The sequence below is a fragment of the Rhinoderma darwinii genome, chromosome 2 (assembly GCF_050947455.1).
Source record: "Rhinoderma darwinii isolate aRhiDar2 chromosome 2, aRhiDar2.hap1, whole genome shotgun sequence".
NCBI lineage: Eukaryota > Metazoa > Chordata > Amphibia > Anura > Rhinodermatidae > Rhinoderma > Rhinoderma darwinii.
In genome coordinates this window covers 396,811,769-396,955,947 of record NC_134688.1, presented here as the reverse complement: position 1 = coordinate 396,955,947, position 144,179 = coordinate 396,811,769, and the positions used below count along the sequence as shown (strand labels likewise).

General features: G+C 41.9%; 1 protein-coding gene across 1 annotated transcript; it reads left to right on the top strand.

Moving 5' to 3' along the window:
• Positions 1–46,777: 46,777 nt before the first annotated feature.
• PDK3 (pyruvate dehydrogenase kinase 3) lies at positions 46,778–116,643 on the top strand. The gene is made up of 11 exons (XM_075854015.1): positions 46,778–47,218; positions 83,191–83,332; positions 85,627–85,698; positions 90,631–90,815; positions 91,873–91,962; positions 95,383–95,460; positions 95,770–95,846; positions 108,089–108,190; positions 109,410–109,520; positions 112,587–112,700; positions 112,817–116,643. The coding sequence occupies exons 1-11, from the start codon at positions 47,113–47,115 to the stop codon at positions 112,955–112,957; spliced, it is 1,218 nt and encodes a 405-aa protein (XP_075710130.1). The 5' UTR covers positions 46,778–47,112; the 3' UTR covers positions 112,958–116,643.
• Positions 116,644–144,179: the final 27,536 nt, after the last annotated feature.

The following is a 144,179-nucleotide window of genomic DNA, read 5'->3' as shown; positions in this document are numbered from 1 at the left end:
GAACAGCTTTGCTCACTTTCCAGCATTTTAATTTGTGTCTGTAAAACATTATTAGGATTGAGCGAAACAGTGTTGTCCTTCAAAAGACAAAGCAATAAGTCAATGTGTTACAGGCGTATGACTGAGCATTATGCAAGTCCCCATCAGACTTCTATATCTTCTCCTAATCATTGGACCCAGCTGGAGGCGATCATTCCTATCACTGTAATGCTGATCACACTTAGACACTTTTGCTTTATGCAGCTTCATGCTGGTTCTTCTCTACAGAGGCTATGCTTCAGTACTACAGAATAGCCCATTCTGAAATGTCTATCAAACAGAGGCAGAAGTCAAAATATTTAACTCCATATTGACTAGAGCCACCTACCATTAGAAGTTTTTATATACAAAACCAGCAACATAAGTGAGTTGTAGCGCATTTCTATATCAAATCATTGTTTATTCGTTTTACAATCATCCATTGCAGAACTAATAACAGTGAATTCCAATCATAGAAAATCATAAAACATTACGTAACTAAATATTGATTTTATACATCTTCAAACAATTGTATAATACAGATCGACATATATGGTCTATTGGTACAGGCTCAGTTACAGTAGAAGAAAACTTGTGGTAAATCTTAGAACCCAAACACTGACGGATGAATAGCGTCTGTTGTTCCTATAAGCATCCTGGGGTAATACCTATATTCCTGGGAAAACATTATTTGTTCATATGACTGCCAAATCCATCAGGATCAGAAGTAAAATTAAGCCAAGGGTGCCACATTTTTGAATATTTATCAAAACGTCTCTGTTCATCCATTCTGGAAATTGTGGATAAAAATAATGATTGAAACCACGTCAGAGGCCTATCAATGGGACCCAATTTCAGTTATAATTGGTCATCATCTGCAGATAATTTAAGTGGCTCAGGTATACGTGTGGAAACATCAATTGTAGTTGAGATAATGGGGGTAGTTTTCAATTCTGTATTACATCCCCTATAATCGTCTCTTTCAGAGCTATGTGTCGGGAAGTTTTGGTGTTACAGGCTATGTCACGTAAACCAGATCACCTACTTTGAACAATGGTGATGGAGCTGGACAAATTTCTAATTTTTTTGCCAATTTTTTCCATATCTCAATTGGTGCTTTTGTTAATAGATTAGTGTAAGGCACCCAAGCACATGAGATCATGGTGTGAATCAGAGTTTGAGATAGAGGCATACCACTCATCTCTTCTTCTACAGGAACGTATCGTTTAGAACGGGAGTTTTTATATCAGTCTAGGATCCTATTGAGTTGTATAGCCTGGTAGTATAACCTTGTGTCTGTAAAGTTAATTCCCCCCAGTGACTTTGGACGAGTTAATGTGTTATACGTCAATCTATGTCCATTTTTGTTCCAGATAAACGACAATAACACACCATGAAGTTTTTGGAAAAACATTTGAGGGAGAAATATAGGCAAAGCCTGAAATAGATAAGTCATTTTGGGGATAATTATCATCTTTAGTAGATTACACTTCCCTTTTCAGGAGATATAAGGGATGTTCCAGTCACTCAGTATCTTTTTAATGCTAGATAGCAAAGATACATAGTTAAGAGAAAACCAGGAGTCTGGAGAGGAAGACGTTTATAGTGGTAGAAGACCAGGAACATTGAGACGTTTCCTGGGCAGCTGTTACCATCTGTCTAGAGAATGATATGTTGAGCGCAATTGATTTAGTGGGATTAATTTTAAAGTTGGATATACCATTAAAATAATCGAATAGTTTGGTGAGAGCTGAAAAAGATCTATCAGGATTTGTGGTCAGTACAAGCAGATCGTCCGCAAAGGCTGATGTATGATGTATCTGTCCCCCCACTTTAATCCCCACTATTTGGTATTCTTAATGTATACTCTGTATCAAAGTCTCAATCGTTAGAACAACCCTGTCTCGTTCCATTAGTTATGTTGAAGCTAGGAGACAAATTACCATTAACTCTAAATCTCACAGAGGGGCATGTATATAAAGCCATTATCTGCCCTATAGTGGAGTTGGGTATTTCAGATTTCTGACAAGCGCTAGACATAAACATTCAGTCTATCCTGTCAAACGCCTTCTCAGCGTCAGTGGATAACAAAGCTAGTGGTATTTTTTCTTACGGGCGTATTGGACTAAATGTAATACTCTTAGAGTGTTATCCCTTTCCTCTCAGTGTTACAAATCCCGCTTGCTCCAGGTGTCTCAAGTCTGGTAAAAGTGACTTCAATCTATTAGCTATAAGTTTAGCATATCATTTCACATCCACATTTAGAAGCGATATGGGGCGATAGTTGCTACGAAGGGCGTGATCTTTACCTTCCTTGGGAAGAATTGAAATATGAGCCTCCAAGGTTTGTCGGGGAAACCCAGTAGTACCAGAGAGTGAGTTAAACATGTGAAGAATATGTGGCAATAACTGGTCTTTAAAAATGTTATAATACACATCTGGGCCCGGAGTGTCTTTCAGGGCTACTTCCAACTCAGAGAGAGAAAATGGTCAATGACTCCTGTTGGGTTTTCTTAAGGCAGGGTAGGTGCAATTTCTCTAAGAAAGCGTTAATTGATGCGGTCCTCTGAATAGGGGCCTCTCCAGACTCCTGCCCTCTAAGATTATAGAGGGTTTCATAATATTTTTTAAATTGGAGGGCAATGGTGTTCGTGTCTGTAAGCTTAAGGCCGCTATCCAAGCGGATAGTTTTAACAAATGTCTGTTCCTGTCCCTTTTTTCCAAGAAGTGCCATCAGTTTAGATCCTCTGTTTTATAGCGCATTTCTGACATATTTAAAGGGGCACCCCAGTTTCAGCTAATATAGGTTATTATTTAGATAATTATAAGTAATACAAATTTACAATATACTTTCTATATCAATATCTCAGTTTTCAATATCTCCGCTTGCTGTCATACGAATACGAATCTTCATTGTTTACTTCCAGTGGATGAAATTCCGTCCTGGTCTTGTGATGGACACACAGGTGCACGGCTTGTTACAACACATAGCTCTGATGCACATACTGTAAGTGCAACGAGCCGTGCACCTGTGTGATCATCACATGACCAGGACAGATATTTGTACATTGGAAGTTGTCTAGTTGTTGGGCTGTCTTGTTTAGAAGACATTTTCACATACCTCACTAGGGAATTCTGAGTTAATAGAGGATAGCCCCCTGATTAGCCTCCTCATCTTTTGTCATAGAGGAGAGTGGTTAAGAAGAGCATCTCTAGCTCGGAGAGACCTGTCCTGTCCTGCATTACCCAGACAACCCATTGATCTATAGGAGAGCTGTGTAAAGTTTTGTTTTCCCTGTGGTGGCGCTGCAGGAAATTGAACACTTGCTGCCAGGTTTCCCCACAGACTACAGCTGATTGATGAGGGTCCATGTAATTGGGTGATTGCAGATCAGCCTACTATCAAGGGAACTTTCTAATAAATAGGGATTGTGCAAAGCAGACAATGCCTTTAAAGAGGTTGCCAAATTAAGACAACCCCTATTTATATGGATTTCATAGAGAAGTGTCTCCCACCCAGGACCCCCACTATTAGCCAGAGGGAAGTGCTGCAAACAAAGAGTGGCTGTCTCTCACTAAAATCAACATCATGTAATACTACATTTTCCCTGCAACGGCTGCGACAGGTGGGTATGTATGGCAGGCCGCTGTACTGCCAGTAGCCGGACTGAAGGATTGAGAAGCCGCACCCATGGAGATGGAGGCATTACATGGAGGCTGTGCATGGAGTCTCTGCAGCTCGTTGGCACTAACTCTGGCTCTGTATGGTGTTCTGTAAAGTACCGTATTAGGGCATGGCCAGACGTGGCGGAATTGCTCTGGAATTTTGCTGCGGACAGTCCGCTGCGGTATTCCGCAGCGGATATATTCTCCATTGGTTTACACAGCTTTTTAGTTAGATTCGTGCTGACGTGGCGGAAAACTCCGCTGCAGACCGTAGGCTGCAGTGCGGAATTTGGTGTCCGCAGCATACACTGGCTGTTGCGGACGTGTAGCGGACTTGTTGCGGACTCATTGCAGAATTTCTCCATTGACTTCAATGGAGATTCAAAATTTTGCAATGAAATCCACAGATGTTATGTGTGTTGCGTTGCGTATTGGTTTTTTCGATCAGGATATTTCTTCATTCTGGCTGGACCTATGTATTTCTAGGTCTATAGCCAGACTGACGCCCCATATACACGAATGTAAAAAGGCCCGTAACGGGCCGTAATTACGGCACGGGCAGGCCCATAGAAGTCTATGGGACTCCCGTAATTACGGGTGACTACATGTGTGCACCCGTAATTACGGGAGCGTTGCTAGGCGACGTCAGGAGATACTCACTGTCCAGGGTTCTGAAAGAGTTAAACGATCGGCAGTAACTGTTTCAGCACCCCGGACAGTGACTTCCGATCACAATATAGATCAACGTGTAAAAAAATATAAGTTCATACTTACCAAGAACTCCCTGCTTCTTCCTCCAGTCCGGCCTTCCGGGATGACGTTTCAGTCCATGTGACGGCTGCAGCCAATCACAGGCCAATCACAGGCTGCAGCGGTCAAATGGACTGCCGCGTCATCCAGGGAGGTCGGGCTGGATGTCGAAAGAGGGACGCGTCACCAAGATAACAGCCGGGTAAGTATGAATTTATTTTACATTTACTAGGGAAAGGGCTGTCCCTTCTCTCTATCCTGCACTGATAGAGAGAAGGGAAGTACTCTTCACCTGAATACACAACGGCTAATCCGCATCAATTTACCGCACATTTTAGGCAAAGCCGCAACAGAATCTGCAACGCAGATTATGTGCGGCATTGATGCGGACAGTGGCGGCAGAAATATGCCACGTCTGGCCATGCCCTTACAGTTATTCTCACCTAGAAGCATTGCTCTGCAATATACCATCTCATGGAGCATGCCACATTTTGTGTTGGAATGTAAAGAACATGTCCTGACACATAATTATTTTTGTTTGGAGATAGATTCTTCCTATAGACCACTAGAAGGGCGATAGAGCGAAATTTGGCACCAGTTACTATCATTTGTTAATGGCATCATGGGAGGAGTCTTTTTTCTATGAAAGGTTTGGAACACTGGTGGTGTTATACAGACCACTGTTCTTTAAGATGGGAACGGAGTTGTACCAAACTAAAAGCCTTTTTATCTAAAATTCTGAATTGAACACTAATGACTGTAATATTAGATTGGCATGGGAGATTTACTGTCATAGTACAGATTTTCTGGATTTGATGGTTTTGAAGACAGATTGTTCACAAAAACGTTTTTTTGTTTTTTTTAAATATCCAAATAGCTACATAGAAAGTAGTAGCTGTCATTTTTACCCCTGGCTTGTATCCCAATATTGCACTCTGGATAAAGACTTTGAGTATCAGAGTGCCATTCTAAATAAGAAGGGTTATAGAAAAAAATTATTTCCTTCACATTTCTTTCCCTTCTTTTATGGCCTCTTTTAGAGGAGAGTGTTTGTAAATGTCTTTAATATGGATCCACAGTACGAACATATTACGGATGATATTGCATCAATATTTCATCAGTATTTTATCAGATTTTCATCTATATTACAGATCCATATTACTGATGGGCTGTCTTCTAATTGAATGACTCTAGACAGCCTCTTTGACAACCAGATGCAATACAGATGACATACGGTTTACATAATAATTGCAAACGGACCAAATATGGGTGCATCCGTATTTTAATCACTCTCCAAAGACTTCAATAAGTGTTTTCCATCTGCAGTAGGGATGAAAGTAGTACACGCTGCGATTTTAAAATACACACATATTTTAAATACCCATGTGAATAGCCTCATTGACTAACATGAGCTCCGTATTACAATCCACAAAAAAGGATAAAATATAGATGTAAAATACACTAGTCTGAAAGAGGCCCATTACAGATTATTCTAGGGACAGGCACCAGGTGAGAAAAACGCTACGCAAATAATGTCATGTTTTGAATAGTGATCAATTTCTAGGACCATTGGTACCTAAAAAAACAATAGTGCTGGTATATAGTTACTTAAAAACCTCTGAACCAAAAAAGTCTTTGACTTGCTTTTTCCCAAGCAGAAAATACAAAATGTGTAAAAACCTTAGACCTAGTAGACAAAAAAATGGTTTATCCAAAGAGGGGATATATTATACAATTGAACAAAGAATAGACCGGGACTGCATCAATGTCGTTTATTTTCTACAATGTGTCTTTTGGCTGCAGTATGTAGGAAGATCCAGGAGAAAACGGAATACTTGGATTAATAAACATATTAATAACATAAAAAAGGGGTTATGTCACACACTGTTTCGGCTCACTTTGCTTTAGCGAATATTATAAATCCACAGAACCTAAATGTCACTAGTATATGTAAGGGTGCAGTCACACAAGGCAGATTTTGTTGCAAAAATTTCTGCGACTGAAAATCAATTCCATTCATCTGAATGGAACTTGCAGAAATCCATGTACCAGCTGCAGAAACAACCCCATTCAGATGAATGGAACAGATTGTTAGTTGCAGAATTTTCCGTAGCAAAATCTGACATGTGTGACTGCACCCTGTGGTGCAACAGGGATGGAGAAGAGGAAACGTAATCAAAATGTATTTGTTAGATACTATGGTGCCCAGGGGAATAAATATTGAGTTTGATTTAAACTACTTTATTCAAAAATAATGTCCTTCAATTAACGTTTCTTATATTTTATTATTACGTCTTATGCTATTATAATTATTTTGTATGCAATTTTAATTTGTAATTACTTTTTATTCAATTGTAATTTATCAATTGGAGCTTTGTGACCTGGAAGGGTTTCATGGAATTTGCTTAGAAATGGACTAATTGGTCTCCAGGAGTACAGTCTTTGACAAAGCCGGAAGGCGAAACCGGTCAGGTATAATGTTGGACTTTCAGGTTGTGTTTTAGAATATGTTTTCATAAAAGGTTTTATCTTGTAAGTGCAACATTAAAAGCAGGGGGACTGCCCTTTAAGAATGGTCAATGCATGGCCTCTCTTCTTGTCTCTGTAATTCCTTCTGTCCAGAATGGTGAGCGGAACACATGGAAACAGCGCTGGCAAACATCTATGCACTGAGAGAATTTCTGACCTACTGTATATATGGCACACCGTAGAGTCGATGACCGAGATGAACGAGTGGTCTGAGAAGTACACGCCGAGGTGGAGAACGTGAGGAGCACCACATCAGAAGAGTTATCGTTAACTACATGAGTGGCGGAGTGGTGAGACATTGAATGGTTTATGCTTTGCTTGTGTTTGTTTAACCCCTTAATGACTGGGCCTGAAAAGACCTTAATGACCAGCTAAATTTTTCTGGTTTTGCCTTTCTGCCTTTCAGCAGCCATAACTTTTTTATTTTTTCATTGACGTGGCTGTATGAGGCCTTGTTTTATGCAAGAGGAATAGTATTTTTTTTACGGCATGACTATAGGAAAACGCAATTCTCTGCATTGTTTTTCTTGTTAATTTTTTATCCCGTTCATGTTTCACGCTAAATAACCTGTTAAATTAATTTGTCAGGTTATTACGGACGTGTAGATACCTAATAGGTTTTTTGTTTTTATGTAATGTGGAGGCAATAAAATATATTTTATGCAAAATAATGACTTTTTTGGGACTTTATTTATTTATTTTTTTGTAACTTTTTTTTTTTTTAAATTCCATTAAGGGATAACTTTATAACTTTATTTTTTACTTATAATGTATTAACATACTCCTGTATGCTAATACATTACACTGTGTCACTATGACACAGGCTGCTGTTAGGGCAGCACATAGTGTGCGTGAACAGCAGGCAAACGGAACAGACAGCCCTGTGGTCCTTTGTAGGTCCCCAGGGCTGACTGTAGAGGGATTCCCCGGTGTTTGACCGCATCAGCAAAATCCCGGTTATGCGATCAAAGAGGGGAATTCCCTTTGATCATGCCGCGGTCACGGACCGATGCGATCAAAGGGTTAAACAGCTGGGGTCGGAATGTTCAGGAGGCTGCCATGAGATCAGGAGCTGTAAGTTACAGCTCCTGCTTAGATGATGAGCGCTCATACGCCATGAACACGCTGTTTGTGTTCCTACCCTAAAGGGGTATTCCAACATTCATGGCATTCCCACAGTATATGTTATAAATGTCTGATGGATACGGGTTTCAGCTTTGGGACCCACACCTATATAGAAAACGGGAGTTACTCGACTCCCATTTCGCCTGTTTCGGTGGCCACAAGCTGCCAATTCCAGACGGGGACTTGTGGAGAGGGGGACATGCATGCGCGTAGCTCCCTCCATGCTGTTCAGTGGAGTCTCGGAAACAGCCAAGCAAACGCTGCTCGGCTGTTTCCGTCAGTCCAATAGAGCTTGACAGGATTTAAATAACACTGTGCTGTAGGGTATGTCGGGCAGTCAGGAACCCTGTACCTGCATAATCAGTCCATCTGGCCATTATGTACTGGACATAGAGCCTGGGATTCTGAATATACTGTATGCCCCAGTGCTCCAAATTACAGTATTTTACCCCTGTACCGCCAACCTTTCATACTTCCCTGCCCTCCGAACTTTTCTTATTGGATATAGCAGCTAACCATAAACTCCCTCCTGGCAGTTAGAGACCTGTAGCTGCCCATGCACAGCTGCTTTTTTTTGCATATTTGTGACTTATAGTGGCTGATATTGAATATTTAGGTCCAGGTCACACAGAGGTTTTTGGCACTAATTTAGACACGGAACCATGTAGGAATCAGCGCCAAAAATGCCCCAAATCTGCGCCCATTGATTTTAATTGGAGGCAGAGGCATCTTATCTACCGGGTGGCATTTGACCGCTCGCGGGAAAAAAAAATGTCATGTCCTTTCTCGGAGCAGTTTCTGCCTCTAAACCTCCATTAAAATCTATGGGAGTCAGAAAAAAAAACGCTTCTATTGAAGCGTTTTTTTTGGTGCATTTTTATTTACATTGGATTTATTTTACAAAATGCCTAAAGAAAGAGGGAAAAAATGCTGCAAAAAAACATGCCAAGAAAGGAATTCTGATGCAGATTTTTTTTCTGCCTGACAAAGACCTCTGTGTGAACTTACCCTTAACATAACTGCAGCTCAGCGCTTGGCTGCTCCTTGATGCTTCAGATAAATCTGCAGCGCAATGGTCCAGCCCTTTCTAATTGTGCCGCCCCCTCCCCATCGCTGTAGGATGCCCGATGCAAACATCTCACCTTGACTCAGTCATGGTAGTTGAGGTTGGATCTAGCTCATATTCCAGTCTGTACCAGAGGTGAATTTACAATTTTGCAGGTCGCTATACTGTTTAGCTAAGATCCTATAATGCAGATTCTCTTTATCTGCACAGAATGAGCCACATAATACAAAAATAATCAAAAACGCATTAGGGGAATACAACAAAATTAAAGCTTTTTTAGGAATAAGGCCATGAACTCTAATGCACCTGGTAACCCTAGGTTTTAATGACAGTAAAAACGAGGCGGTATATTACCTCAGCCCAAGCTATAACTTGTAGAAAGCTGTCTGCTCTAGGTAGATGGCAGCCAAGTGAGGGCACGGAGGTAAAACTCATCAACTATACTCTGACTAAGCAGAATGTTCTGACAGCCCAAGAACAGTGAATTAATGCATCCAACTCACCTTATAATAAACTGTTCTGTCTTTTAAATGTTTCTGTATAATTAATGCTTCACATAATATCCACTTATATAATGGAATTGAAAGTATTCTTTATATAAAAAAAAAAGTACATCTGTACCTGAATATAAAGTATAATACTTGCCACTTAGGTATAGTTGTGGTCTGAACCAATATTAAAGCCTGAAGCCACCTTATGACTCAAAAGGCACTTGTTCATACAAAAATATAGTATGCCCAAAGGCAAAAGTTGTGTGTTTAGAATGCTAATAACAATGGGATTGCCGAAATGTTCCATAAAGATGCCTTCACATCTACCTCTCTAATGTCGGCAACTCTAATAAATTCTACAAATACTTGGGAATAATATGTAGAACCATTTTGCATGCAATTACTATGTTAAAGGACACATTCACATTTGTGATTGATCCTGATAATACTTGGTAGCCTTCAACATTAGGCTCTGTCATCAGTTTATTAATTCCCTATCTAATCGAATAGGCGCTTTGATGCTGATAACTACAGTGTAATTTGTTTAAAAAAATGTTTATTATTTTAAAAGTTATGTTAATTTTTATAAATATGCTAATTTGTCTTCAATAGCCAAATAGGAGGTTACATTTTATTTTCACTCTGGGCGGTGTAAAGACGACTGTATGATGCTGTCCAATCAGCGTCATACAGGTCTCCTCTACACAGCCCAGCGAGATCACGCTGTGTTGTCACTTCCGGCCGTGGGTCCTTCACCACAGACTCAGTGGTACTCCAACAAGATGGTCCCTTCTGTGGTGCAACAGGGATGGAGAGGAGGAAACGTAATCAAAATGTATTTGTTAGATACTATGGTGCCCAGGGGAATAAATATTGAGTTTGATTTAAACTGCTTTATTCAAAAATAATGTCCTTCAATTAACGTTTCTTATGTTTTATTCTTGCTTCTTATGCTATTATAATTATTTTGTATGCAATTTTAATTTGTAATTACTTTTTATTCAATTGTAATTTATCAATTGGAGCTTTGTGACCTGGAAGAGTTTCATGGAATTTGCTTTAAAATGGACTAATTGGTCTCCAGGAGTACAGTCTTTGACAAAGCCGGAAGGCGAAACCGGTCAGGTATAATGTTGGACTTTCAGGTTGTGTTTTAGTATATGTTTTTATAAAAGTTTTTATCTTGTAGGTGCAACATTAAAAGCAGGGGGACTGCCCTTTAGGAATGTTCCATGCATGGCCTCTCTTCTTGTCTCTGTAATTCCTTCTGTCCAGAATGGTGAGTGGAACACCTGGAAACAGCGCTGGCAAATTTCTGACCTACTGTATATATGGCACACCGTAGAGTCGATGACCGAGATGAACAAGTGGTCTGAGAAGTACACGCCGAGGTGGAGAACGTGAGGAGCACCACATCAGAAGAGTTATCTTCAACTACATGAGCGACGGAGTGGTGAGTCATTGAATGGTTTACGCTTTGCTTGTGTTTGTTTAACCCCTTAATGACCGGGCCTGAAAAGACCTTAACCCCTTAAGGACGCAGCCTAGTTTTGGCCTTAAGGCTCAGAGCCCATTTTTCAAATCTGACATATTTCACTTTATGTGGTAATAACGTCGGAATGCTTAAACCTACCCAAGCGATTCTGAGATTGTTTTCTCGTGACACATTGGGCTTCATGTTCGTGGTAAAATTTGGTCGATATATTCAGTGTTTATTGGGTAAAAATTGCAAAATTTAGAGAAAATTTTGAAAAAATTGCATTTTTCAGAATTTAAATGCATCTGCTTGTAAAACAGACGGTTATACCACCCAAAATAGTTACTAGTTCACATTTCCCATATGTCTACTTTAGATTGGCATCGTTTTTTGAACATTCTTTTATTTTTCTTGGACGTTACAAGGCTTAGAACATAAACAGCAATTTCTCATATTTTTAAGAAAATTTCAAAAGCCTTTTTTTTAAGGTACCTCTTGAGTTCTGAAGTGGCTTTGTGCTGCCTATGTATTAGAAACCCTGATAAAACACCCCATTTTAAAAACTAGACCCCTCAAAGTATTCAAAACAGCAGTTATAAAGTTTTTTAACCCTTCAGGCATTTCACAGGAATTAAAGCAAAGTGGAGGTGAAATTTGCAAATTTCATTTTTCTTGCTGAATTTCAATTTTATTCATTTTTTTTTTCTGTAAAACAGAAGGTTTTACCAGAGAAACACTACTAAATATGTATTTTCCAGATTCTGCAGTTTTTAGAAATGTCCCACATGTGGCCCTACTGCGCTCGTGGACTAAAAGACAAGCCCTAGAAGCAAAGAAGCACCTAGTGCATTTTGAGTCCTCTTTTTTATTAGAATATATTTTAGGCAGCATGCCAGGTTTGAAGAGGTGTTGAGGTGTCAAAACAGTAGGAATCCCCCAATAGTGACCCCATTTTGTAAACTACACCCCTGAAGGAATTCATTTAGGGTTGTTGTTACCATTTTGACCGCACATTTTTTTCACAGCACGTATTTGAATTGGGCTCTGAAATGAAAAAAATGTCATTTTTTCCAATAAAATGTCATTTGTGATCAAAATTTCTTATTTTCACAGGGAACAAAATACCCCATTTTGTTGCCCAATTTGTCCTTAGTGTGGCAGTACCCCATTTGTGGTGATAAACTGCCGTTTGGGCCCATGGGAGGGCTCAGAAGGAAAGGAGCGCTATATGTTTGTTGGAGTCCAGATTTTGTTGGATTGGTTTTCGGGTGCCATGTCGCATTTGCAGAGCCTCAGAGGTATCAAAGCAATGGAAACCCACCAAAAGTGACCCCATTTTGGAAACTACACCCCTCAAGGAATTCATTTATGGTTGTTGTTAGCATTTTGACCGCACAGTTTTTTCACAGCACCTATTTCAATTGGGCTGTGACATTAAAAAAATGTCATTTTTTCCAATAAGATGTAATTTTTTACCAAAATTTCTTATTTTCACAGGGAACAAAATACTCAATTTTGTTGCCCAATTTCTCCTGAGTGCATCAATACCCCATTTGTGGCAATAAACTGCCGTTTGGGCCCATGGGAGGCCTCAGAAGGGAAGGAGCGCTGTGTGTTCTTTGGAGTACAGATTTTGCTGGTTTGGTTTTCGTGTGCCATGTCGCATTTGCAGAGCCCCAGAGGTATCAAAGCAATGGAAACCCACCAGAAGTGACCCCATTTTGGAAACTACACCCCTCAAGGAATTCATTTATGGGTAATGTGACCATTTAGACCCCATAGTTTCTTCACAGAACTTATTTGAATTGGGCTGGGAATTTAAAAAAAATATATTTTTTCCAATAATATGTCATTTTAGCTCAAAAATTCTTATTTTCACAAGAAATAATTTTCAATTTTGTTGCCCAATTTGTCCTGAGTGCGGCAATACCCCATTTGTGGTGATAAACTGCCGTTTGGGCCCATGGGAGGCCTCAGAAGGGAAGGAGCGCTGTGTGTTCTTTGGAGTACAGATTTTGTTGGATTGGTTTTCGGGTGCCATGTCACATTTGCAGAGCCCCAGAGGTATCAAAGCAATGGAAACCCACCAGAAGTGACCCCATTTTGGAAACTACACCCCTCAAGGAATTCATTTATGGGTAATGTGACCATTTAGACCCCATAGTTTCTTCACAGAACTTATTTGAATTGGGCTTGGAATGAAAACAAAATTATTTTTGTCAAATAATATGTAGTTTTGGCTGAAAATTTCTTATTTTCACAAGAAACAAAATACCCCATTCTGTTACGCAATTTGTACTGAGTGCCGCAATACCCCATTTGTTGTGATAAACTGCCGTTTTGGCCCATGGGAGGGCTCAGAAGGAAAGGACCACCATTTGGCCTACTCGGGATTTTCTAGTGCGAAGTCATGTATGCAGAAGCCCCTGAGGTACCAGTACAGTTGAAACCCGCAAGAAGTGACCCCGTTTTAAAAACTACACCCTTAAGGCATTCATCTAGAGGTGTAGTGACCATTTTGACCGGAGACCTACACCCCATAAACTGTAATGTGGGTTCTCCCGGGTATGGCAATACCCTACATGTGGCTGTTATCAGCTGCCTGGACACACAGCAGGGCCCAGAGGGGAAAGACGAGGGGGGATAAGCTGTGCGGAGTGCATCAGGGTAAGTAAAATTGGGGTAAATTATAAACCAAGGGATGTATGATAAATTTTAAAACACTTTCATACAGAGCTCTGGTTATTCGGGACACGTGTCACATTGATATATTGTGTCCTCCCTTATCCCCCTCTTATAGCCGACTTTGCACCTCTTTTGACTTTTTCCCTTCTTGCCAGTTTGGGGAACTTCCCCTGGAAAGTGTTGCCCTGGTACGATGCGTGTGGGCTCGCTTCCAGAAGTACTGGGTGCCCCCCCTTCTTGGTCCCTAAAGATTAGGTTCTTGATAATCACCTCTTGAAATTCCAGGAAAGTTCCCGTCTGGCCTGCACATCGACGTAGCACGTACGCATTGTACAAAGCCATCTATATGATGTTCCCGGCCAGCTTCTTATACCACACCGCATGGCGCTGTAGGGCTTCAGGGCTTGATCTTACAAGTCCATCACTCCCATGTACCTATTGTAGTCCAGGATGCAGTCTGGTTTGGGGGTGGCCTTTCCTTCATATATCCTAAACCTGTAGGTATACCCTGATGCACTCTCACAGCTTATACATCTTCACGCCATACCTTGCCCTCTTACCCGGCAGGTACTCGCGGAATTGAACCCTCCCTTTAAAATGTACCAGGGACTCATCAATAGAAATACACTTCTCGGGGGTGTATGCTTGGGAAAACCGGGCACTGGAACGGTCTAATAGGGGTCTCCGTTTAGACAAACGGTCAAAACTGGGGTAATCTCGGGGTGGGCACGGCTCATTATCAGTATAATGTAAGAAGCGAAGTATTGCCTCATTTATTTATTTTTTTAGGTTCCAGTTCAGTTCTGAAGTTGCTTTGAGGGGCCCATATATTAGAAACCCCTATCAAATACCCCATTTTAGAAACTAGACCCCTCAAAGTATTCACAACAGCATGTAGAAAGTTTATGAACCCTTTAGGTGTTTCACAAAAATTTAGAGCAAAGTAGAGGTGAAATTTACATTTTTTTTGTTGTCAGAAAATCCTCTTTATACCATTTTTTTTTTATAACACAAAAGGATTTATCAGAGAAACGCAACTTAATACGTATTGCCCAGATTCTGCAGTTTAGAGAAATATCCCACATGTGGCCCTTGGGCGGTAATGGACTGAAGCACCGGCCTCCGAAGCAAAGGAGCACCCAGTGGATTTTGAGGCCTCTTTTTTATTAGGCACCATGTCCGGTTTGAAGAGGTCTTGTGGTGCCAAAACATTGGGAACCCCCCAAAAGTGACCCCAATTTGGAAACTAGACCCCTTGAGGAATCCATTGTAGTTTTCTTGGGGTGCATGCGGCTTTTTGATCAGTTTTTATTCTATTTTTAGGTGGCGTGGTGACTAAAAAACAGCAATTCTACTATTGTTTTTTTTTCGTTTTTTTTTACAGCGTTCACCGTGCGCTATAAATGACATATTCACTTTATTCTGCGGGGCGATACGATTACGGCGATACCAGATGTTTATAGTTTTTTTTTATGTCTTATGGCGTTTGCACAATAAAATACGTTTTGTAAACAATCATTCACTTTTTGTGTTACCTTATTCTAAGAGCCATAACGTTTTTATTTTTCAATCAATAAAGCCGTGCGAGGACTTATTTTTTGCGTAACGAACTGTAGTTTTGATCAGTACCATTTTTAGGTACATGCGACTTTTTGATCTCTTTTTATTCCATTTTTTGGGAGGTGAAGTGACCAAAGAATTGTGATTGTGGTTCTGTTTATTATTATTTTATTTTACGGCGTTCACCGTGCGGGATAAATAATGAAATAATTTTGTAGTTCAGGCCGTTACGGACGCGGCGATACCAATTATGTATAGTTTATTTGTTTGTTTATATATTTTTATTAATAATAAAGGACTGATAAGGGAAAAGGGGGGATTTTTACTTTTATTACTTTTAAATCTTTTATTTTCTAATTTTGACACATCTTTTTTTAACTTTTTTTTCACTTTATTACTTTGTCCCACTAGGGGACATGAGGGCAGGAGGCTCTGATCGCTATTCTAATACACTGCACTACATGCGTAGTGCAGTGTATTAGAACTGTCAGCTACTCACTGACAGCAAGCATAGTGGGTCCTGACGTTGTCAGGACCCACTAGGCTTCCGTCTATGGCATAGCCGGACGCCATTGTTTGGTGTCCGGTTGCCATAGTCACCATCGCCGGCCGCTATCGTGTAGCAGGCCGGCGATGGTAGCTTAACCCCTAAAAAGCCGCGATCTCTATAGAACGCGGCTTTTAAGGGGTTAATCAGCGGGGACACAGCGATCGGTCCCCGCTGTAGGAGCTGTGACAGCTGCTGAACAAGACAGCAGCGTCACAGCTCCTGTATGTGTCGGGAGGACGGCCGAAACGGCCGTTACTCCCGAGACGTACTATTACGGCATGGAGCGCGAACGATACAGCTGCCATGACGTAATAGTACGTCAAGGAGCGGGAAGGGGTTAATGACCAGCTAAATTTTTCTGTTTTTGCCTTTCTGCCTTTCAGCAGCCATAACTTTTTTATTTTTTCATTGACGTGGCTGTATGAGGCCTTGTTTTATGCGAGAGAAATAGTATTTTTTTTTGCGGCGTGAATATAGGAAAAAGCGATTCTCTGCATTGTTTTTCTTGTTTATTTTTTATCCCGTTCCCGTTTCACACTAAATAACCTGTTCGTGTAGATACCTAATAGTGTAGGTTTTTTATTTTTATGTAGTGTGGAGGCAATAAAATATATTTTATGAAAAATAATGACTTTTTTTGGGAATTTATTTATTTATTTTTTTGTTACTTTTTTTTTTTTAATCCCATTAAGGGATAACTTTATTTATAACTTTATTTTTTACTTATAATGTATTAGCATACTTCTGTATGCTAATGCATAACGCTGTGTCACTATGGCACAGGCTGCTGTTAGGACAGCACATAGTGTGTCCTAACAGCAGGCAAATGGAACAGACAGCCCTGTGGTCCTTTGTAGGTCGCCAGGGCTGACTGTAGAGGGATTCCCCGGTGTTTCACCACATCACCGCAATCCAGGAGATGCGATCAAAGAGCAGAATTCCCTTTGATCATGCCGCGGTCACGGACCGCGGCGATCAGAGGGTTAAACAGCTGGGGTCCGAATGTTTACCGACCCCAGCTGTGTTCAGGAAGCTCCTCTGAGATCAGGAGCTGTAAGTTACAGCTCCTGCTTAGATGATGATCGCTCACAGGAGCGCTCATCAGCCTCATCTACAGCGACGTCAAAAGACGTCGCTGTAGACTGGGGATCTGCACCGCCTGACATCAAAAGATGGTGGGCGGTTGGGAAGGAGTTAATTCAATTTTACATGCGACTAGAGTGTGGACTTGCTGGTTACAATTACATTTCTACTGAGAAAACCTATGTGTAAAGGATCTGCCAGACACAGCTTGTGTGTCAACGCCCATAGGTAATCAGTCTGCACCTGCTTCTATGTCTGTGAGACTGACTCCATCTTCCACCACTCAGGATGGCAGGCTTAGGAGTGGGAGAGCCTATCACAGCCTGGCCAGACGGAGCTAGCTCCTGCCCTCTGTCTATTTATACCTGCCTTTCCTCTTCCTCCTTTGCTTGTGATTCTTCTCTGCTGGTTTCCTGGCCCTGCTGCAGCTTCTTGAACTACGGACCCTCTGCTTGTTATTGACCTTAGCTTTACTGACCACTCTTCTGCTCTGCGTTTTGTACCTCGCTCATTTCCTGGTTTGACTCGGCTCGTTCACCTCGCTTGTTGCTCACGGTGTTCCCGTGGGCAACTTCCCATTTCCCTGGCTTCTTTGTACCCATGTCTGTTTGTCTGTCGTGCACCTATTGAGTGTAGGGACCGTCGCCAAGTTGTACCCCGTCGCCTAGGGCGGGTCGTTGCAAGTAGGCAGGGACTGAGTGGCGGGTAGATTAGAGCTCACCTGTCTGTCTCCCTACCCCATCATTACACTATGAGTGCCTGTTTGCGGCTACTTGTCTGAAAACATCTGCCTGTTGGCTGCGGTTTTATCTCTACTAGGGTACGTTCACAACTAGCGTAAACACTGTGGAATATCCAACTGTTTTTTCTGTGCAGAAATCCTGTAGCATTTTCACAAGAGAAATTTACATGCGGCAGATTAAGAATCCACACCGCAGATTAATTTAAGAGTTGTTGAAATCTCATCCACTTTGCTGCTTCTCTAATATGCTGCGGAGTTGCCACATGGAAATTTAAGACTAAAATTAGAATTTTCTGCGACTGAAAATCAGTTCCACTCATGTGACTGGAACTTTCAGAAATCTCATCCCCACACAGCACAAAAAATCAGCTGAAAAAAACACACATAAATTGACCTGTGGTGCGGTTTCCTAAGCCGCAGCATGTCAATTAATGCTGCGGAATCGCTGCTCTTGTGTTGCGGGTTTTTCCCCATTAAATTCAATGGGGTGCTTAAACCTGCAACAAAGTGGTGGGTGTTGCGACATTTGCGGCAGAATCGCAGTGATTCGCAAAAAATTGCAAGTAAGAAAAAAAAAGTTATACTTACCCAGAGTTCCCTGCTTCTTCTCCAGTCCAGCCTCCTGGGATGTAGTTTCATTCCATGTGACCGATGCAGCCAATCACAGGTTGCAGCGGTCACATCGCCTGCACTGTCATCTTGGGAGGCCGGACTATGCACAGAAGAGAGGGAGGGGGTAAGTATGAAAGTTTTTTTGTTTTTTCCCTGCGCTGCTTTTCACAGCAGAAACTCCACCCGAAAAAAAGCACCACAATGTGGAGCGGTTTTTCGGACAGCATTCCCTGCGGTGTTCAGGGCGGATACACTGTGCAGCTTGACGCAGCGTATCCGCCCTGAACACACTGTTTGTGTTCCTACCCTAAAGGGGTTTTCCAACATTCATGGCATACTAACAGTATATGTCATAAATGTCAGATGGATACGGCTTTCAGCTCTGGGACCCACACCTATATCGAAAACGGGAGTTACTCGACTTCCATTTTGCCTGTTTCGATCGCCACAAGCTGCCAATTCCAGACTGGGACTTGTGGAGAGGGGGACGCGCATGCGCGTGGCTCTCCCCATGCTGTTCAGTGGAGTCTCGGAATCAGCCAAGCAAATGCTGCTCGGCTGTTTCCCTCAGTCCAATAGAGCTTGACAGGATTTAAATAACACTGTGCAGTAGAGTATGTCTGGCAGTCAGGAACCCTGTACCTGCATAATCAGTCCATCTGGCCATTATGTACTGGACATAGAGCCTGGGATTCTGAATATACTGTATGCCCCAGTGCTCCAAACTATTTTACCCCTGTACCGCCAACCTTTCATACTTCCCTGCCCTCCGAGCTTTTCTTATTGGATATAGCAGCTAACCGTAAAGTCCTATAGACTGCTCCCTCCTGGCAGTTAGAGACCTGCAGCTGCACATGCACAGCTGCTTTTTTTTGCATATTTGTGTCTAACACACAATTACAGTGATTGTGTATCACACTGGATTACAGTGGCTGATATTGAATATTTAGGGCCAGGTCACACAGAGGTTTTTGGCAGTAATTTAGACACGGAAACCGTGTAGGAATCAGCGCCAAAAAATGCCCCAAATCTCCCCCTATTGATTTTAATGGGAGGCAGAGGCATCTTTTCTCCCGGGTGGCATTTGACCGCTCGCAGAAAAAAAAAGGGTCAAGTCCTTTCTCTGAGCAGTTTCTGCCTCTAAACCTCCATTGAAATCCATGGGAGGCAGAAAAAAAAACCGCTTTTATTGAAGCGATTTTTTTAGTGCATTTTTTTTTTACATTGGATTTATTCTACAAAATGCCTAAAGAAAGTGGGCAAAAATGCTGCCAAAAAACATACCAAGAAAGGAATTCTGAGGCAGATTTTTTTCTTCCTGACAAAAAGCTCTGTGTGAACTTACCCTTAACATAACTGCAGCTCAGCGCTTGGCTGCTCCTTGATGCTTCAGCTAAATCTGCAGCGCAATGGTCCAGCCCTTTCTAATTGTGCCGCCCCCTCCCCATCGCTGCAGGCTGCCCGATGCAAACGTCTCACCTTGACTCAGTCATGGTAGTTGAGGTTGGATCTAGCTCATATTCCAGTCTGTACCAGAGGTGAATTTACAATTTTGCTGGTCGCTATACTGTTTAGCTAAGATCCTATAATGCAGATTCTCTTTATCTGCACAGAATGAGCCACATAATACAAAAAATAATCAAAAACGCATTAGGGGAATACAACAAAATTAAAGCTTTTTTAGGAATAAGGCCATGAACTCTAATGCACCTGGTAACCCTAAGTTTTAATGACAGTAAAAACGAGGCGGTATATTACCTCAGCCCAAGCTATAACTTGTAGAAAGCTGTCTGCTCTAGGTAGATGGCAGCCAAGTGAGGGCACGGAGGTAAAACTCATCAACTATACTCTGACTAAGCAGAATGTTCTGACAGCCCAAGAACAGTGAATTAATGCATCCAACTCACCTTATAATAAACTGTTCTGTTCTTTAAATGTTTCTGTATAATTAATGCTTCACATAATGTCCACTTATATAATGGAATTGAAAGTATTCTTTATATAAAAAAAAGTACATCTGTACCTGAATATAAAGTATAATACTTGCCACTTAGGTATAGTTGTGGTCTGAACCAATATTAACGCCTGAAGCCACTTTATGACTCAAAAGGCACAAAAATATAGTATGCCCAAAGGCAAAAGTTGTGTGTTTAGAATGCTAATAACAATGGGATTGCCGAAATGTTCCATAAAGATGCCTTCACATCTACCTCTCTAATGTCGGCAACTCTAATAAATTCTACAAATACTTGGGAATAATATGTAGAACCATTTTGCATGCAATTACTATGTTAAAGGACACATTCACATTTGTGATTGATCCTGATAATACTTGGTAGCCTTCAACATTAGGCTCTGTCATCAGTTTATTAATTCCCTATCTAATCGAATAGGCGCTTTGATGCTGATAACTACAGTGTAATTTGTTTTAAAAAATGTTTATTATTTTAAAAGTTATATATGTTAATTTTTATAAATATGCTAATTTGTCTTCAATAGCCAAATAGGAGGTTACATTTTATTTTCACTCTGGGCGGTGTAAAGACGACTGTATGATGCTGTCCAATCAGCGTCATACAGGTCTCCTCTACACAGCCCAGCGAGATCACGCTGTGTTGTCACTTCCGGCCGTGGGTCCTTCACCACAGACTCAGCGGTACTCCAACAAGACGGTCCCTACATCGCACTGCTGTGGATGAGAGTCGTTCGTCACAGCTGGAGGCGATGTAGGGACCGTCTTCTAGGAGTACCGCTGAGTCGCTCTGGTGAAGGATCGGAAGTGACAACACAGCGTGATCTCGCGATTGAAGCTGAGATCACGCTGGGCTGTGAAGAGGAGACCTGTAGGCCTTCTTCATACAGAGTTTTTATGCAACACAAAAAAACAATGGTACAGGTTTTTTTTAATGTGTTTTAAGAAAAATGAAGGTCTAAGAGAGCGAAACCCCAGAAAAAAAATACTACACCTAGAGCATGTTATGATTTTCGAAAAAGCTATCAGGGTCAAAAACAAATTGAAAATTACACTAAGGCCTGGTTTACACGAGCGTATGCGTTTTGCGTGCGCAAAAGGCACTTAACAGCTGCGTGTGTCATCACCATATGATGCGCGGCTGCGTGATTTTCGCGCAGCCGCCATCATTATGACACTCTGTTTGGATGTTTGTAAACAGAAAAGCACGTGGTGCTTTTCTATTTTCATTCATCGGTTGACAGCTGTTGCGCGAATCACGCACGTCACACGGAAGTGCTTCCGTGAGGCATGCATGATTTTCACGCACCCATTGACTTCAATGGGTGCGTGATGCGCGAACAACGCACAAATATAGGAAATGTCGTGAGTTTTTTGCAACAGACTCACGTTGCACAAAAACCACTGACTGTCTGCACGGCCCCATAGACTAACATAGGACCGTGCGACACGCGTGAAAATCACGCGCGTTGCACAGACGTATATCACGCTCGTGTAAACGAGCCCTCACAAAAATGGTCCTATTTACTCACAGTAAACATCTGCTCACTGCAGCACATCTGACCGCACATTTCCAGCTACGGCAAAACGGTTCCAGCGCATGTCTGCTAAATTGCAGTACGATATCGCATGCAATGTAAGTCTATGGTAAACGAAAAGACATTAGCACACCAAGCAAGCCCCATGCCAAGCTCTTTTTCATGTAAATTATAAATAACAACACACATACTAAATGATCCTTGGAAACATTTATCATCTGGTGGTGAATATTTTTACTATTATAAATTGCTTTTACTCAATATCCTGTATACATCTTCACATTGAGTCTTTTTTTCTGGCGTAAGTCTGGTCTTGATCAGGACTGTCCTACAATACTGATGTAATGATATATGATATACCTGAATGCAGATCTCAATGCCTCTATATTATTTCTGCTGTTTGTTTTGCTTAATTTCTTATGCCCATGAGATTCTCATTCACAGTAATTTATGTGGGTACTTACGCACATCATGTCAACTGCGCACCACTACAAACGATGACACAATTATTCCTGTGTGCAAACATTTTAATGAAATATTATGGCAGAGGAAACAAGAAAACGGTAAGAAAATTGCACCTATCGCTGAAGTAAAATGATTCTATATAATACCATACTGCCTGGCCTCATATGCAGGACTACAAATATGTATAAGACAGGCTACAATTACCATTGTCTTTATCGGTAAAGTTTTATTTAATACAAGCTTCACATCTGTAGCTACATAAATAAACAGATTGATCAACCAACAGCTTTATAACAATTATACAGAGAAGAAAACGGATTATCAAGCCATATATATATATATATATATATAAAAATATAACAAATTTTATTAATCACAAAAATGAGACAAACATTTAAAAGAAGTACATGGTGGATAAGAGGACTCTATAATGTTACAAATTATAACATGAGATCAGACTTTCCATATATTGATAAAATACTGTGTATATTGTGGTCCTTATAATAAGGATATATGGAATGGGTGGTATGTTGCTCAGCAAATTGCTAACCCACATGTAAAGACCCATCAAGTTATGGACACAATGGTCCTGGAAGGAATACAGGGGAAGCCAAATTAAATAGAGGAATCAGAAAACCTTACTCATTTCAAAGATCATGGAATCCTGGATATCATGTATAGGACCCCCATTTCAAAAATCATGGAAGCCTGGATATCATGTATAGGACCCCCATTTCAAAGATCATGGAAGCCTGGATATCATGTATAGGACCCCCATTTCAAAGATCATGGAAGCCTGGATATCATGTATAGGACCCCAACGCGCGTTTCGCGGTGTGTGCTTCCGCAGGGGGTGCATGACCACAATATACACAGTATTTTATTAATATATGGAAAGCCTGATCTCATGTTATAATTTGTAACATTATAGAGTCCTCTTATCCACCATGTACTTCTTTTAAATGTTTGTCTCATTTTTGTGATTAATAAAATTAGTTATATTTTTATATATATATGGCTTCATACTCTGTTTTCTTCTCTGTATAAATGTGTATTAAGGAGTTGCCTTTGCATTAAAAGAGGGAGGATGCCTCTTTAGGGGCATTGCCTAGCCAGTTACTATAATGCTTTAGGAGTTCATATAATTATAGCTTTATAACAATGTATATCATTTAATATTACATAGGATTAATGCATTTGTTGGTATTTAAATGGGACCTGTCAGAAAGTTATATACAGGAATGCAGTAAAACTGTACATGAATGTGTCTTTGTATCATCACGTGACTTGTGACGTGGCTTTTTTTTCATCCTCCAGCTACATGCTGCATACCAATCACATGGTCTAGGACCCTATCGTCATAGCGCGGTATACTCCATGTCACTAGTGACATTTTGCTTCCCAGCCATGCACGCACAGTCACACTTCCCATTTTCTTTCACAGCATGGACCGCGCATGCCGCATACCAGTTACTTTCAGTTTGTGGACTGCGCATGCACGATTCCCAGCTGTTTAGTGAATGACATGGAGCATAGGTGACAACTTATAATATACAGTATAACATAGATAACTTCATACAGTAAATACATCAACATGAAAAGAATGGTTGAAAAAAGGCTGTGTTTATTCATTAAAGGAAAGGTGTCGCGAAAAAATTTATTTTTATATAAATTAGCTTTTAGTATGTTATTAAATGACATTTTATTTATTTGTGTATTTGCGTTTTTTTTATTACTTTTACTTCTCTATGGGGGCTGCCATTTGTTTTTTCATCTCTGTATGTGTCGATTAACGACACATACAGAGATGGAATACGGCACATACATCCCCATAGAGAATGCGAACGGGAGCCGTTCCATTCACTATGGTGTACGCCGTCTGTGTGGGAACAGCGCATGCGCCGCTCCCACACAATCCAAAAGGAAGTTATTCGGCCGAGCGACATCCGGCGCCATTTTCTTGTGAACCGGAAGCCGCGGCCGTACAGTAAGATGACTACTTCCGGTCGTGGCTTCCGGACATATGTTCCAGGCAGCGTAGACGCGAGGAGTAGGATCAGAGGCAGCAGCGGAGGCAGGAGAAGGTAAGTTATGTTTGTGTATGTGGTGTGTGTATTATGTTCTTGTTATACTGTCTGATTACCACTGTATGTAATCCTCCTACACTGTGTGCCGCCATTTTCTGAGCAAATGCACAGTGTAGGAGGATTAGAAGATTCAACCACCTCCTTCTCCTGTCACTAGCCTGGATAAGGGAGGGGGGATTGTGTGAGCTCACTAGAGCGTGTGTGTCTACACCAAATTTGCTGCATAAAGCAATGTGGGTGCTTTACCACGTTGCAATGCTGCAATTTTGGGAATTGCTCCCTCTAGTGACCAGCACATGGAAATGTTATAAATTAGAATCAAATTTATAATATTTACTGACTTGTGAAAAAATTAAAACCATGTTTAATCACTTAAATACTAACAGTTTAGCTGAAAAATAAAAAAATAATTTCTAGCGACACATTCCCTTTAAGGGTTACGTGGTTAAAATATAAATACTCATAAATAATCATGAAGAGAATATTATATAAATATAATAAATAAAAACCATGAATAAAAATACTTGAAACTCGTCCACCCAAAAGACTGGATGACAATCCCACAAGTCATGCCTACCGAAATAAGCATGACCCCCCCCCCCCCCCCCGCCCCCTTAAAAACAATAGCATTCGCAACGATGCTCTGTAAATGAACAATAAAGGGGTTTTCCCATGAGGGACATTTATGACATATCCACAGGATATCAGAAAAAAGGAGATTTTTGAAGCAGCACTAGTCCCGAGTATGGTGCGGTGCACGCTGTCAAGCCAGGCAAACCAACTCCAGCACGATGTATATCCAAAGAAGTAGTAGGACAACAGCACACGTCTTCAAATCATCAAAGTGGTTTTATTGTCAAGACATCCACAAACGACAAGCAACGTTTCGACCCATAGTGAGTGAAGGGTCTTTGTCAAGCCTAACATTATGTCTAAAAACATCGTTATAAATGGGTGAATACAAATGATCACATGGCCCATTCCAACCAGTGAACATCGTGAATCTGGTCTCCCAGGTGAAGCATACATTAGTCTTAATGACATACATCAAATAGTTATATAATCTTCAAAAACGTGCAAAACTACAATGTGTAATACATCTTTAATACATCATCATCAATAATATATCAATCATTGTTATTACAATAGAAAAGTGAAGGAGGAAAGTTCACCACACTCTAGGTTCCAGCTACGATCACAGAGCTCTACTGTGCATGCTCAGCAATCAATCATCTCTGCTGTGCAAAAAATACAGACCAGCGTTCGATCCAAAATAGTGATCAAAGTATGTATAAATGTAAGATATCCTCAGTCATAACAGGAATCCATCATATTGCAGCTCCATATCTGTATATTTTGAGGCAAAATTAATTCAATAATTAAAAACGTCTTCACTCTGTATAAGTCACATGTGAACAGGGCAGACGGAGGGAGAAGGGATCAGGTTCATATTACTTCATGATATCAATCACTAGAAGTTAAATATAAGACATCCTCAGTCATAACAAGAATCCATCATACTGCAGCTCCATATCTGTATATTTTGAGGCAAAAATAATTCAATAATTAAAAACGCCTTCACTCTGTTTAAGTCACATGTGAACAGGGCAGACGGAGGGAGAAGGGATCAGGTTCATATTACTACATGATATCAATCCCTAGGAGTTAATGTCATCAAATACTATTTAGTGTTAAACCACCTACATAAATCGGATCACCGAAGTGATTCAAAAACTTTCTAGGGAATGCTTGTAACTACTGTCCGACAAATCATGTTGGACAATAATACCGCACAAAACACGAGATTTATATAATGATGATAAAAAAGCCTTCATTCCGTGATGTGAAGTCATATGTGAACAGGGCAGACAGAAGAAGAAGGGATCAGGTTCATATTACTACATGATATCAATCCCTAGGAGTTAATGTCATCAAATACTATTTAGTGTTAAACCGCCTACATAAATCGGATCACCGAAGTGATTCAAAAACTTTCTAGGGAATTATTTTTGCCTCAAAATATACAGATATGGAGCTGCAGTATGATGGATTCTTGTTATGACTGAGGATGTCTTATATTTAACTTCTAGTGATTGATATCATGAAGTAATATGAACCTGATCCCTTCTCCCTCCGTCTGCCCTGTTCACATGTGACTTATACAGAGTGAAGACGTTTTTAATTATTGAATTAATTTTGCCTCAAAATATACAGATATGGAGCTGCAATATGATGGATTCCTGTTATGACTGAGGATATCTTACATTTATACATACTTTGATCACTATTTTGGATCGAACGCTGGTCTGTATTTTTTGCACAGCAGAGATGATTGATTGCTGAGCATGCACAGTAGAGCTCTGTGATCGTAGCTGGAACCTGGAGTGTGGTGAACTTTCCTCCTTCACTTTTCTATTGTAATAACAATGATTGATATATTATTGATGATGATGTATTAAAGATGTATTACACATTGTAGTTTTGCACGTTTTTGAAGATTATATAACTATTTGATGTATGTCATTAAGACTAATGTATGCTTCACCTGGGAGACCAGATTCACGATGTTCACTGGTTGGAATGGGCCATGTGATCATTTGTATTCACCCATTTATAACGATGTTTTTAGACATAATGTTAGGCTTGACAAAGACCCTTCACTCACTATGGGTCGAAACGTTGCTTGTCGTTTGTGGATGTCTTGACAATAAAACCACTTTGATGATTTGAAGACGTGTGCTGTTGTCCTACTACTTCTTTGGATATCCACAGGATATGTCATAAATGTAAGATAGATGGGACCCAAACCTATCTCTAGAACGGTGTCCCCTAAACCCCGTTCTAACTGTTTGTGCTCACGCTGACTCCTGGCACCTCCTGATTACATGGTCAGGAGTTACGGAAACAGCATAACTCGCTGAGCTACGCTGTTTCCGTAACGCTCATACTAGTGAATGGGAGCTACGCTGTTTCCGTAACTACCATTCAGTTCTGTGGGGCTACGCTGTTTTCTCCTTCATAGTCGGAAATCATCCGGAACACAAAGAGGTAGAACGGGATTTAGGGGCCCCGTTCTAGAGATAGCTGCGCGTCCCAGAGGTGGGACCCGCATCTATCTGACATTTATGACATATCCTGTGGATATGTCATAAATGTCCCTCATAGGAAAATCCCTTTAAATATATCAAGACCAATCTCAGAAAGATGAAACCAATCATCTCGAAAAAGGCCAGGAATAAAACCTTCCAATTCCAAATGACAAAAAGAAAAACCTCTAATAGAAGGCATGAACGTTATCAACTTCCGATTAATTATTTTCCTTCTCCAAAAAGAAACACTATGGAATGATCCAAACTAAACAAGAAATTATTTCCCCAAAAATCAAAACACAATTTGGGAAAGAACAATTTTAAAAATCAAAAAACTTGTTCCAAACTTGTTAACAAACCCAAGGTAAGAACTCTGCCTATATCATTACCACCAGCGTGCACTATTAATATATCTAGATTAGGTAAACTAAGTCATCTGCGACTAACTTCATCCAGTATTTTACTACACTTCAAACCCCTATACCAATCCAACAGAAATTAAAATGCTGAAAGAAAAAAAGAAAGATTAGTGGAATAACCTCTTGCAGAAGTTCTCTTGAGTCGAGAAAACAAGTGCCCAATAATCCAAATAATAGTCTTCCTTAGACCTTAAAAGAACACATGAGTTAGATGATTATAAGATCAGGCCTAACATAGAGCTTGAATCTGAATCAGAATCCCAATGACCTAATTTTTTAATAATAGTATCATCCAAACCTAATCTTACCGCCTCAGTTGCAGGTCCAATCTGGAATTAATGAGCTGTTACTTTAAAATCACCCAACCCAATCTTAACTAAAGACTTCTTAAAGAGGCTCTGTCACCAGATTCTCAAATCCCTATCTCCTATTGCATGTGATCGGCGCTGCAATGTAGATAACAGTAACGTTTTTTTTTTTTTTTTAAACGTTCATTTTTGGCCAAGTTATGAGCTATTTTATATATATGCAAATGAGGTTTGAAATGGACAACTGGGCGTGTATTGTGTTTTTAACTGGGCGTGTTTACGTGTATGACGCTGACCAATCAGTGACCAGTCAGCGTCATACACTCATCTCCATTGATTTACACAGCAGCGATGTGCAGTCACATAAACAGAGATTAACGTTAATCAAGTGTCCTGATAATGAATACACATGACCATCCAGCCTGGACGTCATGTGTATTCAGAATCCTGACACTTCTGACTCTTTTCTTTGAGATTTCTAGCAAGGGAAACGAAATCTCGTGACATTATGGAGGTAAACGAGATTTCGTTTCCCTTGCTGGAAATCTCACAGAAAAGATTCAGAAGTGTCAGGATTCTGAATACACATGACGTCCAGGCTGGATTTCATGTGTATTCATTATCAGGACACTTGATTAACGTTAATCTCTGTTTATGTGGCTGCACATCGCTGCTGTGTAAATCAATGGAGATGAGTGTATGACGCTGACTGGTCACTGATTGGTCAGCGTCATACACGTAAACACGCCCAGTTAAAAACACAATACACGCCCAGTTGTCCATTTCAAACCTCATTTGCATATATATAAAATAGCTCATAACTTGGCCAAAAATGAACATTATCTACATTGCAGCGCCGATCACATGCAATAGGAGATAGGGATTTGAGAATCTGGTAACAGAGCATCTTTAAGAATACAATTGAACTGGAACTTCATCAGAGGAGACAAATTCTCATGAATCAGAAATGGGCCATCAAATTCATTCCTGACATGCAAATATTTATGAACAGCATCCACAGGGAAGAGAAATACCCCCAAAAAAACCTATTCAATTGAATTTAACTACCCCTAGCCGATTGATCAGTCTTAGAACGTCTAAGAAAAGAAGCAAATAATCTTCCACTAACTGTACGTCATTAAGGATCAAACCAGAGGCCATAAGCTTACTTACAGACACCAACTATGATATTTGAAATGCTGCAAAAAAGGGCAAAAGGAAAGCAGTCCTATAAAAAATAGTCTCATAGCCTAAAAACCAAACCCACGGTATAACTTCAATCAACTCGGACAAAAAATAAATAGAAATAGGGTGCCTTCTGTCATCCAATAAGGCAGACCTCTTAAAACCCTTAACCACCTGTTTAAAGGGGTTATGTGGGGACCGAAAAATTATTAGCAGTGTAACTGTACTCACTGCAGTACATGAGTACACTCGCTAATATACATTCCGGTCCCACGTCATGTTGATTATGAGATTTTAACTCCTGGACGCAACTGTACATCCTGGTGGGAGGTTACTTTGCGCACCAGGACGTTCTGTTACTGAGTGCATCCTAGTGCACACTGTCGGTGACAGTGTGCACTGGGAATCGGGAGATCAGCTGTCTCTGACAGCTGACACTCCACTGTTGCTGGCAAGCGGTCAATCGCAGCTGATTTTGGCAATTAACACCTTAAATGCGGCGAACGATTGCGATCGCCACATTTAAGGGGTTTGTAGCAGATCGGCAGTCCCCACGATGCGATTGCGGGGGGTGCCAATGGTTGGCATGGTCACGGGAGGCCATACAATGCCATGTACGGAAGCCTATGAGGACCAGACTACGGCTGGTCCTGATAGGCTTCCTGTCAGCGTGACTGTCAGTGTCACAATGACAGTTACAATACATAACACTACGTAGGTCATGTAATGTATTATAGCAGCGATCAGTAGAGCAGGTCTTCAAGTCCCCTAGTGGAACAACAAAAAAATAAAAAAAACTTTAATAAAAATGTTTTCTAAAAGTGTAAAAATAAAAGTTTTTCCTATAATAAGTCTTTTATTGTAGGAAAAAAATGAAAACGTTAAAAAAAGTACACATATTTTGTACAATATACAATAAAATTACACATATCACCGCGTTCGTAACGACACAAACTGTAAAACTATAATGTTATTTTTCCCGCATGGTGAATGGCGCAAAAAAAACAATGTCAGAATAGCTATTTTTTGGCACCACCCCTCCCAAAATATAGAGTAAAAAGTGATCAAAAAGTCGTCATACCCAGGAGAACCCGCTTAACATTTTATGAGGCATTTGTCTTTAGTGGCACAAACTGGGCACAATATATAGTGCACTAAGATAGAATATCAGTGGAAAATTGCAATTTTCACTTTGCACCATCCATTGCGCATTAACCCCTTCGCGCACTATGACATAATAGCATGTTGCAGTGCGGGGGCTGATGTAAGGAGTGGGCTCACACGCTGAGCCCACTCCATACGCTGCAGGTGTCAGCTGTGTATTACAGCTGAGCTGTCACCCAGGACCAACGGAAAGGAACAGCGATCGTGCTGTTACAAAAACCTGTGAAAATGACTATATACTGCAATACATTAGAACTTTTGGAGGGTTTCCACTGTTTTGGTCCCTCAGGGGCTTTGCAAATGTGACATTGCGCCGCAAACCATTCCATGGTTCTCCTTCCCGTCTGAGACCTGCCGTCAGTCCAAACAGCCGTTTATTACCACATATGGGTATTGCCGTAATCGGGAGAGATTTCTTTACAAATGTTGTGGTTCTTTTTCTCCTTTATTCCTTGTAAAAAATTTATATTTCTATGTTTTTTCAGTTAAAAGGTAGATTTTCACTTTCACAACCTAATTCCACTAAATTCTTCAAAAAACCTGTGGGATCAAAATGCCAACTATACCCCTAGAAAAATTCCTTGTGGGGTGTAGCTTCCAAAATGGGGTCACTTGTGGAAATCTACCATTGTTTTGGTCCCTCCAGGGCACTGCAAACATGACATGGCACCAGAAACCATTCCAGCAAAATCTGCGCTCCAAAATCCAAATGGCACTCCTTCCTTTCTGAGCCCTGCCATGGGTCTAAACAGCAGTTTATTACCACATATAGAGTATTGCCAAATCGTGAGAAATTGCTTTACAAATGTTGGGGTTCTTTTTCTCCTTTACTCCTTGTAAAAGTTACAAATTTCTAAGATCTTTCAGAAAAAATGTAGATTTTCATTTTCACAGACCACACTAGGGCCACATGTGGGATATTTCTAAATACTGCAGGATCTGGGCAATAAATATTAAGTTGCGTTTCTCTGGTAAAACCTTCTGTGTTACAGAAAACTATGTATTACAAATACATTTCGGCCAAACAAATGAAATTTGAACATTTCACCTTTACTTTGCTTTAATTCCTGTGAAACGCCTAAAGGGTTAAGAAACTTTCTAAATGCTGTTTTGAATACTTTGAGGGGTGCAATTTTTAAAATAGGGTGATTTATGGGGACTCTCTAATATATAAGGCCCTCAAAGCCACTTCAGAACTGAACTGGTCCCTGAAAAATAGCCTCTTGAAATTTTCTTGAAAATGTGAGAAATTGCTGCTAAAGTTCTATGTCTTGTAACGTCCTAAAAAAATAAGTTCACAAACCAATGCAAACATAAAGTACACATATGAGAAATGTTAACTAGTAACTTTTTTTGTGTGGTATCTCTATCTGTTGTACAAGCAGATACATTAAAATTTAGAAAAATGCAAAGTATTGCAAATGTTTTCTGAATTTTGGTGTTTTTCACAAATAAATATTGAATTTATCGACCAAATTTTTTCACTAACATAAAGTACAATACGTCACGGGAAAACAGTCTCAGAATTGCTTGAATAGGTAAAAGCATTCTAAAGTTATTACCACATAAAGTAACACGTCAGATTTGAAAAAATCGACTGTGTCCACAAGGCCAAAACAGGGTGTGTCCTGAAGGGGTTAATAGATTTTTATAGCGCTGGCGGGGGACCTGAAGTCTAGTGGCATAGTCTTTGTTCATGATGACACAACTCTAAGTCATGTGACCGGTCCCGCTGTACTCCATGTAACCACTGTACTACTGCTACAGTGATTACATAGACTACAGCGTGGTCAGTCACATGATGAAGAGTCGTGTCGTCATGAAGAAAGACTTTGCCACTAGACTTCAGGTCCCCCGCCAGCGCTATAAAAATCTTTTAAAATCTCATCAGCGCGACGGGGGACCGGAATGTATATTAGTGAGTGTACTCACATGCTGCAGTGAGTACACTGCTAATACTTTTCAGCCCCCACATAACCCCTTTAACTATAGAATGGCTACTCAGTGAAAAAACACCACCTAACCGTATGAAAAAAGATATTCCAGACAATATCTTTTATATAAATTAAACTGCAAAGCCTTAATTAACTAAAGATCAAACAAAAGCCAAAGAAGACGATGAATCATTCACAAAACAGTCAATGTTATAACGATTACAAAATGAAATCCACCACCATGTGACTCAGTGCTCTGGACATTTAAAGCCCTCCAGATCTGTGTTGGAATTCAGTTGACAAAATCTTTCCATCTCACAACGGGAAAGAGAGTCCGTTATTTGATTAACTGCAGCACTCAAATGTTTTTGCTTTTAACCAAATCTTGAATTTAGGACAACATAAAACGAAATTCCTTATTAATTTGACCACTAAATCACATTTTGAGGATACCCAGTTAATAGCAACCATAACCCCCTTGTTGTCAGAATTCAATGAAATCTGCTTATTCTTTCAAATAAAACTGACCCCCAAACACCCAAAGCTACTACCACCGGGAATAACTCAAGAACAACAATATTTTTAGTAATGCTATTAGATACCCAAGATTCTGGCCAGGGTTCAGCACACCAATGACCTTCCCAAAACTAGTCAAAACCAAGACTACTTGCAGCATCTGTAAACAATCCAAGAGCCTCAGCTTCAACAAAATCCTCTTGCCAGACTGAATGGCCATTAAAAGGGGTTAAAAACGTATCCCCCTACAATGGTCTTCTTTAACCCCTTCAGGACACAGCCTGTTTTGGCCTTCAGGACGCAGCCAATTTTTTCAAATCTGACATGTTTCACTTTATGTGGTAATAACTTCGGAATGCTTTTACCTATCCAAGCGATTCTGAGATTGTTTTCTCGTGACACATTGGACTTTATGTTACTGGCAAAATTTGCTCGATACATTAAGTATTTAATTGTGAAAAACACCAAAATTTAGCGAAAAATTGCAAAAATTAGCATTTTTCTAAATTTATATGTATCTGCTTGTAAGACAGATGGTAATACCACACAAAATTGTTGCTAATTAACATCCCCCACATGTCTACTTTAGATTGGCATTGTTTTTTGAACATCCTTTTATTTTTATATGACATCACAAGGCATAGAACTTTAGCAGCAATTTCTCACATTTTCAAGAAAATTTCAAAAGGCTATTTTTACAGGGGCCAGTTCAGTTGTGAAGTGGATTTTAGGGCCTTATATATTAGAAACCCTCGATAAGTCACCCCATTTTAAAAACTTCACCCCTCAAAGTATTCAAAACAGCATTTAGAAAGTTTCTTAACCCTTTAGATGTTTCACAGGAATTAAGGCAAAGTAGATGTGAAATTTTCAAATTTCTTTTTTTTTTGCAGAAATTAATTTTTCATCTATTTTTTTTTGTAACACAGAAGGTTTTACCAGAGAAATGCAACTCAATATCTATTGCCCAGATTCTGCAGTTTTTATAAATACCCCACATGGATTTTGGGGCCTCCTTTTTTATTAGAAAATATTTTAGGCACCATGTCGGGTCTGAAATTCTCTTGCGGCGCCAAAACAGTGGAAATCCCCCAAAAGTGACCCCATTTCGGAAACTATACCCCTTGAGGAAATTATCTAGGGTTATAGTGAGCATTTTGACCCCGCAGGTTTTTTGGAGAAATTATTGGAAGTAGGCCGTGAAAATGAAAATCTACATTCTTTCAAAGAAAATGTAGGTTTAGCTAATTTTTTCTAATTTCCACAAGGGCTAAAAGGAGAAAATGCACCACTACATTTGTAAAGCAATTTCTCCCGAGTAAAACAATACCCCACATGTGGTAATAAACGGTTGTTTGGACACACGGCAGGGCTTAGAAGGGAAAGAGCGACATTTGGTTTTTGCGGGTCAAATTTAGCAGGAATGGTTTGCGGAGACCACGTCGCATTTGCAAAGCCCCTAAGGGACCAAAACAGTGAAAACACCAAAAAAGTGACTCCATTTAGGAAACGACACCCCTTGAAGAATCCATCTAGGGGTGTAGTGAGCATTTTGAACCCACAGGGGTTTCATAGATTTTATTAGAATTGGGCAGTGAAGATAAAAAAAATACTTTTTTTCCAATAAGACATAGCTTTAGCTCAAAATTTTTCATTTTCTCAACAAATAAAGGAATAAAAAAAAAAACAACATTTGTAAAGCAACTTCTCTGGAGTACGGCAATACCCCATTTGTGGTCATAAACTGCTGTTTGGGCACACGGCAAGGATCTGAAGAGAAGGAGCGCCATTTGGCTTTTGGAGCACAGATTTTGCTGGATTGGTTTCTTGACACCATGTCACTATTGCAAAGCTCCTAAGGTGTCAGTACAGTGGAAACTCCCCAAAAGTGATTCCATTCACAAAACTACACCCCTTGAGGAATTCATCTAGGGGTGTAGTGAGCATTTTGACCCCACAGGTGTTTCATAGATTTTATTAGAATTGGGCAGTGAAAATTTAAAAAAAAAAATTTTTCTTCAATAAGACGTAGTTTTAGCTGAAATGTTTCATTTTCTCAACAAATAAATGAAAAAAAGCACCACAACACTTGTAAAGCAACTTCTCCTGTGTACGGCAATACCACATATGTGGTCATAAACTGCTGTTTGGGCACACAGTAGGGCTCAGAAGGGAAGGAGCGCCATTTGGCTTTTGGAGTACAGATTTTGCTGGATTGGTTTCTGGGCGCTATGTCGCATTTGCAAAGTCCCTCTGGGACCAAAACAGTGGATCCCCCCCAGAAGTGACCCCATTTTGGAAACTACACCCCTCAAGGTATTCACTTAGGGGTGTAGTGAGCATATTAACACCACAGGAGATTGGCAGAAATTGGTGTGCACTCGATGTTGCAGAGTGAAAATTTGATTTTTTTCTATAGATATGCCAATATGTGGCGCCCAGCTTGTGCCACTGGAGACACACACCCCAAAAATTGTTAAAAGGGTTCTCCCGGGTATGGCGATGCCATATATGTGGAAGTAAACTGCTGTTTGGGCACACTGTAGGGTTCAGAAGGGAGGTAGCGCCATTTGGCTTTTGGAGTGTGGATTTTGCTTGTAGTAGTCTTGTATTGAGTCTTACTGGTGTTTCCGTTTATAATGTGGGGGTACATGTAAGCCGGGCGGAGTATATAAGGGGCATAGTCAGGTGGTATAATAATGGGGTAAACAAAAACAATAAAATAATCCATAGATGTGTGTTACGCTGTGACACAATCCTTTCTGCACAGGCCGGTGTCGCACTGATAAACTGTGTCCTTTCTTATGCCCCTTTTGGTCCGCACTCCGCACCTTTGCAGTTTGAGGAATTTTGCTGAGAAGTGTTGTCCTGGTATAATACGGGCACCCTCGCTTTCAGCAGATATGTTTGGGCCCTCCCCTTCCTGGTTCCCTAATTTTAGGGGCCTTGATAAGTCGCCACTTGAAACAGAAGAAATGTTTCCCTCGGGCCGGCACAACTGCATATTTTTATTTCCTGGCTTATTGGAGCCTTAACTAATTTTATTTTTTCATAGACGTAGTGGTATGAGGGCTGGTTTTTTTGCGGGACGAGCTGTAGCTTTTATTGGTACCATTTTGTGGTACATGCAACTTTTTGATCACATGTTATCCTTTTTTTTTGGGAGGCAAGGTGACCAAAAAACAGCAATTCTGACATTATTTTTTTAATTCTTTTTATACAGCGTTCACCACGCGTTATAAATTACATGTTACCTTTATTCTGTGGGTCAGTCCGATTCCGGTGATACCTAATTTATAGAACTTTTTTTATGTTTTACAACTTTTTGCACAATAAAATAACCTTTGTAAAGAGAATGGATTTTTTCTGTCGCCAAGTTGTGAGAGCCATAACGGTTTTAATTTTTTCGTTGACGGAGCTGTATGAGGGCTTATTTTTAGCGAGACGAGTTATAGTTTTTATAGGTACCATTTTTGGGTACATGCGACTTTTTGATCACTTTTTATTTCAATTTTTGGAAGACAAAGTGACCAAAAAATAGCAATTATGTCAGTATTTTTTAGTTTTTTTTTTTACGGCGTTCACTGTGCGGAATAAATAACATAATATTTTTATAGTTAAGGTCGTTACGGTCGCAGCGATACCAAATATGTATGGCTTTATTATTTTTTTCAATAATAAATGACTTGATAAAAGGAAAAAGGGCGATTGTGTTTTGTGTTATTATTTGAAACTTTTATTGTATTTTTACAACTTTTATTTTTACTTTTTTTACACTTTTTTTTTACACTTTTCTTTAGTCCCATAGGGGACTTGAAGGTCCAACTGTTTGTTTGATGTTCTAATACATTGCACTACCCATGGGCCTAATCGGCTAACGTAATGGCAGATAGGAAGCCTCTGTTGGGCTTCCGTTTGCCATAGCAATCGGCCCCCACAATCGCGTAGCGGGGTGCCGATGTTGCTATAAGAACTTAAATGCGGCGGTCACTATTGACTGCCGCAATTAAGGGGTTAATCGGTTCGGATCACCGCTGTGATCCGACCCGATGTTTTCCCCCAGTACTAAGGCTGCTAGTAGCAGCCTGTACTGGGCGATGCCTTGCTGCGGGGAGCGTCTGTGTGCTCTGTTAGGAGCACACTTGGATTAACGGGCTGCAGGCACAAGGACCAGCTTTGCAACCCGTTAATCTACGTGGGGTGGTCGTGAAGGGGTTAAGGAACCTAGTCAATCAGATATGAGAATACCCTCAGATAAACTGTACTCCATATTAACTATATCCAAAACTATACCTAAAAATTCTAAAGACTGACAGGGGTAAACAGTCTTCTCCGAAACTAAAAGGTATTCCGAAAAACGTTATAATGTCACAAAATGTATCTAGAGCTTTAGAACAAATTAAAGAATCAACAGGACCTACAAACAAAAGATCATCGAGGTAATGTATATGACCAGCCAACAAAAATCCTTATGTACAACCCACTGCAAAAAGGTAGAAAATTATTCAAAATAAAAACAAGATTAAGTGGAACCCATTGCAAGAACTTATCAAAATAGAATTCCCCATCCAAATACATGCCTAATGAATTAAAGCCAACTGGATTAACCAGTAAAAGCCTGAAAGCAAATTTTATATTTGCTTTAGCAATCAAAGCTCCCTTACCAAAATGCCTAATTAAAGCAACAGCATTGTCAAATGTTGCATAACTGACTGCCGTTAAAGCGGGGCTGCGGCTGTGTATTACAGTTGTTGCCCCGCCCATCGTGGCGCGCGGACACTGGCTGTCACACAGGACGAGAATACTCGTCCTAATGCGCTTTCCTGCTTTATGAACCGGTAACCAATCAAGAAGAACCACACGTACTTCAGAATGTTCTGGAAACTACACGTGACCAAGCACTGTTGACCTCCCTTTGACCCAGTAACATGCAAAAGAAAAAATAAATAATATTGCGTGCATTCACCCTGTAGTGGAGCTTTATGTCTCACATTCTATTGTGATCACATAGGTGCACGACCCTGATACGGTACTGTAACTTTTATGAGCCATGCACCTGTAAGGCTACATTCACAGGAGCATAACAGATTTACGTACGTTTTTGCATTGGTGCACTTTGCGTGTGGCATGAGTTTTTCATCCACTTGCAAGCACTTTTTTTTTTATGTAATTGATGCGTGAAACACGGACAGCACACGGATGTGCGTCCGTGTTCTGTCCATGGTTTTCACGCACTCATTGACTTCAATGGGCAACTAGGTGCGTGAAAATGCACCAATATATGACATGCACTCAATGGACACTCTCTGCATGAAAACTCACGCATTTTTGAATAGCCCCATTAAAATCAATGGGTCCCTGTTCTGTACGTTGTTTCAACCCAAAGCACACGGACGAGAATCACACTCGTCTGAATGAGCACTTAGAAATAGAGTCCCAGGTAGAGCGCTATTAGCTACTAGCACTCTGCCTGGGAGTCTGTAGCATAGTAAATGGCAGAGCGGGGAGATACCTCCAAAGGATGCAAATATTGAATGTGACGTCGCTCTAACGCTGTAGCAGCCATAGCGGCTTCTAGCGGGGCCACGGGCATGGGGGGGGGGCCGTGACGACAGGCGGCACGGGCCCCCTAATGCGGCAGGCCCTGTGGCAGCCACTATGGCTGCTACAGTGGTAGTTACGCTGCCTCCTAGACAGGGGCTCCCTCTAGAAGCAAGACTCTGGCTGTGGGTTCCACTCCTGGAGGAGCTATGATGGCAGCGTCAGCACCCGGCAGCGGAGTGGGCCCGACACTTGCAGGGTTTCGCCTGCCCTCCTCCTACCCATACATTCTACATGCAAAATAAAATTACATTTCAGAAAATTCCGGTGACATAGCACCATGAACTGTGCTTCCAGACTGATCCCCCGCCTGTCCTTGTGAGGAGTGTGGATAATGGTACCGGCCATTTGAATAAGAGGGGCTTGGGGTCTGGTATATACCCCTATCCTGGGAGTAAAGAGGCTTTGATGGGTTGTAACCCCTATATTGAGGAGTCCTCGGTGTTGGTGGAGTTGTCAGGGGGGGCTGTTGTTTGCACACCCAGCCTGCTCCGATGGAACTCTATGGCATTATAGAGTTCCATCGGAAAAGCACTGGACGCAAACACTTCAATTAGCCCCAGAATGGCCGACTCGTTCCCGTGGCACCTGCATCAAATGCATTGCCATAGCAATGGCAAATGCATCCTCCATGGTCTCTGCTTGACGCCTGTTCAAATGGGGCAGCACAATGGGCGTCAATCATGGCTCTGGTGTCCTGTCCATGACCTTGCTTGCGCCCTCTTAATTTTGACGGTTGAGGTTCCAAAGGAGGATCAACAGGGCCTTCTGGGTCTTGTGCTACCGCATCTGGTGCCGCTTGGGAGGGTTCTGTATGTTTAGACTCTATTTGGGTCTCATCAGAGTCATCTTGGAGATTGTCTCTAGTTCTAGGATAGAAAACATAGAAAATTAAAACATTATAAATATTTAAAAAATTATTCCCTAGTATACACCAACATTGATTCGCACATACACACCTAGCTATACACAACATATCAGAGCCCAATGTGCACCCATCAGCCATAAAAACACTACTAGATTGCATGCTTCCATGCGTTGCACAATTCTAGAAATCTAGTAGTGTTTTTATGGCTCATGTGTGCACATTGGGCTTTGCTATGTTGCACAGATACCTGTTCAACTTTGCGTGCTCCCATGTGTTGCAAAATTATAGCAAAGTTGCACAGGTATCTGTGCAACATAGCAGAGCCCAATGTGTACCCATCAGCCATAAAAACACAACTAGATAGGTAGGAGAATTATTCAACAATTATTACAAATATGCATTTACTTACGTCCCAATATCCATGACATCTTTTAGGAAGCACAGTTGCTGTGAATAGAGATACGGCTTATTTTTCAAGCGTCCATCACCACTGCGGCCCTTTGACATCAGCCCCCTTCTAAACTGATCTCTACAGGTATTCCACCTCATTTTTGCATCTTGGTCTGTAGAAAATAAATAAGATTACAATTAAAAACAAATTAGGAGAGATTGTGAGGGTTGTTGAAGCTTGGGTGAGGTGTATACTTACATAACTTTTTCCCCTCTTTTTGGAGGTTGTATCCCACTCCTCTGGTTGAAGCTCCTTCACCACTTCAATCCAGGCCTTGTCCTTCAAAATAGTATCTTTATAATCATCCAGACGCTTGTCCCAAATTACTGGGCGATGCTGGATGGCCAAAATTAGGTTTTCCGCCTGTGACTTAGAGAGAGACAAGACTGAAGTGCTCTGGTTTGGCATGTGGTGTGGTCTGTCAGATATCCCCTTTGTGTTGCTTAGCAACACTTCCGTATTCATGCACCTCCGTAGACATCCGCAATTTTGACTCACCCTATAGAGTTCTATGGAGGAGTCCGTGCCGCAATTGCGGACCAAGAACGGACATGCTCCATAATTCCCGACACAGATCTGCGGCACGGACACCCATCCATATTAGTACGGAAGGGAGTCCGTAGTCAATGTAAGTGAATGGGTTCCATTATTGCGGACCGTAATTACGGAGACTTTTTACGGTCGTGTGCATGGGGCCTTAGGACTTGTTTTTTGTGGGACGGGTTGTAGTTTTTATTGGTACTATTTTGGGGTACATGCAACTTTTTGATAACTTTTTATTTTATATTTTGGGAGGGGTGGTGACCAAAAAATAGCGATTCCGGCATTGTTTTTTATTTTATTTTTTTGCGGTGTTCACCGTGCGGTAAAAATAACAATTTAGTTCTATAGGTTGGGTGATTACAAACGCGGTGATACCAAATATGTGTACTTTTTTAACGGTTTCATTTTCTTCCTATAATAAAATACTTATAATAGGAAAAAAAAGCAGTTTTTGTTTTTTTAACTTATAACTTTTTTTTTACACTATTATAAAACATTTTTACTAACTTTCTTTTACTTTTTTTTGTCCCACTAGGGGACTTGAAGACCTGCAGCTCTGATCACTACTAGAATACATTACATGACCTATGTAGTGTAATGTATTCTGTCTGTCAGTTTGACACGGACAGTGACATAATAGGAAGCCTCCGGCTGGTCCTGATAGGCTTCTATACATGGCAGACTAGGAGGCCATTGAATGGCCTCCGGTTGCCATGACTACCATCGGCAACCACTTAGATTGCCGATCTGCTACAAACCCTATAAATGCGGTAATCACAATCGATCACTGCATTTAAAGGGTTAATTGCCGAAATTAGCGGCGATGAACCGCTGATTGGCAATAGTGGAGTGTCAGCTATTTTTCTTTTAAGCTACGCCTCACACCCGGTTCAGCCCACACAGTATCATGCTCCCATAGTGCCTCCCACACAGTATAATGCCCTCTAGCTGCCACCATACAGTATAATGCCCCCATAAATGCACCCCATACAATATAATGCCCACACAGTTTCACCCATGCAGTATAATGTCCACGCAGATTCTCCCATGCAGTATACTGCCCACAGAGATGCCCCCATACTGTATAATCTCCACACAGATGCCCCCATGCAGTATAATGCCCAAACAAATTCCCCCATACAGCATAATGCCCCATAGCTGCCCCCGTGCAGCATCATGCCTCATAGCTGCCACCCTGCAGCATAATTCCCCCATAGCTGCCCCATACAATATAATGCCCCATACAGTATAATCCACACACAGATGCTCCCATACAGTATCATGCCCCCCATAGCATCCCCATACAGTATAATGCCCCATAGCTGCCCCATACAGCTTAATGCCCCCATACAGCATAATGCCCCCATACCTGCCCCCATATAGTATTATGCCCCCTAGCTGCCCTTATACAGTATAATTCCCCCAATGCTGCCCCGAGTGCCAGTGCTCATATATAAATATAAAGTGCCACACCACCCTTTAAGATAGGGCCCCCCCCCCCCCCCCCCCCGTGTAGATAGAGTCATTAGGACCCACTAGGAATAGAATCCCCAGCCGGAGCATAGGCCTGGGATTCCACTCATAGAGGGAAGCCCAGATGTCACTGTCCATATATGACATCAGTGGCTACTCTGTGAGCGGAATCTCCGTTGCCGACTCTGGCTGGGGATTCTGCTCCAGTAGGAGCCCCTGACGTCACTGTCCATATAGTCAGTGACCTCAGGGGTTTCCTCTAGGAGCAGAATCCCCAGCCAGATCATCGGCAATGGGGATTCCGCTCAATCATTAGCCATTGAAGTCGCTGTCCATATATTGCACTGCTTACATTCATTTACCGGAAATGTGCAGAAAGTTAACTCTGTACAGCATGAATACCAAACATTTACCACACACTAGACAGAGATGCTTAAGTAGACACATTCATATGGGAAATATTACTGACTGTTATTCTTCTTTTAAAGAGGCAAATATTCTGATGTGATATCCAAAAGATCAATGGAAGGTTTAATCCTGAATTAATATCCAGGAGAATGACAGTGCAGGGTCAGATTCAATCCCAAGTGTATAGAAAGCTTAACCTGTTAGTGACTGCCCATATGTGTTTTTACGGCAGCCACTAACGGGCTTTATTCTGATGTAATTGCCTTTTTACGGTGCTGCATCAGAATAAAGAAACACAGCAGGGAGCAGTTAAATCTCCCTGCTCTCAGCTTTCCGGAGGTATCTGAGAGCAGGGAGCAGACCTACTCGAACGGGCGAGATTGAAATAAGTATCGATCTTGCCCATTTAACCCCTCAGATGCGGTGCTCAATAGCGAGCGGTGCATCTGAGTGGTTTTGGAGGGAGGGGGCTCCCTCTCTCACCCCACTGTCACCCTGCGATAAGGTCGCAGGGTGCTGGTGTCTTCTATGGCATCCCCCCTGTAGATAGCACCACACACAGCTCCCTGTAGATAGTGCCACCCTCCACTTAGTGCCCCACACACCCCACCCTGTCGACAGCGCAACACCCCCCTCCCTGTAGATAGCTCCATTGGGGCTCCCTCTAGGAGTGGAATCCTCAGCTAGGGCGTTGCTGATGCTCTGGCTGGAGATTCCTCTCCTGGAGGAGCCCCTGATGTCACTGTCTCGTCAGGGTCTCCCCCTGGACAGGATTTCCCGGCTAGATCATTGCCAACGCACTGGCGGGAGATTCTGCTCCTAGAGATAGCCACTGACGTCCCTGTCCATATATGGACAGTAACGTCAGGGCCCCCCCAGGAGAGGAATCTTCAGCAACACTCTGTCCCGGGGATTCAGGCCAGGAAACCAGGAGAGGAATCCCCGGCCAGAGCGTCGGCAACGGTCCAGCTGGGGATTCCACTCTTAGAGGGAGACCCAATGGAGCTATCTACAGGGAGGGGGGTGTAGCGCTGTCGACAGGCTGGGGTGTGTGGGGCGCTATCTATAGGGGGTGTATGTGTGGCACTATCTATAGGGAGGGTGTGTGGCACTATCTACAAAAGAGTGTGTGTCACTATCTACAAGGGGGTGTGTGGCACTATCTACAATGGTGTATGTGAGGCACTATCAACAGAGGGCACTGTGGCATTATCTAGAGGGGTGTGGCACTATCTACAGAGGGCACTGTGGCATTATTTACAGAGAGCACTGTGGCATTATCTACAGAGAGCACTGTGGCACTGTCTATAGAGGGCACTGTAGCACTATCTACAGAGGGCACTGTGGCATTATCTATGGAGGTGTGTCACTATCTACAAAGGACATTGTGGCATTATCTACAGGGGGTGTAGCACTATGTACAGATGGCACAGTGGCAGTATCTACAGAGGGCACTGTGGCATTATCTACAGAGGGCACTGTGGCATTATCTACAGAGGGCACTGTGGCATTATCTAGGGATGTGTGGCAGTATCTACAGAGGGCACTGTGGCATTATCTACAGAGGGCACTGTGGCATTATCTACAGAGGGCACTGTGGCATTATCTAGGGATGTGTGGCAGTATCTACAGAGGGCACTGTGGCATTATCTACAGAGGGCACTGTGACAGTATCTACAGAGGGCACTTTGGCATTATCTACAGAGGGCACTGTGGCATTATCTACAGAGGGCACTGTGGCACTATCTAAAAAGGAGCTTCCCAATCTTGACATTTTTGTGTCTGCCAAACGCTGCCAACTGAGCGGCCAGACTGCATTTAGCGACACTTAAACTGGAAAACTGGATTGTTAAAATAAGCACATGGAGTAAACTTGCAAATTTCTGGTAATTTTAAACCCAGCGGTATTATTATAGTAATGTAATATTATTATAGTATTGCAGTATTATTATAGTAATGTAGTATTGTTATAGTAATGTAGTATTTTTATAGTAATGTAATATTATTATAGTAATGTAGTATTGTTATAGTATTGTAGTAATGTGGTATTGTTGTAGTAATGGAATATTATTATAGTAATGTAGTATTGTTATAGTAATGTAATATTGTTATAGTATTGCAGTATTATTATAGTAATGCAGTGTTATAGTAGTTCAAATAACTAATTGATTAACAAAATTTTTGTATTGTATCAAATTTAAAAGTAATGCGGCCCGTCAACTTAATTTTTTTCTATGTGCGGCCCAATTACCCCGCCGAGTTTGTGACCCCTGCTCTATCCATATGGCCTATTAGGGCATATGACTGTCCTAGAAGAGGTTCCCCCACTTGGATTCTCTGTCTATGAGCCAGAGTGAAGAGCTGCTAATAAGCAGTGGTGCTTGTACTGGCAGAATCTAGTCGTCCATATTTGAAATGGCCGTCATATATTACAGTATTTCCCCTGCAGCGGGGACTAAATGGAGAGGTAGTTCATGTGCACTGCGTTCTCCATTCTAGTCCATGATTCTATAACTCCCATAGACATGAATGGAGAGCTCTGCATGTGTTCCGCTGCACTGTTCTGTTTGGGAGAGCTGCACGATGGTGTCCCAAAGTATCACAAAGAGGGACAAATGATGCGGCGCGGGGAGTCATTTTTTTTTTTGTTTTAAGCCATGCCTCTAATCGCACCCAATCCCCACCCATACACACCCGATTCAGCCCACACAGTATAATGCCGCCATAGCTGCCACCATACAGTATAATTCCCCCACAGATGCACTCATACAGTAATGTAAAAAGCCCACACAGATGCCCCCATACAAATTCTCCTATGCAGTATAATGCCCACAGAGATGTCCCCATACAGTATAATGCCCACACAAATTACCCCATGTAGTATAATGACCAATAGCTGCTCCCATTCAGCATAATGCCGACATAGCTGCCGCCATACAATATAATGCCCCCATACAGTATCATGCCCCCATAGCTGCCCCATACAATGTAATGCTCAAATAGCTTTCCCATACAGTATAATGCCCCCTTAGCTTCCCCATACAGTATAATGCCCCCATAGCTGCCCCCATACAGTATAATGCCCCCTTATCTGCCCCTAGTGCCAGTGCCTATGTTGTTAGTGCCACAGTGCCCATGTAGTGAACATGTAGATAGTGCCAGGGTCCTCTGTAGATAGTGACCCTATATAGTGCCACTGCATCCATGTAGATAGTGCCACACCCCCTTTGTAGATAGTGCCACTGTCCCTTTAGATATCGCTACCCCCCCCCCCCCCCCCCAGATAGTGCCATTGGGACTCCCTTTAGGAGCGGAATCCCCAATAGGCCAGGGATTCTTCTGCTCCTAGAGGGAAACCCTGATGTCACTGTCCATATATGGACAGCGACGTAAGGGGCTACTCCTAGAGTGGAATCAGCTGTCAGAGTGTCGGCAGCAGGGATTCTGCTCAATAAAAAGCCACTGACGTCACAGTCCATATATGGACAGTGACTTCAAGGGCTTCCCCTGGCACAGCGCTTATAGTAGCGCTGTGCCCAGGGAGTCCTCGGCGAGCGGTGGAGCTCCCTCTGCTCCTCCCCTCTGAACTAATGCTGAAGCAGGGAGCTGACTGTTCCTTGCTTTAACTGTTTCTGCGTCCTGAGGACAGCAGGACATACCCCTGGCCGCCCAGGTCAGCGGGACAACACCAGGAATCCGGGACTGTCCCGCTGAATCTGGGACAGTTGGGAGGTATGCAGACAGTGGTGAAATGGGAGGGGCGGGGGGATTGGTGAGTTGAGTATGTGGGATGTTTATTGCGTTTGGAGACCCTCGTGAGCCTTTAACAGTAATGTGAACAGAGCCAATGAATCCAGGGATTTATTGATTGAAATTTTGGAGTTGGGAAGGAATTTTTGCCTCAGATGACAAAAATTTACTTTTGCCTCATGGGGGTTTCATCTTCCTCTGGATCAACATTGCAGAATTGTTGTTTCATCCCTTCCCTTCCTCCCATCCATTGGCTGAACTTGATGGTACAGTCTTTTTTCAACCATACTATGTAACTATGTAATAATAGTCTGAACTGGATGGACATTTGACTGTTTTTGGCCTTATTACGTTCCTCATGGATCCTGTAAAATCGTAAGTGTGGATAGTTGTCAAAGTATTAGTCCAGTATTCACACATAGTGACTTTTCCATGCTGACAGGTCACGTGTCACATTTTGCTTTCAAGAACGTTTAGAATATCGACACGTTCCTAATTCAGTAAGAACCAGGATGACGTCACGTGTCTCTTCGCCCTTACCATTGTTTACCTGCGCTACCTGCACCCTGAATGAAGCGAAAACCTTTCCACCAATCAGAAAAAGAGAAAACGACCGGGGGCGGAGAATGACCAAGAGGCACGCCCCCTTCGTCCTGTGCGTGGCCGCGCTTGGTAGCTTGGTGTAGGAATGTTTACTGTGATCGTGTTGTGTGCGGGAACGCGCGGTCAAGGGGGCGTGTCCGAGGCCTCCGGCGCTGGGTAGGAGGTGTCTTGTAGCATCGCTTCCTCTTATTAGCGACCTTTGCCAGTGTTATTTACTTCAGCACTGAACCCTAGTCAGCGCCACTGCTCCCCATTCATATCCATGCTGTACGCTGCTGCAGTGTAGCCTGCCCTTTGTGACTATGTAGATGGTTTCATTGATTGGTAATACTGGTATCGGTTATATTATCACTGTCCGTGGTCACCTGCCTGCAGAGGGACATCATGAGGCTGTGTGTGTACCTGCTGAAGAACACCATCCCCAATCAGATCGAGTACTACTCCAAGTTCTCCCCCTCCCCCCTGTCCATCAAGCAGTTCCTGGATTTCGGTGAGTTGATGTATGTCTGATGTATGGCAGCGATTGTGGATGATGTCTTCATGATGATCTCTATCTGGTGCCTCAGATGCTGCCCCACCCCCCATGTGTAATACTAATGCAGACAAGCGGTGGAGTTGCCCATAGCAACCAATTAGGTGACTACTTTCTCTATAAGAACTGTAATAAATCAGACTCTTGTTTGCATTAGGTTTTATACAGAAGGCCCAATGTTGCTTCATAAAGTAGCGCTGCATGCAATGGGGTCCCTGAGGCGCTGGTGGTATCTATCGTGCCACGGATTCGGTACAGCTTTTAAATTACTTTATAAATGGAAGACAAAACGCTAATGTGAACAGAGCTTAAAGGTAATTTAGTTTTTTTATATTATATCTTAAAAAAAACTAATAATAATAAAAATAAAAAAAAGATCATTATAAATCCGTCCACAGATCAGTTAATTTCTATAGGACTCAGCCTGGTCTCTGTGCATCAGTTCTGGGGTTTTTCAGGATCTTTTAAGTTTTGTTTTTCTTTTTTAAAACGAAAATAAAAAAACGGATTGCAGGGCAAAAAAAAAACCTTGCAAGAAAACCCAAGTGTGAACCTAACCTTGTCATAGTGGCTAGCGGGGGATTGAGCCGTGTTCACTGTTTCTCCAGAGCCCCCGTCACAGACTCCCTCAATAAGAGCGCTTCTTTTTTCCCGGAACCTGGCGGACCCCGTTGTAAGTCATTGTGGCCAGTCGGATGCCTCTGGTATCAGCCATGTGACAATGCTTTGTGGCTTTAGGTATAAATGCGAGCCGTGATACAGACATAATTTAACCAGGTCTGAGTGGACCTTCAGTCTCCTCCATCTTATTTGTCCCGGGTCCTGATATTAGGACTTGCGCTGATATGTTGTTAAGGAATAATTCTTCGATGATTTTTACACATAATGGCGCATTTGAGAAATGTTGCGAATTTTGTGCCATATTCCTAGCAGCGGTAATTGATATTCTCATACATGCTCCGAGCTCATTCATTGGGGTACAGGCCCTACAACCTTGTAATAATGGGCAGCAGCCACGTATAAAGCCATCAAGCAAGTATGACCAATGCTGAGCGCTTCCTTCAGTCATACAATGCCAGCGGGTGACGTTTCTTCCTTTAGAACATAACAGGTCTGACATGTCATCGGCCGGCTGTATTTCAGAGTAGAAAATATCACACAATATGAACAAGGTTCACGTCGGCACCAGGTTCATGAACTGAAAACTGTCCCAAAAGTGTGAATGAGGGAAATGATGGCGTTCAAGCTATTTTTTTGCAGCAGTTTTACTATAGGATATTGACCGCACTACTTATTTTTTATAAATGACCCCCACAGAGATCCAACCTTAAATATCCATTTAGAGCATGAATCACAATTGTCAACATGATCCAACTGATCTGAAAATCATCTAATCAGTAGCAATATGATTGTAATGAGTGAATTGTGAACAAATTCCTTAAAGGGGCTGTCCACAACCGCACAACTGATGATTCATCCACTGGATAGGTCATCAGTATATGATCGGTGCGTGTCCGACACCGGGACCCCGAACCGATCAGCTTCTCCGGCTGCCTCTGGGCACTGGACGTCCATGCCGGAAGCAGATGGCTCTGGCCACGGAATATCGGCCGAGCTGCAGTACAGTTCAAGTAAATAAGAGCAGAGCTGAAGTTCGGCTGCACGGGCACTGTGCAATGACATCCGGTGCCAGCAGGCAAGCAAAGGAGCTGATCGGTGCGGGGTCCGGGTGCCGGACTCGCACCCATGATATACTGATGACCTATCCGGCGGATAGGTCATCAGTTGTCCAGTAGTGGACAACCCCTTTAAAGTACTGCAGCTTAGCCGCTATTCTGTGACCGGAGCCATCTTCTTCCGGTATGGATGTCTGGTGCTCGGAGGCAGCCGGAGCGGATGATTGTGCGGGGTCCGGTTGTCGGACCCGCACAGATCATATACTGATGACCTATCTGGTGGATAGGTCATCAGTTGTTCGGTAGTGGACAATCCCTTTAAAGGCATAGTACAGGATTAGAAAAACATGGCTGCTTTCTTCCAGAAACCGTGCAACACCTGTTCATGGGTTGTGTCTGGCATTGCAGCTCTATTGAAATAAATAGGGCTGAACTGCAATACCACACATAACCTGTGGACAGATGTGACACTGTTTCTGGAAGAAAGCAGCCATGTTTTTCTAATCCTGTACAACCCCTTTAATGGGAAATAGGATTTTATTTTGTTGAAGGCAATATAATAAAGAATGATACAACTTTGCAAATATACTTAAAGGGGATGTCTGATCAGAGACAAACCCTTCAATATGGCAGCCGAAATGGCAACCAGCTGTTTGCCACGGGAAGCCTTGGCCAGACTGAAATTTCCTATACAGCAGCTACTGCAGGTTAAATGTAGGAATACATGTTGTCCATTAAGAGCGAAGCCCCCCCCCCCTTTTTTTGTTATGTAATATGGAATATTTTAATATAATTCAACAATAATAATAAAAAAAAAAAATTATAAAAAAAAAGAGCGAACCGCCTATATATTCCATGATGGACTGAGGTTGTTTTCATGCGACAACTCCTTTAATTAAAACTCTCCTATCATTAAGTGTATGCAGTTCCTGTGTGTATTCTGATCCTGCAAACTCTTTCCCATCTGTCCCTACACGGAGGGGCGTATGACTGGAGGATCAGACTACACATGGTTTACTTGTAGTCTGTAACCATAGAAACACAGTGGTCTGCATATCAGTGGTGTGAAATTTTGAATTAGAACTTTTTGCAAAGTTTCGTCATTTGTTGTGGAATACCACTCATGAGAGTCTTCAGGAGTATGAGGGTAGGTTCACACAACCACAGATTTGTTGCAGAAATTTCTGCAACAAATCTACCACGTGTGAGCATGCCCTAAGCATTGCTCCGATCTCCAGGCTAATTCATTGTCTGTCCATTTGCACTTTAATATAGTTGTGGTCCTCATTTTGTATGGGAAGTTACTTCCCTGGTTGGTTTGTTGCGAAATATTGTAAAATATTGAAAATTTCACATAGTTGTAGCAGATTTTTCTTTAGTAATGTAAAATATTTAGTATTCTACTGTTGCATGGACACCTTGTCGATGTTCACAAGAATTTTAGAAAATGAAGTGAATTCTGATTGGTCACTATAGGCTAATTAACCCTTTTTCTTTGAGCCAGCTTTGATACATGGGGCTTATGTAATGTTACACTGTTAAATAGCTATTTTAATTTAGAAAGAGCCCATAGTATTAGGGGGGATTCACACGAGCGTGTATTCGGTCCGTGCGGGCCGCGTGGTTTTCACGCGGCACGCATGGACCAATACAAGTCTATGGGGCAGTACAGACAGTCCGTGCTTTTTGCGCAGCGTTTGTCTGCTGCGCAAAAAGCGCGACAGGTTCAATAACTCTGCGTATTTCGCGCATCACGCACCCATTGAAAATCACGCGCACCACACGGAAGCACTTCCGTGGGACGAGCGTGATTCGCGCAACAGCAGTGAAAAGGATGAATGAAAACCGAAAAGCACCACGTGCTTTTCTGTTTCCGAACATCCAAACGGAGTGTCTTTGCGATGAGCGAAGCCGGACAAGCGTACCGAACTTCACCGGGTTCGGCCAAACTCGTTTTGGCCGATCCCGGCAAAAAAATTATCGGTACGCGACGTCAGGAGATAGTCACTGTCCATGGTGCTGAAAGAGTTAAACTGTTTCAGCACCATGGACAGTGACTTGCGATCCCAAAATACATTAACCTGTAAAAAAAAACCGAAGTTCTAACTTACCGATTACTCCTGTCTCCTTCCTGCAGTCCGACCTCCCGGGATGACACTTCAGTTCAAGTGACAGCTCCAGCCAATCACAGGCCAAGCACAGGCTGCAGCCAATCACAGGCTGCAGCGGTCACTTGGACTGCCGCGTCATCCAGGGAGGTGGGGCCCGATGTCAAGAGAGGCGCGTCACCAAGGACGCGTCACCAAGGACGCGTCACCAAGGCAACGGCCGGGAAGTTCTCGGTAAGTAGGAACTTTATCTTTTTTTTTTACAGGTTTTTCGCTGTTGTGTTCGGCATTCACTGTCGAGGGTGCTGAAAGATTTAGCTCTTTCAGCACCTTGGACAGTGACGGGCGTTGACAAGCCTCATCTCTATGATGCCGGCTGCGCGAAAATCACGCAGCCGCGCATCAGACACGCATGACACACGCAGCTGTCAAATAGTTTTTGCGCTCGCAAAACGCCGCGTTGTTTGCGCGCGCAAAAACGCAACGCTCGTGTGAATCTCCCCTTAGACCCACGTTGTGTCTTGGTGATTCATAGTCTTTTGGATAGGTTCTTAGTCTTTGTTATATATAGATAGTGGTCCAGCAGCTGGAAACCACACCGATGTCTCTGGGTTCACACATCATGTATTTGTTGTCAAATTTCGGTTGAGGAGCCCGTGCCGACGTTTCGCAATAAAGTACAGTACAATGTAAGTGAATGAGTTTTTAACAAACCCCATTATCTTACAGCGTAAAAAATCCACAGCAGAATCTAGGCGTGCTGCAAATTTTCAACTACTTGCGGATTTATAGGCTGGTTCAACAGAGGAATATTAATTCTCAGTGTGAATTCGGCCTAAAGGGGTTTTATGTACGTTTTAATAATGGAAAAATTAAAATTTCTGCAACACACACTGTGTTTCACCATTTTCAAGATCTCTGTTTGCTGTCAGTGAAAGGAAGTATTTAGACACAGAGGTTCCAAAAACCTCTACTTGCCTATAGCAACTGACAGTTTACTATAGTTGTGTGCAGTATATATAATCCTCTGTAAGTTAAACATGTCAGCAGCACAAATCTCGCTCCTGTCTTGGTAGTTTGCCACATTGGCCCACATTTACGAATATTGTCTCATAGACAGACATAACGGAAACATACGGAAACCAAGGCAAAGGGAAGCGTTATCATTGAAATCAATGGTAATGCAAACGCGGAAGCTTCAGTTTCCGTTTGGCTTTCCGTTCATGGGTTCCTCCGACGGAAAGCTGCAATGGAACCCATGAATGAAAAAGCAACGCTGATGTGAACACAGCCTTAGGCCTCATGCACACGACCGTACTTTTGTCCACCCGTAAATACTGGCGTAAATACGGGTCCTTGGTCACACGTATTCGACCCGTATTGCACCAGTATTTACGGACCCGAGCCCGTAAATACGGGTCCGGTGTCACCAGTATTCCACCCGTATTTACGGGCACGTTTTTGGCTGCAAAATTGCACTGCACTAATCGGCAGCCCCTTCTCTCTATCAGTGCAGGATAGAGAGAAGCGGCAGCCCTTTCCGTAATAAAAGAAATTCATACTTACCCGGCCGTTGTCTTGGTGACGCGTCCCTCTCCTGACATCCAGCCCGACCTCCCTGGATGACACGTAGTCCATGTGACTGCTGCAGCCAGTGATTGGCCTGTGATTGGCTGCAGCGATCACATGGGCTGTAACGTCATCCCAGGAGGCCGGACTGGAGGAAGAAGCAGGGAGTTCTGGGTAAGTAGCTTTATCTATATTCTGATCGGTAGCCACTGTCCAGGGTGCTGAAACAGTTACTGCCGATCGTTTAAAAGCACTCTGGACAGTGACTATTTACTGACGTCGCCTAGCAACGCTCCCACAATTACGGGTGCACACACGTAGTCACCCGTAATTACGGGAGCCCCATAGACTTCTATGGGCTGCCCGTGCCGTAATTACGGGCTGAAATAGAACATGTTCTATCTTTTTCAACGACACGGGCACCTTCCCGTAAGCATACGGGAAGGTAACCGTGGCCAATAGAAGTCTATGGGCCCGTAATTACGGCCCGTAATTACGGCCCGTAATTACGTGAGTTTTTACGGTCGTGTGCATGGGGCCTTAAAGATTGACAAAAAGAAACAAAAAAGCATTGTCACCTACTAATATATCCTTTATTTACATTACCATAATTTTCTTCCATGTTCCGAGTTTTTTTTTCTCTGCTGTTCCCGCTTGGCAATAAATTTACACCCATAAATTTTCGAATGCATCTTAGAAAATGAAAGCAGATTCCTGAGTGTCCGCTATTCATCACTCTCTATAAGACAATTCTCATTAGACCCATTCTGTGCAGAGGTGTTGTCCATACCGTCTGCTTGTGGGATGAGTCAGTAGACTCGCATTATGATCAGAAAAAGCAGACGGAAGCCGAAGATGATATTTACTGTAATGAATTCTTTATAAGCCTCATTGTAGGCTGCAGTGGACATCCCAGAACCCGGACCCCACTAAAGAAAACGTTACGTCTCTATGACGTAAAAGTTACACTTTAACTACCGTGACAAAGACCAAATTAACTTCAAAAGTGAAATTAAAATATACAAACACCAAATTTGTGAAGGTCTAAATGAACTGTTTCCTAAATTCAATAAAAAAATTCTTTGTACCATTGATCTTATCTCATTTGCTGTAAGGGTATGTTCACACTAAGTTTTTTTGCAGGCAGAAAATTCTGCCTAGAAAAATCAGCTCCGTTTTTTTTTTAAGTGTTTTTGCACCACATGCTTTTTTTTGGCACTGTTTTTTGACGCTTTTTTTGAGGCTTTTTTTTTTAGCTAGCTCTTCAACAGAAAGAATAACCGCAAACTTTTTTTGCGTCAAAAATCGTGCCAAAAACACATTTATTTCCGTCTCGCATTGATTTAAATGGGGTTTTTGAGGCGGAAAACACTTCCACCTCCCATTGAAATGAATGGGAGTTCATTTCGGACGTTTTTGCCACAGTTTCCGTGGCAAAAACCATGGCAAAAAAAACCTCAGTGTGAACAGGGCCTAAGGCATTTCGCATACGTATGTAAACCTCCTCTTAAAGGGATTGTCCAGTCATGAAAAATTGGTGGCATATCCTCAGCTTAGACCATCTGTGGGGGTCTAAATGCCGGCACCCCTGCCGATCAGCTGATTTGAAGGGGCCGCGGCGTTCGTACCAGCACTGCTTTCCCTTCCTTATTTGCTTGTACTGTGAATTGCTGACACAACTGTCGCGGCGGTTCACGATATTAGGCTTTGTTCACATCTGCGTCAGCTTTCCGTCGGAATGGAGCCCTGACTGACACAAATGGAAACCAGAGGTTTCTATCACCATTGATTTCAATGGTGACTGATCTGGTGCCAATGGTTTCAATGGCTGCAGATTAGAAGTTTGATTTATTGCACCTGCGCGTTCAAAGCAATAAATCAACTTTGCAGGCGAAAGAAATTAGATTTTTCTGTGCTGGGGCAATACATTTTATTTTTACTGCGCATGCGTGATTCATAAAAAAAATTTGAAACGCGCAGGCACAAGTTCACGAAGATGTCGATCGGAAGAGCCCACGACAGGGACGTCACGGATGATGCACCGTTCGAACAGAAGACAAGAAGAGGAGCTCGTCCGGAAGTACAGAATGAAGAAGAGCAGACAGCGGAATAGAAAAGAAGATTTACGATGCTGGCAGAGTCACGTGACACAACTCCGTAGTAGAAGACCTCTACACCTTTGAAACGGTAAGTATATTACAAAGATACTTCATTACATATGTATAATGTATTGCACAATTGTTTTTTAAAGGTGAACAACCCCTTTAACCCAACCAGGTACCTCACACATTAACCCAATGTTGTCCGGTATGACTGAGCATGATGGGGTTAATTACTATTAATGTGAGGCACATGGAGGTTCAAAATTCATCACACCATGTGCCTCACATAAGAAAGTGGAAGAACTTTTCTATTGTCGGCAAAGTATCGTTTTGGTATCGAGAATTGCAATACTACACAAAGTATCGGTATCGAAGTCCAAATTCTGGTATCGTGACAACCCTACTTGGAACAGTGGTGAACGTTCCCCAAAGTGGCCGGCCTACCAAAATTTCACCAAGAGCGTGTCAACAACTCATCCAGGAGGTCATAAAAGAGCCCAGAATCATATCTAAAGAGCTGCAGGCCTCACTTGCCTAAGTTACGGTCAATTGACACAATTCCACAATAAGAAAGACACGGGGCAAAAATGACATCCATTGGAGAGTTGCAAGACGCAAAACCATTGATCAAAAAGAACACAAAGGCTCCGCTTGAATTTGCCCAAAAAAAATCTAGATGTTTAGGGTATGTTCACACGCTAAACAAAAAACGTTTGTAAAATACGGAGCTCTATTCAAGGGAAAATAGCCTCTGATTTTCTACCGTTTTTTTAAGCATCATACGTTTTTTAATGTTTTTTTCACTGGTGTTTTTGGAGCTGTCTTTCTATTGACCCAATCAAAAACGGCTCAAGTAGTGACATGCACTTCTTTTTACGGGGTGTTTTTTTATGCGCCGTGTTTTCAAACGGCCGCGTAAAAAAAACTCCCCGTCTAAACTAAATGCTGTTTTTTCCCATTTAAATCAATGGGCAGATGTTTGGAGGTGTTCACTGCCTGAAAAACGGCTCCAAATAAGCCGTGTGAACCTACCCTTAGGGTCATTGTCCTTCTGGAATTTGAACCTCCCTCCCAGTCTCAATTTTCTGGCAGACTGAAACAGGTTTTCCTCAAGAATTGCCCTGTATTTACTGCCGTCCATGTTTCCTTCAATCCTGACCAGTTTTCTCATCCTTGCTGAAGAAAAGCATGCCCACATCATGATGCTGCCACCACCATGCTTCACTGTGGGAATGGTGTTCTTGGGGCGCCACACACAGCATTTTCCATGATGCCCAAAAAGTTCCATTTTACTCTCATCTGGCCAGAACCTTCTTCCGTGTGTTTGGGGAGTGTGCCACATGCTGTTTGGCAAACTCAAAACATGTTTCCGTATGGTTTATGTTTTAATTTTTTAAGCAATGGCTTTTTCCCCTGGCCACTCTTCCATAAAGTTCCACTTATAGTATTCCTATGGACAGATACTTCCATCTGCACAACGATTTCTGAAGCTCCTACAGTGTTATCGTTGGTGTCTTTGTTGAACCTCTGATTAATGCCCTCCTTGCCCGGTCTGTGAGTTTTCGTGGGGGGGCCTTCTCTTGTCAGGTTTGTAGTTGTTCATGGTATTTCATGGGATTTTCGGGGTATCTTATTATTACCCAATCCTGTTCTGAACTTCTCCATAACTTTCTCTTTGGAGAGCACCTTGGTCTTCATGTTGCTCAGTGGTGTTGTCAGTATAAATACACCTGTTCTAAAAAGCCTACATCATGTGACAGGTCATATGACACTTTGCGCACAGGTCGGCCTTATTCAACTAATTATGTGACTTCTTAAGTTAATTGGTTTGACAAGACCCTTATTTAGGGGGTTTATAGCAAAGCGAGCGAATACATGTGCACTCACAACTTTCCAGTTTTTAACCATTTTTATTATTTTTTTTTAAACATGGTATTTTTTTCCCCACTATAACAATTTGGATTATTTTGTCAGGGCCTTTACTTAAAATTAAATATAAAATCCATTTAACTCCCAGGTTATGATGCAAAAAAGCAGGGAAATAAACCCAACGGATGAATACTATCGCAAAATAAAGCTTTATTCTTAAAAAATGTAATGATCATTTAAAAGCTGTATAAAGTGATAACTCGTGTTGTCTTTATCTTATGTTAAAATTAGTTTAATGATCGAAAACATTTAAATGTGGTAAGTTAGCAAAGATAGAATATGGGCAAATACTTTTTCACTGCCCTCTATACCAGGGGTCTCAAGCACGCGGGCCGCATGCGGCCCCTGGGGCTGTCATCATCGGCCCGCGGGACACAGAGCCGCTAGTATCGGCTCTGCTCTGAGACTCTGGAATTCCCGGACATCGCTGTCCACATATGAACAGCGATGTCTGGGGCTTCCCCAGGGCCGGAGTCTCGAGCAGAGCGCTGTGTCGGCTCTGCTCCGGGACTCTGTGGAATTCCCTGACATCGCTGCCCATATGTGGACAGTGTGTCAGGGTCCTCCCCAGAGCGGAGTCCCGGGCAGAGCGCTAGTATAGGCTCTGCTCCGGGACGCTGCGGAATTCCCTGAATATCTGCCCATATATGGACAGTGTGTCAGGGTCTTCCCCCAGAGCGGAGTCCCGGGCAGAGCGCTAGTATAGGCTCTGCTCCGGGACGCTGCGGAATTCCCTGAATATCTGCCCATATATGGACAGTGTGTCAGGGTCTTCCCCAGAGCGGAGTCCCGGGCAGAGCACTATTATCGGCTCTGCTCCGGGACTCTGGGGAAGCCTCTGACATCGCTGTCCATACATCGACAATGATGTCAGGGGCTTCCCCAGAGCAGGAGTCCCAGTGATGTCAGGAGCACAGCTGGAGTCCCAGGAAGAGCCTACTAGCGCTCTGCCTGGGACTCCAGCTCTGGGGTTGCCCCTGACATCTCTGTCCATATATGGACAGTGATGTCAGGAGCAGAGCTGGAATCCCAGGCAGAGTGCCAGAAGTGGCTCTGCTCCGGGACTCCAGCTCTGGGCAAGCCCCTGACATCACTGTGGTAGCATCTACAGAGGGCACTGTGGCAGCCTCTACAGAGGGCACTGTGGCAGCCTCTACAGAGGGCACTGTGGCAGCCTCTACAGAGGGCACTGTGGCAGCCTCTACAGAGGGCACTGTGGCAGCCTCTACAGAGGGCACTGTGGCATTATCTACAAGTGGGTGTGTGGCAGTATCTGAAGAGGACACTGGCATTATCTAGGGGTGTGTTGCATTATCTACAGAGGGCACTGTGGCCTTATCTACAGAGGGCACTGTGGCCTTATCTACAGAGGGCACTGTGGCCTTATCTAGGGGTGTGTTGCATTATCCACAGAGGGCACTGCGGTAGCATCCACAGAGGGCACTGCGGCAGCCTCTACAGAGGGCACTGCGGCACTATCTAAAAAGGGGCTGCCCAATCTTGACGTGTGCTAACTGAGTCGCCGGACTGCATTTAGCGACACTTAAACTGGAAAGCTGGATTGTTGAAATAAGCACGTGGAGAAATATCTCAAATTTTAAACCTAGCGCTATTATTATAGTAATGTAGTGTTATAGTAGTTCAAATAACTAATTGATTAACAATAATTTTGTATTGTATCAAATTTGAAAGTAATTCGGCCCGTCAACTTCCCATTTTTTCTATATGCGGCCCACTTACCCGGCCGAGTTTGAGACCCCTGCTCTATACCATTGTCTGTGGGCCTTTTTTTTTTTAACATCCAAAACCTCTGGAATTAGATCTGAACAATCACATCCACTAAACTAATTTTGCACCTAATGAGTCTTTATGGGCAATTTTCACTTATCGCATCCAGATAAACACCACTATTCCCCCAACGCGTAAATTACATTACAAAATTTAATTTTGTTATAGCAGCAGGGGGATACTGCAGACCTGGCATCAACCCCATGCTCCCATCTTAAAAATATTCTTAGATAAAGGATCTAATCTTTAAACCAGAAAAAGAAGAAAAGTCACGACCAACTATACACAGTAAAAAGAATGAACCCTCATAAAGAGATGGAATCCGAACATGAAAGCAGCCTTGTCCCCCAGATGTTAAAATGGTCAAAAGATCCCACCAAAAGCATCAATCAATATTTTTAGGCAGGTGCTAAGCATAGTACATTTGCACAGATAGATACCTAATAAAATACATGCAAAGTGCAGTCATAGGCAAACTAATGAGCCGTATACCTACACCTACGTAGTGGGAAAATGAGCAGGAGATCAGGACCGGGAGGGGAGACCGCTGCCATACCCGACGCGCGTTTCGCTGGTGCTTCGTGCTTTTTGTGGGATCTTTTGACCATTTTAACATCTGGGGGACCAGGCTGCTTTCATGTTCGGATTCCATCTCTTTATGAGGGTTCATTCTTTTTACTGTGTATAGTTGTAATGTGTTTCTTCTGTGTATTTTTGACTGAAATAAAGATTGTTTGTAATTTTGCAAATACTTGGTCGTGACTTTTCTTCTTTTTCTGGTTTATTATATTAGTCACTGTGACCATCGGCACAATTTGGGGCATTGCTCGGTTTGCTAGGATCTAATCTTTTCAAGATGGATGGATGGAGGCATACCTTCAAAAAGAATAGAGTCAATTCCTTTTTCGAGACACTGGAAAAAATTTTTTTAGCGCCTTTTCCGTAAATAATCAAATTGGACATAAGAGTATTTCCAACCAACGATATGATTTTAGGAACAGTTGTCCTTATGGGACTTCAAATGGTGCTAGTATGATTCGTGTACCCTTCTTGTTGCTCGGAAGTCCAATCTCTTCTGTGGATGCCTGTAATATGGAGAGGAGCCCATTGTTAATTGCATGAAGATCTCCAGAATGAAATTCTGACTTTGTTAATTATGTTTTTTGCTTTAACCCCTATCTTCCCCCTTTTTCCCCTCTGCATTAGGGGACTTTGATCCCCTTCACTTCGTTACTCTGTCTGTTGTAGGTACAGCAGAGGAAGTGTAATCTCTCGAGATTACGCGGTAAATGACAGGTTACAACGAGATTACGCTTCCTCCTCTGTAACTACCACAGAAACTGTAATGAAGTGCAGAGATTGTGAATAGACATCCCGTGGAATGTCTATTCACTGTCTAAACACTTCAGTATCGTTAATGTGTTAGTATAAGACAGCACATAGCGATCTAAAAGGATCCCTATGCGCTGAGGAAATGAATGGAGAGGAGTGCATGACGCTGATTGGTCAGCGTCATACACTCCTCTGTACAACGCCCACTTGGTCTAAAGTAAAAACACGCCCACTTGGGCTTTAAGCAACTCATTAGCATAAATCTAAAATCGCTAATTGGTGAAAACAGATCGTTTTTTTTAAATAAAAAGCATTACTGTCACCTACATTATAGCGCCGATCTCCTTATGTAGGAGATAGGGCACTTATAATGTGGTGACAGGGCCTCTTTAATATGTAGCTGCCTCTTTTTCAAGGGACCAAAGGTAATTGGACAATTATCTCAAAAGCTATTTCATGGGCTGCATGGGCTATTCCCTCGTTAATCCATCATCAATTAAGCAGGTAAAAGGTCCGGAGTTGATTCCAGTAGTGGCATTTGCATTTGGAAGTTGCTGTGAACCCACAACATGAGGTCAAAGGGGATCCCAATGCAAGTGAAACAAACCGTCGTTACGGCTCATGCACACGACAGAGTGTGCCGTCCGAGTCCCGTCAGTGATCCGATGAAAGATAGGACATGTTCTATCTTTCCTCGGATCGGAGACTCGGACCATTTTTCACGGACCCGATTCACCCGTCAAAGTGAATGGGTCCGTGAAGACGATTGGCTGCCACTCGGATGCCGTTAAAAACGGCCTATGTTGCACAACGGTCGTGTGCAAGAGGCCGAAAGCTGCAAAAAAATGAAGAAATCCATCAGAGAGAGAGCACAAATGTTAGGAGTAGCCAAATCAACAGTTTGGTATATTCTTGGAAAAAAAAGAGCGCACTGGTGATCTCGTGAACTCCAAAAGGCCTGGACGTCCGCGGAAGACAACAGTGGTGGATGATCGCAGAATCCTTTTCATGGTGAAGAACTCCTTCACAATATCTACCAACGTGAAGGACACTCTCCTGGAAGTAGGTGTATCAGTATCTAAGTCTACCATAAAGAGAAGACTTCATGAGAGCAAATACAGAGGGTTCACCACAAGGTGCAAACCATTAATCGGCCTCAAAAATAGAAAGGCCATATTAGACTTTGCCAAACAACATCTAAAGAAGCCGCCTTGTTCTGGAACAGCGTTATTTGTACAGATGAAACTAAGATCAACCTGTACCAGAATGATGGGAGAAAGAAAGTATGCAGAAGGCTTGGGACGTCTCATGATCCAAAGCACACCACATCCTCTGTAAAATATGGTGGAGGCAGTGTGATGGCATTGGCATGCATGGCAGCCAAAGGCACTGGGTCACTAGTGTTTATTGATGATGTGACTGAAGACAGAAGCAGCCAGATGGATTCTGAAGTGTTCAGGGATATACTTTCTTCTCAGATTCAACCTAATGCAGCAAGGCTGATTGGACGTCGCTTCACAGTACAGGTGGACAATGACCCAAAACATACTGCAGGAGTTTTTTTAAAGCAAAGAAGTAGAATATTCTGCAATGGCCAAGTCAATCACCAGATCTCAACCCGATTGAGCTGCATTTCACTTGCTTAAGACAAAACTTAAGGCAGAAAGACCAACAAACAAGCAACAACTGAAGACGCTGCAGTAAAGGCCGGGCAAAGCATCACAAAGGAGGAAACCCAGCGTCTGGTGATGTCCATGGGTTCCAGACTTCAGGCAGTCATTGCCTGCAAAGGATTCTCTACAAAGTATTAAAAAAATGTATTTTATTTATGGTAATGTTAATTTGTCCAATTACTCTTGAACCCCTGAAATGAGAAGGCTGTGTAGAAAAATGGTTGCAATTCCTAAACGTTTCACAGGATATTTTTGTTCAACCCCTTGAATTAAAGCTGAAAGTTCACACTTCAATTGCATCTCAGTTGTTTCATTTCAAATCCAATGTGGTGGCATGCAGAGTCCAAATCATGAAGATTGTGTCACTGTCCAAATAATTCTGGACCTAACTGTATATTGCTAGGATATGCATTCACTTACTGATCGATGGGGTCTGACTGCCTGGACTCCCACTGATTTTCCTTGCAGAGCGACACTACCGCCCATCTATAAAAGATTCACTTTCGTAGAAAATAAAAAGGAGAATGCTCTAATATTCCCGGCTTCAGCTACTGTAACAACATTTTGCAGATACAACTAATCACTTAATTTTTTTGTTTGTATGCTTTTATTAGTTTATTTTAGAGGCAACAAATTACTATAGACTTTTGGAGCAAATTTGACCACTTCAGGAGCCAGATGGGTTGTTTTTAGTAGCCAGATAATAACCGCTATAGACATCAGTAGAAAATAACCCAAAAAGTTTAAGGAACGGCAACAAACTTCTAAGCGCAATAACTACCTAACTCCTGGGATTTGTCTAGCCCGGCTTTATTTGACTATTTTGAGATGACTTTTCAGAATAAGCTGTCATATGTGTACATGTGGAATAAGACTATTCCTGATTTATTTTATATGACTTTATCCTTCAGTTTTCCCCTCTGCAGGCTCTGCCTAGTGGATGGAGCCTAACTGCTATGTCCTCATGTCTTCTATACGCTGCACACAGAGAAGAGGAGAATCATGCTCTCCTATCTCTATCTGATATATATATATATCAATGATAGAAACAGCAGCCGAACGCAGTTCAGGCAGCCGTACTGCTAAAATCATAGTTATGAATGGTGATAGGTGTCCCTTACTCCCCACGGGAATACTGTCCCATACTGTAATCATGTATTCAATAAGGAACGGTAGGCCCACAGGGATGCAGCGACATGGGTGACTATGATGCTAGGAGTATGGCTCCCTGAACTTGAGTTCGGTCCGGGAAATGTGGCGGACATACGGTCCATATCTCACAGACCGAACATGGCCATGTGAATGAAGACTTTCCAAAGCCTATGTCTCCTCTCTGTTCCTGCTCTCTCCTCCCATCTCAATAGATTTCTATGGGGAGCGTGTGTGTTTGTGTGTCTTTCACTCTCCCTTCTCTTTTTCTCTCTCTGTTTCTTAAGAAATCTGTGAGCAGCGTGTCTGTCACTCTGCTCCCTCCCCCTGATCCTTCTACCCTCTCCATAAACTTCTATGGGCATGCTGTGAAGAGACATACCCCTACATTCTGCAGCTCGTCAAGTTTCCTCTGTAACCAGGGATGGGCTTTGATTGACAACAGGAGGTGGACAGCAGATTACAGAAAGGAAGACACTTAGTGGCAGTAACTTCACACAGAATTTGCATGGATAAAATAACTACATTTTAACCAGAAGTAAATTACAAAGTTGTTATACAAGGCGCACAAATTGATAGCCCAACACTGGATAGATGAGATAAATCCTACAAGACAAGAATTTGGTAACAAAATCAACTGGCTCGAAAACTTGGAAAAAGGAATTTATAAAAAGAGGGACGCTGACCGTGTGGTTTGGTGACTTTGGGCTTGGTGGTTGTTGGTTCCTCGAAATATTGGCTCAGGTTCTGTTGTGGGGTAACTGCTAAGGTTGGAAAGCTATGTATCCTTCCTGGGACTATGATCAAATGTTGCATTGTATGTACTATGCTACTATTTACTTTGATATGCACTTTATTATAACCACCATTGTGTCACAAGAAACATGGACTTAGGCCTCATGCACACGAACGTGCTTTTGCGGCCGCAATTCCCCCGAAAATCCACGGGAGAATTGCGGCCCCATTCATTTCTATGGGGCCATGCACACGACGGTAGTTTTTACGGTCCATGCATGGCCCGGGAGCCTGCACCGCAGAAAGAACGGACGTGCCTTATTATGGCCGTCTTCTGCGGTCCGGGCTCACTGAAAATAATGGCCGCGGCCATGTGCATGGCCTGCGATTTGCTTGCGGCTGACAGTCCGCTGCCAGTCGACACGAAAATCACGGCCGTGCACATGGCTACGGTCGTGTGCATGAGGCCTTATTTGTATGGGAAGAAATGATCAGCTGCACTATGTAATTTTTGTATTTCTTTGACGGGGTTGCATTTTGTGGGAAGAGGTAGGGGTCTGTTTTTGTATGTTATGTAATGAAAATTGAAATTTCAATAAAAAGATATGGACTTAAAAAAAAAAAGGAAATTACAAAGTTACAGATTAAAGGAATTTTATTGGATATGGATTCTAGCTCTTCATTAGAAATTCTATATATTACTGGTTTGGGTGGCTAAAGGTTGTAATGTCATAAGTACTTAGAACATCAGCAGTGTAAAATGATCAGAGCAGGTCCGGCTTTTTGGGAAGGTGAACATTTCTTTTAACTCTAGTGTGATTAAATTAATTTACTCAGATATTCTTCTACCTCAGCAAAGCCATCTATAATTCTTATGAGTGTCTGGCTGTTTATTTTATGAGCACTAGTGCAGTCATGCTGCTTCTTTGGAAGGGAAAGAAGAAAGGAAGTGTGCTTGCTGAGTCATCCTGAGGAATCAGAAACACCGGTCAAACCCATTAAAATCTAAACGTCATAAAATGTGCATCATACTGAGATCACAGTAAATATGTAGTAAAGCGTGTGTCGTACCATATTATTCATTCTATATACAGCTTGAACAGTTTCATATGCAGAATTTCATAAGTTCCTGACCTATGGATAGCAGCAAAATTTAACTCGTCAGCAACCTGACGTAAGTCCCACTTTGCGAGATGTCAATTACTGTTTGCCTAGTTGATGGTGCCAACACAACAGCTTTCAGGTAAATTATTAAATTGCTCTATTAGTAGAGAAGCTATGCAGGAGGTGATTAGGGTAACCATGCTGATTCTTGCAGATTTTTTAATTGGTAAAATACTTTTGCAATGGCCTCACTTTACTAGTCGTCCAGATAATGTTGGTACAGTAAAGTTAGCGTTCGGCCTCATGCACACGGCCATATTAGTTCTCCTATTCAGGTGACTGTGGCCTCTCTAGGGAAAAATATCTCCGTACCTACGGCACCTGATAGAGCCTGTGGCTCCATACTAGGGGCCTTGGTCTTGTTTTAGTTCTGATCCATTGTGGCCACAGTAGAAGAAACATGTGGCTGTTTGCTGGGGGTGCCAGAACTTGGACTGCACAGGCTCCAAATTGAAAGGATTGTCTCTGATGAATTTCAGAGACTTAATATTGTTTTCTCTTAAAAGAGAGCCTCTAATATTTCTTAACTTTTTTATTTTATCACCTACCGGCCTACATAATCATGTAACTGTATCGTCCATAGGCTCAAGTGGACCCACATACAAATCCAGAGCAGGTAGAAGAAGAGTTTGGGTGACGTCACTGCGGCCTTGTTATTCACATGAAGCCCTGACCAGTACATTGGGCCTTACCAAATTGCTCTGTAGCATATAAGCAGGAGTCTGGGACCAATATTCCAGCCGACGCGGGGCCTGCCGTTTTTTGTTTAGCTCTGATATGGTGAGGCATTCGGCATAGCACAGCTGAAAACAGACAGGCAGCGATTTTGGCAACAATGTCTCTCCTCTGCCATGTCCGTCATGTATTCTCATTATTTGACATGCATACATGTTGAACACCGATACCCCTGGAGAACAAGCAGCTTATAACTAGTATTATTGATGATCCTATTATGTACTGTAGACCTGTACGATCTACCGGTTATGTACGGTAGTGCTAAATGGGATCAAATGTAGCAGAAACTGATCGGGAAATGTATTAGAAACGTTTACGTTTTTCAAGGCAATCTATATTCCACCTTATTATTTTTAATCTAATTTGTAGTGATTTGTGGTTATAAGATTACACTTCTTCATGTGCAGTAATAATAGGCTAAAAAACTGTAAACTCAGCCTTGGTTAGCATTTTTAATCATCTACCCAGTACCCAATTTTTAACTTTCCCAGAGACTCTAGAGAACAGTGGAGAATATTTTCTACATCTTGCTTTCTTAGCAGCTATCCTTCTGCTGACAGAAAGTAACAGTGTGGATAGACAACAGCCCACCTCTTACTATTGGCCACCATTTTAATGTCTGTAGGACCCTCATGGACCCCGAAATAGAACAGTACACATTTTAAGGCATTCTTTTGTGTGTGATTGGTTGATATTGCTCCACATTTCCCTTGTAAAAATTTGGCTAAATATATGACTGGTTAGTCCTTATGCAGATTTAGTGCAGACAAAAAGGGAATCCGTTGCCCATAGCATCCAGTCTGGTCGCTGCTTCATTTTCCAGCACAGTTGAGAAAATGTGGGAAATTATCTTGAAAATTTGGGAAATGTTGTTGCATATGACTCCTTTTTGTCAGTACTTGTTTTGTAGATGAGGCTCAAAGTCCATCACATTTGTTCTGTATAGAATGTACTGACCTGTGTCTTTGTGCAAGACCTTCATGTTAGGGACATTTTCGTCTTCTACTTCCAGAAAGTACATGATTTTTAAAATTCACTTCTTTTTAGTTATGATTTATCATGGGAAGCAGCATTAATAATTGTAAACGTTTCCTCAACTTCCCATCCTATCCTAACATTTTCTGGTTATCTTGGATTAAGAGCCTGGTGGTAATAATCTTCGATTATTTTTTTTTCAGATTAGAGTTGTATTCACAGTGCACATTCAACATATACTCTTGGAAAACCTCCTAACATATACACTGAACGTATGTGCCTGACAAAAACAACTGAATGGGGAACAAGGCTTTTCTCCAAGAACAGACTGGCAGGCATCTGACGGGTTTTAAGCAATGGACTGATTGAGAGATGGAGTTGCGAGTACTTCTAAAAATGAATGGAGAGAAGTGTATGACACTAATTGGTCACTGATTGGTCAGCGTCATACACTTCTCTTCACAACGCCCAGTTGGTAAAAAGTAAAAACACGCCCAGTTGTCTATTAAGAAAGTAATTCGCATAAATCTAAAATTGCTCATAACTTGGTCAAAGATGATAGTTTTTCAAACTAAAAACCATTGTAGTTACCTACATTACAGCGCCGATCAGATTATGTAGGAGATAAAGCACTTATAATCTGGTGACAGAGCCTCTTTAAGTTCCTGGGACATTTCACGATTTTTGCAGTTTTCATGACTTGCAGGACCTCTTAGGATAGTGACATCTGCAGACTATTTATTCTTCCAAGCACAGTAGCTGCCAGTTAGGTCCTAGTTTACAGGACACCTATAGGCAGATTGTAGAAAAACACTGATAGATTTAGGAAAGTTACTAAGCATGATGGTCAAATTACTGTGAGGAGTTCATAACATAGATTTTAACCTTAGGAAAGGCTAAGAGAAGAGCATTTCATAAAGGCAGGGCGGTACAAATCCCAGGTAGCCAGTGCGCCTAGAAATTTGTTGCTGGCACCTATATTTTTGAGTTCTTTTGTATTTATGTATTCGGAAGTTTTAATTTTCAAGCTACAAAAAGAATAAACTGGTCCATAAAGTCTGCCGTAATTGGTCCAACCCTGGTATAAGGTGTGTTGAGTTAACTGTAATAAAGGTCAAGCGTTATGTTCATATTATCCATGGTTTAACAAGGTTTTTGGTGTAATAACTGAGTACAGATTGATATTAATACATCTGTACTCGGACGGTTTTCTATTGTATTTGTTCACTATATTTTTCTCAATTGAAATTGAGCTCATGTTCTCTTCCATTTGATTGTACCTGTATCCGCAGAAAAATGGTAAACATTGTCACCTTTTGTAGAACCGCTGAGTATAAATTACCTGCAAAACATAATCATTGTAACTCATTAGTCCGTTTACTTTGATAAATGTGCTAATGCAGCCCTGCTTCTGAGGACCGTTTCTATTATGGTGTTTAGTCTGCTTACTGGACAAGAACAAATATGGGCTGAGTGCATTGAGTTGTTTGTATAACTGTTTCATTGCTTTTAGTACATTTAGTGAGCAGCCCTCACTTTCTTTTCTCATGTAAATATTTATTAAGATGTTTAGTTACTAGATTAGCTCCAGTACCATGGTGCGTCAGTCCTAGACACCTGAGCAGAGGCGTAGCTAGGGGTTTAGTACAGGGGGAGCAAAACACATCAGAGTGGGCCCCAACCCAGTGGGCCACCCAAGGCATTTTTACAAATGCAGAGGCGCATCCGGCAGGGTCAAGCTTATGTAATCCGCGTAGTTTGCTGTTCTACTCTGTTTCTGTAAACTTCCATAGAAGTGAATAGGTGTTACAGAAACAGCGTATCAAAGCAAGCTACACTATAGTGCCTACCCACACAGTATAATACCCCGATAGTGCCCCCCCACACAGAATAATATCCGATATAGTGCCTCCCCACACAGTATAATGTTTCCATAGGGCCCCCACATAGAATAATGCCCCTATAGTACACTCTACACAGTATAATGCTTCTATAGTGGCCCCCACACAGTATAATGACCCCTTAGTGGACCCCACACAGTATAATGCCCCCATAGCTGCCCCACACACAGTATAATGACCCATAGCTGCCTGCACACAGTATAATGGCCCATAGCTGCCTGCACACAGTATAATGGCCCATAGCTGCCTGCACACAGTATAATGGCCCATAGCTGCCTCCACACAGTATAATGGCCCATAGCTGCCTCCACACAGTATAATGGCCCATAGCTGCCTCCACACAGTATAATGGCCCATAGCTGCCTCCACACAGTATAATGGCCATCATTGCTGCGGCGTTCATGGCTCACGGGCACAGTGAATTCTGGAGCAAGGGGCCGTCCGCTCCTTGCTCCAGCATTGCATTAAATTGTATCTGTGTCCTGCACAGATACAGTGCTTGGCACATGAACCACAATTTTTATGCCCCCACAGCTGCCCCCATACAGTATAATGCCCTATAGCTTCCCTGACCCAGTATAACGCCTCCCTAGCTGCCCCCATAGAGTATAATGCCCCAAAAGCTGCCCCATACAGTATAATGCCATCATAGCTGCTCCCATACAATATAATTCCCCGTAACTGCCCTCATACAGTATAATTTCCCCATAGCTGCCCCCATACAGTATAATGTCCCCATAGCTACCCCCCATGTGCTATGTGTGACTCGGCGCAGACAGGCGTGATGACATCACTGCATAGCTCCTGTCTGCTGAGCCGCTCAGAGCCATCCTTACACAGTGAATGCTGGAGCAGTGAGGTGACTGCTGCTTGCTCCAGCATTGGATTCAACTGTATCTACGTCCTGAGGAAGAACAGTTGAAACCGGGACATGACACCGCAGCCCAGCCCACCCCGGTGCCACTGCCCCCCTGCTTTCTACGCCTCTGCACCTGAGCATATCCAAGTTTGCATTAATTAGACTTGCACATAAACAATCTGAAAGATCTTGTTGTACAGCAGGAATAGAGGTGAGACGTAGCTTTAACTTGACACTTAAAGCGTTACGAACACTGTGGCACAACACTTTAACTTGAAATTTTTCCATGGCATTTGTTGTTTTAAAGGGTTATTCCCAAGTTGAGTCACATTTTTTTTTTAAATGTATTCTAAACCTAAATAAAATTCTAAATTTAGTTTTGTAAATTTTAAAAAAAAATTCCTTCCCTAACTACCTTTTTTTTCCAACCAGATAACGCAGCTAGTGATGGTTATCTTTTCTAAAAGGCGGCGTGACCTGCTCGATGTCAATCCAGCCGCTTTGCTAGTGCGCGCTCCCAACGTTGCTAGATCTAGTTCCAGCAGCATTGGGAGAACAATCGTCTCAAGCAGGCATGGTAAACGTGGTTGACACGACCCCCCCCCCCATTCCCTTTTCTATAGTTTTATAGTGCCACTTTGTATTTCACGGCACCCCTGCCCTTCCTCCCTTCAAACCCTCGCCACTCTCCTTCCCCCCCCTCGCGAAAAGCCACTCCCCCCCCCCACTCTCGGCACCAACGCCAACCATCGCGATAAGCTACACCCCCCCCCCCCCTCCTTGCGGCAACTATTCCCCCCATGTGTGAACACCTACCTAGTAGACGGGACCTAGAGCCGACCACTGATGCATCCACTTGAGAGGTGGCTGGGCCGGCATCTAATGCGCATGCGCGTCCTAAGGACGGAGAGGATATCCTTGCGCAAGCGCGGCCACCGCTAGAGCAAAGCAGTGGTGGCCGGATCCCTAGACAACGAGGAATAAACAAAGATGCAATGAACAAGATTTTGAGAGGAAATCCCTGGAAAATTACATCTTTTAGAAAAATAAAGGTAATTACAAAAATGTATATCTTTATATGGTTGAGCAAAATAAATAAATTTATCAAGATGGGAATAACCTTTTAAGTGATAAGCAAAATGGAAAAAGAGGCAGCACTCCCAATACCTTTTAAGTGATAAGTTGCTGCAGTGTGATAACTTATCAGGGTTTAGTTAAAGATTGCTACATCTCTATACATGCCAGTAGCCTTCTAGTATGTTTATGGACTGTTGCTACAGTATGTACATTAACATAAAGATCTCAAAAGGCTACTGTATATTTACGTTGAGACACTGAGCGGTTTATTTTCTCATCCATCCACCACCCCCTTCCCCGACACACCTTCACACACCCTGTTTCTTGACAATAATCTGTGGCGTTGTTTTGTGTTTTCCCATCAGTGTGATACACCGTATTTGATAGAATCAGTCGACTATTTAATATCTATGGTCACCCCCTTGAGAAAGACGTTTGGCACCCCCCTAACTGAGCAGTGATAAAGGTGTCTTTCAGCCGACAGTTATTGCATGTCTATGACCATGTATTGTATGCCTATGGCAAATGCACAGAGCCTGTACGGCAGTAAAGGAAGGCTACATGGCTGCCTAAGACCGAGCGGTACAGCCTCCGTATGCTGCTGTAAGGTTAAGGAGAATACCTCCGCACATATGGCATCCAATGGAGCATTCCACAAAACCTCTGTACATCTCCGTATGAGATCAGAAGCATTTAAGAGCATAGTAAGGGCCTGTACACTTGTTTGGGTGCTGTACTACAGCTCTGAACAACATGGAAGATTGTACACAGCTGTAATACGGTTGTGTGCTTGAGCCGTAATTTGAACAATTAGTTGTTATATTCAGTTTATTTGGACAGCATTGAAAGTGACAAAATCCAAGCTCGTGCACTGATACCCAACTTTTTACTTTTAGCTTCAATTAACTTTTGGAGGTTGGTAAAAAAAAATAAAAATGTAATATGCCTGTATCGCCTTGTGGATCATAAGAGGCAAATGCAAGAATAATATATGCTCATATGGTGTAGAGGAGGTAAAACCTCTTAGAAGCTGTTATTTAGCAATATTCATAGGTAAAAATATGCCAGGATAAGACTTCGTTCTTATCTGCGTCAGGGCTCCATTCGTGGGTTCCATTGGGGCTTTCCGTCAGGAGAACCCATGAACAGAACCCTGACTGAAGCAAACGAAAACCATAGGTTTCTGTTTGCATCACCATTGATTTCAATGGTGATGGATCTGTTGCAAATGGTTTCCATTTGTCACCATTGTTTAAGGGTTCTGTAGTTTTTTGTTGGAATCAATACCGTAGTCGACTGCGGTATTCATTCCGTCAAAACGTTGGAACCCATGAACAACGGTGACAAACGGAAACCATTTGCATCGGATCCGTCACCAATGAAATTAATGGTGATGCAAACAGAAACCTATTGTAAAGGATCTGCCAGACACAGCTTCTGTGTCGACGCCCGTGGTTAATCAGTCTGCACCTGCTCCTAGGTCAGATAGAGTGACTCGATCTGCTACCACTCAGGCTGGTAGGCTGAGGAGTGGGAGAACCTATCACAGCCTGGCCAGACGGTTCTAGCTCCCGCCCTCTGTCTATTTATACCTTCATTTCCTGCTCCTCCTTTGCCTGTGATTCTGTCTGGTTTCCTGGCTCTGCTGTTCCTGCTAGTACTATTGACCTCTGCTTCAAATTGACCCTGGCTTTACTGACTACTCTCCTGCTCTGCGTTTGGTACCTCGTACACTCCTGATTTGACTCGGCTCGTTCACTACTCTTGTTGCTCACTGTGTTGCCATGGGCAACTGCCCCATTTCCCTTAGCTTCTCTGTACCCTTGTCTGTTGTGCACTTGTATAGGGACCCTCGCCCAGTTGTATGCCGTCACCTAGGACGGGCCGTGCAAGTAGGCAGGGACTGAGTGGTGGGTAGATTAGGGCTCATCTGTCTGTCTCCCTACCCCAACATTACACCTATGGTTTCCGTTTGTTTCAGTCAGGGTTCTGTTCATGGGTTCCCCTGAATGAAAGCTCAGACGGAACCCATAAACGGAGCCCTGACGCAGATATGAACGAAGCCTAAAATACAACAGGTACTTCATGTAAGTCAATACAGAAATATTTGAAAAAGTTAGCGCAGTAAATAAATAATATCCTCAGGGTGTCAAAGAACACAACATTACAAAATGCATTAATCATAAAATGTATCCACATATTGTGTGACAATTGACATCCTATCCAGCCTAATTGATTCTTATCTGCGGCCAAATTGTGTTCCTGCTTCTATTCCCGTACAAATTGCCCGTCACAGCGTGGAGTAAGGTGGCTGCCGTTCATTGCTAGTCCACGTAAGCTGACAGCATGAAAAGTGTACATTGTATACTGCATGACCTCTGTAGCAAGGGCATTATAATCTACTCATAGCTGTGCATTGATGCAAATAAATGAAGCTCTTTAACAGTAGAAATCGGGTAAATCATTCCAGATTCTGTTGAACGCGTGATTTGTTAGGTCAAATATATATTTTTAAAATAGGCCACATGATAAACTGTAAGAATTTAGCTCCTCCACAAGTATTTAAAAACTGCAGTGGCTTTTCATCTCTACATTAAATTAGACACCAAGCCAAATGGTCCTTTTTATATAATTAATCCTGGAATCAGACATAACTAGAGACTTTTATCTTGCCCATATAATGCCTCTATTACGTAGTTTTAATCTTTTTCCTAGGGTTGTTATTATAGAACTCCATGGAAAAACTATGGAATTATATAATCCAAGTCTTCCAGTGTTGCAAGCCAGCTCTTGGCCATTGGAAAAGGACTTCCAAGACTAATGATCCAAATTAAACGTCTTCTTAATTCCATCAAGATAAAATATGAAATGCAATAATAGCGACTATGCTTGCAGTGTTTGCTATCTTTTATCTGGATGGAATAAAAAATACCATTTTATATGTTCAGTGCAGGAGCGAAGTCAGCCAATTTGTTGTGAATTCACTTGACTTGGGCCATGCTGCGGTTCCCTACACAGTCGGTGGCCAGTGCCATTCTTTGCAGCGAAGCATATTGAAAGGATGCAGCCCTAAATTGGTGTTGTGGCCCCTTTATTCTTAGAATCGGTGGGAGTCCCAAAGGTGGGACCCGCACCAATCATGAAATGATGGTATATCCTAGAGCTATGCCATCTCTTTATAAGATGGGCATAACCCTTTTAATAAAGCCAAGTTCCGTCTTTAACACTGAAGGTTTCCGGTTGGCCATCTTATCACTCCTCTTGATGTCCATGTGTTCCCTGCTTTGCTTTGTTTTTTCAATACATATGTTCTGCAGGGAAGACAAACATTTATATTGCATGTACAGGTAGTTGCGGAGCCTTAGCAGCCAAACCCTTTATGACCAGTCCCTGGCTGTAGGACCACATATGAGAAGGGATTATCCAAACCAGACCATCTCATATGTACCACCCGAATCTAATTATTAAGCTATTTATCAATGGGATGGCTTGAAAAGTAGGTTTCTGCCAGTGTGACTCTCTTATTTCTAGTACAACCGCTGAGTAACATGCAGCTTTAATAATGGTAATTTACAATAGCGTTGTGAATTTCGTTATATTACCAAGGTTCATACCATGTTTATGTCCATCTACATTTCCTTGTTGGCTTTCCTTTTAGTTACCTAGTTGCAAAACATTCTTCCTTTTAGATTTTGTTCCACAACAAGCAATTAGTCGGAGAGCTGATTGTGGATTAATGATTGGCTGAAGTTCAGGTCAGGCCATTTACTTTGGCAGAGCATTGGTAAGCCGGCATTGTGTCTGGATATTGTTTTGCTCCGTATGCTCAGAACACTTGGTGTATTAATTGTATTGACTATGAATTCCTTAGTCTCAAGCAGAGACCCAAACAACCAGAATTTTCTAACGAAACCATGATAGGTTATAAACACACCTAACGCTCTGCACAACTTGAAATGTAGTTGTTAATGGAGGTAAAAGAAATAAAATACCAAGCAAATTGTATTTATATTTTACATATATGCAATTTCAATATACAGTGTGTTAAATAGAAGAAAAAGCCATTCAGCAACATTTGATTCGATTTAGAGAGGGAAGCAGTGCAGCTACAGAATGTAAGCAATTTATGGCGGTGACTTATTAAAGGTTGGTAGGAAAACGCCAGACACTGTGTTAGGCCTAGTGGAGGACCTAAGAAGATGGTGAGAGAGAGATCCAGAGAAACTCAAAGACAGAATTCCTGTGTCATGCACCATCCCTTTAGGCTGTGTAATATGCATAACACCGTGGGGCAGTTAAGCTCGGAGTGTTTCTTTAGACCTAGCAATATGTAATGTATATTGTACATACAATACCCTGAACTTTTCAATTTATCAAACTATTATATACCTTTGCCTGCACCAAGCATGTCTGCTAACCAGTCACTCTCATTCTTTCTGCTCAGATAGAGACACGTCTGGCTCCTAAACTTTTAAATAAATGTTTGTCTCCACTATATCCCATCTGTGAATACAAGAAAACCATTTGTGAATAGTTATAAAATACCTATATCACCTGTCAAAGCTTCTTTCCTCTTTAAACTGAGTTCTCATGTCATGATCAAAATGCGTCAAAACCGTGGAATTGTGCCGTGACTTTCGCCAAATCGCAAAACAGTTTTTGGTTTTTTTTGCATTGTGTGAACCTAGCCTAAAGGCTGAGTTTCTACAGGTTGTTTCTGCTGCACGTTTAAACTGGAGTTAAAACCGAATCAGAAAAAATGCATACAAAAAAACACGCACAAAGTTGAGACCAAAAAAATGCAGCTTGCACTGCACTTAACCAATTAAGGTGCCTGCCTGACAGACTGTGTAGAAATACCTAAAGAAAAAACCCTTTTAAAACGTAGGCTTCATTCACATCTGCGTCAGGGCTCCGTTCAGGTGTTCCGTCTGAGCTTTCTGTCGGGAACCCATGAACGGAAACCATAGGTTTCCGTTTGCATCACCATTGATTTCAGTGATGACAGATCCGGTGCAAATGGTTTCCGTTTGTCTCCTTTGTGCAATGGTTCCGTTGTTTTGACGGAAACAATACCATAGTTGACCGTGAACGGAGTCATGACGCAGATGTGAACGAAGCCTTAGTAGACGAATATTAGCCATTCTTTTACTGCGGCTCCACGTAAACAAACAAACACAGGCAAAAAACATAGCAAAAATATCCTGTGGAAATGTGATATCAATGTTTAAGGCCTCATGCACACGACCGTAGCCGTGTGCACGGCCTGTGATTACGGCACGGACGGCCGTGCGGTGTCATCTGCGGGCAGTCCGCAAGTCACGAACCATGCACACATTGATTTCCACGAGCCTGGACTGCAAATGCAGCCCGTATAAAGACTTGTTCTATTTTTTTGGGGTCCAGTCTCCCCGGCCATCGCACCGACCATGGAAACCATGGTCGTGTGCATGGGCCCATAGAAATTAATGGGTTTGCAATTCATCCGCTTTTTTGCAGATGAACTGCGAGCGCAAAAACACGTTTATGTGCATGGGGCCTTAGGCTGTGTTCATATCAGCGTTGTGTTGTCGATGAGAGGTTCCGTCTGAGCTTTCCGTCGGGTGAACCCCTCAACGGAAAGGCAAATGGAAACCATAGCCGTCATTGCAGTCAACTACGCTATTGAGTTCATCAAAACTGAGCCCTTACGGAATGGTGACAAACGGAAACCATTAGCAAAGTATCCGTCACCATTGAGATCAATGGTGATGCAAACGGAAGCTATGGTTTTCGTTTGCCTTTCCGTTGAGGGGTTCCCCTGACGGAAAGCTCCGATGGAACCCCTCAAAGGAAACACACCGCTAATGTGAACAGGCCCTAAGCCGTTAGGCCTGATTCACATGAGCGTGTTAAACGTCCGTAAGACGGCCGTTGAAACAGCGGCCGTCACAAGGACCTATGTAATTCAATGTGGCCGTTCACACAGCCTTTGTTTCAACGGACCGTGTGAAGGGTCAGTGGGAAAATAGGACATGTCCTATCTTTTCACGCATCACGCATCCCTCCATAGACTCTCATCTATGGGGATGCGAGACATCGCGTCCCGCAGCGCTGAGCACGGATGCACCTCAGACGTGAAAAACTGCCGTTTTTCATGTTCGAGATGCGCAGCGCTCGTGTGAATCAGATCTTGCTACGATGTGCAGTCCTTCTATTCCTGCAGGGCAGTTGATCTAGATGTGGAAAGTCATAGCTAATATCGTGCTGGGATTAGAGGGCTCTTCGATTATAAACAGAATATCCTGCTGTTTAATGCTTCTAGTGTATTTATAGAAGGCAACCAATAGAATTGTGTCTCCAAGCCTACTCCTGTACATTTTAGTAGTTATGAATAGAATCAAGTTTCCACAGACATAGTGTAAAATGGCAAATCAAAGGACAAAGATTTCTGCAGCTGTAAGGCAGCAGAAAATATATTGTGCTTGATAAATATGATGCGCGCAAAATTTAGCTGCTACCTTCATTTTTAGGTGCAAAAAAGTTCATCTAATTTCTATTCGGTAATTAGTTGGGGTTCAGCCTTTTAGGGTATGTTTAGACATATTCCGCAATGCAAATCTATGGCAATTTACAGTACAATACCTGTAGATGGGGCTTATAAAACTCTATCCACATGTAGCGGAAAAAATCTGCGCAGAAACTTAAAGGAACAGTGTCACCAAAATTTTTTTTTTTATATCAGTTTGATGTTAGTGTTTTATTAAAAACGTTTATATTTATTTGTGTGTTACTTTTTTTTATTTTTTTACTTTTTCTTCCCTATGGGGGCTGCCATTTTTTTTTCCATTTCTGTATGTGTCGATTAACGACACATACAGACATGGAATACGGCAGCTACAGTCCCATAGTGAATGCGAACGGGGCCCGTTCCATCCACTATGGTGTACGCCATCTGTGTGGGAACGGCATGCACCGCTCCCACACAGTCCAAGTTGAACTGTGCGCCGTCCGGTGCCATTTTCCTGTGGACCGGAAGTCGCGGCCGGACAGTAAGATTACTACTTCCGGTCGCGTCTTCCAGACTTGTGCACTTGGAGCAGCGGCAGCAGACGGAGCGGACGGACCGGAGGGAGCGGCGGCGGCAGGAGCAGGTAAGTTATTTCTATGTATGTTCGTGTTTCAGTGTGTGTTTACTACTGTATGTAAACCTACTACACTGTGTGTTAGCTCAAAAAATGGCGACACACAGTGTAGGAGGTTTGACCGTTCAATCCCCTCGTTTCTCCCGGCACTAGCCAGGATAAAGGAGGGGGGGATTCTGAGAGCTCACTAGAGCGAGGGATTTTTTTCCAATTTTGTAGCATAAAGAAATGTGGTTGCTTTACCACATGCAATGCTGCAATTTTGGGAATTGCTCCATCTAGTGACCAGCACTGGGAAATATTATAAATTAGAATCTAATTTTATATTTCCTGACTCGTGAAGAAAATAAAAAAAATGAGAACAATGTTTAATCACCTACACACTAATTGTTTAACTAAAAAAAAGAATAAATTTTTTGCTAGCAACACATTCCCTTTAAGGCATGCGGCAAATTTTCAAATGCACAGCATGCCAATTCTGTTGCAGAATTATGCAGCAAATCCGAAGCAAAATCTGCAGTTTACAAATAACCATATCAAACTGTGCCTAATTCTAAGTACCATTCTGTGCCAGAGGTTGGCCTAAATAACAATGCTATACAGTGCAGCCGCCACCACCATGCTTTACAAAAAATTATATACTGTACATGGTTTAAGCAGCAGTACCACAGTACAGTGCTAAAATAATACCAAAATGACAAGCATTACTGAAATACTGTTACATGGGTAATTAATCAAGCCCAGGTACGTATTATTTAAGCATATCACTGATCCGTACCGACCCATAAAACGTAATATTTATTAAATATTGATGTATAAAAAAGGAATACATAGAATAGACGAAAATTAGGTCCAAATAAAGCCAAACCGTGAGCAGGTATGTCCAAGGGGGAAAAAGATAAACACTGGTGGCATGGGACCAACATCTGTCCCTTCCAGACACCCTGTATACCATTGATAGGACAAACAGCACCCACTGTGGAACCTATATCTGTCAAGTCCTACAAAATATCCCTATATCCATGTACCAATGTGTTCTCCCATAAAATAAGTGGTTCATCAAAAGTAAAGAAAATAGATAACCATCTTACCCTGCATGAGTGAAAAGAGAAAGCTCAGGCAGTGAAATGGTACAAGGATGCAAAAAATAGCTTAATAGCCAGGCTCATTATAGGACCACTTTCTTCACCTACGTGTACATGGCGTCTGCTCTGATCAGCGAATGTTTAACATCTAAATTCTGGGTTCTAGTGACATTACCGGGTTGTCTTCAGGTAGGTTCATAAATCGTATAAGAAAAGCCTGACACACCCGGAGTGACGTATAAGTCATGTGGGCTTTGCTAAAGGCAGCGATTGGCTAAATACACAGCCTGTAGCAACGGAGCACACTGATAAAAGTAAGGTTATGCAATTGGGAAGGGAAAATACTGGGCAAAACTGACATGGAAAAGGACTTAGGAATTTTAGTTGACATTAACCTTAACCAGTGCCACGCAGCTGCTGCCAAGGCAAATAAGATTGGGGTGCATCAAAAGAGGCATAGATGAACATGACAAGAACATAGTTCTACCACTTTATAAATCTCTAGTAAGTCCGCACATGGAATATTGTGTACAGTTTTGGGCACAAGTGCATAAAGACATAGTAGAGCTAGAGTGGGTTCAAAGGCAGGCAACTACAGTAATAAATGGAATGGCTGGACTACAGTACCAAAAAAATTAGGGTTATTTAGATCCGAAAAGGGGTGACCTAATAACCATATGTATAAATGTATCAAAGCTTACAACAGAAATCTCTCTCGTGATCTATTTATACCCAGGACTTTTGGTAACTGTATATTAAGATCAACACACCGTTACCAAATAACAGTTCCATGTATAATTTAATAACCACGCTATACAATTAATAATAGCATTGCTGGTAATCCCCTGAGGTGCCCTGCCTCCTTCAGCCGGGGTGGCTTATTCTCTCTCTCTGCAACCACCCAGGTCGTACACCCCTAAGGCCTTCTATGTCTGGCTTGTCAACAGGCTCCAGAGGCAACTGTGGGGAATTTCCGCTTCTCCAGGTTTGGATTGCTCCTGATTGCATGTGATGTAGCTCCCTAAGGTATGGGCCCGCTACCTCCCAGAAAGGATGAACATGTTGCAATCTTATATTATTTAGTACAATTATTCCAGTTATTAGAAACTGTGTGATAGAACTGCAAATATCTCATTTTTTATCTTGGTGGGATCAAGTTGCTAAGGTTGGCAATTCATTTATAAATGGTTTCGGATAAGTGTTCTGCTTCATAAACCTGTTGGACATTACATTGTATTTCTTTGAAGGATAAACATTTGAGGAAACCTTCGTAAAAGGTTTGTAGCCACGTTTAAAGAATAACCTTTTCCGGCATATTATTTGGAAAAAATGGAAGAGAACTCATTGATTAGAGAGGTTTATAAAATGATTGTTACAGTCCTTTTCAGCAGCCATGTTAATTAACTACTCATTGTACATAGCAATTTTTGGCGGGATGAGGTAGAAGGAAGTCTGACCTCACAATTCAATGAATTGAATTGTAAAAGCTTTTAAGAAATTACAGGTCATAAAGAACTGTGCTGCAGAGGTGTTACATTTACTGTTCTAGAGTTGTGTACCTTTTGGTAGAGAATCTTCTAATATGAGGTGGTATTGCTAATACAATAGAAGAGAAAAGTAAGCAATTGGCCACGTAGGAAGGTGCTAGCACGCTGATCCTAAAGGACTTTTCTACTGTAAATGTTGGGTACAAATATTGGTGTCAAGAGACTTGGGTGTCATCACAAGTACTGGAAAACATTTTTTGTTAACGATGGGCTTGTCATTCTTCACGGTCTACATGGTACCAGTATACTATAAACAATAGTAAATTACACTTTTTTATGACTTGGTAGACTTGACAAAGAATATTAATTAACACAGTAATAGATGCGTTAAGAATTTTGCTTGCAAAACCTGTATCGATATAAAAGGTATATAGCTTAGCCAGCAAAGTGTACAGTTGACATATTTGAGTAGCCACTGGGAAGAGTCTAATCCCCTGGCACAAATCAGTATGAAGCAGTATGCTATGACGTGTAAGTTGTGGGGCACATGTCTCCGCCGGTTGTAACCAGAAACTAATCACATATCATACTTACCTGTGACACCTTCCCCAAGTACTTGTACAAAGTAACATTGTATTTAGCTGCATCCGATCACCATTGAATGGTCTTAATTGTGAGGAATTCTTACTAAGGACCGCGATGGAGCCCCAATTCTAATAGTAACCAATAATACTTCTACACGCCCCAGGACAGCTGGAGTTGAAACAATGAGCCACATCAATAGTACGTGTACTGCATTAATTGATTGATGAATGAACTGTACGAATGATGGGGGAGGTTATTACTTCTAAACGCCACACAGACGGACCAACAGTGAGGCTGATATCAACGCCTGCTGTAAAGTCCTGGCAAAAAGTTTTGAAACTGACACAAATTTTGGTTTTCACAAATTTATCTTCTTCAGTTTTTATAGTGCCAATTTGCATTAACTCTAAATTATGAAGAGTGATCAGATGAATTGCAATTAATTTCAAGTCATTCCTTGCCATAAAAATTTAAATGAATCACAAAAAAAACATTTCTACTGCATTTTAGCCCTGCCACAAAATGACCTGCTAACATTATTTCAATGATCTTCTCGTTGGCTCAGGTGAAAATGTTAATGAGGACAAGGCAGCTGATATCACTGTCATGCTGATTGAATTATAAGAGCAGACTGGTTGCTTTGAAAGGGGGATGGTGCTTGAAATTATTGTCTTCTTCTGTTAACCATGGTTACCTCCAAGGAAACACGTGCAGTCATGATTGCTTTGCACCAAAAGTGCTTTACAGGCAAGGACATTGCTGCTTGTAAGATTGCCCCTAAATCAACCATTTATCGGACCATCAAGAACTGCAAAGAGGGATGGTCAATTGTAGTGAAGAAGGCATCTGGGCACCCAAAAAAGTCCATCAAGTGCGAGGACCATCTCCTAAAGAAGATTCAGCTATGGCATTGTTCAACACCAGTGCAAAGCTTGCTCAGGAATGGCCCGATGTCAGTGCATGTGCACGCACAGTTAGGAGAAGGCTTTTGGGGACTGGCTGGTGTCCAGAATGGCAGCAAAAGAGCCACTTCTCTCCAAGTAAAACATCAAGGTTGATTTTTATCCGAGGGAGTGGGCTCGCTCACAATTTTGCCTAAGAATACTTCCATGAATAAAGAATTGTATCTAAACATCCTCCAAGAGCAACTTCTCCCAACGATCCAGAGCAATATGGTGATGAACAATGCTTTTTCCAGCATGATGGAGCAACATGTCACAAGGCAAAAGTCATAACTAAGCGGCTCGGTGAACAAAAACATTGACATTTTAGGTCCATGGCCAGGAAACTCCCCAGATCTCAATCCCATTTAGAACCTGTGGTCAATCATCAAAATCTTATTTTTGTTTTAGTTTCCTTAATGTTTAGAGTATTTTAAGTGTTTTCCCACGAGGGGCGTTTATGACCTATCCACAGGATAAGTCATAAATGTCAGATAGATGCGGGTCCCACCTCTGGGACACGCACCTATCTCTAGAATGGGGCCCCCTAAACCCCGTTCTGGCTTTATCTGCTATCGCTGACTCCCGGCCACTTCCTGACTTTATGGTCGGGACTTATGAAAACAGCGTAGTTCACTGAGTTACGGAAGCAGCGTAGCATATGAGCTACGCTGTTTCCGTAACTACCATTCAGTTCTATGGGGCTTACAAAAATAGCGTAACTCAGCGAGCTATGCTGTTTTCACCTTCATGGTCGGAAATCAGCCGACACACAGAGGTAGAACGGGGTTTAGGGGCCCCGTTCTAAAAATATGTGCGGGTCCCAGAGGTGGGAAATCTGAAAGTGGTGGTGCTCAGTGATCATCTCTTCTGCAAACAACTAAAATCTGTTCTTTTTTTATGAGCATTAAAAACATATATATTTAAGTTCCCTGTAGCAACAAAAATAACAGAAGTAACCCTCCGCTGGGTCTCTTCAATGCATATTGTGTGGGGCAGAAAGTATCGTGAGCTTGTTGTGAAAGAAACCATTGATTATCGAAAGAAAAGAAGTGGATTTTGCCAAACTAGTCGAAATCCAGCCAGAAAAAGACTTGTTTAATAAATACTTAAACTGAGTGGTTTCATTTAAAGGACCGCTATAATGTCAAGGTAATTGGTCTAATGTTGGAAGCAATGGGTATTTAATAATGTAAGTGCAATGTGGGTTATTCGAAGTGTTGATTTTCTGGACAAGGCAGCTATTAAAAGAGAACTCATTGTGTAAGTCCTTTTACATATATAAGGTAAATTATGGTTATTTTCCTTATTAATTGCGGAGTGTTTTTCCTTGTGTTTTCTTTGAATCCATTTTTCTTTAAAATTACTGACTGGCTATTTGTACTTGGTGTACAGCAATTTATCTATTTTCCCCTTTCTCATTCTATTCTTCTGGGATTGTTTTAGTGAAACCCAATTTGACGTTCAGAATACCAATTTGTAATCTGTTATGCTTTTTTACCCTGTGTCTTAAATATAGCTGAGCCTCATCTACAAAGCGGTACCTGCAAATAAAATAACATTACTTTGTTTTGACTAAAATGGGTTGTCTATGGATGACAGCCACTGTCCATATACCCTGCATATCATGCTCGACCATTTATTTGAATAGCAACCATGTAATAACACATGTATGGCCAGAAGCGGCATCAACTGGTGAGAACAGCTGATCTCCTGGGGTAAAAGAAACCGGAGCCGCAACGATCAGCTGTGTTCATTTTATTCTATTCACTGACATACCATAATACTCATTTACCTTTTATGTCTGAGTTTTTGCGGCAAGTGTGCCTGTCCTTTGACGACATGGCCACTAATAATAATAATTATTCAATTTGACCAAAATCTGAATCTACAAAAAACATTTACTGAATGAGTAATGCTTTGGCTTTCCTGGCAGGGCGCAACAATGCCTGTGAGAAAACGTCCTACCTCTTTTTGCGGAAAGAACTACCAGTGCGGCTAGCAAACACACTTAAGGAAGTTAACTTGCTGCCTGAAAACTTACTCCAAAGACCATCTGTGAAATTAGTACAGTCCTGGTAAGTTATCTTGTATCTTCTAAAGATAAGTTTAAAGGTGATTTTTGCGAATTAACATTGATAACCAATCCTTGGGATAAAATGTGTCATTTCTGTGCGTCTGTTCACCTGCACACCAACAATCAGCAGCCCGTTCACTGTGGTAGCCAATACAAGACCATCTATTCGCAGCTCAGCCTTATTTAAGTGAGATGAGTTGCAGTACCAGATACGGCCACATGGACAAGAGTTAGGCCTCATGCACACGACCGTAGCGATGTGCACGGCTGTGATTTTCGGGTCGGCCGGCAGCGGAGTGTCACCCGTGAGCCACATGCAAATCGCGGTCCGTGCACATGGCCGCGTGCATTATTTCCTATGAGCCTGGACCGCAGAACACGGCTGTAATAAGACATGTCCGTTCTTTCTGCGGTCCAGTCTCCTTAGCCATGCACGGACCGTGAAAACCACGGTCGTGTGCATGGGCCCATAGGAATAAATGGGGCCGCAATTCTGCCGTGGATTTTCGGGGGAATTGCCGCCGCAAAAGCACGTTCGTGTGCATGAGGCATTATGCTATGTTTGTTTCTGCAGTGATTACATTGAGGAGAGCCTATCTTAAGGTTAAAACATCAGTGTTATTTCCCAAAAAAATATGACAACTGTTTTTAACCCAAAATGGATTAATCTACACTGCATATAAACAATAAGTATATTTAGTCTGCCTTCAAATCCCACAAGTAATATTTGTCACCTCTTCCCTGTAATCCATATAAATGTCTCCTGCCAGTCTTATAGAGGGGTGACCAGTGAAAGTTTAGGAGACAATACAAACCTTTTAGTTTGTAAATCCTTTTCTTATCTTACACTGATTTTTGAGCTCTAGGTTGTTTTTTTTGTAATTAAAGCTGCCCGTGCACATAAGATTATTGCCAGCAGCTCCACCAACAATCTACAGGCCCTTATACATGGGCCAATGATCGGGTAAACTACCATTTGTATGAACGCTCACTCCCGATCATTGCCCCAGGACAGCGATCAGCCATGCTCGTTTATCAGCTGATCGGATCTTTTATGTGGCCATAAAAATGGTCCTTAGTCAGCAGCATATCTCCCTGTCTAAACCGCAGCATGTCCAATTTATCTTGCGTTTCTGCTTGTGAATTGTATCTGACTAGTTTTATAAAAACACACTAAAATCTGCAGCATAAAAGCGCACCTATTTCCGCATCAAAATTTAAAAACTGCACCTAAAACGCATTAAAAAAAACGCACTATTATGTGCGGATTTTACCTGCGGTTTTGATGTAGATTTTCCACATGTAGCATGTACGTGTGCATGTAGCCTAAAAGGGTTGTCCCACCACAGCAACTTATCACCTATCCATAGGATAGGTGATAATTGTTTGATCGCTGGGGCTCCCACCATGCCCACAGCCGCTCCATTCATTCTCTATGGGACTGCCGGAGATAGCCGACTACAGCGTTCGGCTATCTCTGTCAGTCTCATAGAGAATGAATGGAGCGGCAGGGCGCATGCGTGACCTGATTCTCCGTTCATAAGAGGATTTGGGACCCTGATCTCTTTTTTTCACTCCACGTTTTTGCATTCTGTTAAAAGGTACTGTTTGGGGTTTTTTATGTATAAAGTTCGTCTAACACCATGTTTTTGCATCCAGTTATAAGCTACCTGTAAAAAAAAAAAAAAAAAGTATATACCATGATGCCTTTTCTGTTGCGTCCTGTGGCCATTGACTACTACTGTATAGGAACAGTCTGGATCCCTTTCTTTAACAGTTAGCTAGTTATTTCCGCGAACCGCTGTAGTATTACATCATGGTGAAGGTGTAGGCACACAGCACAGGTGCTGGTACCGCCGCACTTAAGCAGTTCAACAGAGGTTGGGGGCTTTCTCGGTCAGGCCCACGTGATCTCGGGTGGGCCATGTGTATGTGCCTAGTACGGCCTGCCTAAGTGATAATTACACTTACTTGTAATTTGATTTTCCGGAGCCCATGATCGCACGCTATATTCCCTCCATAAACTGGTGACCTCTCTTGGTCTGAAAACCACTGAGGCATGGTGGGAGGTTCTACCTTTATATACCTTCAGTTTTTTTTTTAGATGTTCTACTTTCTTGGTGGTGCTGTCATAGGTTCTGGAAAATAAAAATAACATGCACAAAAAACAATGACAATGATTATTTTAAATGAAGATTTGACCTAGTAAAACAAATGATGTAATGTAACAAAGGAGCCTGCACATTTCAAATAAAGAGGAACTTTATGAAACGGTCATTTCTGCTTCCCTTTTAGGTATATGCAGAGTTTTCTTGAACTTTTAGAGTATGAGAATAAGAGTCCTGATGACCCTGATGTACTGTATGAGTAAGTAAATTGTGCATTTGGTAATTGGCATTTAACAGATTTTAAAACTGATGCATTTTCTGCATCAAATGGATATCCTGTCGCCCATTTACATTAAAGGCTAATTCCCCCACAAATTCCCCCTTACCGACTTAACAAAACCCCTAGCACTGTAAGAATGTAGGAATAATCCCCAGCCCTAAATGAGATCAGAGGTGGTGTTTTATGTACTTTTCATGTTGTGGCAGAATGTGGTGTACTTTATTTTGCACTGTCTCTTTAACCGGTTGAGGACAGCCCACTGTATATATACAGCATGGGTTTAAGCTTGCTGCCAGAGCGATATTGGCAGCTGAATGTCAGGTGCTCAGCAGTCAGACACTGCCAGAGACCCTGGAGAGAAGACGGAGTTGGTTTTTGCCGCTTTTGTCTTCTCTGTGCTCACGTACACAGCGATCAATGAGCACTGCGTATAGAATAGAGGCAGCGGTATCTGTCAAGGGTGCTGCTGGGTATAGCTAGACCCATCACAGCCCTAACAGTGACAATAGTCACTAGAGCAGTGCTGATTCCCCTGTAACTAGGGCAGCTGTGCAGCGTCCGCTACAGTGCAAAAGTTTAGTGTAAAAAAAATAAATAAAAAATAAAGTCCCCCAAAGGTCTTTTCTGACCTTTTGAGGCACAGGCCATTTTAATAAAAAACAAAGTAAAATAAATAAACCAATCATTGTTGTAACGCGAGCCTCAACCCAATTGCCTTAAAATAGACTTGTAATATATAAAAATGGACAATGAAGATCACAAATAAAAGGTTTATTTAAGGGTAACCCTGTATTATTACCTGAAAAAAATAACAAAAAAGCTAAATAAAAAAGCAAAGTTTTTTTTTTTTTTTTTTTTTTTTTTTTTTTAAATATTCAAACTATAATCCTCAAGATGCTAAAAAAAAAACACAAATTATGTGTTTAAAAATAATAGGAAAAAAAACCTGCATTGTTCACCAAAAGCAAAAATCACGCCGCTAGCCCAACAAATAAAATCGTTATAGCCATTTAGCTAACGCGTGCTATAAATGGCTTAACAGTGACTGGTACTGAACTGGTTAAATTTGCACTAAACTGCCTTTCCTTCCCTAGAAGTGTTGTACAATATATGTATATTCTATGTTATTTTATGTTTTCACAGATTATTTGCATTGGCAGGTTTAACCCCTTAAGGACGCAGCCTAGTTTTGGCCTTAAGGCTCAGAGCCCATTTTTCAAATCTGACATATTTCCCTTTATGTGGTAATAACGTCGGAATGCTTAAACCTATCCAAGCGATTCTGAGATTTTATTCTCGTGACACATTGGGCTTCATGTTCGTGGTAAAATTTGGTCGATAAATTCAGTGTTTATTGGTGAAAAATTGCAAAAATTAGAGAACATTTGGAAAAAATAGAATTTTTCAGAATTTAAATGCATCTGCTTGTAAAACAGTCGGTTATACCACCCAAAATAGTTACTAGTTCACATTTCCCATATGTCTACTTTAGATTGGCATCGTTTTTTGAACGTTCTTTTATTTTTCTTGGACGTTACAAGGCTTAGAACATAAACACCAATTTCTCATATTTTTAAGAAAATGTCAAAAACCTTTTTTTTAAGGTACTTCTTCAGTTCTGAAGTGGCTTTGAGGGGCCTATGTATTAGAAACCCTGATAAAACACCCCATTTTAAAAACTAGACCCCTCAAAGTATTCAAAACTGCATCTAGAAAGTTTTTTAACTCTTCAGGCTTTTCACAAGAATTAAAGCAAAGTGGAGGTGAAATTTGCAAATTTCATTTTTCTTGCTGAATTTCAATTTTATTAAATTTTTTTTCTGTAACACAGAAGGTTTTACCAGAGAAATACTACTAAATATGTATTGTCCAGATTCTGCCGTTTTTAGAAATGTTCCACATGTGTCTCTAGTTCGCTCGTGGACTAAAACACAAGCCCCAGAAGCAAAGAAGCACCTAGTACATTTTGAGGCCTCTTTTTTTATTAGAATATATTTTAGGCAGCATGCCAGGTTTGAAGAGGTGTTGAGGTGCCAAAACAGTAGGAATTCCAGAATAGTGACCCCATTTTGGAAACTACACCCCTCAAGAAATTCATTTATGGGTGTTGTGACCATTTTGACCCCATAGTTTTTTCACAGAACTTATTTGAATTGGGCTGGGAATTAAAACAAAATTTTTTCCAATAATATGTTGTTTTGGCTGAAAATTTCTTATTTTCACAAGAAATAAAATACCCCATTTTGTTGCCCAATTTGTCCTGAGTGCAGCAATACCCCATTTGTGGTGATAAACTACGGTTTGGGCCCATAGGAGGGCTCAGAAAGAAAGGACCACCATTTGGCCTACTGGGGATTTTCTGGTGCGAAGTCATGTATGCAGAAGCCCCTGAGGTACCAGTACAGTTGAAACCCGCAAGAAGTGACCCCGTTTTAAAAACGACACCCTTAAGGCATTCATCTAGAGGTGTAGTGAGCATTTTGACCAGAGACCTACACCCCATAAACTGTAATGTGGGTTCTCCCGGCTATGGCAATACCCTCAATGTGGCTGTTAACAGCTGCCTGGGCACACAGCAGGGCTCAGAAGGGAAAGATAAGGGGGGATAAGCTGTGCGGAGTGCATCAGGGTAAGTAAAATTGGGGTAAATTATAAATCAAGGGATGTATGATCAATTTTAAAACACTCTTTCATACAGAGCTCTGGTTTTTCGGTACACGCGTTACATTGATATATTGTGTCCTCTCTTATACCCCTCTTATAGCAGACTTTGCACCTCTTTTGGCGATACCAATTATGTATAGTTTATTTGTTTGTTTATATATTTTTATTAATAATAAAGGACTGATAAGGGAAAAGGGGGGATTTTTACTTTTACTGCTTTTAAAACTTTTATTTTCTTATTTTTACACATCTTTTTGTAACTTTTTTTTGTAACTTTATTACTTTGTCCCACTAGGGGACTTGAGGGCAGGAGGCCCTGATCGCTATTCTAATACACTGCACTACATGCGTAGTGCAGTGTATTAGAGCTGTCAGCTACTCACTGACAGCAAGCATAGTGGGTCCTGACTTAGTCAGGACCCACTAGGCTTCCGTCGATGGCAGAGCCGGACGCAATTGTTTGGTGTCCGGTTGCCATAGTCCCCATCGCCAGCCGCTATCGCGTAGCAGGCTGGCGATTGTAGCTTAACCCATAAAAAGCCGTGATCACTATTGAACACGGCTTTTCAGGGGTTAATCAGCGGGGACACCGTGATCGGTTCCCGCTGTAGGAGCTGCGGCAGCTGCTGTACGAGACAGCAGCTGTCACAGCTCCTGCATTTGTCGGGAGGACGGCCGAAATGGCTGTTACTCCCGCGACGTACTATTCCGTCGCTGAGCGCGAACGTATTGGTTAGCGCGACGGAATAGTATGTCGCTGAGCGCGAAGGGGTTAAACAATGATGGCTGGATGGCTGATAGAAATGTCCCTGATCCCATCTTGGTTAGGCGATTGCTGCACCATAAGGACGCATGCACACGACTGTAAAAAATCACCGGAATTGCGGACCGTAATAAGGTGCGCAATCACGGACCCAATCAGTTCTATTTGCCGCGTACACCTTTCCGTATCTGTACAGATAGGTGTCCGTGCTGTAGAACTGTACCGCAAAATATAGAACTGTCCTATTTTTTGCGTTTTACGGGCCGTGCCCCCATACTTTGTATGGGAGAACGGGCCGAAAATGCGGGCTGTGACCCGCTGCCGCGATTGCGGGCTGTGATTACGTGCACGGCTGTGTGCATGAGGCCTTACAGCAGGGAGGGCTACACTGCGTCCTCAAGCTGTTGGCGGTGCTTAGTCTTTAAAAGGCGGCTGTTCCCGCCTAATGGGGCTCAGAATGCGGGCAAAGCCCATAGAGGGAGCTGCTGTAAAACAAGCTTCTGTAGGTGCTGAGCGGCACGTGTGCAGGGCCCTGAGCCTCCCGACAAGTGTGGTGCAGCGCTGTAATCGGGGAGAGAGTCGGGCAAGGGACTCCCCAGTTGAAAACATTGCGAGTTGCGGATGGATTGGTCGGTACCTCCTTGCAAACCAGTAAGCAACCACACAGGCCTAGTGGAAGGCCTGCATTTTAGAAGAGGATGTCACCAATAATAGAGAGAAGGGCCCGTCATTATGTCCTACTGAGTAGCGAGCAGCCATCACTACCTGCCTGAATCACAAGTTTGTGACGTTGATAAAAGATTGTGCCTCTGCTGATAAGTGTCGTGTTTTGCCTGCTGTGGTTGCGAGTGATTCTACACCACAATGACTTTGTTTTGCCATCACTCCTGCTATCCATACCATGTTTTCCGCGACTACCCTTCATTAGCCTTCCATCTAACCATGCCACACATAACAGCACTGTGCCCATTACCATTTTTACTACTTACCTGCATTCTAGTCCCTAAGTCAAGCTCAAATTAACCCAGGACTGGAAGTCCTCTTTCATGACCGCTACCTGCCTTCATAGGTGGAGCCTCCTTGTCCGGTTCTCCCCTAGGCCCTTATGTAAATTTAGTCTGTGACTACAACTTAGGTATAAGAGACTACACTGCGTGGTCACTGAGACAGGAAGTGATGTCATTTGATTGACAGATGCAGACAGGAAGCAATCATTTGGAGCAGAAGGGGTCAATGCTGATGGATCCTGTGTATTTGGAATTCTTCTACCATTCTATCCGTTTACTGCTGTACACTCACAACAAAAAAGTTTACATAGACCGCAGTGGATAAATTGTACAGTGCAAACATTATGATTTTCAGCTTACACTTCATTACGTCTGGCTTTGTATAGATAAAGACTGCTGCTGTGTTACATTGTGTAAGAAAATGCTGCTTGAATTAGTGCTATTAAAGACTTTTATCCTTTCTCCACCTTTTTTTAGCTTTTTAAATATTCTCATTCATGTGAGAAATAGACACAATGATGTGGTTCCCACCATGGCCCAAGGTGTGATTGAATACAAAGAGAAATATGGATTTGACCCTTTTGTCAGCAGTAATATCCAGTATTTCCTGGACAGGTTCTACACTAATAGAATCTCGTTTCGTATGCTCATTAATCAGCACAGTGAGTATCTTGCTTGTATAAATCTAAAGTAGCTTGTTGAAAATATACTGTAAGTGTTCCATAATTTTTCCTGAAGTAAATTATACATTTACAATGATGGTCATGTATGAAATGTGCTCCTTAAGGGGTTACAAAGGAAAAAAGAAAAATATGTTATACGGATTTATTATATTTCTAAGTCACAGATACAGTTTTTGTTGACTATACAATCAACAAATGTAAAATCGTTGCAATTTATCTACATTTATTTGTCCTATTCATTTTTACTGTGCATTGTAGAAGAATACCATTTTGCTATCTGGAAACCATCAGCAAGCAGCTGTTAGTTTTTCTGCTATATTATGTGTCTATTTCAGCGCTGGAGAGAGGATTCCAATGCCCCTAGAAATTTATATGCCCAGCCACCTCTCCACTTAGTTTAGGCCTCATGCACACGGCTGTGCCCGTAATCACTGTCCACGATTACAGGCACTGGCGTCCGCAGACAGCCACCCGCATTTTCGGCCCGTGCTCCCATACAAAGTATGGGAGCACGGCCCGTAAAAAGCAAAAGATAGGACATATGCTAGCTTTTGCGGAGACTGTCTACAGCCCGGACACCTTCCTGCAAATATATGGGAAGGTGTTCGTGGTCAATAGAAGTGAATTGGTCCGTAATTACGGACAGCTAATTCTACGGTCGTGTGCATGGGGCCTTATCTGACGGATTTGCTTGCAGAACAGAAGTCAGATGACCATTCTTTATGATAGGTGGGGTTCCAACCTACCAGAGACTTTTTGCATATCCAGTGGATATGCCACAAAATTCTAAAGTGGGAAAATCCCTTTGATAGCCTTTTTGAAATGTTTCATCAATGCTATTTATTTAATCCAGTAGGTGCAGAGTTTTTCGCAAGCAAATATATTCCTATTTGGCAAACAAAATGTTTTCTATTTTTTGTTATCATTATACCCAATCTCTAATACATGATCCCTGCTAGCAATATTTTTAATTTCCTGCTTTATTTTAAATTCTCCATCTACAGGGGTAACTTCTCTTTATCTGTTTGCATTTAAGCTCTTCTGTTTGGAGGGGACATAAACCCTGCACATCCAAAACATATAGGCAGCATTGACCCCTCCTGCAATGTTCCAGAGGTAGTGAAAGGTACGTTTTCCCACAATGTTTATACATTCTAGTCGGAAATTATAAAGAAAATGCAAACATATATATCAGAAGGTTTCTTGCCTAAAGGCCTTAGTTTACAGCTCTGTATAATCTACATTAAAATTGAGTGACTTTGCAAATGCATTGCTGTTCCTTCTCTTTGCTTCTATTATAGCTCATTCTCATCCTGAGCTGCATTCACAGTTCTGCTGTTTGCTATTGAAAACAGTTGATAAGCTGAAAGACAGACACTTCCTTTTACAGAGGACTTGTCACCTCTCCTGACGTCTGTTTTAGTAAATTTTTGCATTCCCCTTGAAATAACAATTCTTTTCTTAGAACTCTACGTTGTGCCATTCTTCTGTTATTCCTCCTAGAAATGTATGAATAAATTGATAACTGGGTTTTACCAGTTGGGGGCGTGTCACCACATAGACTGACAGTGTCCAATCAGTGCAGACCGTGTGTAGGTATACACCCCTTTGACAATGGTAACACCCAATTCTCAATTTTTTCATATATTTTTAGGAGGAATAACTGAGGAATTGTACAACGCAAAGTTCTTACAGCTTAACTAAGCTCCTATAATATAGCGGGACTGTTAGTTTTTCCTACTTTAGATTAATATACTTCAATTGGTATAAAGACAACATTTCCCTAAATGCAAATCACCAGGGTACTAAGCAAGGAAGGGATGCAAAGTGATTTGAGCTAAAAATCCTGCAGACTTGTAATTGCAGTTGCGGATGGGAAAGGGTTATATCAAAAGCTGTAACTCTGAATCTGTCTATGATAAGCAATGAATTCACAAAGCTACCCAACTGTGAAATCTTCGAAGCTCCAGACTTCTTTTGCGCTGCACTTATACTCTGGAAAACATTTATTGCCTTAAAGAAAAATGCTTAGATGCCTTTCAGATTACCTTACTGTATCACACTTCAGGCGTTTGTTTAAATCTGTTTTCCTATCCACTAGGAATCAGTAACTTTTTATTATTTCCCTGACCTTTCCCACATGGCTTGTTCCTCGGTGCACTTTGTATGTCTGTTGAACAGATGAATGATGAGGAGCAGGTTCATGAAGCAGTATTTGTAAATCCCCTTTCTTCTCACGTGTCGCTGGGTCACTCCATAGAAGCAGCACATATGAGACCGGGTTCAAGCTCCCTCTCTTTCACTGTTAAAAGATATTTTAGTTTTTATTTCTATTACAATGCATATTATAATGTGCTCCCTCTTATTTTAAATTACTCAGGATTTTGATATCTCATAAGTTATATGTACATTGTGGTAAAGAATTATCACATATGCCACAAGAGCTTCCCATGAAGACAACTCCTTTTTAAATAGGTTTGGCCATCAGCTCAATGCTGCAGGTCTTGCGTTCTCAAAATCCCAACTATCAACCGTTATTGCTGTGGAAAACCGTCTTTGGCCATACATTTCCCTTGAATGGCCCACAATGTAAAAGATGGACGGCCAGTCCATCACAACATGAAAAACTCTCTGTGAGTAGCTCTCCGTTCTGGCTCAAGTGGGGAGCTTTCCCTCTATGACATCCACATACCCTAAGGCTATGTTCACAAAGGGTGGATACGCTGCGTAAAAGCACACAGCATATCCGCCCTGTGCGTCGCAGGGAATTCCGGCTGAAAAACTTCACCAAATTATGGTGCAGTTTTTTGGACGGAATGTCCGCTGCAAAAACTGCACATTAAAAATAAAGTTTCATATTTAAGTAATCATGGTGACGCATCCCTCTGCAGGCCGGCCTCCAGGGATGCCGTTTCATCCCATGTGACCGCTGCAGCGGTCACCCGCAACCAAAAAGCAGCGAATATGCAAATACAATTGACCTGCTGCGGAATAAATAAACACCCCGTTGGTCAATTTCTGAGTGTTTTTTCCTCATCATTTACGCAGCGAGTGGATGATATATGTTCAAATCTCATACACTCTGCTGCTACTGTATAACGGTAGAAACACACAGCGGGTTCAGGGTGGATAGGCTGCGTCAAGCTTCGCAGCGTATACGCCCTAAACTCAGCAGGTAATGCTGTCTGAAAAGTTGCACCACATCGTAGTGCATTTTTCCGACGAAATTTCCGCTGCGTGAAGCAGCGCCGGAAAAAAAACCCAAAAAACGTTCATACTTACCCTCTCCCATTTCTCGCCGCGCAGTCCGGCCTTCTGGGATGACGTTGCAGGCCATGTGACCACTGCAGCCTGTGATTGGCTGGACTGGAGAAGAAGCAGGGAACTCTGAGTAAGTATAACTTTATTTATTTTTTTATTACTTTTGATTTTTGCAGTGGAATCACTGTGATTCCGCCGCAAATGTCACAACACACACCACTTTGTTGTGGGTTTAAGCACCCCGTTGAATTCAATGGGGAAACCAGCAAGTGAAGAGCTGCAATTCCGCAGCATTAATTGACATGCTGCGGTTGAGGAAAACGCACCGCATGTCAATTTATGTTGGGGGTTTTTCGGCGGCTTTTTTCAGCTGTGTGGGGTTGAGATTTATTGAAATCTCACCCACATTGCTGCTACTGTAATACACTGCGGATCTTCCGCAATTAATCCGTTGCAGAAAATCCGCAGTGTTTACGCTGTGTGTTCGTACACTTATGCTGCGGATTTTCCGCAACTAAATCCGTTGCGGAAAATCTGCAGTATTTGCGCTACGTGTGTACTTACCCACGGGGCGGATACGCTGCGTAAAAGCACACAGCGTATCTGCCCTGTACGCCGCAGGGAATTCCGGCCGAAAAAACTCACTAAATTCACGTCGCGTAAATACTGCGGATTCTCAGCAACAGATTTGGTTGCCGAAAATCCGCATCATAGTACAGTAGAGGCGGCGCGGAAAAAACGCTCAGAAATTGACCTGCTGTGCGGTCTTTTGATCATCAGCTTGTCAATTGTATTTGCGAAATTGCTGCTTATTTGTTGCGGGTTTTCCCCATTGAATTCAGTGGGGAGGTAAAACCCGCAACAAATAGCAGATGTTGCGTTTTTAATGCGAGTGGAAAGCAGCGATTCAGCCGCAAAAAACCCAACTCGGAAAAAATCTTATACTTACTCAGAATTCTATGTCCAGGCCAACCTCCTGGGATGATGTTTCATCCAATGTGACCACTGCAGCCAATCACAGGCTGTTGCGGTCACATGGGATCTCATGTCATCCCAGGAGGCCAGGCTGTAGGACGGCGGAGGGATGTGTCGTCATGGTTACGTAAGTATGAAACTTTTTTAAGTGGCCTTCAAAAAGTGAGGGATGAATAGATTGTGAACATCCGTTTGAAGAATATTTTTAATATTCAATTTCTTTATGTGGTTGATAAAGTGATTTTGGGACTACCTATGTTTAAACTCATGTTCTGTGTAAGACAACACCAATTCATGTTCTTCTTGACAGATGCCTATGAAACGGCAAAAATGCTGTGTGAGCAATACTACTTGGCAGCACCGGAGCTGAAAATTGAAGAGTTCAATGGTAAAGCGTCCTCTGTCAAATATATACATTATAATGATTTTGTTATGTGCAATAAGCAATGGCCTACTGATACAGCAATTATCCTCTATGAATTTTTTTGGATTCTTTTTTATTTCTAAGTGTATATATAGTATGTACTGTCCGTTTATATATCCAGTGGTTCATATTTTCCAGCAATCTGGCATCTTGGCGCTCTCCAGGATGCCTGATTATTGGGAATTGACTGTATTGTCTTTTACATTTATTATATTTTCTATATGTCTGTTATATTTACTACATTTTTATACATTCAATTTGTTGCTTTTGTAGCTAAAGCTCCCGGCAGGCCACTGCAGGTGGTGTATGTGCCCTCTCACTTGTTTCACATGCTGTTTGAACTGTTTAAGGTAGGTTCAGAGCAATTCCCTTTTTATGACTATATCTGATGTACTGTGACCTGTTTTTATACTCATTTTTATTAGGACAACCCCTGTTCATATGTCCTATTAGGGTACATGGACATCATAGAGAGGGCTGCAAACAGCGGTTCTGGAGGACTTAACATGAGCATGTATTACATGGTAGTTAAATCAATTAATTGGGCATTGTGTAATACCACATTTCTCCTGTAGCAGACACTGCAGTAGAAATGTGCAGCCACAGCTGATCGCCATCAGGTCCTCAGAGATAAAGGTTGTCCAATTGGGACAACCTGTTTGAAGAAACAATAAAACCTGAAAAAAATGCTACTAGAATGTGATAAATGAAAATGTATCTCTAATGTCTTTTTCCGTTTTGGACTTCTGCCTCGCTTCCTTTGTCATGACGTATACTTAGGGAACTGAGCGCAAAGGAACTCCGCTCACCCGATTTTAGTAGCTTTAGGTTCGATGGCTCATGAAAAGGTGCCCGATAACATCCGTGTGTGTACATAGAAAGTCCATGAAAAGCAATCTAGCACTCCGTTCCATACAATCCAAACAATAATGGTCACTGCGTGTATCAATTATTAGAGACAGTTTTTCTATTACTAATAAGCCCCCCTGGGTGAAAAAAAAAAAAGTTTCTCTAATAATAAGTACACGCAATAACAATTATTTTTTGTCTGCTGTAATTATTCCATTCTAATAAAGCCCATTATTTTACATTACAGTATACACTCTGTGGCTTGAAGTGATATTTGTACTGTAAGTCATACATACACATAACGCTAGGATATTCTGTACACTATCTATTCTCATGACAGTGTTCAGGATTCATGGTGTTAGGATTTCTTCCGCATAGTTAAAGATGAGGCTTTTTGTCTTGTACTAGCTCTATTGGATAGAGTTACTGGTCACAATTTTATATGTATGACCATTAGGGTGTTTAATATTATGTTAATTGGAGACATTGACTGTCAGGGTTAAATCACATGCAATGGAATTCTGGTATGGGTTGAGGGGGAGGGTTTGTTTGGAGGAGTCCGTTTAGATCTAGCTATGACTAAGAGCGAAGTTGGCGCTGGAAACACGTAAGCAAAGGAATTTTAACTCGTCTTGCTGGATTGTTTTTTCAGTTCCCTTAGTTCTCTGGCAACCAAACGCTTTATCTCTTGAACGCGTTCATCCAATCAGCGCTTTAAGGAGCCGCTGCCTTTGTCTCCTCAGCTGAGCTCACCAGATGTGATCTGCAGAGCACCACTGAGCAGAGACAGAGGGAAGATCTGCAGCTGCAATTATACATCGCTGGAGCAGAGAGAATGGTGAGTATCTATGTAGTGAATTCCAAAGACTGTGCCATTTTTTTTCTTTGCCCACTGACTCCACCAATGTCTCATGAGGGCACAGTGAACGGATTCCCCTCAACCTCCAGAAAATAAATGTATCTATTATCTTATGTATGTTAGGAAACGTCGGTCCCTTTAAGATTGCCATGACTACTAGTCTAGTCCTTGGGCGGTTCTGGTTTTAGTTGTTGAGCCTATCCCACTTCTCTGTCTTTCTTCCTATCAGATTGAAGGGTTGAGTATTTAAATCTGGTTTTGTTCTGACTTTGCTTATGATTCTCCTTGTTTGCATGTGTTTGATCAAGCTCCTGACTATACCCTGTACATTTTTGACTATTTGCACTTTTTGGAACTGGACATCGGCATGTCTTTGGATTTACCCTTCGCTTACTGATTTGGACTTTCTTCTCCTAGCTGGTTTTGACCTCTGCACTTCCTGTTATCCTCTAGCTTTGTGATTTGGACTTTCTATTTACACTCTGGCTGTCTTGTTATCTGTTCTGGTATTGCCTGCATTGCACCCCTTGTCCAACACCGAATTCTGTTAAAACAACCTGGGTTCTATGCAGCTAAATCCAACCTGCCTTGCGGTGGGCTCTGGTGAACACCATGGAGTAGCCTTAGACTCTTCTGATCAGAGTTGTGATGGATTTGAGGTAGCGGATTTATTTGCACGCTTGTTTCAGACAGTCTCCAGCTGACTTTGAAGAATCGCTCACATAGCAAGTCCATCAACTTTCACTCTGGGAATTTCTCAACTAGTGATTCCTTAACAATGTGGTTGGATACAGAAAGTTCTTGACAACAGGTGTTCACTAAATATTTACTATACTGCTTGATATGATGGGAGACAACAAATATAATCTAAAACAATATAAAAGAAATGGCGCATTTCGGTTAATGGAAGTAGTAGGCAACGTTATTCAGATTTATAAGACCGATGACTATTGATGTTTATAATTGGATGTATAATTTAATGTTCTACAAAAAAAAAAACAATACCACCTGGAGAACAATTTTCCTTTTAGTGCTTAGTCAGAAATAATTTTATTGCCCGTTTTTTTGTGTGTAAAAACAATGTGCTCATTTGGTATTTACAACAAAAATCGAAGTCACTGGGTGTCGGAGTGCAGTGCTTGCCGGATGGATGGAAGATTAGTGTTAGAACTTTTAAACCATCCTTCAGCTTTATTTACATCCTTTTGTGTTCTAAATGATTTGGGTCACAAGAGGACCGTGCAGTCTTTCCGAATATCTTTCTTTTCTAGATATGAAGGTGCAATATAAATAATGGAATACATTAAGAAATATATGTGTTATGACAGCTTTGGATAACTTATTGATGGGGCAAAGCACTCTGTCCAATCATAAACACAACTGTGAGGCTATTAGATGACCGGGAACGTCGGAGCTATACATCGAACAGTCTCCGGACATGAGCCTCTGACGTATGTCACTGTATAAACATACAGTGGTATAGGTCGCCAATAGGCTATCATTATATAAGAAAACGTATACCGCATGGTATACATTTTTTTACTGGAATAGTGTAGTGAACGACGCTATTCCATACAGTTGAAAAGAAGGTATACGTACATATACCGGCCTGGCGGATGGCAAAAGACACTCTTTTGGCATCTGTCGGGAGAAAGCGGCTCTATGGATACATTTGGTGTGTACGCCGGGAGCTTTCGCAGCATGAATAGTCCTTTCTACCCATTCCTAACAGTCCTATCTACCCATTAACTTGCACTGATCTCCGGCAGCGCTGGAGCCTGAAGAGGTAAGTTACTCACTGAACCAACCTTTGCCACCATGGATGTTTCCATTATCTCCTTCCCCATCCTAGAACACCAAGAATATTTATCATTAATCCCTAAATCAGACAAGACATTAAATATAACCCCTAGGCCACAAGGGATAATTTGGTTTAACCCATAAACCAGCATGCATCACAAGGGATATAGTGTGATGATATAGGCTGGTAGGGTTATTGGCAGATGAGCTACCCCTCCTGCATCTTAATAAACGATTTAACAATTTCAGTACTGAGACATTTTTTGTTTTTCACTCCCTGCCTTCCAAGAGCCTTAACTTTTTTATTTTTGCATCAATAGAGTGGTGTGAGCGCTTATTTTTTGCAGGAGGAGTTGTAGTTTATATTAACATCATTTAAAGTACCATATAAAGTACTGGGAAACTGAAAAAATAATCTTTGCGGGCTGAAATTGGAAAAAACTGCGATTCCTCGCTTTTTGGTTTTCGATTTTACGGCTTTCACAGTGAGTTAAAAACGACAACTTAACTTCCGCGGCTCAATACGATTATGGTGATACCAAATTTATATCGTTTTCTTTATAAGATTTTACTACTTTTCCAAAGAAAAAACTATTTGTAAAAAAAAAACGTTTTGTTTCACCACTTTCCGAGAGCCATAACATTTTTATTTTTTCTGCGACTTCGGCAGTTTAAATTTTTTTTGTTTTTTACGGCATTCAGTGTGCAAGTTAAATAATCGTACATGGTAATAGTTCAGACTTTTACGAACACAGCGACACCAATTTAGTTTTTTTTAATTTACATTACTTTAGGGAAAAAATGGGATAAGTTTTTTTTTCCACTACTAATAACTTTATTTAACTTTTTTTACACAATTTATTAGTCTCCCTATGGGACTTGTACCAGTGATCATTAGATCGCTAGTACAATACACTGCAATACTAATATATTGCAAAATACATTTTTACAGGCTTCTGTTAAGCCCTGCAAGAGCCAGGGCTTAACAGCGGCAAAATTAGGCCCCTGGGCTGCCACGACAACCATCGGCACCCCGCGATCGTGTTGTGGGGGGGCGATGAGTTGTCGGAGGGGGCGAATGCTGTTCCTGTCCTTTAAGTCCAGGGTGTCAGCTGTAATACACAGCTGACACCTGCAGCATATGGAGCGGGAAGGTGCGTGAGCCCACTCCATACATCTCTCCCCGCACCAGGATGTGCCGTTACGTCCAGGTGCACGAAGAGGTACAGTCACATGTTAAACATCATTTTGAGCCAATAGTTTTAATTAAAAAAATGACTGTGTTTCTGTGGGCTCAGCAACATATTCTTAAACTAAAGTGATAATGATTTCATAGTGGCTGAAGTCCATGGTAGTAAACCGTTTGCTGACCTTTGTATTGTCTGCCACTTTAAAATTAAAAGACAGGATATATGTGGACCCTTTCAGTTCAAATATGGCTGATTTACTGGGTAGCCACCTATAGACGGTGCTTCAGAGATGATATTCTTCTTTCTTGAGCAAACATTAACTTAAGTCTCCCAACCATTTGCTTTGGTACCAGAATATTTAGTTCGCTACGTGAAATGGCACGTAGAAAACTACTCTTAAAGAGGCTCTGTCACCACAATATAAGTGCCTACATAATCCTACATAATCCGACCGGCGCTGTAATGTAGATAACAGCAGTGGTTTTTATTTAGAAAAACTATCAATTTTGACCAAGTTATGAGCAATTTTAGATTTACTTTCTTAACCCCTTCCCGCTCCTTGACGTACTATTACGTCATGGCAGCTGTATCGTTCGCGCTCCATGCCGTAATAGTACGTCTCGGGAGTAACGGCCGTTTCGGCCGTCCTCCCGACACATACAGGAGCTGTGACGCTGCTGTCTTGTTCAGCAGCTGTCACAGCTCCTACAGCGGGGACCGATCGCTGTGTCCCCGCTGATTAACCCCTTAAAAGCCGCGTTCTATAGAGATCGCGGCTTTTTAGGGGTTAAGCTGCCATCGCCGGCCTGCTACGCGATAGCGGCCGGCGATGGTGACTATGGCAACCGGACACCAAACAATGGCGTCCGGCTATGCCATAGACGGAAGCCTAGTGGGTCCTGACAACGTCAGGACCCACTATGCTTGCTGTCAGTGAGTAGCTGACAGTTCTAATACACTGCACTACGCATGTAGTGCAGTGTATTAGAATAGCGATCAGGGCCTCCTGCCCTCATGTCCCCTAGTGGGACAAAGTAATAAAGTAAAAAAAAAGTTAAAAAAAGATGTGTAAAAATAAGAAAATAAAAGTTTTAAAAGTAATAAAAGTAAAAGTCCCACTTTTTCCCTTATCAGGCCTTTATTATTAATAAAAATATATAAACAAACAAATAAACTATACATAATTGGTATCGCCGCGTCCGTAACGGCCTGAACTACAAAATTATTTTGTTATTTATCCCGCACGGTGAACGCCGTAAAAAAAAAAATTAATAAACCGTACCACAATCACAATTGTTTGGTCACTTCACCTCCCAAAAAATGGAATAAAAAGAGATCAAAAAGTCGCATGTACCTAAAAATGGTACTGATGGAAAATACAGTTCGTTGCGCAAAAAATAAGTCCTCGCACGGCTTTATTGATTGAAAAATAAAAACGTTATGGCTCTTAGAATAAGGTAACACAAAAAGTGAATGATTGTTTACAAAACGTATTTTATTGTGCAAACGCCATAAGACATAAAAAAAAACTATAAACATCTGGTATCGCCGTGATCGTATCGCCCCGCCGAATAAAGTTAATATATCATTTATAGCGCACGGTGAACGCTGTAAAAAAAAAAGTATACAAAAACAATAGTAGAATTGCTGTTTATTAGTCACCACGCCACCTAAAAATGGAATAAAAACTGATCAAAAAGCCGCATGCACCCCATGAAAACTACAATGGATTCCTCAAGGGGTCTAGTTTCCAAATTGGGGTCACTTTTGGGGGGTTTCCAATGTTTTGGCACCACAAGACCTCTTCAAACCGGACATGGTGCCTAATAAAAAAGAGGGCTCAAAATCCGCTAGGTGCTCCTTTGCTTCGGAGGCCGGTGCTTCAGTCCATTACCGCCCGAGGGCCACATGTGGGATATTTCTCTAAACTGCAGAATCTGGGCAAGAAGTAAAGAGTTGCGTTTCTCTGATAAATCATTTTGTGTTATAAAAAAAATGGTATAAAAAGAGTAAATGTCACCTCTACTTTGCTCTAAATTTCTGTGAAACACCTAAAGGGTTCATAAACTTTCTAAATGCTGTTGTGAATACTTTGAGGGGTCTAGTTTCTAAAATGGGGTGTTTGATAGGGGTTTCTAATATATGGGCCCCTCAAAGCAACTTCAGAAATGAACTGGAACCTAAAAAAATAAATAAATGAGGCAATACTTCGCTTCTTACATTATACTGATAATGAGCCGTGCCCACTCCGAGATGACCCCAGTTTTGACCGTTTGTATAAACGGAGACCCCTATTAGACCGTTCCAGTGCCCGGTTTTCCCAAGCATACACCCCCGAGAAGTGTTTTTCTATTGATGAGTCCCTGGTACATTTTAAAGGGAGGGTTCAATTCCGCCAGTACCTGCCAGGTAAGAGGGCAAGGTATGGCGTGAAGATGTATAAGCTGCGAGAGTGCATCAGGGTATACCTACAGATTTAGGATATATGAAGGAAAGGCCACCCCCAAACCAGACTGCATCCTGGACTACAATAGGTACATGGGAGGGATGGACTTGTCAAATCAAGTCCTGAAGCCCTACAGCGCCATGCGGTGAGGTATAAGAAGCTGGCCGGGCACATCATACAGATGGCTTTGTACAATGCGTATGTGCTACGTCGATGTGCAGGCCAGAGGGGAACTTTCCTGGAATTTCAAGATCTAATCTTTAGGGTCCAGGAAGGGGGGGCGCATCGTACCAGGGCAACACTTTCCAGGAGAAGGTCCCCAAACCGGTGGAAAGGGAAAGAGTCAAAAGAGGTGCAGAGTCTGCTATAAGAGGGGGATAAGGAAGAACACAATATACCAATGTGACACGTGTCCCGAAAAACCAGGGCTCTGTATAAAAGATTGTTTTAAAATGTATCATACATCCCTTGATTTTCAATTTACCCTGATGCACTCCGCACAGCTTACCCCCCTCATCTTTCCCTTCTGAGCCCTGCCGTATGCCCAGGCAGCTGATAACAGCCACATGTAGGGTATTGTCGTACCCAGGAGAACCCACATTACAATTTAAGGGGTGTATATCTCCGGTGGCGCATGCTGGGCACACTATATTGGACACTGAAATGGCATATACATATATAAAATTGCAAATCTCACACTGCACCATCTGCTGCGCATTATCTTTTACACAGTACCTGTGGGGTCAAAATGCTCACTACACCTCTAGATGAATGTCTTAAGGGGTGTAGTTTTTAAAATGGGGTCACTTCTCGGGGGTTTCAACTGTACTGGTACCTCAGGGGCTTCTGCACACATGACTTAGCACCAGAAAAGCTCCAGTAGGCCAAATGGTGGTCCTTTCCTTCTGAGCCCTCCCATGGGCCCAAAGGGCAGTTTATCACCACAAATGGGGTATTGCCGCACTAAGGACAAATTGGGCAACAAAATGGGGTATGTTGTTCCTTGTGAAAATAAGAAATTTTGATCAAAAATGACATCTTATTGGAAAAAATATAATTTTTTTCATTTCACAGCCCAATTCAAATAGGTGCTGTGAAAAACCTGTGCGGTCAAAATGATAACAAAAACCATAAATGAATTCCTTGAGGGGTGTAGTTTCCAAAATGGGGTCACTTCTGGTGGGTTTCCATTGCTTTGATACCTCTGGGGCTCTGCAAATGCAACATGGCACCCGAAAACCAATCCAGCAAAATCTGGACTCCAACAAACACATAGCGCTCCTTTCCTTCTGAGCCCTCCCATGGGCCCAAACGGCAGTTTATCACCACAAATGGGGTATTGCCGCACTAAGGACAAATTGGGCAACAAAATGGGGTATGTTGTTCCCTGTGAAAATAAGAAAATTTGATCAAAAATGACATTTTATTGGAAAAAGTATCATTTTTTTCATTTCACAGCCCAATTCAAATAGGTGCTGTGAAAAAACTGTGCGGTCAAAATGATAACAAAAACCATAAATGAATTCCTTGAGGGGTGTAATTTCCAAAATGGGGTCACTTCTGGTGGGTTTCCATTGTTTTGATACCTCAACGCCGCTTCAAACCTGGCATGCTGCCTAAAATATATTCTAATAAAAAAGAGGCCTCAAAATGCACTAGGTGCTTCTTTGCTTCTAGGGCTTGTGTTTTAGTCCACGAGCGCAGTAGGGCCACATGTGGGACATTTCTAAAAACTGCAGAATCTGGACAATACATATTTAGTAGTGTTTCTCTGGTAAAACCTTCTCTGTTACTAAAAAAAAATTGAATAAAATTGAAATTCAGCAGAAAAAATGAAATTTGCAAATTTAATTTCCACTTTGCTTTAATTCCTGTGAAATGCCTGAAGGGTTAAAAAACTTTCTATATGCTGTTTTGAATACTTTGAGGGGTCTAGTTTTTAAAATGGGGTGTTTTATGGGGGTTTCTAACACATAGTCCCCTCAAATCCACTTCAGAACTGAACTGGCACCTTCAAAAAAAGGCTTTTGAAATTTTCTTAAGAATATGAGAAATTGCTGTTTATGTTCTAAGCCTTGTAACGTCCAAGAAAAATAAAAGAATGTTCAAAAAACGATGCCAATCAAAAGTAGACATATGGGAAATGTGAACTAGTAACTATTTTGGGTGGTATAACCGTCTGTTTTTCAAGCAGATGCATTTAAATTCTGAAAAATGCTATTTTTTGTAAATTTTCTCTAAATTTTGCAATTTTTCACAAATAAAGACTGAATATATCGACCAAATTTTACCACGAACATGAAGCCCAAAGTGTCACGAGAAAACAATCTCAGAATCGCTTGGATAGGTTTAAGCATTCCGACGTTATTACCACATAAAGTGAAATATGTCAGATTTGAAAAATGGGCTCTGAGCCTTAAGGCCCAAACTAGGCTGCGTCCTTAAGGGGTTAATGCCCAACTGGGCGTCTTTTAGCTTTTGACCAAGTGGGCGTTGTAAAGAGAAGTGTATGACGCTGACCAATCAGCGTCATACACTTCTCTCCATTCATGTACTCAGACATCTCGCAAGATCACTATGTGCTGAGTACATAAATGGAGAGAAGTGTATGACACTGATTGGTCATCGTCATACACTTCTCTTTGAAACGCCCACTTGGTCAAAAGCTAAAAAAATGCCCAGTTGGGCATTAAGAAAGTCATTAGTATATATCTAAAATAGGTCATAACTTGGTCAAAAATGTTCGTTTTTCTAAATAAAAACCACTTCCGTTATCTACATTACAGCGCTGATCACATTATGTAAGAGATAGGGCACTTATAATGTGGTGACAGAGCCTCTTTAAGTGTGTTCTGTGCTGATGAGTGGCAATATCCTGAAACAGATCTTTACGCGACTGGGTGTTGATAGCTATCTACAGATAGCGATGCAGAGAGAAAGTTATTTTTTTTTCTGCTGTAAAAATGTTATTTACATCATTTTCCAGATGTTGAGTGAGTGATTTTTGTCAAGACACATTAAAATATTAGCACCACTATTTTAGGGAAAAAATCCTAGCCATTTAGGCAATTGCATTGAGCAAAATCTATTTGGTTTGGTATGGCGACAATAAAGGAGCAGCGTTGTGTAAAGTCACTAAAATGGCCGGGTCCATAATTGGTTGTAATGTTCATGAGTTATCCGGTATCTTTGAGAAAAGATCTGTAGAGGCTAACTGAATTTTGAAGTGCCAGTTGCAGCCAGCGCACCGTCTGTTCATTACCATCAGGCAAGCGATATTGGTAAATAAGGCACGTACATGTCGGTTTAGAAAAAAAAATTTATACCGTTTTTAGAACCAAAGTCTTTACTTTTACGTTATTTTAAATAATGGTGCAGCCTTCTCTAGAAAATATCTCCATAGAATAAGCCAAACATAATATGGTTTAATTCCTGCGTACTTATGTCACTTTCCATAAGAAGGGTAATAAAAAGTTAATCCCAGACTCCTGAGAAAACATGGTCATTGAAAATACCTCTCTTTTTATACCACAGTAATATAATAATATTTCTCCAGAAGAAGCAGCAAAGCATTATGGGTCAGCAAAACTTGTTTCCTTGAAATTATCACATAATTCTTTCCGAAACAAAGTTCTAACAGTGTGTGTTGGAATCCAGTTACGGATAAAATGCATTGCCATAATTATTCTGAATTAGAGGTATCACTAACCTGATTTTGGCTCCAGTTCAACCCGGTTACAGAGTAATTTACTGCTATAATAAGGGATAACACTGCTTGGGTGGTGTGAAGCAGCAAGAGTTTCATTTCATAAGAAAAGATTGGCAGTTTCCACAATGATATATTGTGGCGCCTTGTTACACGCAGTCCTTGAGCAACAATTTTATTAATAATCGGGCATTTTAAATAGCTACTTTATTCCGATGTTAAGCCTATTACCTTGTTATTTTAGTTTTATAATTAGTAATCATAGTAGAAGAAAGTAGTAATTTCGACTCAAAGAAGACTTGAGTTCAGTCTTCTTGTTGCTTAGAGTTTTAATTATGTCGGTGCCAAAAAAAAGCACATCGCAACAGAATACCCCTACTGGCACAAAGCAGGCAATGCCTCACATGGCCGATACCTACACCATAATCAGTATGTTGGGCCCTCTCCAAAATGTAAGACTAAAACAGAACTATGCTGCTCCTCATTCAGCAGTCACATTTAAAATACACTTTAGACTAGGGGGTCTGCCATTACTTCTATAATGTCTACACTGTGACGGCTCTACATATGTTGTACTGTAATGTTCATAATTATTATTATTTATTCTTTTAAAATGCTACCTGCCATTTACAAGCTAGCTCTAATGTGTGATAAAAATCTAAGACTGGAACATTGGTGTGTCAGATCTGCAATACGCTGCCGAAAATTAGGACCTTTTACATTTGTTGGTTAGTTTTGTTTAGGGTTTGCTTTAGGCTGGACGTACATGTTATGATTACTGGAGCAATTGTCAGATTATAGCAATTCTTGCTGTGTATAAATTGTCACAATAGTTGGATCCCCCTGATCCAATCAGTATCTGAATTTCATTAAAAAAAATTGTACTGATCAGATCACTGATCGCTACGATTGTAGCATGAAAGGGGGTTTTCCAGGACATTATCACTGAAGGCGTAGGATACGTCATAAGGATTTGATAATTGGGGGTCTGACCCCTGGATCCTGCGTATTCTGCTGATCGAAAAGAGTCAGAACCCCACCGAAAGAAAACTGATAACCAATCCTAAAGATAGGACAAAACCCCTTTAATAATTGAGACTTGTGATTGCTTTGAGCCTAAGACTAGAACATTCACATGTGTCAGTTCTGCACAAAATATGGACGGTCATCGTGTGAAGGAATATCTAAAAACTCTCACTGATCTCATTCTTAGTCTTTACAGTATTACAGATCTGTAATATAGCGCCCATAGATTGCTATGGGCCCATACTGCACCTCTTTGTGCCACAGATTGTATATGGATGCACACAGAGATTCATACAGAATTGTGAGGAGCCAAATTGCAGCATGGTCCATCTCATGCTGTATTACAGTGGCGCAGGAGAGGCACTATACGTGGGCACACAGGGTGCCTACTAAGTTTTTGCATTAGGTACTAGGCATAGTTATGCTGAAGAAAAACATGAGTGTCCCACAATGTATCTGAGCCACGTAACTCCTTTGCTCTGAGAAAGAATTTAACCTCAAAAGATTATCCTTTAAAATGACACCCTCAAAGAAACTTGGAATTAACTCCTTCCAGTATCCTGGGGGATAGGTGAGTCATAACACCCACTGTCTGGCAGAAATACCAGTCTATTATTATTTTATATATTTGTCATGTATAATTTATTTTACTTATGTTAGTGTATTCATACTGATTATGCGATAAAATCTCACATTTACTATTTTGTTCACCCAAGAATTCAATGAGAGCCACTGTGGAGCAGCACGAAGGCGGCACTGAGGCGCTGCCACCGATAAAGACATTGGTCACACTTGGAAAAGAAGATCTATCTATAAAGGTATGTTGATGCGATACATTATCTCCCCTTTTTTGTGTATTAAATACAGATTTTTTTACTGATGCTGTAGATAAATCAGAAAAGATTATAATAGTTTGTCATCATCAATTGTTCCATCTTAGCTGTGCGCTCAAGGAAAGAGCTGAAACAACAGGATCACCTAGCCCAAATACAGCTCTACCTGTCCACAGGAATTTTTAAGTCTAAGGCCCTGTTCATACTTAGTTTTTTTGCAGGCAGAAAAAAATCTGCCTCAGAAATCCTTCAGCCGATTTCTGCCATGTTTCTGTGCTGAATCCGACGCTGATAGGGTCAGTGTGAACTGACCCTATCGTTTCCACAGCACACAGCTTAGAGGGAACAGTGGACATCAAAGTCATGAGCCATTAACCCCTTAACGACCAATGACGCAAACATCTGTCATGAGCGGCTGCTAGTTCCTGCTCTGTAACGGATACAGCCGTCATTGGGATTTCATGGGTACTGCCACTGTATTGACGAGGTCAGCCGCTGGAGCCGCTCATGTTTTAAATATGAATGGTCCCTACACCCTATTTATTGAGCAGCCGGTGATCGGTGTGCACTGCAGGCACACCATTATATGCTGCCATTGACTTTCTATAGGTGCTCCACGTAATGGCTATCAGCCATTTAAGTAGATACTATCTATGTACATCCTTACTATATTATACAAATGAGCTAGGGATCTTTATCTAGTTTTAACCAGTTTTTTTGGTGGAGGGATATTCTGAGTTTTTTGTGTTGGTATAATAAAAGTGACGTTTTAAGAAATAATTTAGTGTAGTGGACAATAGAGTACAGTCATTTTTTTTTGCCCTCGGGCAGTTTGGAAATACAAGTTATATATACCAAACAACTACTAAGGGTTCAATTGCGAATCTTATGTTTTTCAGTAACTTTTACTTTGGAAGAAAATCATATTCACAGAGCAGAATAAATTTATCATATGATCCTAGAATAATTGCTCCGAAGACAGAGAAATACAGCAATTTAATGACAGACTCTCTTTAAAGCAAAGGTTGAGATGAGTTTATAATCGGTCTACTCAAATTTACTTTCGGGCGTTATAATAAATCTTTTTTTTTTTTATAAATCAACTTTATCAAACAAAGTTACAAAGAGTGGTTCACTGTAGATGGTGTGCACTTCAGCTCTTAAGTGTTCCGTGTCAGACAAGTTACGCTTTACCCTTCCCTAGATCAGTGACCAAGGTGGAGGAGTGCCCTTGAGGAAGATCGATCGCTTGTTCAATTACATGTATTCCACAGCACCAAGACCCAGTCTGGAGCCAAGCAGAGCAGTTCCATTGGTAAGATCTCTGTAATGTAATATTTACGGTCAGTTGATATCGGGAGCCGATAACCTGTTTTGATTTTGTTCATACTTTTGTATTGATCTCCTCGTACTTTCTCATGTCTTTGTTAGATTTGTAGCTATGTAAGAAAACTTAGAGGCAGAATGAGGCATTACTCTGCTATTTTTTGGTATTGAAATTGTCCTTTACTCATTGTAACTTTTTATAAATAAAGTTAATGAAAATAAAAAATATATCAAATATGGACATGTACTTTTTTTTTAAGTAGAAGCCAGCCCCTCTCTCAGTTGATCGCCACAGGTTTGGCTTCTCTGAGCCCTGGCGATCAGCTGTTATAAACCTAGGGAAGCCACGACCATGAACGGACAATCATGCAATGCATATTTATTTGCTATTCTGGCAAATAGAGGGGAGGATCCCCCTTTTATGATGTCCATATGCGCTAAAGACCCCCGTTTTATGATGTCCACATGCGTTAACAAGGGATATGTGAGACGACCCCTTTAGGGAAAATCCAGCAACTGTGGTCTTCTCACATATCTTTATGACCTGTCAGGAGATTACTTTTGTGTGGATGCCTCTTTAAAGAGACACTTCAATCCAAAACTGTTTTAGTGGCAAACCAGTTTTCTATTTAAGTGAATTACAATAGCACTAGTACTTGTTAGTGCTGCAAGCCCCTCTGGGCTCCCAATAGAACCCTGTACCTTCTCTACTGTCTGCAGGCGGCCACACTGCTGTCAGCTTAGAGTTTGAGGGTGCACCATATCCCCTAACTCTAAACTCATGGCCTCCAGACATCAGAAGCTGCATTGTCATATTGTCATAGTCCATGAAGTTAGTTGAACATTGCCTTCAGATAATAATGTTGGTACTGTTAATTTAAAGAGGTTTCCAGTCGAAAATAGACAACCATGTTTCCATAACATTAGACAAAAAACAAAAAGATATTGCTCACCGCATCTCCAAATATTACGCAGATGTCTTGCTGGCTTTCCAAAAGTAATCCGATAAAAATTTTTTATAATATTCAGCTCCACCTTGATAAACTAGTTTCCTTTATTTCAAACGCATTAAAAAAATGTCGCGATGTGGACACAAGGTCTCTGACGCTCACGCGTGCTGTTCTTACTCATAGCATACTTCATTATTGCATGCAAAAGTATATAAAAAACACAAGAGACCAATCCCAATCATTTATGTCTTACAGTCACAATAACCACACAAATTCCCACTGATATATACAACTTGTTACTGTCTGTCTAGAGTATATGTTTCAATGACCATACATAAGATGGCTTCTCCATTTTAAACCCTTGGGGAATCTTGTTTTCAAATGTAGGATCCAAAAGGCTTCCTTATTGAAAAGGTGCCTCCTCCAATTCCTGCGCCTTCCTGGTTTCTTAACATGTTCTAAACCATAGAAATTCAATGTTTTGAATTCTCCATTAAGGACCTCTATAAGATGTTTTGCCGATCCTGCTTTTTTCTTAATGTCTAAAACATACCGGGGGAGTTTATTAACTTTCCTATGCCCATGGCCGTTTCCGCAGCTCTTCTATAAAGCGGGCAGAGCTTAGCGTAAGAGGGTGGGGCCACTCGTGACCCCAAAAATTTACCATAATTTACGCTAGAAACTGTCGTCAATTATGGCGCAAGTCTATACCAGCTCAAGGGTGGCATATGAAACACCAGTCTTAATATATTCCCCCCCCCCCCACTCTGTTAGCTGAGTGTTTAACTTTCAGGTAGTACATCCCACATACATTGTATGACCCTGATTACATACAATAACGTATACTACATGGTGTTTGTCACCAAGTTTATTTCATAGCAGAAATAACAACAAATCCTGGCTCTCACAGAGGTTTTTTTTTTAGTGCGGTGTCGAGAGGTGCAGTATGTGCCATCTTGCACTCAAAAAAAGATTCTTTCAGTACACATGGTGGTAGGTTATATCATATCAAATCAATACCATTATAAATTTTGACACACACCATGTAGTGTATTCTATTGTATGTAATCATTACAATCAAATTCATATGGGATGTAATACCAGAAAGTTAAATACTCGTAAAACAGAATATGTTTTAGACATTGAGAAAAAAGCAAAACATATTATAGAAGTGCATAATGGAGACTTCAGAACATTGAATTTCTATGGCTTAGTACCCAGAAGGGCAGGAATTGGAGGAGGCACCTTTTAAATAGGGAAGCCTTTTGGATTCTACATTTGGACACAAGATTAATCTTATGGGGAAGTGATTTTATGTAAATTTCTTGAAACATATCTAGACAGAAATTAACCGTATACATCAGTAGTGGGAATTTGTGTGGTTATATAAGACATACATTTTTATGTGATTGGTCTGTTGTTTTATAGACTTTTGCAAGCAATGATGACGTATGCTATAAGTAAGAACGGTTGTGTTCGAAGCACATACGCGTCAGTCAGAGACCTTGTATCCACGTGGCCACATGTCTATAATGCGTTTGAAATAAAGGAAACTATTTTATTAAGGAGATGCTGTATGTTATAACTTATTTCTTTATGTTTTCATAACAATGATGAAGTGTCGAAATATTGATACCTTTTTCTATGAATCCAAGTGTAAGGCTATGTTCACACAGAGTATTTTGGGGGAGGAATATCTGCCTCAAAATTCCGTTTGGAACTTTGAGGCAGATTTTCCTCTCCCTGCACGCCGATTTTCGCGGTGATTTTCGCGCCGTTTTTCGCCCGCGGCCATTGAGCGCTGCGGGCATAAAACAGCGCGAAATTCGCTTTCTCTGCCTCCCATTGAAGTCAATGGGAGGTCAGAGGCGGAAGCGCCCGAAGATAGGGCATGTCGCTTCGTTTTACTGCTCGCGGGAAAAAGACGCCGACGCCTCCCATTGAAATCAATGGGAGGCGTTCTTGGGCCGTTTTTGCAGAGTTTTGCGACGCGGTTTCCGCGTCAAAAAACTCGGCAAAATACCCCGTGTGAACATAGCCTAAAAATTTATTTATCGGTCCAGAAGAAACTAATGGTTCCTTATTTTCATACCCTTTTCTTTAAGGCTGGCTTTGGGTACGGTTTGCCCATCTCTCGACTCTATGCTCGCTATTTCCAAGGAGATCTTAAACTCTATTCCATGGAAGGTGTTGGTACAGATGCGGTTATCTACCTTAAGGTATTACGTTCAGAGCTCTAGCTAGAGTTATGGATCTTTATATGGAGCCTTTAATCCATCAAATATAATACATTCGGATTTTTTTTATAATACAATTTACCCTTTTTTACATTTAGGCTGTTTCTGGTGAGTCGTTTGAGAGACTGCCAGTGTTTAACAAGTCAGCATGGCGACACTACAAGAATGCTGCAGAAGCTGACGACTGGAGCAATCCAAGCAGAGAGCCTCGGGACGCTTCAAAGTACAAGGCTAAATAACAGCAGCCTTTAAGTTTGGCATGTATTTGTGTTATATTATGAGGACAGTGTCTGGTATTACAAAAGTCACTGTAATATTCATGGGGAATACTCTTAGAATTCTTAAAACTATCAATGGTCTCCCTATTACAGCAAGCAAGGCCAGTACTTTGCTGTTCACATTGCACCATCTGTGACTTTTAAACAAGATGTATAATTGACGCTTGGTTCGGTTTTACCAGAAATGAGGCTTTGCACTGCCATTTATGGATCTATGTAGCTAAACAGGTTACTTCTGTTATTAGTAGATTATTTTTATGCACTGTTGATTTATGACATTTAAAGAGGATATGTGACCAGATTTCACAATGCAAACATTATTAAATAGAACTTGGGGTATGTTCACACGGCTTATTTTCAGCCGTTTTCCAGGCCATAAATGCCCCGAAAAACGGCTGAAAATACGGAAGCTGAACGCCTCCAAACATCTGCCCATTGATTTCAATGGGAAAAACTGCATTTCGTTCCAACGGGGCGTTTTAAAAAAGCATTATACAACCATAGTGGCATGTATTTTCAAAGTAAGTACACCAGCTTTATCAGGTCTAAGATATCTATTTATTAATGTATGCAGTTTGTATTGTGAAATCTGGCGACAGATCCTCTTTTTTAGTGCTTTTTTTGTCTTGGTGTTCACCAAGGATGGACACCGACGTGTGTTGAAATGATAGTTAAAGTTTCCATTAACAAATGGACTATTGCCTATGCAATAATATTTCCTAAAACCGTTCAGATCTCTATATTCAACTAAGTTATACTCCCTACTTTTCTTTGCTATCTGCTACGTGGGTATAAGTAATATTGGCAATATTTTATAACCTTGTGTACAGTAGTTGTTTGGGTATAAACCCATTTGTTGTGGCCCTTTGATCATTGACATTGAGGTGGCTTTAGCAGTAGTATAAAGTATTGCCACTTTATACTCTCTCGCTTTTTTTATTGCACGTAATTTAGAAAAATGATTGTTCAGGGAAATAACTGAAGTTTACCCAGTATGAACCTGTGGTAACAGGCATTTAAAAAACAGAAAATTACCTATGAACTATTTTGTAGAAGGTTACAGCCTTTAATTTATTTTTTATGTGTATTTTTCTCTGCAGATATAAAAATTCAACTGTTTGTACAGTAGTGCTGTGTGGCAATACCTAATGGACAACTGGTAGAATGATGCATTGTATTTATTGATTTTTAGCTATATTTGCATTATGTTCTTATTTTTTATTAATTAAAATGATCTTATTGTTATTGTGGGGGAAGAAGTCTGCCATGTAAATCAATGGCATGTTGGTCTGTTTTCTCCTATATGTTCTCTTTAAAGCTGTAAAACACTGCATACCAAAGAATAAGATTCTGTATAACCTTGATTACTTAGATTACACTTTTTGTATGACATGTTAAAAATGTATGTAGACATTTCCACAGTCAAAGAATCCGGCTACATCCCATGGTGCATCACTTCTTATCCATATAGGCTTCAGAAAACCAATAGCCAATTATCCTGGCATATGTAGAATCATTTAAAGAAATGTCTAGCCAAAACATATACACTGTGTTATTCCTAGTCCAGAGCCTGCGAGGGCGGTGCAGGGCACAGGGAATCTCTGTGCCATGCACTGACCCAGTACCCACATAACACATTGTATAAGTTGTGTTCAAAGTGTTTCTTTATGAGAACTTCCATCTAAAATGGAAAAGCATAATAACAGTTATTTGTTAGTTATATCTATTTCTGGGAAAACCTGGTGACTACCAGTATAACCTTGATTATAGCTTGCGATAAGGTTTCCGCGATAAGGTGTCAGCCCAAAACTTCGGATTGGTCAGTTATGGAAGTAATTCTTGTGTTTACATCCATTTGATTATGAAAATTTGTAATTTAGTGTATGGTGAAGTTGGGTTTTAGAACACGTGGGAGCTGTAGTGGCTGCTAGTAGTTACTTTTACAAAACCGCAAGAAAAAAAATATATTACCAAATTTTTTTTTAATTTTTTCTTTACAAATCAGTTTTAGTTTTTTTTTCATTGTTAAAATTGAGTTTGTATTTGTAACCACCATTCCCATGTCTTATCATTATTGGAAATAACAATAACTTTACAGGAAGATTACTGCCAGCTGTATTAGCTTACAATGACTGAACAGCAGGTTGCAAAGGAGCTTACAGTGATCTAACTTATCAATCTGTTGGTGAATGGTATACACAGTCTACTTTGTCCCTTTGCCCAATCATTAAGAAGTTAAGTTTCATCATGATCCACCGACAGTATCTGTCCATGGTGACTGGTAGGGCGCTCCCCGATGTCTGCCGTTGGGGTATCAGATAAGTTTGATTTCAACTCTTCCAATCGTTTTGTTTGAGGCAAGCAGTGGTGACTGGAGGCTGCTAATGCCTGATCCTACCATAAAAATGAGTTTATGGTAGAGTCAGGTGAGATTGCTGTCGGCTATCTCATTGTTTTCACATTTATGGACCGCTTTTGCTGGTGTTTACATGTGATTTTTATATTATCTGAGTGGGGTACAAGAACAAATTCTAGCGATAGAGCCTCCAACCATTTATAGCATGTTTCACTAATGCCAGGGATTACTAACCAAGATGTCATGAGTATGCAGAAACCTACTCAGGCTTTGGTGTTTAGTTGGTATAAATAGATAAATGCATATTGCTGATTCCTAGGTAAGGATAACTGTACAATAACTATGATATTCATTCTTTATTAATTTTTTTTTAAATTATCATTACTGCTCCAGTGCATCTAAAATGAAAAGTTAAGCAACTTTGCAAATGGTCTTTATTAAAACTGTCCTATCATTTTGTGTCTACAGCTATTCAGATCTGTGTGTCTCCATGGTAACAGACAACAAACAACCCATATGTGTAGTCTGATCCTGTAGTCCAACTTCCTACAATCTCTCCTTCTTTCTAATCTACCAAATATATGTTAGGAAGAAGTAGGGGACAGGTAAGAGAGAGTTTGACTGTAGGGTCAGACTATACAGGGCTTGTTTATTGTCTACCGAGAGATGCATATGAGCTGAAGAAATAAAACCGTAAGATATTTTTAATGGAGACTATTTGCAAAGTTGTTTTTCATTTTAGGTGCATTGGAGAAATTAAATAAACAAAACCAAAAAAGGATTGTACATTGCTTTTAACAGTCCTGAATTAAAGACATGCAGAATTAGAATTGTTTTTTTTTGTTTTTTTTTTAACCAAAGCCAGTTGTGGATCCAAAAGGAAGGAAAGGTATAAAGGAAAGACTAATACGTCTCCTGTTACCCAAAAGACATACACTCCTATAATTTTGTTTAGGTTTTGTATGAAAGCATATTAAAATTATTATTTTTTCTGTTACATTTTGTTTAGTTTAGTAGAGGTTACTAGGATTGCATCATGAACTATTGCAGGACAATAAATGGTACACTATTCAAAGTTGTGATCTTTAGACTAGTCTTTGTTAACATAACCTCTTACCTTTCTTCCTTTTGACATGTATGTAATTCCTTTTTATCTGATTTTGTACTGTTGTGGTTCTCTAGCATTATGTATTATTTATATTGTTGAGTGTTTCAATGAAATGGCTGCTTTTACTCCTCTGGATTATTTTATGTTTCCCTAATGGATTAGTATATTCTATCAGGTAAAAAAAAAAAAAAAAATCTGCAAAATATTAAACCTATTTTTTTAAGAATTCTTTGATTTGATTACTTGATTGTCCTGGTCTCTTATTCATTGAGGTTTTTAATCATTTGTCTTGTCATTTATTCTAGAACCAATATCTCCCATGTGCTGTACAATAGCAAACCAACAAAAAACACGTCGCCACATAGTGCAGGTTACCCAGGTAAAATGTAGTAAAGCAGGTGAAATACTACTAATCTGGTGAGAGATGATAAAAAGCTCTTAATCGTATGTGTGCTGCTGCCAAGACTCGATGCCGGTAATCCTTCAGGAGACCGCAAAAGTATTCTATAGGTGCAAGAAAAAAAAGAGTCTCCGAGGGGCGCTGCTACACTCTGGATGACAAACAGAACCGTGAATTGTAATAAGTCACGTATGAGATGCAAATGAATGAAAAAGGTTTATTGTGGATGATAAAAGGCTACGCGTTTCAATGCCGCAGCGGCATCTTCATATGGCCTGAGCCAGCCTGAATGAGCCTACAGTCTGAAGTTAGGGGTGATATAGATAGTAGGGGTGGTACAGGTTGTTTATAATATTGATATGAAGGTTATGCTTGACTGAAGAGCATTGAGTCTTGAAGTGTAGCGGAGAGACAGGTGTCGTGTGGTAGAAGTATAAGAAAGTAATAGGGATGAGAAAAGTCCCATTTGTACAAGCAGATAATCGGTCAGATTCAAACCTAACAAGTGATCGTGCAGGACAATTGCTTAATGTGAATAGGTGTAATGACTAGTGATAAAACGCTCATAAAAATAATCGTTTGTCGTTGTGACATTGTGGTATGTAAACATGAATTGTGTGACTGAGAGCCGATATGGAACATTTTTCAATAGGTGACCAAACAATACTTTTCTATTGATTGAGACAATAACGTGTGTAAATACTTGTCTGTAATCGCTATTCGATAACTTACAGCAATCGTATCAAAGATCGCTAATACAAATATCTGCTTGTGTAAATGGAAGCCATAGTGCGGGGGAAGTTAAGAGAAAGGCCAGAATCACACACAGAATTTGGTGCAGATTTTTGGCTCAGTTTTCTTTAGCCAAATCCAGAAGTGGATCCAAAAGGAAGGAAAGATATAAAGAAAAGACTGCAGCATCTCTTTTGTCCGCTCCTGTGTTTGGCTCAAAAATCTGCACCAATAATGCATCAAAACTGTGTGTGTGATCCTGGCCTATGGGGGAGTGAAGGTCATGCAGACCTGAAGTTGTGTTGAGGTTGGGGTGGGGTGTAACTGATGTGAATAATTATCAGATCAAGCTCTCATCTGAAGGTTAGCTACCATGTAAATGCTCTGAGCAACAGGTGGGTTAAAATTTGGGAGGAATATTTCTCTGTTAGCTTTAATAGGGCATATAAAGATTTGTGTATATTACAGATAGATAGATAGATAGATAGATAGATAACACCCCAAATGCAACCTCTTCTCTAAGGCTTCATTCACATCTGCGTCAGGGGTTCCATTTGAGCTTTCCGTCAGGTGAACTCAATAACGGAACCCTGAGTGAAACCAATGGAAACCATAGGGTTCCGTTTGCATCACTATTGATTTCAATGGTGACGGATTCGGTGCATATGGTTTCCGTTTGTCTGCGTTGTGCAAGGGTTCCGTTGTTTTGACGGAATGAATAGCGCAGTCGACTTTTAGACCGTTTTATAACTGCCTTCTTTTTAATACAGTGTGTTTACCACACTGATGGCGGAACTGCATTTACCATGATAACCACATTAGAATGAGCTTGTCTCTGGTCACTCAAATTAGCTGGTTACGTTCACACAGCCATAGAGTTAAATGATAAAATTCTGTTTGCATATAGCTACCACTGGGGGGCACTAACTGCATATGGATTCATAGAGCTAGTATTTAAAGAGGCTCTGTCACCACATTATAAGCGGCCTATCTTCTACACAATGTGATCGGCGCTGTAATGTAGATTACAGCAGTGTTTTTTTATTTAGAAAAACGATCATTTTTGAGTTATGACCAATATTAACTTTATGCTAATATAGGTCATAACTCCGTCAAAAATTATCGTTTATCTAAATAGAAAACACTGCTGTAATCTACATTACAGCGCCGATCACATTGTGTAGAAGATATGCCACTTATAATGTGGTGACAGAGCCTCTTTAAAGGAACAGTGTCACGACCAACTTTTTTTTTAATATGTTATGTGTTTTAGTGTGATAGATCAATAAATTTTATTAATGTATGTTGCTGTGTTGTACTTTTTACGTTTTTACTTCATTTACTTCTCTATGGGGGCTGCCATTTTTGTTTCCATTACTGTGTGTGTCGATTAACGACACATACAGTGATGGAATACGGCACACACATCCCCATAGAGAATGCGAACGGGAGCCGTCCCATCCACTATAGCGTACGCGGTCTATGTGTCAGCGGCGCATGCGCCGCTCACACACAGACCAAAACTGAGGTCTTTGCTAGAGCGAAATCCGGCGCCATGTTCATGTCGACCGGAAGCCGCGGCCGGACTGTGAGATGACGAGTTCCGGCCGCGGCTTCCGGTCATGTGTTCAGTGCAGCGAGGCGAAGGCGCAAGAAGACCAGTCTGAAGAAGTTTGACAGAGCGGAGGTCGCGTCAGGAGCAGGTAAGTTCTGTTCATGTGCGTTTGTGTGAGCAGCCTTTGGCATCATACCAGGGAAGCCTGTGGCATAATACCAGGGAGGCCTGTGGCATAATACCAGGGAGGCCTGTGGCATCATAACAGGGAGGACTGCGGCATCATAACAGCGGAGGCCTGCGGCATCATACGAAGGGAGGCCTGTGGCAGCATACAAGCAGAGGCCTGTGGCATCATACCAAGGAGGCCTGTGGCATCATAACAGGGAGGCCTTGTTGCATCATATTTGCGGAGGCCTGCGGCATCATACCAGCGTAGGCCTGCGGCATCATACCAGCGTAGGCCTGTGGCATCATACCAGCGGAGGCCTGTGGCATCATATCAAGGGAGGCCTCTGCTAGTATTTACAGTGTGGCAGCATTTACGGTGTGGCAGCATTTACGGTGTGGCAGCATTTACGGTGTGGCAGCATTTACGTTGTGGCAGCGTTTACGGTGTGGCAGCGTTTACGGTGTGGCAGCGTATCCGGTGTGGCAGCGTATCCGTTGTGGCAGCGTATCCGTTGTGGCAGCGTATCCGTTGTGGCAGCGTATCCGTTGTGGCAGCGTATCCGTTCTGGCAGCTTATATGTTGTGGCATCATACCATTGGAGGCCTGTGTCATCATACCAAGGGAGGGCTGTGGCAGCATTTACGGTGTGGCAGCGTTTACGGTGTGGCAGCGTTTACGGTGTGGCTGCATGTACGGTGTGGCTGCATGTACAGTGTGGCATCATACCAGCGGAGGCCTGTGTCATCATACCAGCGGAGGCCTGTGTCATCATACCAGCGGAGGCCTGTGGCAGCATTTTTAGTGTGGCAGCATTTACAGTGTGGCAGCATTTACAGTGTGGCAGCATTTACGGTATGGCAGCATTTACGGTGTGGTAGCATTTACGGTGTGGCAGCATTTACGGTGTGGCTGCATGTACGGTGTGGCTGCATGTACGGTGTGGCATCATACCAGCGGAGCCCTGTGTCATCATACCAGCGGAGGCCTGTGTCATCATACCAGCGGAGGCCTGTGTCATCATACCAGCGGAGGCCTGTGGCAGCATTTTTAGTGTGGCAGCATTTACGGTGTGGCTGCATTTACGGTGTGGCTGCATGTACGGTGTGGCTGCATGTACGGTGTGGCATCATACCAGCGGAGGCCTGTGTCATCATACCAGCGGAGGCCTGTGTCATCATACCAGCGGAGGCCTGTGGCAGCATTTTTAGTGTGGCAGCATTTACAGTGTGGCAGCATTTACGGTGTGGCAGCATGTACGGTGTGGCTGCATGTACAGTGTGGCATCATACCAGCGGAGCCCTGTGTCATCATACCAGCGGAGGCCTGTGTCATCATACCAGCGGAGGCCTGTGTCATCATACCAGCGGAGGCCTGTGGCAGCATTTATAGTGTGGCAGCATTTACGGTGTGGCAGCATTTACGGTGTGGCAGCGTTTCCGTTGTGGCAGCGTTTCCGTTGTGGCAGCGTATCCGTTGTGGCAGCGTATCCGTTGTGGCAGCGTATCCGTTGTGGCAGCTTATATGTTGTGGCATCATACCATTGGAGGCCTGTGTCATCATACCAAGGGAGGGCTGTGGCAGCATTTACAGTGTGGCAGCATTTACAGTGGCAGCATTTAGAGTGTGGCAGCATTTAGAGTGTGGCAACATTTAGAGTGTGGCAGCATTTACAGTGTGGCAGCATTTACGGTGTGGCAGCTTATACGTTGTGGCAGCGTATACGTTGTGGCAGCGTATAGGTTGTGGCAGCGTATACGTTGTGGCATCATAACATTGGAGGCCTGTGTCATCATACCAAGGGAGGGCAGTGGCAGCATTTCCAGTGTGGCAGCATTTACAGTGTATCAACATTTACAGTGTGGCAGCATTTACGGTGTGGCAGCGTATACGTTGTGGCTGCGTATACGTTGTGGCAGCGTATACGTTGTGGCAGCGTATACGTTGTGGCAGCGTATACGTTGTGGCAGCGTATACGTTGTGGCATCATACCAAGGGAGGGCAGTGGCAGCATTTACAGAGTGGCAGCATTTCCAGTGTGGCAGCATTTCCAGTGTGGCATCATTTACAGTGGCAGCATTTAGAGTGTGGCAGCATTTACAGTGTGTCAGCATTTACAGTGTGGCATCATTTAGTGTGGCAGCATTTACAGTGTGGCAGCATTTACGGTGTGGCAGCGTATACGTTGTGGCAGCGTATACGTTGTGGCAGCGTATAGGTTGTGGCAGCGTATACGTTGTGGCATCATAACATTGGAGGCCTGTGTCATCATACCAAGGGAGGGCAGTGGCAGCATTTACAGAGTGGCAGCATTTACAGAGTGGCAGCATTTCCAGTGTGTCAACATTTACAGTGTGTCAGCATTTACAGTGTGTCATCATTTACAGTGTGTCATCATTTACAGTGTGGCAGCATTTACGGTGTGGCAGCGTATACGTTGTGGCTGCGTATACGTTGTGGCAGCGTATACGTTGTGGCAGCGTATACGTTGTGGCAGCGTATACTTTGTGGCAGCGTATACGTTGTGGCAGCGTATAGGTTGTGGCAGCGTATACGTTGTGGCATCATACCATTGGAGGCCTGTGTCATCATACCAAGGGAGGGCAGTGGCAGCATTTACAGTGTGTCAGCATTTACAGTGTGTCAACATTTACAGTGTGGCAGCATTTACGGTGTGGCAGCGTATACGTTCTGGCTGCGTATACGTTGTGGCAGCGTATACGTTGTGGCATCATACCAAGGGAGGGCAGTGGCAGCATTTACAGAGTGGCAGCATTTCCAGTGTGGCATCATTTACAGTGGCAGCATTTAGAGTGTGGCAGCATTTAGAGTGTGGCAGCATTTAGAGTGTGGCAGCATTTAGAGTGTGGCAGCATTTACAGTGTGTCAGCATTTACAGTGTGTCAGCATTTCCAGTGTGTCAACATTTCCAGTGTGGCAGCATTTACGGTGTGGCAGCGTATACGTTCTGGCTGCGTTAAATGATAAAATTCTATTTGCATATAGCTACCACTGGGGGGCACTAACTGCATATGGATTCATAGAGCTAGTATTTAAAGAGGCTCTGTCACCACATTATAAGTGGCCTATCTTCTACACAATGTGATCGGCGCTGTAATGTAGATTACAGCAGTGTTTTTTTATTTAGAAAAACGATCATTTTTGAGTTATGACCAATATTAACTTTATGCTAATATAGGTCATAACTCCGTCAAAAATTATCGTTTATCTAAATAGAAAACACTGCTGTAATCTACATTACAGCGCCGATCACATTGTGTAGAAGATAGGCCACTTATAATGTGGTGACAGAGCCTCTTTAAGTCAATCGAAGCAGTGAGTTCTCCCTAGTGGAGCCAGCAGGCAAATGCTATGACTGTATTTAGTGCCGGAAAAACTTACCATATTACTTATTGAAGTCTCGTGGTCTGCCTCTATGTAAGGTGTGCCTTTGCTTAACCCGTTAGTGACCGCCAATACGCCTTTTAACGGCGGCCACTAACGGGCTTTATTCTGATGCATATTACTATGCCTATATGGAGAGCACCAAAAGAGCAAAGCCAGCCAAACCCCAATTCCCAAAGGTTAAGCATTAATGGGATAAATATCTATGTATTGGTATAAAATGTCTGAGAGGGAAAAGAATAGAGGGGGGCGGGACTTACAAGCCCTGAGTGAGCATGATAGTATCGGTGGGGATACACACTGAATGAATTGTAAACCTAAAAAACGGAGTCCGACACACCAAAAATTAATTAAAAGTAACAAGTTTTATTAAGACAAATAACAGAACACCAATTAAAAGTTAAAGATGATTGCCACAGTATGAAAAGGATACCAGACACTGATACATGCAATATAGAAAAAATTGAAGAGCAGACTATCACTGTATAAGTAACAATTGTGAGTATAGGTGGAGCCGTGATATATGACATCCAGCATTGAATATTAACATGTAAAGACCACAAAACGTGGTACATAATAATCATGAACAGATGCAGGAGTCTAGACGCGGCAAGCAACCACTCACACAAATAAACACCAAAAGGTGTATGCATGGAAGTGACAATAGAAAAGGTCAAATAAAAGCACTGAAATAGAGCAAAGCACCTTACCCATGACACATATTAGTAGCGATCTCACCCGTTTAACCCTTCAGATGCGGTGCACAATAGCGTGCACCATAATCTGAGTGGTTTTGGAGAGAGGGAGGGAGCTCCCTCTCCCACCGACACCCGGCGATCGCCGAGTTTCTGTGTCTCCAATGGCAGCCGGGGGCCTAATAAAGGCCCCCAGGTCTGCCTGGAGCGAATGCCTGCTAGATCATGCCGGAGGCAAGACCTAGCAGATGCCTGTCCGTTTTAAACGGACAGGCAGTAATACACTGCAATACAAAAGTATTGCAGTGTATTACAATAGCGATCGGAGAATCACATATTAAAGTCCCCTAATGGTAAAGTAAAAAAAAAAGTTTAATAAAGTTAATTTTGAAAAAAAATGAAAAACCCAGCTTTTCCCCTTTACTAGTAAAAAAAACCAAAATGAAGTAAAAAAGTTACACATATTTGGTATCACCGCGTCCGTAACGACCCCGACTATAAATGGATTACATTATTTAACCCGCACGGTGAACGCCGTAAAAAATGTAATAAAAAACTATGGAAAAATTGCTGTTTTCTGTGAATCCTGACATAAAAAAAATTTGATAAATAGTGATCAAAAAGTCGAATCTATTCAAAAATGGTACCAATAAAAACTACAAGTCTTCCCGCAAAAAAAAAGCCCTCATAGAACCGCATCGGCGAAAAAATGAAAACGTTACGGCTCTTCAAATATGGAGACACAAAAACAAATAATTTTGAAAAAAATGCGTTTTTACTGTGTAAAAGTAGTAAATCATACAAAAACTATACAAATATGGTATCGTTGCAATCGTAACAACCCGCTGAATAAAGTTATTGTGTTATTTATATCACACGGTAAACGCCGTTGATTTAAGACGCAAAAAAGAGTGGCGAAATTTCAGGTTTTTTTCTATTCCCCCCCAAAAAAAAGTTAGTAAAAGTTAATCAATAAATAATATGTCCCCAAAAAAGGTGTTATTAAAAAGTACAACTTGTCCCGCAAAAAACAAGACCTTATACAGCTATGTCAACGCAAAAATAAAAAGGTTATAGCTCTTGGAATGCGACGATGGAAAAACTTAAAAAATGGCTTGGTCATTAAGGTCTAAAATAGGCTGGTCATTAAGGGGTTAAAGGGGAACTACCAGAAGATTACTTGAAGTTACAACCTGCAGCTGCTGTAATAATACCTGCCAACTTTTAAGAATCACAAAGAGGGACAAGGAATGCGGCGTGTGTAGCGAAAAGCATCCCCCCACACATTATAATGCCCTCTAGCTGCTACCATATTGTATAATGTCCCCATAGCTGCCGCCATACAGAATAATGCCCCCATAGACGCACCCATGCAGTATAAAGCCAACACAGATTCCCCCATACAGTACAGTGTCCACACAGCTGCCCCATACTGTATAATGCCCCTATAGCTTCTATATAGTATAATGCCCCTATACAGTATAGTGCCCCCTTAGCTGCTCCTTGTAGATAGTGCCCATGTAGATCGTGCCACCCCCCCCCAGTAGATAGCGCTAACCTCCCCCCTGTAGATAGCGCCATTGGGACTCCGTCTAGGATCGGAATCCCCAGCCAGAGCATAGGCCAGGGATTCCGCTCCTAGAGGGAACCCCTGACGTCACTGTCCATCTATGGTTAGTGACGTCCGGGGCTACTCCTGGAGCGGAATCCCCTGCCAGAGTGTTGCCGACGTACATACAGTTGACAGTGGGACATACCCCGTCCGCCCGGGACAGCAGGACACCGCCCAGAATCAGGGACTGTTCCGCTGAATCCGGGACGGTTGGGAGGTATGTTCTTGTTTTAGCCTTCTCATAAGTACACTGGCCTACATTTACTAATACTGTCTAATAGTTACACGGCATAAACTTAGACCTAGCAGGCACAAAATGCGCAAATTTATCACAGTGTTGCATGATCATTTTGGCGCATCTTCCTTATACCACTTTTGATTTGGCTTACTTTGCGCCAGAATATTGTGCCAGGTATTTTTACACATTTTTGGTGCACATTGGCTTATTTTACCCCTCTTTCCGGCAAGCCATGTCCCCTTTCCAACAAAGCCACACCCGTTTTCGGACCCTTTTTAAAAAGTGTCTAGTAAGATGCAAACATTACAATTACATACATTTTTAACAAAGTTTTCGGCACTTTCTAGACCCAGACACAGTAGTATATCTGTCCCATTGTATGGTTCCACATTGCCATCCCCATTATTAACCACATCCTGTCCAACTTCAGTAGTGGCATTTTGTGTGTTATATGTGTAAACACTGATGAGGATGGAGATTTGGATCCTCACAGTACAGGCAGTAAATGTCATGGGGACTTAAAGAGGCTCTGTCACCACTTTATTTTTGCCCTATCTTGTACATAATGTGTTTTTTATTTAGAAAAACAATAATTTTTGACGGAGTTATGGCCTATTTTAGCTGTATGCTAATGAATTTCTTAATGGACAACTGGGGGTGTTTTACTTTTTGACTAAGTGGGCGTTGTACAGAGGAGTGTATGACGCTGACCAATCAGTGACCAATCAGCGACCAATCAGCGTCATACACTTCTCCCCATTAATTTACACAGCATATGGTGATCTTATTACAGCACTATGTGCAGCCACATAAACACACTATAACGTTACTCAAGTATCCTGACAGTGAATATACATTACCTCCAGCCAGGACGGGATGTCTATTCACAATCCTGACACTTCGGTAGCGTTTGTTTGAGATTTACAGCAAGCCAAACGTGATCTCGTTTTAAATCACAGTTTACAGCGTAATCTCGCGAGATTAAGTTTGCCTTGCTGTAAATCTCAAACTCTACAGGAGTGTCAGGATTCTGAATAGACATCACGTCCTGGCTGGAGGTAATGTATATTCACTGTCAGGACACTTGAGTAACGTTATAGTGTGTTTATGTGGCTGCACATAGTGATGTAGTAACATCACCATATGCTGTGTAAATGAATGGGGAGAAGTGTATTTCGCTGATTGGTCAGTGTCATACACTTCTCTCCACAATGCCCACTTGGTAAAAAGTAAAACACGCCCAGTTGTCCATTATGAAACTCATTAGCATAAAGCTAATCTAGGTTATAACTGTCAAAAATTATTAGTTTTTTTAAATAAAAAACACTGCTGTAATCTACATTACAGCGCCGATCACATTATGTACAAGATAGGCCATTTATAATCTGGTGACACCCTCTTTAAGTAGATCTTCAGGCACTGATAATACAATGAGTAAGTAGGATATTAAAAAAAAAAACTTACTTTTTATGTACACTGAGGTCGGGTAAACACTGCGGAATTTCTGCAACCGAATTCTGTGCGGATATTCCGCAGCATTAACAGTAGCAGCAAAGTGGATGAGATTAAGAGAATGCGGGGGGAAAACCTCAGCTTAAACGTTAATAAATTGACCTGTGGTGCGGAATTTAATTCAGCAGCATGTCAATTTATGCTGCATTTTTGTTGATTTTCTGTTGCGGGTTTTCCCCATTGAATTCAATGGGGATACAAAACCCGCAACAGAAAGCCAAGTGTTGTGACTTTTGCGGCGTAATCGTAGTGATTACACTGCAAAAATCTTAACTACGGGGGATAAAAAAAATAATACTAACCCAGAACGCCCTCTTTCTTCCTGCAGTCCGGCCTCACGTGATGATGGTTCATCCCATCTGACCGCTGCAGCATATCACAGGCTGCAGCGTCACATGGCCTGCAATGTCATCGTAGGAGGCCAGACTACGCACAGGGAAGATGGAGGGTGTAAGTATAAGAGCTTTTTTTACGCATCGGAAATTCCGTACGAAAAACAGCACCACAATGTGGTGCGATTTTTTTTGGACGGAAGGTGCTGCGGGTTCCAGGTCGGATACGCTGTGTAATTTTTACGCAGCATATCCGACCCGTGGGAACTTGGCCTAAAGGTACTTTTATAAAACTCTTCTAATAGTTTTTAGTGCTGACATTACATGACGATATTGGGGTGTCATTGTGAATTGTGAAAGAAAATAGACAACACCAACAGACCTATTCCGCTATGAGACCACAGAAGCGAGTTGTAATGGAGTGGAAATGTCCGCTGTCTGAACATTATGTTCCAGATTCTGTCATGATGTTGCCATCCATATCCAAACCAGTAACCCCTGATACGCTGTGGATGTGACTAATTCTAGTTTAAAAAAAAAAGTAGATGTATTTGTTCATGTATATGAAAGCATGATTTTTTTTTTTTTATATCAGTATTACACACAATCAATTTCCTTGTTATCTCCTAAATGTACTGGAATTTATCTGATTATTTTATTCTACTGGGAAATTACATTTCAGTTTCAGAAAACTCATAAATGAATATATTATACTGCACTAAGCAAGAAGTGTGCATGCATGTTTACTGAGTAAGCCTGTTTTGTCCAGCAGGTGGCGTAGCTGTCATAGTAGTTTGCAAATCGTGGTTAACTTATTGTTTATTAGATGTGCAACTTCTTTTCAGTGTTTCTCCAATTAATAAGCAGTTTAATATTTTATAACTTTACATATCAGAAATTGATGTGAATGCGTTGCCTAAACCTAAAACAACTTCTTGAAACAATTTCAAATAACCTGCCTCAAATACACATACGACTATTGTTTACGCTCCTTCAGTATAGTAATGGTTTAATCATCTTATTGTAGACCGTTCAATGTGACATGCCTCATCAATAAATACCTATACTCTCACTTCTGGATTCAGTCAGGCTATGAATACAATCCTCAGGCTATCCCATGCAGCCTACACACATCCCATTTATGTGTTTCTTGTATCAATTATTGTACGGTGATTTTACGACTTTGGACACTAACAACCAGACATATAGAAAATTAGATAACATACTGTACACTTTGATGCCAAAGAGAACATGGGGAGATCTATTATCACTGGCCCACCGCATTAAGTGCGCACAATTCTCTCTCCCAGGGCAAGGCTCGCTACATTCATCAACAAGGAAAGAACTGATGAGGAAAGTGTCTGAAATCTGGATTCCCGCACATTTTTAGTGACGCATTGGTATGAAAACTGTCATTAATACATTGATAAATCTACCCCACTTTGAAAGCCATTTTTAGGGGGTGAGAAACTTGGTAGGAGGAAAGGAAAATGATTGGTATTATACAGAGCTGAGGTGGGTGGAAACTCAAGGAGGCTGATCCTCATATAGAGAAGATTTATATCAGAAATCATTCGTACTTGGGCATGGCCAGCAGCCAAGATGGACGGACGTGTTTGACCTGAGCTCCCAGGGACCGTACATTATCCTACCTTAATCCTGACACAACCTGTCATTGCACCGCTACTCCTTTGACCGGACGGCCTCTGTACTTCACTGCTCCCCCCTGTCCGGGCTTTACAGTGCACAGCGGCCGAGAAAGTCTCAAACCCCGCTTGGTGTGAGGACCGAGTGGCAGGCTGCGGCCTTGTGCGTCATCACTGCGCACCTCCAATGTGCTTCCACCCGCATCGTCTCTGGCATAGCCCTGCATCCTACAGCAGTGTCGGGATGAGCTGCTCCTGGACGGGTCGTCTCCACTTGCCTACGGCACTCGTCGCCTCCCGTCACCCGTGGCCGCTACTCGGACACTCTGAGTGACGTTCTCCAGGTATATGCGCCCGCGTGCTCAGCGACTACAAACTAGCAGACCTACACTACCCAGGACTGTTACTCAGAGTTACGCTTGCGGTGCTGAGATCCTGCTCCTGCCTGTATAGAAACCCGTATATAACACTACTGTCCATCAGACTGGAATATTGTGCCTAAAATACCTTAACTAAACTGCATAATTATTTCCTGACTAGGCCTACAAGGCTAACCACGCCTCATCACAGTTTGTCTGCTTATACCATTATTTGAAATACAGTGACCTTTTCTATACTCTACCTTGCACCATCCATAGATCTAAACCACAGTCGGCAGCACTATGGCCTACCATGCTCACCTTCGGATTGTCAATGAAGGCGATGATGGTGATTTTTCTGCATAGTCCGGCTGTGGCAAATGAATGGCTTCAGATGCATCCTACAACGCCCTGATGAACCATGAGACCGCTAACTCTTGGACTCTCATTTTAGTTCTTCGCCCCTGTTTGCTGAAGCTGAAAAAATGCCTTGATTACGATGGACGATACTTGGTGATATATTATCTTTACTGTTGTTATATCATGAATCCTGTTAGCAGATACTCTATACTAAGCCTTATTATACCGAAAAGTGGCCTTCATAGTATCTTATGACTTTACTTCCATTTATTGATGTCCACGTACAGTGGATCTGTTAGGGATTTATTTGTATCTCTATGTGGCTTTGGTTGAGCACAATATGATGGTTTTGTTACTGATCTAGCAATGCCAGGTTGTATACCTGACCATGTTACAGTCGGGTATTCCCCATACTTCTCTTTCTACCCTGAATGTTAGCCCTGTCCTTACTTTTCGGTAGGGTCACCTTCAGGTTTCTCTATCATCTTACTCTGTTATATTTTATGGTTGTAACTAAACATGTCTATGCCGCAAGTTCTAATAGGTATGTCTGTGCATTCTACTACTTGCTTATTTTTAGATATTTAATTGCTCATTACTGGCGATTACTCCTATGTTATATATTCCAGTTACTGTTTACATGGTGATGTCTTTAAACTGGGTCTCATTCAATGTCCGGGGTTTGGGGACTGTATCTAAATGGACCTCGGTGTTCTCTCATATTAGACGATCCAGCCCCACCTAATAAGTTTACAAGAAACCCAACTTACCGCTGACAAATCAGACTGCTTAACCCCTTCCCTCTTTGACCACTTTTGACCTTCCTGACAGAGCCTCATTTTTCAAATCTGACATGTTTCACTTTATGTGGTAATAACTCCGGAATGCTTTTACCTATCCAAGCGATTCTGAGATTGTTTTCTCGTGACACATTGGACTTTGTGTTACTGGAAAAATTTGCCCGATACATTCAGTATTTAATTGTGAAAAACACCAAAATTTATCGAAAAATTGCAAAAATTAGCATTTTTCTCAATTTAAATGTATCTGCTTGTAAGACAGGCAGTTATACTACACAAAATTGTTGCTATTTAACATCCCCCATATGTCTACTTTAGATTGGCATCATTTTTTGAACATCATTTTATTTTTCTAGGACGTTACAAGGCTTAGAACTTTAGCAGCAGTTTCTCACATTTTCAAGAAAATGTCAAAATGCTATTTTTACAGGGGCCAGTTCAGAAGTGAAGTGGCTTTGAGGTTCTTAGATATTAGAAACCCCCAATAAGTCACCCCATTTTAAAAACTGCACCCCTCAAAGTATTCAAAACAGCATTTAGAAAGTTTGTTAACCCTTTAGACATTGCGCAGGAATTAAGGCAATGTAGAGGTGAAATTTACAAAGTTCATTCTTTTTTTCCAGAAATTCATTTTGAATCCATTTTTTTTGTACCACAGAAGGTTTTACCCAAGAATTGCAACTCAATATTTATTGCCCAGGTTCTGCAGTTTTAGGAAATATCCCACATGTGGCTCTAGTGTGCTACTGGACTGAAGCACCGGCCTCAGAAGCAAAGGAGCACCTGGTGGATTTTGGGCCTCCTTCTTATTAGAATATATTTTAGGCACCATGTCAGCTTTGAACAGGTCTTGTGGAACTAAAACAGTGAAAACCCCCCAAAAGTGGGGAAACTACAAATTTGGGAAACTACACCCCTCGAGGAATTTATTTAGGGGTGTAGCAAGCATTTTGACCTGGCAGTTTTTTTGCAAAAATTTTTGGAACTAGGCCATGAAAATGCAAATCTAAATTTTTTCAAATAAAATATAGGTTTAGCTAATTTTTTTTCATTTCCAAAAGAACTAAAGTAGAAAAAGCACCACAACATTTGTAGAGCAATTTCTCCCGAGTAAAACAATACCCCACATGTGGTAATAAACAGTTTGGACACACGGCAGGGCTTAGAATGGAAAGAGTGCCATTTGGCTCTTGGAGCTCAAATTTAGCAGGAATGGTTTGCGGAGGCCATGTCGCATTTGCAAAGCCCCCGAGGGGAGAAAACAGTGGAAACCCCCAACAAGTGACCCCATTTGGGAAACTACACCCCTTGAGGAAATTATCTAGGGGTATAGTGAGCATTTTGACCCCACAGGTTTCTTGCAGAAATTTTTGGAAGTAGGCTGTGAAAATGAAAATCTACATTTTTTCAAATAAAATGTAGGTTTAGCTAATTTTTTTTTTCATTTCCACAAGGACTAAAGGAGAAAGAGCACCATAAAATTTGTAAAGAAATTTCTCCCGAGTAAAACAGTACCCCACATGTGGTAATAAACGGCTGTTTGGACACACGGCGAGGCTGAGAAGGGAAAGAGCGCCATTTTGCTTTTGGAACTCAAATTTAGCAGGAATGGTTTGCGGAGGTCATGTCGCATTTGCAAAGCCCCTGAGGGGACAAAACAGTGGAAACCCCCAACAAGTGACCCCATTTTGGAAACTACACCCCATGAGGAAATTATCTAGGGGTACAGTGAGCAGTTTGACCCCACAGGTGTTTTACAGAACTTATTTAGAAATAGGCCGTAAAAATGAAAATCAACATTTTTTCAAATAAAATGTAGGTTTAGGTATTTTTTTTTTCATTTCCACAAGGACTGAAGGAGAAAAAGCACCATAATATTTGTAAAGCAACTTCTCCCGAGTAAAACAATACCCCACATGTGGTCACAAACATCTGTTTGGACACACGGTAGGGCTCAGAATGGAACTAGCACCATTTGGATTTTGGAATGGTTTCTGGGCGCCATGTCACATTTGCTGAGCCCCTGTAGTACTAGTACAGTGGAAACACCCCAAAAGTGACTCCATTTGGGAAACTGCACCCCCTGAGGAATCATCTAGGGGTATAGTGAAAATTTTGATCCCAAAGGTTTTTTGCTGAATTAATTAGAATTAAGCCATGAAAATGAAAAAAAAAATTTTTTTTCCAACAAGATGTAGTTTTAGATCAACATTTTTCATTTTCACAAGGAATAGAGAAGAAAAAGCACCCCAACATTTGTAAAGTAATTTCTCCCGAGTACGGTAACACCCCATATGTGGTTATAATCAGCTGTTTACATATATGGGAGCATTCAGAAGAAAAGGAGCAGTATTTATCTTTTGGAGCGTAGATTTTGCTGGAATGGTTTGTGGACGCCATGTTGCATTTGCAAAACCACTGATGTACCAAACAAAAGTGACCCCGTTTTAGAAACTACACCCCTAAAGGCATTTATCAAGGGGTGTAGTGAGAATTTAGACTCCACAGGTGTTTTTCAGAAATGAATACGCAGTGGATGGTGCAAAGTGAAAATTGCAATTTTTCCACTGATCTGTTGTGCCCCTAGAGAATCTTACCCCATAAATTGTTAAGCGGGTTCTCCCGGGTATGGTAATGCCTTACTTGTGGACATAAATTGCTGTTTCGGCACACTGTAGGGCTAAGAAGGGAAAGACCGCCATTTTGAGCATGGATTTTGCTTGGTAATAGTTCTGTTTGGGGTTTTGCTGGTATCTCCGTTTATAACGTGGTGGCATATGTAATCTGTGCGGAGTACATCAGGGTATATGTAATCTGTGCGGAGTACATCAGGGCATAATAAGATGGTATAATAATGGGGTAACTAATACAATTATCCATAGATGTATGTTACGATGTGAAGCGATCCATAATGCACAGGCCGGTGTCACACTGATAAACAGTTTTCTTTCCCCCTTTTGTAACACTCTGCACCTTTTGGGGACTTTTTCTCCTTCATAGTTTGGGAAATATTACTGGGAAAGTGTTGCGCTAGTATAATACGGGCGCCTTCGCTTCCAGTGGATGTGCTATGTCCATTCCCTTTCCTAGTTCCTAAATACTATGGCCCTGAAACTGAAGGAATGTTCCCCTCCAGCCTGCACATTGACATGTTGTTCATCACCGCATTACTAGTGCCATAACTTTTTTATTTTTCAGTTGATTGAGCGGTGTGTGGGCTTGTTTTTTGCGAGACGGGCTGTAGATTTTATTGGTACCATTTTGGAACACATACGACTTTTTAATCACTTTTTATTTAATTTTTTGGTAAAGGAAATTACCAAAAACAAGCAATTCTGGAATAGTTTTTTATTGGGTTTTTTTTCGGCATCCAGGGTGCGCCCTAAATTACATGTTAGCTTTATTCTGCGGGTCGATACGATTACAGCGATACCAAATTTATATAGCTTTTTTTATGTATTGCAGCTTTTGCACAATAAAATCACTTTTTTTATAAAATCATTTGTTTTCAGTGTCGACATATTCTAAGACCCATAACTTTTTTATTTTTGCGTGCACAAAGCGGTGTCAGGGATTATTTTTTGCCGGACGGATTGTCGTTTTTTATTAGTACTATTTTGGAGTAAATGTGACTTTTTGATCACTTTTTATAGCATTTTTTGGAAGGAGATGTGACCTAAAAACAAAGATTCTGGCGTTCATGTTTTTTTTTTTACGGCGTTCACCGTGCGGGATAAATTACATAATAGTTTTGTAGTTTGGGTCGTTACGGACGCGGCGATACCAATTATGTATAGTTTTTTTAATTTTTACGGTTTTTCCCATAATAAAATACTTCAGTGTCAGTTTAGCTTTATTTTTATTTGAAATGTGTGTGTTTTTATTGCTTTACCACATTTTTATTAACTTTTTTTTACTTTTTTTTACTTGTCCCACTAGGGGACATGAGGGCCTGATGCCCCGATCGCTACTCTAATACACTGCACTACATACGTAGTGCAGTGTATTAGCGCTGTCAGTTATTCACTGACAGACAGCCTATGAGGAGACGCCGCAGGCAGGTCCTCATCAGCTCCCGTACAAGGCGGACTCAGACGCCATTTTCTGGCGTCCGATTGCCACAGCAACCCAGCGATTGCGTCACTGGGTTGCCGGTCGGCTAAAAACTATTGAGCGCAGCATCTGAGGGGTTAATCTGCCGGATCGGAGAATAGCTCCGGTCCTGGCAGTTACAGGAGGGTGCCAGCTGTATAATACAGCTGTCACCCCGCGGTGATGGTGCCGGCTCTGCTCCTGAGCCCGCACCATCACTGCGCAGTAACTGTACTGCGCTTTGCGGGAACACCTGGATCCAATGGGCATGTCATTCTTTTCATACCACTTACTCTAGGGGAGTCTCTTTACTAGTGCATAGATCTGTACGTTGGAACCCCATACATATACATAGAGACCCTGTTGGTAGATTTGTATTTGTATATGCTGAAATTGATACTAAACCATATGTTATTCTCTGCGTTTATAATCCACCACATGCGCACACTTCTGTTCTTCAGGCTGCAATTGCCTTTGCTCATCAATTCCCTACTCCTTATATTCTATGGGTGACTTTAACCAGGTAATGCACACATCTGTGGATTGCCTCTCACGGGGTCCTGATTAGATTCAGACATCCCTCTACTCCTCTATGTCAGCTGATAGAAGATGTATGTTGTATCAATCTATGGAGGTACTGTCATCCCCAGACTTTGGAATATACTTGTCACTCTTCTGGGAAACATACTCTATCCCGAATTGATTACATTTTTGGTTCTCCCAATTTGTCACTGTATGTATCTTCGGTCTCCCATGACCGTAGAGGAATTTCAAGGAATTTCAGGGTCAACGGCTGATACCTCACTGGAAATTGCATCCTTTCTGGTTAAAACCAATTGGCCCCTCTGGTCGTATCCTAGATCAAATTATAAAATTCTTACAAGTTCATGATCTTCCTATCCCCTATACCCAAAAATGGGACACCTTCAAAGCTTACCTCTGTGGCTGTCTACGGTCCACGATATCATAACTACAGCCCACTTGGAACGGGAGATGGAGAGCCGTGTGGCGGCTGTGGAGTCATTGAACATTTCTGACCCCACTGAGGCCCATGAATCTGACTGGTTGAGTTTGACCCGCTTGTATAAGCATCAGCTCCACCTAAAAACGAAACACAAACTTTTCTTCACACGTCAGTACAATTTCTAAATGGGAAACCAGTCCAGCCAACTACTCGTCCACTTATTTAGACAGGAAAACACTTCTAACTCAGTTTTAAAGATCCAAGATTCCAATGGGCAGTTATTCACAGAAGGGGATGCCATTGCCACCAGATTTAGAGAATAATACGCCACTCTATATAGCTCCTCTTCTAACTATACTGTAGCTGACGATTTGCTCCCCCCCCCCCTGTCACTTAAACAAGTAAGTTTACTTGATGCCCCCATTTCTATGGAGAAAATTCAAGATGCAGTTTGCGAAATGGCACCCCACAAGTTACCCGGCCCTGATGGGCTCCCCATTGGAGTCTATAGGAGAGGCCAAGAGCACATACGTCCACTTCAACTAGATACTTTTAACCAGTCTTTGATCACCCTTCACTCCCCTCCACCCTTTATTGAAACCTTTTAAAAACCCTGAGGACTGCGGTTCATACAGACCAATCTCTTTAATCAATGTGGACTATAAAATTCTAACTATAATACTGGCATGAAGGCTGAAACAAGTTATCTTAACAATCATTCATCCAGACCAAACTAGGTTTATGCCTGGGAAATCTACTACCATCAACATTAAACGTGTACAAACAATTATACAGGTGGGTAGAGCTCATAATATGCCCTGGACTATCGCTTCGTTAGACACCACGAAGGCACTCGATTCTGTTGAATGGCCATTCCTTATAGCTCGCCTTCAGCATTTTGTCTTTGGACCTAGTTTTATAACCTGGATCCAACTTCTTTATAAATCCCCCAGGGCTAATGTGGTGGTCAATGGCATCCCCTCTGACTCTTTTCCCCTCGCTCGGGCAATGCGACAGGTTTGCCCCCTTTCTCCAGCTTTATTTGCAATCACCATAGAAGCTATAGCAATACGAAAATCTACCCTCACAATAATGGGTGTAATGTGGGATGGGAAAACTAGTGATATGGTCCTTTTCTTATCTAATCCTACTGAGTCTTTTAGTCATGCCATTAATTTACTTTACTCCTTTTTGCGGTTTTCAGGTTTGAGGGTCAACTGGCAGAAATCAGCTATAATGTACACATCCTCCAATCCACCTCCAGACCCTTTAGTGGCACAGTGTGGCTTGGCTGTGGTTAACAAATTTACATATTTGGGAATCACTATGGCTTTGGATCACACTGGAGTGAAGGCTGAGACTATTGATCCATTATTATCCCACATAGGATTAAAGTTAAAGTTGTGGTCTAAACTACCATTATCAGTTGCAGGACGCAGCAACCTGGTTAAAATGGTCATTCAGCCTAAATGTCTATACATATTGCAACATATGCCGGTTCTAGTCCCCTCGATCGTATTTTCGTTCTATAAATTCTATGCTTATAACGTTTATTTGGGGCTCTTCCCGATCAAAACTCAAATTAACTACCCTACAGCGCCCCAATATAGATGGGGGAATGGCGCTTTCAGATCATTACACTTATTACTTGGCAGGCCAGTTGCATGGTTTGAGAGACTGGTTTCTAAATACGCCTTTGTTAGACTCGACTTACTACCTAGCCTCCTTGGTGGCTGGAAACAGCTTGATTAGCGATTTCGAATACCCTCAATTTACATGGTAAACCGCATTGCTTCCCCTGCATAGGGTAGCCTTGGTGCTATTGCGCACCTCTAAAACTATGCTACGTTTTAGGGATACTCTTACAGTCTTGCCTCTGGAATAACCCCAATTTGCCATCGCTACAAACCATACCAGATTCTCAGTTCTGGCGTGACCTAGGAATAGCGAAGGTTGGGGATGTGTTTGATGAGGGCTCCTTCCTCACATTCATTCAATTGCAGGACACTCACCACCTCCCTCAACTACAATGGTACAGATACTTCCAACTTCGACATGAAATACGCACATCTACTCTCAACCAAAGTGGCCTTGATGCTATTGCCAATATATGATAAATGGTTGATGCAGATCCCAGATCTCACCCCTGATGACAGGACTGATGTGTTGTGCTCTCACCTGTCAGTATCTCCGGCAATTAATAACAAACTAATTTAGCTTTGCATTATACATCAGTCTTATTTAACACCTACCAGATTACACAAAATGGGTAGAACACCCAGGTCGGTATGTCTGACTTGGGGCAAATTTCTGGCACCTTATGTGGGATTGCCCATACATTTCCTCCTTTTGGTCATGTGCGTTTGACTTTCTCACATCCCTTTTACCTACCCCTATACCTATATCTCCTAAGGACGCTTTATTTGGCATTCTAGATGAAGAACAATGGCCACACTACACACGCATATTCTCGAAGGAATCTTTATTTCTAGCCAGGAAGGTTAAAGCAATGCATTGGATGGCAGACAGATCACCTTCTCTTTCACAATGGAAAACACTGGTAAACACTGTCCTCTCCTACAAGCGATTGGTTTATCAGCATCAGGGTTGTCCAGATAAATTTTATAAAGTATGGAGTGCGTGGTTAGACGCCTCTGCGTCCATTGATATGGAGGACTCTTAACTCACACTGCGTGATTTGCTCTTTTCCCACTCATGCAATTTAGTAGCGGCATAGACAACCAGTTCTGTTGTTCTTTTAATTTATTGATGGTATTGTAAAAAAAGAAAATTATTCTGAATGTTACTATTGCACTTTAATCATTATATTGTATGGGATTGAACATATTACTTTTACTGTACATTTGAGATGTATCAATGTATACCATTTTATCCTGTTTGCAACATTTTAAATAAAACTAATTTAAAAAAAGAAATCATTCTTTCTGTCACAGTAGGGACTCAAAAAGTGGTCAAAAGGATGTGGTCTATCTCATGCCCTCTCCAAAAGCAGAACCGCTAACACAATGAGCTAGAAGGCCCTGCAAGGTTAGGCAAGTGGCATGTACTTGCTAAAGCTTAGGGAGAATCTGTGCGTGCTCTTGTATCTGCCCAAACTGTGGTTCAGGAATCTCCAGAGCTTAAAAATCTAGGTTTGGCTCCTCCAGAAGGGGAGTCTGGTTCCAAATTAGGTAAAGAATCTGATGGCCACACACAATGTTAAGTTCACTGACTGCAAGCAGAGAGAACGGTGAGAAATTGTATCACAAAAGGGGCAGATTTACTATTATTGCTCCAGAATTCTGGACTAGGTTGTGCCTTTTTTTGGGTGCAAATTAATTTAGACAAATTTATTATTGATCTGCGCCTAAAGGAACAGATGTTGGATTCTCACTAGACACTTTTCAAAAGGTGTGGCTTAACGAAAAGGGGGCATGGTTTAAAATACACCAATGTGAACCAAAATGTTGTCGCAAAATCTGTTATAAACTAAGCCAACCAAGAGGTGGTATAAAAGGTGGAGAAAAATGTCTTGCAAAATGTGCCAAAATCATACAGCGTGCGCCACTGTGATAGCTTTGGCGCATCTTACCTCCCTGCTCTAAGTTTAAACTAAATATCAAACAGCATTAGTAAATCTGCTCCAAAGTGTATTAAAAAATTGCTGAACTTTTCATTACATGGTGATAAAGCATTATTAACAAAACAGGAAAGCCGAAGCGTATACTACCATATCCTCTCGTTCTCCAAGCCATTCTGTACATTCCTGTTGTTCAGATCTTCCACGTAACTTATCTGAAATTACACTAGGTAAGGACTGGTGGTACATGTACAGTCATGATTTATAAGGGAAACCACAACGCAGTGCCGTATCCATCGTAAGATAATTATATGTCCAAACATTGGGCATTACATTTGTTGCCTCATTATGTCCTCTAATGCAGGCATGAAATGTAATAGTCTCCTCAAAAAAAAGGCAATGGGCTTTAAACAAACATGCAGGTAACTGAACTTGAGTGCAGAAGATATGTGAATGAGCCCTAAGATTTGAATCCACTATTTGACGCACTGTAAGAAGTATTTTTAGTCACCTAGGCAATGGAAGAAACCGACCAGCAAACTGGCCAAGCAGGGTGGGCCAAAGAGAAGCGGCTGGCAGCATGGTCTGATTGGTACATGCAGGAGGCTGGGATCTCTGGTGTATAAACTTGCACCTTACAGAGTTATCGTGCGGCTAATATGAACGCTGTGGGCACTGCAATATTGCACAACAATTTTACTTGGACTTTATCTAAGTAACAGATTAATTACGGGACAGAGTAGGATTCCTGTCCTCGCAGCTGTTTTCCCTTCCTACAAAGTCACACTAAAAGTGCTTACTGGAGTCCAATAGCACAGTGTCACAAGCAATGTTACTTCAAAGCCTTTGTAGCTAGTGAGCGTGGAAGTTAGGTTCCTGTGCACTGTTCCTTCTAAATTGGGTGATCCAAAACAGTGGCAACTAAATATTGCTGTATAGTGCCAAATAATTAGCCATAATTAGGGGATTTAATGGGTAAAGAAGGAATTTATATCTGCAACCCTGGTGGTCTAGGGCAGTGAAGGGGTTAATGTGTGCATCCCTGTGGTCTAGAACAGAGAAAGCTTAATGCCTGCATCCCTGGTGGACCAAAGCAGTGAAGGGGTTAACGTGTTAGTCCCGTTATTCTCTCCCGCCCCAAACAAACATCGGGCATAGACGCTACTGCACGCTGGGTGGAACCATTCCTGTGGCAACCATATGACACTCGGAGCGTATTGTACACGGGTCCAACTCCCTGGGGCCTCGTACAGTTGCCACAGTAACCATATCGTCCAGCGTGCAGGAGCGTCTCTGCGCACCCAATGATAGTTCTGGCAGGAGAATATAACTGGACTGATGCTTTAATGTTAGTATCCCTGGTGGGCTAGGGAAGATAAAGGGTTAATGTTGCTTACCTGGTATCCAGCATTGTCCATGTAGCAGGAAGACTGAGACTAGAACAGACAGACATCCCCTTCCCACACTGATTGCACCCCATGCCCCTCCCCACCCAATGTTACATATGTTCTCCATTTCACACTGTTCTCCATTTCGTCATCTTTCTCACAGACTGCCTCCATGGTCCGCCCGCCACAGACTGCTCCCTGTGCCCCCCCCCTACCTCACACTACGTTTCTTTGAAAAGCCTAAATAAAAGGTGTATTCCGGTTTTATCAAACACATGTTATTCTTTGTATAATTAAAGTTTTTTCATCACAGTTTGAGATATCTGCTTGCTGTCATTCAATAGGAACCTTCATTGTTTACTCCCAGTGGATAAAAACCTTTCCTGGTCATGTGATGGGCACACACTTGTAAAGGCCCTATTACACCGACCAATTTTGATCAGTTCAGCGAGCGCCGATCAGCGAGACAGCTCGTTGATCGGCACTCGTTCGCTCCTGTCACAAGGAGGTATGTATGCGGACGAGCGGTTGTTACTCCGATATACCTAAGGCACAATGAAAACCCTAATTTCCAACTACTTAAACAGTAAAGTAAAATATAACTTTTATTAACATAGATTAAATAACCAGAGAGGACACACAACATATAGAGTTAAAAATAGCCACTGTTAGCTAGCAAGTGTAATAAGTCAAAATACGTTGCTAACACATTTGAAGTGGATACTAGTGATGACTAGATGCATAAGTGCATCAGCCAGCCGCTGCAGGGCGCTGAACAAAGCACTACGGAGCTGTTATAATTCGCATATAAAGCTAGCCTAACTGTAAAGGATCTGCCAGGCACAGCTTCAGGGTTAACTCCCATAATTAATCAGTCAGCACCTGAATCTACATCCCTGAGACTGACTCCAGCTTCCACCACTCAGGCTGGCAGGCTTAGGAGTGGGAGAGCCTATCACAACCTGGCCAGACTCAGCTAGCTCCCGCCCTCGGTCTATTTAAGCCTGCCCTTCCTGTCCCTCGGTGCTTGTGATTCTTTTCGTGTGGTTTCCTGGCCCAGCTACAGCTCCTTCTATTTTGATCCTGCTCCATACAGACCCTGGCTTACTGACTACTCTTCTGCTCTTCGTTTGGTACCTCGCACACTCCTGGCTTGACTCGGCTCGTTCACCACTCTGGTTGCTCACGGTGTTGCCGTGGGCAACTGCCCCTTTCCCTTGCTTGTATTCCCTTGTATGTTTGTCGTGTTTGTCGTGCACTTACTGAGCGCAGGGACCGCCGCCCAGTTGTACCCCGTCGCCTAGGGCGCGTCGTTGCAAGTAGGCAGGGACAGAGTGGCGGGTAGACTAGGGCTCACTTGTCCGTTTCCCTACCCCCCGTCATTACACTAACAGTGAAATTAAAAGCGAGACAGCCCCCCCCCCTCCCCGACATGTTCGCTACAGCGTCCTCAGGGGTTCAATGGGGCTATTTTACTTTACTGTTTAAGTAGTTTTTTCGTTGTTACTCCGATCACTCGTCCCCATACATTATTATCATGTTGGCAGCGCGTCTCCCTGTTTACACAGGGAGATGTGCTGCCGATAGAGATAATATTTTACTTTTTTAAAGCGATACGATCAGCAGATGAACGAGCGTTTGCTCGTTCATCTGCTGATCGCTGCCCTGTTAACACAGGGCAATTATTGGCAACGAACGTTCTATGAACAATCGTTTGCCCAATAATTGCCCAGTGTAAAACCCCCTTTAGAGTTACAGTACAATTATGAGACCTGTGTATTGCAACAAGCTGTGCACTTGTGTGTCCTTGACATGACCAGGACTGATTTCTGGAGGGAAACAATGTATGAAAGCAAGCAGAGATGGAAAAACATGAGGAATTGATACAGTAAGCAGGACCGGCATCAGCACCCGGCGAACCCGGGCAAGTGCCTGGGCCCACTACCCTTGGGGAGGCCCAGTCGGCCGCCCGGTGCTGTTGCTGCCATCGTCACGGCGTCACTCTCCATATATGGACTGTGATATCAGGAGGAGAGAAGGAGTCCCAGGCAGAGTGCTAGCGGCTGACATCACTGTCCATATATGGACAATGATGTCAGAGGGGGAAAAGGAGTCTCAGGCAGAGCGTTACAAGCGGCTCTGCTCCGGGACTCCATCTCTGGGGAAGCCCCTGACATCACTGTCCATATATGAGCAGAGCAGTGTCCCAGGCAGAGTGCTAGTAGTGCTCTGCCAGGGACTTTGGCTCTGGGGTTGCCCCTGACATCACTAGCCGTATATGGACAGTGATGTCAGGAGCAGAGCAGGAGTCCGAGGCAGAGTGCTAGTAGTGCTCTGTCTGGGACTATGGCTCTGGGGTTGCCCCTGACAGCACTGTCCATATATTGGCAATGCTCTGGCTGGGGATTCCACTACCAGAGGGAACCCCAAAGGTGCTACCTACAAGGAGGAAGGCTGTGTGGTACTCCCAGGGAGGGTGGCTGTGTGGCACTACAAGGGAGAGGACTGTGTGGCACTACCAGGGAGAAAGGCTGTGTGGCACTACCTGGGAGGAGGGATCTGTGTGGCACTACCTGGGAGGAGGGGGCTGTATGGCACTACCTGGGAGGGGGGCTGTGTGGCACTACCTGGGAGGTGGTGGCTGTGTGGCGCTGCCTGGGTGGAGGGGACTGTGTGGTGCTACCTGGGAGGTGGGAGTTGTGTGGCACTACCTGGGAGGGGGACTGTGTGGCACTACATGGGAGGGCGGGCTGTGTGCCACTACCTTTGGGGGGCTGTGTGGCACTACCAGGGGGGCTGTGTGCCACTACCTGGGAGGAAGGTTGTGTGGCACTATCTACAGAGGGCACTAAATTTATGGGGGTACAAACTGGGGCCTAACTTCTATATGGGGGCATAAACAGGGCCTAATGTCTATATAGGGGCACAATGAGCCATTTTACTGCCTCTGTGAGTTCCCTCGCAAAGGGGCCTACTGAGTCTGTCTCGCCCAAGGGCCCACATAAACCTGGAGATGGCCCTGACAGTAAGCATAGCATATAACATGTAAGTATCCCTTCATGCAACCCAGCACACTACACTGTAAATAACATTGCATGTATTACAGAGAATAACAGAATTGCCTCAGTGGAAATAAATATCACCTATGCATATGTCGAAACTCAAAACCTGGAAATTAAAGTGACTGTTGCAGTTACCGCAGTATCACACTATCTCCATGTCAAAATCAAGAAGCTGAGATATAAGGATTTGTTTGATAGGGTCCTCACACTAGAGAGCTGGTTGTCTGCACCATCAAATATAGTGCTCTTCAGGATAAATCAATTGTACTTCATCTTACCAAAAAACTAACCATAGCTCAGCCTCCTGGAAAACCCTTTAAAGAGGCTCTGTCACCAGATTTTGCAACCCCTATCTGCTATTGCAGCAGATCGGCGCAGCAATGTAGATTACAGTAACGTTTTTATTTTTAAAAAACGAGCATTTTTGGCCAATTTATGACCATTTTTGTATTTATGCAAATGAGGCTTGCAAAAGTCCAAGTGGGCGTGTTTAAAGGAAAAGTCCAAGTGGGTGTGTATTATGTGCGTACATCGGGGCGTTTTTACTACTTTTACTAGCTGGGCGTTCTGACGAGAAGTATCATCCACTTCTCTTCAGAACGCCCAGCTTCTGGCAGTGCAGACACAGCCGTGTTCTCGAGAGATCACGCTGTGACGTCACTCACTTCCTGCCCCAGGTCCTGCATCGTGTCGGCCACATCGGCACCAGAGGCTACAGATGATTCTGCAGCAGCATCAGCGTTTGCAGGTACGTAGCAACATCGACTTACCTGCAAACGCCGATGCTGCTGCAGAATCAACTGTAGCCTCTGGTGCCG

Excerpts from the sequence above, each read along its gene's own strand:
- PDK3 (XM_075854015.1), top strand. The coding sequence starts at position 47,113 with ATGAGGCTGTGTGTGTACCTGCTGAAGAACACCATCCCCAATCAGATC. Across the intron at positions 108,191-109,409 it reads AAGAAGATCTATCTATAAAG|ATCAGTGACCAAGGTGGAGG; the intron begins GTATGTTGATGC and ends ACCCTTCCCTAG. Across the intron at positions 109,521-112,586 it reads CAAGCAGAGCAGTTCCATTG|GCTGGCTTTGGGTACGGTTT; the intron begins GTAAGATCTCTG and ends CTTTTCTTTAAG.